The 144,179-nt window shown below is 36.4% G+C and overlaps 2 protein-coding genes across 2 annotated transcripts; one reads left to right on the plus strand and one right to left on the minus strand.

Moving 5' to 3' along the window:
- The first annotated feature begins 10,039 nt into the window (after positions 1-10,039).
- On the plus strand, positions 10,040-38,860 carry LOC111147553 (potassium calcium-activated channel subfamily M regulatory beta subunit 3). The gene is made up of 4 exons (XM_022503649.1): positions 10,040-10,101; positions 22,612-22,803; positions 29,156-29,354; positions 34,356-38,860. Exons 1-4 carry the CDS (start codon positions 10,040-10,042, stop codon positions 34,407-34,409), a joined length of 507 nt encoding a protein of 168 aa, XP_022359357.1. The 3' UTR covers positions 34,410-38,860.
- Positions 38,861-39,405: 545 nt separating this feature from the next.
- On the minus strand, positions 39,406-120,787 carry LOC111147545 (phosphatidylinositol-4,5-bisphosphate 3-kinase catalytic subunit alpha). Its single transcript, XM_022503639.1, has 21 exons — positions 120,701-120,787; positions 71,853-72,280; positions 71,140-71,349; positions 69,549-69,799; positions 68,663-68,908; positions 68,040-68,125; positions 61,106-61,211; positions 60,200-60,352; positions 59,975-60,109; positions 54,785-54,909; positions 53,836-53,917; positions 53,365-53,529; positions 53,039-53,142; positions 51,200-51,371; positions 48,164-48,270; positions 47,529-47,650; positions 46,646-46,724; positions 42,281-42,451; positions 41,611-41,728; positions 41,351-41,502; positions 39,406-40,539 (listed from the first exon to the last, which is right to left on the minus strand). Exons 2-21 carry the CDS (start codon positions 72,202-72,204, stop codon positions 40,269-40,271), a joined length of 3,207 nt encoding a protein of 1,068 aa, XP_022359347.1. The 5' UTR covers positions 72,205-72,280; positions 120,701-120,787; the 3' UTR covers positions 39,406-40,268.
- Positions 120,788-144,179: the final 23,392 nt, after the last annotated feature.

A 144,179-nucleotide genomic window follows, 5' to 3' on the forward strand; every position in this document is an offset into this window, starting at 1 on the left:
GGATGTGTGAATCTGATATGTGGGAGTGGAGTCCGGGTTAGTGATGCAATCGTTAAATTAACTGATTTAACAGCCATTTGTCCCAAAACCACCTCACTAAAGAAAAAAGTCTTTGACACTTGGGCCAGTCAGTTGTGAAAGAGCTCATGTCATCCTGATTGTGTCACGTTGAGTTTATCTGAGCCATCCTCCCATTCACATCCTGTTCACATGTTCCTGGTCACAAGCCTGGGATAGAAGAGGCTCTCTTCGGATAACTCCAGAGTCATGGTTCTGACGTTCTTAGCTCTTGAATGACTCTATTTTCACCTAACCTGAGTTACAGTCACTAGCTCCTGTGAGACCAGCCTCATTAATCATAATAGTATCTGTGCTGGGGAGGATGCCTACCTCATTCTGCCCCCAGGGAGAGCCAATGACGTACAACAGGAGGGTTAGCTCACTCAGGCTGATTCTATTCACTTTTGATTCATGGCCTCCTTTGGTCTATTGTGTTATCACAGATTTGAGATCCACAACCATAATCCAGTTGGTAACTTTATATAACATCATCCCTGGGGTGAAATTTTAATTGTGAAAGAAAATTAGTTGTTTATTCACTAACCATGTATAAGTTGTGGATTGCATGGCAGGCCTTGTGCTGGGGGCTGAGGACAAGGATGAGTAAGATCAAACCCTTGTCTTTGAGAAGCTGACAGTCTAAAGGGCAACTCGGGACAAGAGGGCAGATGATTTCAGTCTGATTTGTGAGGGCCACAGAATGGTGAAGGCTTGGGGGAGGGACGCAAGCTGGCCAGACAAAGGATGGGGTCAGAGCAGGAACAGCAAGAACAAAAGACAGGAAAGCATGGACATGGAGCGGCATGGGACCAAAGCAGAACAGTCTCTGGGCCATGCAAGGCTCTTGAATTTTAACCTACAGACTGAGTGTTTCCCAAAATATATTTTAAAGGATACTTGTTCTGTGTGATGATAATGACTTTTGCATAGTAAAAGAGTTTTATGAAGAGCTAATTTTGGGGAACACTGACTTGCAAGGCATTATTAATACTGTCCAGTTGGTACCTGTTTTTCCCGAGTCTCATTCTGTGCATCATCCTGATTAAGGAGGGGAGGACACAGGGAGAATGATCCCTACTGTCGCACGCTCAAGGGGCTTGCAGGCCCACAAGGAAAGTAGGGGTTAAACAAAGAGCGGCAAATGGTTTGTCAAATATTTACAAGGGAGAGAAGTCCCAGAAAGAAGAATGTGTTATATGATAGATTACAGGATAGAATGGTTAATAAGAACAAGATTGACATTCTTCTAGCCCATGCTTTGAACCTGACATGGGGTTAAAGGCTTCACAAGCATTATTACATTTAAGCAAAACTAATTGGGACCATTTGCTAATGTGCATTTTGCATTTCCTAATGTTGGACATAGTAATAGGGCATTTCCCAAGCAGATTTGACTGTGGGATGGTTTTTTCACAGAACAGCCTTTAAATTCTATGGCAGTTTTGGCATGAGGAACCATTGAGGGCTTCTCAACCAGGGAAAGATATGGTCAGGTTTCATTTTCCAAATGGTAGAAAACATTTACCTTATGATCTTGATGACTTAAAAGGGGCCAGGAATTTGAGAAAAAGTTTAGGAATCATCAACCTTGCCAATAAAATTGAATTGCCTTCACTTTTCAAAATACTACCCTGTTAGGTCTGAGTTTCCTAGAGCCGTCTGTATTTTGTAAAAGCTCCTGGGTACACAGGAAAATGGTAACACTTGTTGCTTCTGGGGAGAGGTCCTGGGCGGCTGCATGATAGGGACAGGAGGAAGAATCCTTATTGTAAAGTGGTGAGCCACGGTTACATACTACCTGTTACAGAATAAATGTGTGAATTAAACAGATCTTTATGGGTGATCCAGATGTAGACAGGATGGGGAACCGCTGGTTGAATTATTTAGTGAATTCAAAACAAAATGAGGTGAAACAAGTGATTAAAATTTCCTATTACAAGTAAGATGTGCTAGATAGAATTGATCATTAACTTTATTTACTTATTTTTTAAAAAAGATTTTATTTATTTATTTGACAGAGAGAGAGAGGTCACAAGTAGGCAGAGAGGCAGGCAGAGAGACAGAAGGGGAAGCAGGCTCCCTGCCCAGCAGAGAGCCTGATGTAGGACTCAATCCCAGGACTTTGACATCATGACCTGAGCTGAAAGCAGAGGCTTAACCCACTGAGCTACCCAGGCACCCTGATCATTAACTTTAAATGATTAAAGAAAGCAACTTTCTAGGAATGGGGAAGGGAATTCAGACCATGAGGGGTTAAAGAGACAGAAAAAGGGGGAGCAGAGCCTGAAGACTAAAATTCTCTTGTGGGCAGCTACAGGTGGTCCCTCTACTCACTAATCAATGAACTGTGGGACTTGGGGTGTTTCCTAGTCCTCCTCTCCCCCCATTCCTCACTGTAACATAGGAGTAATATTACTGCCTTAGCGGGTGCTTGGAAAATCAAAGGAAACAATGAATGATGGTTTTACACACACACACACACACACACACACACACACACACCACACACACACACACAGAGTATTTAGCATAGTGCCTGGTACAAAGTGAGAAGATAGGGTGGACCTGGACATTTTTGTAGGAAGAGTGGGAGATGGAAGTTTTAAAAGTGGGGACAGATCAAGATCCTGCAGGGAATGGAAAGGGAGGAGAGTGAAAGTGCAGGTGAGGAGGGTTTCTTAGAACGGTGGAGAACCTTTTCCTTTGGGAAGGAAGGGAAGGAGTGGGCGGGCAGGTAAAGAGGTGGCAAGAGACATTTCCGGAGGGAGAGGGAAGCCAAAGGAGATGAGGGAAGAAATCTTATTCCTTACCTCTGCGAAGAGAGAGGCAAGGTGAGAATTTCATAAAATTTTTCAAATACAATATTTGATGCACAAAAGCCATGTTTTGGGGTTAAAATAAATTGGTTCCAATCTGCATATCTGATGAAAATATAGGCAGCATCCCTACTGTGTTACCTCCCTGCTTCTTCTTTTTTCAATGCATTCTCTCTGGCACAAATACCATCAAGAGGCCATTTATTCATTCAAACCTTTTATTTTAAGCCTACTGTGTGGCAGGTCCTGGAAGACCAGGGAGGTCCACACAGTGAGAAGAGGGCAGGGTGGTGGGAATGAGGAGGGGTGGGGAAGAAAAGCACAGTATAACTCTTCCTATGTCTGGTGTGTGAACTTAGAACCTCAGAGAAGGCTGCTGCATGTTTGCATTGTAGGAACTGGGTGGGTTTCTCTTTGTGGAGCATGTTGAAACTGACTTATTTCCCCAAATGAGCCAATTGACATGGGATATGAATCCACATTTGGCCCAAGAAAGATGCTGGCACACTACCAAAAAGTATGGAAAGGAGTATGTTTCGTCAAGCTTAAAAAATAATTTCTGCAAACAAATTGTCCACTTTCTTAACAAGGACAAGAGTAATGTTCAATCCCTTCAGAGCCAATGCCTCCTTCCTAGCAGATAACTTTACTATTCTGAAATGAGATTCATAGATGGTGACATAACCTACCAATATATTTAAAAAATAACATAATGCCCCAAATTTATAATATAGGAAAATTAAGGTTAGGTAAGTTACCATTAAATATGTGATTCTCCATGCAAATCCTTGAGCATGGCTACATCAGGAGTACAATGAAGGCCACAGATAGTGACTCTACATGGACAATCACTGTGGATGTGGTAGCTGAAAACACAGGCCAGGTTGGAGATTTTATTGTATTAGTAACTCAAAACCAACTCAAACAGCTTTGCTGATGGTGATGTGATTTTCTAAAATTTGAAGAACTATTTTTAAAAAATTGATTTCTTTATTTGAGAAAGAGAGCAAGAGAGAGCGTGGGGGGGTGCGGGGCAGAGGGAGAGAGAGGATCTTGAGCAGACTCCCTGTACCGAGTACAGAGCCTGACACAGGGCTCAATCTGAGATCAAGGCCCTGAGATCATGACCTGAGCCAAAATCAAGAGTCAGATACTCAACCAACTGAGCCACCCAGGTACGCCTAAGATGTGAAGAACTTTTGATGAAGTTCTGAACAAAGCAAGAACACATTTCTCTTAATTTATACAATAGATGCATTTTTGGGAAATTAACTGTGTATTAAAAAACATGCAAATATACTCAAACACAGATACTTTGTATTTATATGTAAAATGAAGTTAGGTTTTATTTTATTTTTTATTTTTAATTTTTTTTAAAAGATTTTATTTATTTATTTGACAGACAGAGATCACAAGTAGGCAGAGAGGCAGGCAGAGAGAGAGGGGGAAGCAGGCTCCCTGCTGAGCAGAGAGCTCAATGTGGGGCTCGATCCCAGGACACTGGATCATGACCTGAGCTGAAGACAGAGGCTTTAACCCACTGAGTCACCCAGGCGCCCCTGAAGCTAGGTTTTAGCTCGGATCATTATGAGCAGGCTTATGTCCAGTGGGACCTGGACAGTCCCATGGCCCTCAGGGCAATTCTTTGTTGTGTGGGACATTCCCGCAGACTACAGGGCATCTGGCACATCTGGCTGTCCACTCCTATCATGGGGACAAACAAGAAACACTCCACAGCTTTCCAAAATGCCCACCAGGGGGTGACACCATCCCCTTTGTGAATCACTGTTGTGGGATAAGTGAACGTAATTGAACTCTGCACTAGGAGAGCCTCACTAAGTGCTTGTTGAATAGAACGGTTACGTCTCTTGCAGATCCTCACAATCGTCATTTGGAACTTTAATTCACACTGTGGAGAGGCTATAACTATACATGGAAGATCTACACTGGGAGAGCCAAATGGTCTGGTCTTTCAAGCCTACCTCAGTTGGTTGGAAGTAATTGCCCTTAATATCATATACAGAATAATATTGGGGGTAGTGTCCAGCTTCTTCAATCATGTCAGCTCTATTTACTGGGCATCTAAGCTAGGCACTGTTCTAGGAGCTAGAGATACAGTAATGGCTAAAACAGACACAGATTTGTCTGTGTCTCCCTCATGGAGAGCTCCCTCATGGAGCTAATATTTTGAGCTTAGGAGGAGCTGACATTAGACATCTGCTATGAGATCAGGAACCTACTAGCCACAAATGTGTCTTACCTGAAACAGAAGAGTTACCTGAATCACTACTAACCCAGGAACTCTCCTGGAATTTTATTTTTAGAAAATTCAATTTCTAATACTGGTTCATTTTCCTATCATTTGTCTTTTTCTCCTCAGAAAGAGAAATAGCCAAAACAAAACAAAACAACCCAAATAACTTCTGGTTAATTGATAATTCTGATTGAATTCTCATGAGGATTATTTCATAATTTGTAAGGTGGTATTAGAATTAATGAAGAGATATCACTTGCCAAGAAATGGAGACTTGGTCAAGTCAGGAACAAGAATTGATCTTAAAGTAATTAGGACACCCCCAATACCTAAAAAAATTTATGAATATCCTATCTCCCTGAAGACCTGGTCACAACATTCCTGGGCAAACCTCAAGAATAAGACACATATCCCCGGCCACTAGGTGACGACCTGCCCCTTATTGCTGTGGTTTTGTGATTTGGGGCAAGTTATTCAGCCTCTCTAGGCTCTGTGGCCTCTCCTGCAGGGACATGTAAAGGATGACCTCTTTGGGTCACATGACTGAGCAAATAATGTTCTCAAAGCCCTGAGCACGATGCCTCGTGCAGGGTGATCATTACTCCCGGCAGAAGCGGGGTGAGTGTGGGTGGTTGGTTCTCTTCTTTCTAGGGCAGTGGGGCTGCTTATCAGCGCACATGGGCACTTTTTATAGTCTCATAACTCCAGGAGAGGAGATCACATTTTCTTGCAAACAAACTTATGGTTTATTAGATTTTATTGAATCTTTAAAGTGAAAAGTGCATTAAATCATCTCCAACCGCCACACTATACTGAGGGAAAAGCTGAGCACCAGGGAGGTCGTGTGATCTGGTACTAGACACAATGTTTAGTTTCCTTTTCTTTCTTTTTCCTTCCTTCCTTCATTCCTTCCTTCCATCCTTCCTTCCTTCCCTCCTTCAAGATTTTATTTATTTATTTGAGAGAACAAGAGAGCATGCACATAAGCAGAGGGGAGGGCAAAGGAAGGGTAGAGGAAGAAGGAGAGCAGACTCTTTGCAGAGAGCCTGATCTGGGGCTCCATCCCAGGACTCTGGGATCATGACTTAAGCTGAAGGCAGATGGTTAACCAACTGAGCCACCCAGGCACCCCAGTGTTTAGTGTTCTAAAGTCAGGCCTCCAAGACCTAATTAACCCATAATGTGCTGTGGGGTCTTCCAGAGTACGAATGTAGGACTACCTGTATTAGAATCATACGAGGAGCTTTTTAATATGCAGGCTCATGGGTCCTATGCCTAAACTTTTATCAGAATAGCTAGAGATGGGGCCTGGGAACCGCATTTCATAGCAGGCCACGCTTGAAATCAAGTGCCACTCATGTAATGATCAACATTGATCATTTATGGTATTATGAAGTATGCTCACACCTAGTGCCACCTGAGGACTTGGTCACAGTGGATTTGCAATAAGAACATAAATCCAGGGCTGTTGAACTACCTAACAGTTTCAGCTATTGTTTCTATTAGTTTCTGCCATAATTATCCAATAAATTGTCTCTATGCCAGGATAAGCTCAGCTCTGTGGCTCTTGTGAAATTGCATAACTCAGTGTGGCTCTCTGCTCTTGCTCAAGAAATGACTCAAAAGATATAAAGCCTTAGAATTGTGCTGGGCTCATACTAAGCACTCAATAAATGTTAGTCATTAGTATTATTTCTCATCAGAGCAGGATGAACATCTGCAGAGGGGTGATGCTGGTTTCTCAGACATGAACTTAGATCATAGGATCAGCATTCTTTTGACTAGCAAAGATCGTTGGAGACAGTCATTAAGATAAAGGAATGGAAGATCTCATTAAGACTCTCTATGTGGTACAGATCATACTCTTGTTGTTTTTGTTATTTTTATCTGTGAAGAGAATGTAAGATCAGATATGACTTTACTTTTGACAGTTTAAATTGTTGTTTGCATCAGCAGAAACTACTCTTATTGGAATGATGGTTCATTTAGGGATTTATTTATTCTCCTACTGACAAATACACAGAGAACACACAAGTACATAGACTGCCATTGCATACCTTTTAGGTTGCTGTAAATTATTTGTGTATGTCTCAATTAGAAAAGAGATACGGTTTTCAGGAACATGGAGAATTTTAGCCACAAAAGAATTCTTAGCTGTCACAGGTAGTGTGTAATTGAGAGACTGGGAAAAGAATAAGGAAGTAGTTTCTCCAGCATGATGAAAGGGAAAGGTGGTTCTTTTTTCCTTGAACAAAACATTTGTTAAATGCAAAAGAAAATTACCATGGACTCTGGAGCCAGGAATCCACGATGCTAACATTTTGCAACAACATCTTTTATCTGTAGATCCCACAACGGTTTATGGACACTAATTAAGTCTCACTGTACTCATACACTTCACAATGAGTTTTCTTTACTTCTTTTTTGCTGAGGAAAACCAGGGCAGTGAATGTTTAAACTCATTCGAAGTTACAAAGCTGGGATTTGAACCCGGTGCTTCTGGCCCAGAGAGGAAGGGGACCCACATGGTGGGTTTGACAGTTGACGCATAGCTGGATATTTTGTGGAGCAGAGAGGGATCTCCAGTGACTCTGAGAGGAAGGAGCATGGTAGGAGCTCAGGGATGGTCTAGGGGACCAAGAGTGGGGACCAGAGATCTTGATGGACAGTGAAGGCGCATGTACCTGGTGTCTCTGATCTTGATACTCCTTCTGCCTTACTTGCTATGCTCCTGAACAGACACACTGGGATTGCAGTTCATACTGATTGCTCTAGTTTTTTGAGACTGTGAGCCTTGAGGGAAGTATGTGTGTGCCAGAGGGGAGTGGCCTGGTATTGGTGGGCAGAGGTGAGTCACTTACCAAGTGAAGCCACAGTAGGAGGGAAATCAAAGGGCAACAGGTTACGTTACTCCCTCTCACTTGTAATTTTGGCCCTCTTTAAAAAGGAAGAGAAAACAAAGTACAGGCTAGGTCTGAGATCAATCTCAGATGGCCAATTATGACAGCTACACCTTAGATATATTCAGGCCCTGACTTGTCCAGGACCCAAAGTAGATGTCTGGGTCTATCAGAACTCTTGAATGGAGACTGGAAATAATTTGCAATAACTCACTTTCTCTCTCTCTCTCTATCCTCTCAAGGGGAATGTTCAAAGATTACACAGGAGGACGCCTGGGTGTCTCAGTGGGTTAAGCCTCTGCCTTCGGCTCAGATCATGATCTCAGGGTCCTGGGATTGAGGCCTGCATCAGGCTCTCTGCTCAGGGGGGAGCCTGCGTCCCGCCCCCTTTCTGCCTACTTGTGATCTCTCTCTGTCAAATAAATAAATAAAAATCTTTAAAGATTATGCAGGAATATTTTCATATAAATGGAATAAGAGTCAGAAAACAGGGATGACCAGAAAGCCCCAGGAAAGACAGATGCAAGTGCTGGGAGCCAAGTAGGAATCTCACAGGCTCAAACACTATTATATTTCTGAGATGTAGTCAAATGTGTAAAAATAGTAGCAAATTATTTACCACTTTAAAGAGAGTTACATACCAAATTGCAGGGGAATTTATTAGCACATCTAAATCTGAAAAAGAAAGGTTATAGACTTACGAGGCTAAGTTGCAAGTAGGGAGCAGAAGGGAGAAAAATTTTAGTTGCTATTGGTTTTTATTCCAAATTGCATCAGTTCATTAGAAACAAATAGTTTATAAAGGACTTAGTCCATACTCTAGTAGAAAAATAATACAGGGGTGCCTGGGTGGCACAGTTGGTTAAGCGGCTTCCTTCAGCTCGAGTCATGATTCCAGGGTCCTGGAATCGAGCCCTGCATCGGGCTCCCGGCTCAGCAGAGAGCCTGCTTCTCTCTCTCCCTCTGCCTGCTGCTCTGCTTACTTGTGCTCTCTGTCTCTCTGTCAAATAAATAAATAAAATCTTAAAAAAAAGAAAAATAATACAAATCAGAAGTATATCAATTTTTTTTCATTCAATAATATTAAAATATCTACAGGTAGCAGTTAATCTGGCTATGTATATGTGGATGTTTACAGACAAGATTATGCTTACACTATGTTTTGGAGAATGGTAAGATGATATTACCTTTACTAAAAACAGACGGCAAAAATGGTCTATGTGACATTCTATTATCCATGTTTTAACAAGCTACAATGTAATGGTAATTGATGTTCATGATTTGAGGGTACTGAAAGATCTCCAAATATCCTCTGGGTTATCAAGGAAAGATAAAATGGTATTTGATACAGTTCTCTACAACTTTGATATAGTTTTAATGGTGAGTTATTTTATGGCCTTTGAATATTTGGGACGTCACATATGATATAAAAACGAGTTCTCTTAATCGGAACATGCAATTAACTGGAAAAATCTCTAAACATACACTCTAAGAGACAATTTGTGAAAAAGGAAACGTGGTTAGGGTAAAACATTTCCTTTTTTTATAAACCTTGACCTGGTTATGTCCCTCACCAGTTACATAGGGTCCCTTGGGCCTCAACTTTCCGCAGGCGGTTGGGTCTCTATGGTAATGCACCCGGCTGCTGAAGCGGAACACAGGTGACAAGGCAGAGGCAGGCGCTGGGCGGCTGTGGGGAGAAGGTCTGGCTGCCCAAGGCTATGCAGGGTCTTCTTGAGCATCTAGGATTGACTGCTTTGCCTTGCCAAGAATCTGCAGAACCTCCTCCTGCCAGCCTGCCTCGACTTCCCAGCTCTCCTGGTAAACGCGCTCTGCACACCACTCTGTGGCCACTCAAGAGGCCAGGGTACTTCTGATGCCTGGCTGCGCTGGGACTGGTGGCTCCCAGTGGGACCCCACTTCCGTTGATGCTTCAGCTTCATCCTTCCTGCGCGCTCAGAGGCTCTGACTCAGGTGAAAGGAGTCCATTTTGCCAGCCCCCCGCTGTCATGCAGCCGTTCAGCATCCCCGTTCGAATTACACTCCAGGGTGGCCGGCGGCGCCAGGGCAGGTAAGTCGCCACCAGAACCTCTCTTGCTGATTAAGTGGCTGAAGGGTGGCCATAACGAGTTGTCAAGGTAAGGTTTAGGTTTGGTCTTCATCCTCTGAGGATGCCCACTTGCCAGGCCTCCCAGAAGATCCTGGGGGCATCTTCGTGTCTTCCCCAGAAGTCCTGGCATCAGGAGGCTGCAACTTTTCTTGTTGGTTTCCTCCTCCATTTGGCTTGCAAATCTTGAGGCCAGGGACTTCTTTTTTTTTTTTTTTTTGACTCACCTGTGCTTCCCTGGCACTAGAACATGGCCCAGAACATGTTAGGTGCTCAGTAAATATCTCTTGGTTGCATGAAGTGTCTAGGAAACTATCACCAGCACTTGGTTGCCTGGTGAAACATGCTTGGGCCCTGGAATCACAGGCCTGGATTCAAATCTCAGTTCCACTCCTTAACTAGCTATTTAACTGTGGGCAAGTCATATAATCTCTGTCTGCCTCATCCCCTTGTCCATAAAGTGGGGATAGTAACAGTCTCTACATGCCTTGGCAGGCTTTCTATGTACTACTCTCGACACTATCCCATTACCCTCTAAGGGAGGAAGTGAGATAGGCAATCTTTTCTTTTCTTTTTTTTTTTTTAATATTTTATTTACTTATTTGTCAGGGGAGAGAGAGAGAGAGCGCGCACAAGCAGGCAGAGTGGCAGGCAGAGGCCGAGAGAGAAGTAGGCTCCCTGCAGAGCAAGGAGCCTGATGTGGGACTCATCCCAGGACCCTGGGATCATGGCCTGAGCCGAAGGCAGCGGCTTAACCAACTGAGCCACCCAGGCGCCCTGAGAAAGGCTATCTTAAGGAGCTTTTTTTTTTCTCCCCAGAGGAATGCAAAACAGGGGGGCTGTGAGCCTTCAGTGAAGTTACAGTTCTGTCTGCTTCTGGGTTTGGGTGGGTGGAGCTGTTAGAACTGGATGCTGATATTGAAAGAGGAGCCTTGCTTCAGGGTGTTTGAAAAACAGCATACTAAAAGCTTGTCGGGGTACATTTCTCAGCCAAGTTCACACACTTTATCTGGAAATGTGGATGGTTTGTTAGTAGCTCAAGTGGAGTCGGGAGCTGAATAATTGGAAACAGTAAAGACCACAGTGGTCATCACATCACCCACTTCCAACATCCTGTAACGACAGGCATGGGTGTTCAAGAAACAAAGGAAAGTGAGATTAGGGGTTTGGGCGGTGGTGAGGGTTTGAAGAGGAAGACACAGACAGAACAAGGAGGAAAGAGATAGAGGCAAAAACTCTTCTCTCCTTGAAATGCACTAATGCTTTTGTGAAAAGACAATTAAAGTGAATTACTATATGGCAGAAAATCAAATGACGAAAGGCAAGGGAACAAGTTTTAATACCCTGTTCATAACACAATTAACTAGACATAAGAGCAGTTGTGTTCTCCCCAAAGCAAGACCGTCTCCCATTTTCATTGGTGAGATGCACAGTCAGATGATTGCCCTAGCCTTTTGCTGAACTTTTATGAACCATGCCGACTTTACTCAACTTCATTTGGTGCTTCAAAAGAAGTTGTTAAACAATTTTGTAATTAAAAAATAGAAGGATAAAAATGATTACCCACAGCTTCTCTGTAACACAAACAAATTACAGGGAAATACGAATTTAACATCCCCATGCTTTGAAGTTACATACACATGTGAAAGGAGCATCAGATGAATTACCAAACTTTGAGGAAGAGCAGCATCTTTCTAAGGAACCCTTCTTGACAAGCTACAGTGTTGGAGGGAGAGGCTCCTGGCTTCTGCAGGGAATCTCAGCCAGAGGAACGTGTTCAAGCTCTTTGAAATCAAGTTTGCCTGAGGCTAAGACAGAAGGTGCCTGGAGCAATGGGTGAAAGAGGGCTGGTGGGAAAGTCCGTTCAGTTTGCCGGGAAGCCACAGAAGGGGGTGGGTACTGCCAACCAGTGTGTTACCTGGAGATGTCTAAGACATCTCCAGGTAACACACTGGTTGGCAGTAGGGAAATGTATTGCTGGCAAAAGGAAATAAAAATTCTATTCACTCATCTTACTGGCTAGAGAGCAAAATTAGATCGTTCTTTGTTTGTTTTAAGATTTTTTCTTTCTTTTTGACAGAGAGATTGAGAGGAAGAGAGAGCACAAGTACGCAGAGAGGCAGGCAGAGGGAGAGGGAGAAGCAGGCTTCCCACCAAGCAGGGAGCCCGATGTGGGGCTCGATCCCAGGACTCTGGGATTGTGACCTGAGCCAAAGGCAGACGTTTAACCGAATGAGCCACCCAGGTGCCCCCCAAATTAGGTCATTCTGAAATACTTTGAGGTCCTTGGATGAAAGGTGCTTATAATACCACAAAGTTAATTACAGGGATGTTTATGGTCTCAGAGAACTGGAAAAACCCCAATATTCAACTATAAGGAACTAGGTAAGGAATTGATGGGATATCCAATTGATGGAATATTATGGAGCCAGTAGAATTATGGGTCACAAAGAATTGCTTGTGACATAAGAAAGGGCTTACTATGTTAAGTGAAAAGACGAGATTAAAAAAATCCCACTATGTCCAGAATGATCTTGTTCTATTTAAAATAATAGAGAGGATGGGGAATAACACAGTAAGTGAGTAGAAATTATCTCTGAGTGGTAGAATTGTGGGTGATTTTTGTTCTCTTCTCTCGACTTTTCCACATCTTTCAAGTTTCGTAACATGAGCGTGTAAAAAGTACATTACTTTCATGAATTCTTTGACATTTCTTGAGGCTTTCTTTATGGCTCCGTTTGTGGTTAGGTCTCATAACTGTTGCTTATATGTTTGAGAAGAATATATATTCTGTAGGGGATAGTGTTCTGTATTTTCATTTAGATAAAGCCTGTTACTTACTTTGCTCAAATCTTTTCCTCGCTAATTTATATGGTTGAGCTGTCAATCACTGAGGGGTTATGCGAAAATATCTCCTCATTTGTCAGTGGATTTTGTCTGTTTCTTCCTATAGTTCTTCAGTGAGGCAATGCTATTAGGTACATGTAAATTAGTATTGTTAGCTCTTCCAGGTGACTCTTTAATCAATATTATCATCTTCTTTACTTCTAAAAGGCTTTTTAACCTGAAGGTTCACATCAGCTTGCTTTTCTTTAGACTTTGCCTGACAAACTTCAACCTTTTTACATCTGCGTGTCTCATGTGGCTTTTTTTTTAAGATTTTAAAAAAAATTTTATTTTTTTTAGTGTTCCAGAATTCATTTTTTATGCACCACAACCAGTGCTCCATGCAACACGTGCCCTCCTTAATACCCACCACCAGACTCACCCAACCTCCCACCTCCTCCCCTCCAAAACCCTCAGTTTGTTTCTCAGAGTCCACAGTCTCTCATGGTTTGTCTCCCCCTCCGATTTCCCCCATCTCACTTCTCCTCTCCATCTCGCCATGTCCTCCATCTCACGTGATTTCTCTCAGTCTATTGACAATATTCCTGTCTTCTGGTTTCCATTCCTGTTATATAGAAGTGACATCTCAGCCTGTCATTCCTCTGCGGTTGATCTGTCTTTTTTGGGGGCTGCTTTTAAGATTTTTCTGTTGTGGTGTCTGTGTAATAACTCTGTGATGTGTCTAGATGTAGATTTCTTTATTTTATCCCACAGGGTTTATGTAATCTGAGGACTACGTTTTCATCAATTCTGAGATTTTATTATCTTTTTAAAAATATTGCTTCTGACTTATTTCTCTTATTTCTGGAATTCTGAATTGATCTTACTTTAGAGCTTTCCTATTTATTTTCCATGTTTCTTCACTTCACTTTAGTATTTTCCATTACAGAAACTCTGTGTCTTATACTCTGGCTGTTTTGCAGGTCCATCTCTCTGTTTACTAATTATCTGGATGTGTCTAATCCAAGGTTAAATCTGTCCATGGAGTTTTTATTTAAATTTTTTAATTTTTCATTTTCAGAAATTATATTTGATTCTTTTAAATATTGGCCTGGTCATATTGCAGAATCTTGCTCTTTTTGATATTTGTAATCCTTTCTTTCTTTCTTTTTTTTTTTTTTTTAAGATTTTATTTATTTATTTGACAGAGAGAGAGATGACAAGTAGGCAGGGAGGCAGACAGAGAGGGGGGAAGCAGGCTCCCTGCTGAGCAGAGAGCCCAATGCGGGGCTCTATCCCAGGACCCTGAGAATCACGACCTGAGCCGAAGGCAGAAGTTTTAACCCACTGAGCCACCCAGGCGCCTCCCTTTCTTTGTTTCTTTAAACATATCACAGATACATTTTTTTAAAAGATTTTATTTATTTATTTGACAGACAGAGATCACAAGTAGGCAGAGAAGCAGGCAGAGAGAGAGAAAGGGAAGCAGGCTCCCTGCTGAGCAGAGAGCCCGATGCGGAACTCTATCCCAGGACCCTGAGATCATGACCTGAGCTGAAGGCAGAGGCTTTAACCCACTGAGCCACCCAGGCGCCCTTCACAGATACATTTTTATATACTGTCCAAATATCTGAAGTTTTTTGTGGATCTGAATCTGTTTTTTCTCACTCAAAGGCCCTTACTGTGTTTTATGACTTTTGAATGAGAATACATAGTCCTTGAAACTTCATAGGATTCCTTTGGGGCCTCGATTCAGTAGACTGCCTTCTCATTTTGTTGATGGTTTCCTTTTCTTTGCACAAAGATTTTAGTTTGATGCAGTTGTATTTGTTTATTTTTGCTTTTGTTTTCCTTGCCTTTGGAGTTAGATTCAGAAAAATACCATTAAGACACATACTAAAGAGCTTTTCATCTATGGTTTCTTTTAGAAGTTTTATGGTTTCAGGTCTTATATTGAAGTTTTTAATCCATTTTGAGTTAATTTTTGTATATGGTGTAAAATAGTGGTCCAGGTTCATTCTTTTGCATGTAGCTTTCCTGTTTCCCAAAACCATTTGTTGGGGAGACTGTCCTTTCTCCACTGTATATTCTTGTCTCCTTTGTAATAAATTAATTGACATATAAACATAGGTTTCTTTTTGGGCCCTCTATTCTGTTCCATTTATTTCTGTCTGTTTTTATGCCAATAACTTCAGATGTGCAGTATGGTTTCAAACCAAGCAGTGTGCTACCTCTAGTTTTGTTCTTCTTTCTCAAGCTTGTTTTAGTTATTCTGGGTCATTACCTGTGGTCCTACATAAATTTTAGAATTATTTGTCCTATTTCTGTGAAATATGTCATTAGAATTTTGATAGGCATTGTACTGAATCTCATTGCTTTGGGTTTTTATGGACATTTTGACAATATTAATTCTTCTAATCCATGAGCACAAAATATCTTTCCATTTGTTTGTTTCTTCTTCAAGTTCTTTAGTCAATGTCTTACAAGTTTTCAGTGTACAGGTCTTTCATCTCCTTGGTTAAATTTATTCCTAATTATTTTATTTGTTTTGTTGTGATTGTAAGTAGTATTGTTTTCTTGGTTTCTCTTTCTGGTAGTTTGTTACCAGTGTATAGAAACAACAAATTTTTGTATATTAATTTTGTATCCTATAATGTTATTGAATACATTTAATTGTTCTAATAGTTTTTTTGATGGTCTTTATGGTTTTCTATATATACTACCATGTCATCAGCAAATAGTGACAGTTTTACTTCTTTTTCTCCAATTTGTATGCCTCTTATTCTCTTTCTTGCCTAGTTGCTGTAGCTAGGACTTACAATATTATGTTGCCTAGAAGTGGGCATCCTTGTTTTGTTCCTGATCTTAGAGGTTTTTTTTTTAATATTTTTTAAAAAGATTATTTATTTATTTATTTGACAAAGATCACAAGCAGGCAGAGAGGGAAGGGGGAAGCAGGCTCCCCGCTGAGCAGAGAGCCCGATGTGGCGCTCGATCCCAGGAATCTGGGATCATGACCTGAGCTGAAGGCAGAGGCTTTAACCCACTGAGCCACCCAGATGCCCCTGTTCCTGATCTTAGAGAAAAAGCTTTCAGCTTTTCACCATTGAGTATGAGGTTGGCTGTGGCTTGTCATATATAGCCTTGATTATGTTGAGGTTCTCTCCCTTCATATCTACTTTGTTGAGAGTTTTTATCGTAAATGGATTTTGAATTTTGCTGGATGCTTTTTCTGCATCTATTGCGATGATCGTATGGTTTTTGTCATTCATTATTTTAACATGGTGTAGCATATTGATTGATTTGCAGATGTAAAATCATCCTTGAATCTGTGGAATAAATCCTACTCAATTGTGGTGTATCATCCTTTTAGCGTTTTGTTGAATTCAGCTTGCTAATATTTTGTTGAGAATTTTTGCTTCTATGTTTATCAGAATATTGGCTTATAATTTTCTTTTTTGGTGTGGCTTCCTTGTCTGGTGTTGGCATCAGGGTATTGCTGGCCTCGTAAATGAGTTTGGAAGTATTCCCTTCTCTTCAATGTTTTGGAAAAATTTGAGAAAGGTAGGTATCAAATCTTTGAATGTGTTGTAAAATTCACCAGTGAAATCCTCTGTCCATTTCTGTGGAACCCCAGACTTTCGTTTGTTGGGAGGGTTTTGATTTCTGATTCAATCTCTTTATTAGTAATTGGTCTATTCAGATATTTTATTTCTTTATGATTCAGTCTTGAAAGTTGTAAGTATTTAAGAATTAATACATTTCTTATAGGTTGTCCAATTCGATGGCTTCTAATAGTAATAGTGGCATAGTAGTCTCTTATGATCCTATAGGATCGGTTGAAACTTTTCTTCCATTTCTGATTTATTGGAGCCTTCTGTCTTTTTTTTGTTGTTGCTAAAGGTTTGTCAATTTTGTTTGTATTTTCAAAGAGCCAGCTCTTATTTTCATTTATCTTTGTTATTGTCTTTTTAAAAAAAGATTGCACCATGTGGAGGGGAGGGGCAGAGGCAGAGGGAAATAAAGAATCTACAAGTAGACCCTCACTGAGCACAGAGCCTAATGTGGGGCTGGATCCCAAGACTTTGAGATCATGACCCAAGCCGAAACCAAGATTCTGCTGCTCAACTGACTGAGCCACCATGGCGCCCCTTTTTTATTGTCTTTTCTGTCTCAATTTTACTTATTTCCACTCTGATATTACTTTCCTCTTTCTACAACTCTGGGCTTCATTTGTCCTTCTTTTTCTATTTCCTTCAGGTATAAAATTATATCATTTGTTTCTTGTTTCTTGAGGTAGGCTGTATTGCTATGACCTTCCATCTTAGAACTACTTTTGTCAGCATCCTGTTGATTTTGGTATGTCATATTTCTGTTTTCACTTGTCTCTAGGTATTTTAAAATTTTTTCCTTTTATTTATTCTTTGATCAGTAGTTATTCAGTAACATATTTTATCTCCAAGTATGTGTAGTTATTTATTTTCCTCTCGTGTTGAATTCTAATTTCATACCATTGTGGTCAGAAAAGATGCTTGATATGATTTTAGACTTCTTGAATTTATTGAGACTTATTTTGTGGCTTAATGTGTGATACATTCTAGAGAATGTTCCATGTGCACTTGAGAAGAATGTATATTTTACTGCTTTGGGATAGAATGTTCTATATATATACCTATTAAAATATATATATCTATATATATCTATATATATATATCTATAAGTCCATGTGGTCTAATGTGTTGTGTAAGGCCAATGTCTTCCTACTGATTTTCTATCTGGATGATCTAGCCATTGATGTAAATGGGGTGTTAAAGTCTTCTATTATTATATTATTGCTGCCAATTTCCCCTTTTTAGGTCTATTAATATTTGCCATGTTTTAGTGCTTCTAAGTTGGATGCATATGTATTTATAAATGTTGTATCTTCTTACTGGATAGACCCCTTTATCATTATGTAGTGCTCCTTTCTGTCTTTCATTACAGTCTTTGTTTTAAAGTTTATTTTGTCTTATATGAATATAGCTACAACAGCTTTCCTTTTATTTCCATTTTTATGGAATATCTTTCTGGCCCCCACTTTCAGTTTGTGTGTATCCTTACTTTTGAAGTGAGTCTCTTGTAGGCAGTATATAAATGTGTCTTGTTTCTTTTTTTTAAACCCATACAAACACCCTATATATTTTTTTTATAGATTTTTAAAATTTATTTGACAGACAGAGATCACAAATAGGCAGAGAGGCAGGCAGAGAGAGAGAGGAGGAAGCAGGCTCCCTGATGAGCAGAGAGCCCGGTGCGGGACTCAATCCCAGGACCCTGTGATCATGACCTGAGCTGAAGGCAGAGGCTTTAACCCACTGAGTGACCCAGGCTCCCACAGACACTCTATATTGATTGGAGAATTTAATATGTTTACACTTAAATTAATTATTGATAAGTGTGTACTTATTGCCATGTTGTTAATTGTTTTCTGTTGGCTGTTTTTGTAGTTCTTCTTTCTTCCTTTCTTCTCTTTTTCTCTTCCTTTGTATTTTGATGATTTTCTTTAGTGTTGTCTTTAGATTCCTCTCTCTCTCTCTCTCTCTTTGGGGTGTGTGTGTGTGTGTGTGTGTGTGTGTGTGTGTGTGTATTTACTATCAGTTTTTGCTTTGTGGTTACTAGGAAGTTCACATATATCATATTATGAATATAATTCAAGTTTTTAAAAAGATTTTATTTATTCATTTGACAGAGAGAGAGTCTGTGCACACAAACAAGAGGAGTGGCAGGCAGTGGGCAAGAGAGAGGGAGGCTCACCGCTGAGCAGAGAGCCTGATGTGGGGCTCCATCCCAGGAGATTGGGATCATGACCTGAACCAAAGGCAGAGGCTTAACTGACTGGTCCACCTGGGCACCCCTCTAATAGTTGATTTTAAGCTGATAGCAACTTTAATTAAATTTGAACACATTCCAGAACTAAATTTTTACTCCCCTCTCCAGAGCTGTTTTATGTTTTTGATGTTGTATTTTGTTTTTATTTTATGTATCTCTTAACTAATTATTATAGTTTTAGTTCATTTTATTACTTTATAAGTGGCTACTTCACTACCTACACTATATATTTACCTGTTCCAGTGAGATTTTTCATTTTTATGTTTTCTTGTTATTAACTAGTGCCATTTCTTTTCAGCTTAAAGAAATCCCTGTAACATTTTTTTGTTAGGCCAGTTTAGGAGTGATGTACTTTAGTTTTGCTTATGTGGAAAACTTTTTATCTTTCCTTCAATTCTGAATGATAACCTTACTGTATAGTATATTCATGGTTGGAATTTTTTTCTTTTCAACCTTTTGACTATGTCAGGTGACTTGCTCTTGTCCTGCAAAGTTTCTGCTGAGAAATCCACTGATGGCCTTATGAGGTTTCCCCATGTACATAACAATTTGTTTTTCTCTTGCTGCTTTAAGATTTTCTTTTTACTTTGAACTTTTGACATTTTAATTGCAATGTGTCTTGGTGTGGATCTCTTTGTGTTCATCATGTTTGGAACTCTCTGGACTTCCTAGAGCTGGATGTCTGTTTCCTTCCCTTGGGAGGTTTTTAGCCATTATTTCTTCAAATAACTTTTCTGCCCTGTTTTCTCTTTCTTCTTTTGAGACCTCCTATAGTGTGAATGTTATGCTATTTGATGTTGGTCTCTTAAGTCGTCTTCAATTTAAAAAAAATTTTTTTTTCTTTTTGCTGCTCTGTCAGGGTGAGTTTTATTGCTTTGTCTTCCAGCTTGCTGATGTGTTCTGTTTCATCCAGTTTGCTATTGAATATTCAATAGTATATTGAATTCTTCAGTTCAATTCTTCAGTTCCATTATTATGTTCTTCAGTTCTGTAACTTCTGTTTGGTACTTCCTGATAATCGCTTTCTTTTTTGAAGTTTTCACCATGTTTACTCATTCTTCTCCTGAGTTTGATGAGCATCTTTATGACTATTAATTTGAATTCTTTATGACTATTAATTTGAATTCTTTATCAGGTAGCTTTTCATCTCTTTCTGAGGTTGTATTTTTTGTTTTTTGTTTTTTTCCCATTGGGAAGTATTTATTTGTTTCCTCATTTTGCTTCACTCTGTGTTGGTGTCTGTGTATTGGGCAAAACAGCTCCTTCTCTCAGCCTTGAAGGAATAGCCTTGGTTAGGTGATGAATCCTCTCATTCACCCTTTCTCTAGCTCTTGGCTATCTCTTTGCGGTTGTCTAAACTGCCTGATTTATTCTTTATGTGTCCTAGCAGTATGTCAAGACCTGTTAATGTTCCAAGGGGAGGAATTTCATTTAGCACCTAGCTTAAGGCTGATTAGAAGCCAGCCCCTCAGGCAGCAGCTGTCAAAGTATGCAAATTTTTACAGTCCTTTGGGGCTGCAACTGGAAACCTAGTTGGCCTTTAGACCAGATGATCTAGAGTTGTCTCCTGGATGAGAGTTACAAAAATTAGGGCTCTAGACAAGTGTATAAGCTCCTTTATGGGAGGTCTTATTGAGCTATAGCAAGACCAAGAGGATGTGCAAGGATTGTGTCTCCCTGCCTGGGTTCCCTGTGTTCCTCTTAGTCCCTAGATATATGGGAAACCTGAAGCCTGTACTTCAGGCTGGAGCTCCAGGCTAAGTAAATAGGACTTTTTATAGGACAATTGTGTGTTTTAGTCTGCTATCTGTGCATTGCCCTGGGGTGGGTTGGGAGGTGGCCTACCAAGTATGGTCTTTCTAACTGTTACATTCCTATGGAACTCAGGAACACCAGCATCTTGGCCACTAGCGTTAGATGATCAAAGGTTTTCCCCTGTGTGGATGCTGTCCATGCACACTGAAATTATGCCAGTTTTGCCTATCAACAATTATACTTGGGTCTATTAAATCAATATGTTGCAAGCGCCAGAGAGACCTCATAATAAACCTCTTCATGCATGGATTCCATAGGTATCTCACAACCAACCTCCAGGATGACTTACAGTATGAAGCAACTAAAGTCCAGTTTCAGAACATGAGGGAAAAGACAGGGTATTGGGTACTGGAAACCTACAAAATATCTAATCTTACTTTATGGCTAAAACTCTTCTCTTTATTATAATTGTTTATGAGTTATAAAATGTACTGCCTCAAATTTCATTTAAAAAGTTGTTTTTCCTGCCTATTCTCTGAGGGTGGGATGATAGAGGGTGAGTAAAATATCAAAAGAGATTAAAAATCCCCAAACCACATCCTTGATTCCCAAAGTAGTATTAACCCAGGAGTGCTGCGATCCTCTGAGACCAGTGCTTCCCACCGCAGGCTCCTAGGACATCCTGGATTACTTGACCTTCCCTTCACTGTCTTTGAATTTTGAAGATTTTGCCAGGGAGAAAAGCAGCTAGGGAGAGGAAGGGGAAGGATGTGGGGTAAAGTATAAAATATACTTTTGGAAGAAAACAACTAACAATTCCCTTGACAAAATGTTGCTTGGCTTTACATTTTAGTAAGCTTTTTATTCAGTTTGATGGTGTCTGAGTTTCTACCATTATAACTGCATTTGTTTGGCTTAAGATTTTGTTAAGACTCTTAAAGTGGAACTACCTCTGGGACTGCATATGCCTACTGAGCAAGGATCTGCAAATCAATGACATTGACCATAGGAAGTGGTAAAACTATGGCAAATTGGAGAATACATGCCAGTCCATAGGGACAGCCTCTGCTTGGCTTGGCCAGCTGTTCATAGACAGGAGTGTGGACCTTATGATTGTTTTCAAAAGTCAGTAATCAGCATTTTTATGAAAAATTTCATAATTTTTAAAGTGTTAGCAACTAATCCCACATTAAAAAAAAAAACACACAGAGAGTTAAAAAACAAAACAAAACAAAAAACTTATCCATGGGCTGGATACTGTCCGTGGGTCCCCCAGTTAGCAACCTTCATTTTGGTTTTTACTGTTCACTGGACCCCTACTGTGAAATAACTTATCACATCCTTTGCTGGTATAGAGTAGAGAGAGGGAGAGAAGAAATGTAGGGCCATTCACACAGATCTGTGAGTGAACAGAGACGAGGAGAGCAGAGAGGAGAAGAGAGCAGTGAAAACTTCCTTATTCTGAAAGGACTGGCCATGGGCCACCAAGCCCCATGGTAGATATACTGCCTTTCCCTGTAAAAGAACAATATAAAAGAATAAGTCAAATCCTACTATTTCCGGATGTTGTTAATTCTGAATCTGAACTTTTTAAGTCATTCTTTACATATGGAACTCATTGAAGAATGTAAAAATTATTTTCAGGGGGAATGTGCAGTATCCCTAACTGATAAACAAGTTCATAATTCTTATTTACATACATATATATGAAAACTATACAAATGAAAACTACTTATAGGTAATTCTTTTCTATTCATTGATTAAACAGATCTCTAAAGACTTCTTACTATAGTTATATGTAAAAAATATTATATTAATTATATTTTATAACACATAAATTTAGCTTGTTTGGGTGGGTTTTTAACCAAGCTCTGAACATGGGATTTTATTGTGTTGCTCTGAACCTGATCACAACCCCTTCAGGTGGATGGCAAATGGGATCATCCTTCCACCCACCATAAGTTGGTAAATGTTCCCATTTCTCTGTGAGTTTATTGAAATATCTTCTTTTTACTTCCCCCAAAGGACAGCCTTTTCTGCCTCAGGGAGGAATAGAAACATAGACCACAATGATGGAGACCTCCCAGATGTGCACAAGAAGCTGCCATCCAGTGCTGGAGAGGACCGAGCCGTGCTGCTAGGGTTTGCAATGATGGGCTTCTCGGTCCTCATGTTCTTCTTGTTTGGAATAACCATTCTAAAGCCTTTCTTGCTCAGGTAAGAAACAGAGAAAGGAGACCCAGAATTTTCAATTCAGATCAGACCAAACACAGTGGTGGAGAAGAGGCTGGCTTTGGCTTCTTCAGCCCTCCTCACCATTATCTAAGGGAATATAGAAACACCTGTTTGTCTCTCAGCGCTGAGAGGCAGTTGAGGGTGGAGAAAGGGGTGGTAAGAAAGTGGAAGATAGTCCTTTGCCACTCACCTTCTTTGATTTGAAAAATACTTTCAACAACTAATCCATACATTAGATATGCATGTAGGTAATAAATTCTTCCTTTAACAAGCTGATATCAGGGGTGCCTGGGTGGCTCAGTCAGTAGAGTGTCTGCCTTCTGCTCAGGTCATGACTCCAGGGACCTGAGATTGAGCCCCACATTAGGCTCTCTGCTCAGTGGGGCATCTGCTTCTCCTTATCCCTCTGCCTGCCATTCCCCTGCTTGTGTTTGCTCTCTCTCTCTGTCAAATAAATAAATAAATAAAATCTTAAAAAAAAAAAACCCAACCAAACAAACAAGCAGATAGCACAGAGAATGGTTAATTTAAGTCTTTTACATGAGCACATAAAAGTTATGGAGTTTTTTGTTTGATAATGTCTATCTAGCACATAGTAGTAGCTCAATGTTAGTTTCCTTCCTTTGTTTTAATTGGTTTCCTTATTAAATACATTTAATAACAGCATTTATCAAACATATATATTATGCCAAAATATACTATATTTTATCCTATTTAAGTTTATAGTCTAATGCTAATGGTAGCATTATTTTATCATTTTAATTTTCCTTTTAAAAATGAGCAAGCTGAGATTCAGAAAGGTCAAGTAACTTGCCCAAGGTCACTTAGCCAGTAAAGAACTGGCCTGTCATTTTGATATAAGACTCCTTGCCTCCTAATACTTAAATAAAGTTTGCAGCCATAGGAGGGATGGGAGATTTCATTAGGGCAGGGGAGCACAGGTTTAATTTTGGAAGATGGCTTACACAACATGGGGGTACTTTGAGGGAGGGCAGTATGGGGTAGGGGAAAAGCAAGGGACACTTTCCCTTTGGTTAGCCAAAGAGTTACAGAAGTTTGGGAGAATGGGGAGAGGGAGGCCTAAGAGATCAATGGGGAAAAAGGGTCATAGGGCAAGACGTAGGCGGTCTGCTTTTGTTATTTATCAGATTCATCTCTTGCCATTCCTAAGTTACATTATTAGGACAATAATGTGGAGGTCTCCCTCGCTACAGCACACAGTGCTACAATTAAGTGCCCAGAATTTTCCCTCTAATATTAGCACCAGGAGAATATGTTCTGCTTCTGATCAACCAGCTTTTATTCAGTGGACACTGGGAATCTTATATGTATTTGTATTTCCTTCATTGCTTTGGCTGCTAGGAAGCTCAGAGTCAAATTTGTGGCCCAGTTCTCATAACTGTAAGGTCTGCAGGATACAGGATTGTATCCTTACTCTCTACTCCCTCCCTTTTCCTATTACTCCTATATCTATATCTGTATCTGTATCTATATCTACCTAGCTACATTATACATATTTATGTAAGCTGAATAAATTGTGTGTGTGTGTGTGTGTGTGTGTGCACATGTATGTGCACTTGTATGAAAGTCCAGGTCAGATTATTATTTTTTTTTAATTTTATTTTTTTATAAACATATAATATATTTTTATCCCCAGGGGTACAGGTCTGTGAATCGCCAGGTTTACACACTTCACAGCACTCACCATAGCACATACCCTCCCCAATGTCCATAACCCCACACCCCTTCTCCCAAACTCCTCCCCCAATCAACCCTCATTTTGTTTTGTGAGATTAAGAGTCACTTATGGTTTGTCTCCCTCCCAATCCCATCTTGTTTCATTTACTCTTCTCCTACCCCCTTAACCCCCCATGTTGCATCTCCTCTCCCTCATATCAGGGAGATCATATGATAGTTGTCTTTCTCCGATTGACTTATTTTGCTAAGCATGATACCCTCTAGTTCCATCCACGTCGTCGCAAATGGCAAGATTTCATTTCTTTTGATGGCTGCATAGTATTCCATTGTGTATATATACCACATCTTCTTTATCCATTCGTCTGTTGATGGACATCTAGGTTCTTTCCATAGTTTGGCTATTGTGGACATTGCTGCTATAAACATTCGGGTGCACGTGCCCCTTTGGATCACTACGTTTGTATCTTCAGGGTAAATACCCAGCAGTGCAATTGCTGGGTCATAGGGTAGTTCTATTTTCAACATTTTGAGGAACCTCCATGCTGTTTTCCAGAGTGGTTGCACCAACTTGCATTCCCACCAACAGTGTAGGAGGGTTCTCCTTTCTCCACATCCTCGCCAGCATCTGTCATTTCCTGAATTGTTCATTTTAGCCATTCTGACTGGTGTGAGGTGGTATCTCATTGTGGTTTTGATTTGTATTTCCCTGATGCCAAGTGATATGGAGCATTCTTTCATGTGTCTGTTGGCCATCTGGATGTCTTCTTTGCAGAAATGTCTGTTCATGTCTTCTGCCCATTTCTTGATTGCATTATTTGTTCTTTGGGTGTTGAGTCTGCTAAGTTCTTTATAGATTTTGGACACTAGCCCTTTATCTGATATGTCATTTGCAAATATCTTCTCCCATTCTGTCAGTTGTCTTTTGGTTTTGTTAACTGTTTCCTTTGCTGTGCAAAAGCTTTTGATCTTGATAAAATCCCAATGGTTCATTTTTACCCTTGCTTCCCTTGCCTTTGGCGATGTTCCTAGGAAGATGTTGCTGTGGCTGAGGTCGAAGAGGTTGCTGCCTGTGTTCTCCTCAAGGATTTTGATAGATTCCTTTCTCACATTGAGGTCTTTCATCCATTTCGAGTCTATTTTCGTGTGTGGTGTAAGGAAATGGTCCAGTTTCATTTTTCTGCATGTGGCTGTCCAATTTTCCCAACACCATTTATTGAAGAGGCTGTCTTTTTTCCATTGGACATTCTTTCCTGCTTTGTCAACTATTAGTTGACCATAGAGTTGAGGGTCTATTTCTGGGCTCTCTATTCTGTTCCATTGATCTATGTGTCTGTTTTTGTGCCAGTACCATGCTGTCTTGATGATGACAGCTTTGTAATAGAGCTTGAAGTCCGGAATTGTGATGCCACCAACTTTGGCTTTCTTTTTCAATATTCCTTTGGCTATTCGAGGTCTTTTCTGGTTCCATATAAATTTTAGGATTATTTGTTCCATTTCTTTGAAAAAAATGGATGGTACTTTGATAGGAATGCCTTAAATGTGTAGATTGCTTTAGGTAGCATAGACATTTTCACAATATTTATTCTTCCAATCCAGGAGCATGGAACATTTTTCCATTTCTTCGTGTCTTCCTCAATTTCTTTCACGAGTACTATATAGTTTTCTGTGTATAGATTCTTAGTCTCTTTGGTTAGGTTTATTCCTAGGTATCTTATAGTTTTGGGTGCAATTGTAAATGGGGTGGACTCCTTAATTTCTCTTTCTTCTGTCTTGTTGTTGGTGTAGAGAAATGCAACTGATTTCTGTGCATTGATTTTATATCCTGACACTTTACTGACTTCCTGTACAAGTTCTAGCAGTTTTGGAGCGGAGTCTTTTGGGTTTTCCACATATAGTATCATATCATCTGCGAAGAGTGATAGTTTGACTTCTTCTTTGCCAATTTGGATGCCTTTAATTTCCTTTTGTTGTCTGATTGCTGAGGCTAGGACTTCTAGTACTATGTTGAATAGCAGTGGTGATAATGGACATCCCTGCCGTGTTCCTGACCTTAGCGGAAAAGCTTTCAGTTTTTCTCCATTGAGAATGATATTTGCGGTGGGTTTTTCATAGATGGCTTTGATGATATTGAGGTATGTGCCCTCTATCCCTACACTTTGAAGAGTTTTGATCAGGAAGGGATGCTGTACTTTGTCAAATGCTTTTTCAGCATCTATGGAGAGTATCATATGGTTCTTGTTCTTTCTTTTATTAATGTGTTGTATCACATTGATTGATTTGCGGATGTTGAACCAACCTTGCAGCCCTGGAATAAATCCCACTTGGTCGTGGTGAATAATCCTTTTAATGTACTGTTGAATCCTATTGGCTAGTATTTTGGTGAGAATTTTTGCATCTGTGTTCATCAAGGATATTGATCTGTAGTTCTCTTTTTTGATGGGATCCTTGTCCGGTTTTGGGATCAAGGTGATGCTGGCCTCATAAAATGAGTTTGGAAGTTTTCCTTCCATTTCTATATTTTGGAACAGTTTCAGGAGAATAGGAATTAGTTCTTCTTTAAATGTTTGGTAGAATTCCCCTGGGAAGCCGTCTGGCCCTGGGCTTTTGTTTGTTTGGAGGTTCTTGATGACTGTTTCAGGTCAGGTTATTTTTTAAATGTGATAATTTGGGAGAAGTTTCAAGGATACCTTCTGCAACCTGACACCAAACTGTTGGTCATATTTAAATTTTACTTTTCTAAGCATTTCTAGAAATTGTTTGTTTAAGTAATTACATGAATGCTTAAGAGTGGTATGTTCTCCTCTGTCTCTTGCCTTGTGATCTTGTGCTACCTCAGAGACTGGTTTTGCTTCAGGGAAGATGACCTGAGTAGCTAGTACCTGTCCCCACTCTCTAAGACTCTCATCTTTCAACCAAATGATGGACTTTGCCTACTTGTAGACATATAGACACACAGTGTTATCGAAAGAGCATGCTCATGTTTTCAGCTCTAAATATATACGTGGTTCTACTGGAGAGCCCTGGCCTGGTCCTTGTGCATGGAAATTCGGAGAGCTTGGCTCTAACACAGACAAACAGGGGCCTCTAAAGTATGATTTTAAGGTTCGTGGTCTAAATAAGTACAGAATTTAATTTTGTGAGAAAGAAGGCTAGTGTTAAACCTGTGGAAAGAACCTTATTTTCCATATTTGCATTTTCACTTGCCTCAAATTTTATTCTTCTTAGGCTCCATCCAGTGTTTGTTTTTTATGCCCTTGCCTCAAGATTATTTTGAATGGCCCAGTCTCCCAAGTTTATTAAAGAAAATGCTTACTCATGACCAAAGATCTCAATGGAAGTGTAGTGTGACCCTAGTTTCAATGAAATATTTCAAACATTGACTTTAGAATTTGCTTATCTTACTTCTTGTGTTTAAGTTGCCAGGGAATAAACACAGGGACCCGTCTACACATGTGAGGGTGCATGAGGAGCTGTACATTCAATCAAGCATTTCCTCTGACCCTCATTTACTTTATCTAAAACTTATTCTCTAATCATTTCATACATATCTGTCTTTTCAACACCACCACAAAATCTTCATGGGCAGGAATTTTGCCTACCACTTCTCATAGCACCTAGAACATTCTGTGTGTGTAGTACATAAGAAAATTCTCAAAGGAACATTTTCCAAGTAAAATTTAATTCACTGTAACACTTGCTGAGCCTCTACTATGTGGGAGGCATGGTGCTTCTTGCTTTGAGGAACATAAAGAAGAATAGGATGTACCTCCTGACCTCAAGGAACTTACTGATAACAAAACATAGTAAGTTTTCGAATGAGATATTCCTTCTATGATTTGTTTGCTCTTTGGAAGTAGACAGAGACCATGGAAATGTACCTTGTTACTAGGCTATATTGACCCAGGGCCACACTGACTGTGGTTGGACTCCATCCAAAGGCACATTTCCATAAGACAGGAAAATGGGTACATCTTGAGATGACAAAGCATGAGAAAGATAAGATTTCTGACTATGTGGTTACAGTAATATTTGTCAAAGCATGGTTTGCTAAATACCTGCATCTTAAATATGGCTAAATATAGATTTTTGGGCTTCAACTCAGATCAACTGAATACAAATTTTGAGGACTGAAGCCATAGAATCCACAAATTCTTCACTCTAACACACTTGCTCAGTTGATTCTGAAGTTTGAAAACCATTGATCAAAGGGTTGGTGTATTTAGAAATACACCAAGAGGGTCATAATTGAGATGAAACTTACCAGTTTGTTGTTTATCCCCTTTCTCAATGTTCTCCATGATTCCTAATCACTATGTACTTTCTATAATGGTTCTACATTACCTTTAGATATACAAATGCCTTGAGCTATCACATTAGAAATATAAAACTGGGGCACCTGGGAGGCTCAGTCGGTTGAACATTGACTCTTGATATTGGCTCAGGTGATGATCTCTGGGTCTTGAGATCAAGCCCTGCGTTGGGTTCCATGCTGGGTGTAGAGACAGCTTGAGATTCTCTCTCTCCCTCTTTCTCTGCCCCTCTCTCCCTCCGCTTGCTCTCTCTCTCTCTTAAAAAAAGAGAGAAATAAAAACTAAATTGTAGAGGGTGAAGATCATTTCTCTTTTTCCAATTGAAGCACTCAGAGAGAAGAATCAAACTGTACTATCATCCACGCTCATATCATGGATGACTGGATGGACTGTGCTTTCACCTGTGGTGTGGACTGCCGAGGGCAGGGCAAGTACCCATGTCTTCAGGTGTTTGTGAACCTCACCCATTCAGGTCAGAAAGCTCTCCTACGTTATAATGAAGAGGCTGTCCAGATAAATTCCAAGGTAATGTAAAGTTCATGTAATGAAGGAGTTCTAATTATAGTCCTCCTTTCTGTGCCAGACTGTCCCCAGCAGAGTGCAGTACCCCAGACCATCTCTAGGGATAAAGCTCTTTCCCTCCAGTGAATGCCTTTACAGGATAAAGGAAGCTAAAAGCATTCTTGGAGGAAAAAATGGGGTATATAGAATGGAAAGGAATTATTCCAATTTTGCGAACTGGTGTCTAGAATTTTCCAGCTGAGCCAGTGAACAGAGTCAATTGTGGGCAGTTTTACTTTTGGAAGTCCTATTCCCTATCATATAAAAAGTGTGAAAATGTACTCGCAACACATCTTAAATCAAGTAAACAATTTTTCTTATCAAATAAATTTAAAAGATTATAATTTTGATTTTAATAGGTTACTAAATTGGTTCATATGTTTATAGTGTTTATTTACACCTAACTATGAAAAAGTTAGCTTGTATTAGATTAGTTAACATGCTATACTTTGTTGTCTTTACTTGGGCACTAATCCATCTGATGATTTCTGTTTTGGATGCAATAATTTTTAAGGTCTCAAACATTTCTGTAGGCCTTAAGCACAGTGCCATGAGTGCCTAGTGAATATGCTAAAAAATCTCAAGTTTTTTTGGGAAAAAAAAAAAATCACCAGCTGACAGATCCCATCTCTGGTTCTGCCCTCCGCGAACCAAAGCCTATGTAGGAAGGCTTTGTGGGCCTAGGGCAGAAGCCTCAACACGCTATCCCTTAGGGAAAGATTTTCTATGGGAAATCAAGACAACTAGGCTAGAGGCATTCATAGGTGTTGAAAGCACATAGTGAGCTCAACAGATATTTTTTGAGTGGACAAAGACCAAGTGCCTGTATGTGGAGAGAGCATGGTCCTTACGATGCTGGTCACTGCCTCTTCTGCAATGTCTATATTCTAAGAATCCCTTCTCCCATTTCTGCCTAGTGCCTGGAAATGGCCATTTCACTCTGTGCCCTCCTGTCCACCTTTCCCCATGGGCTGTGCAACAGGTTTCATCACCTTCTGAGATCGAAACTCTCCATGAATAGCTTCGGTTTGAAGCCTTTTCAGAATTAAAACTGTTGCTTAAATGCTTGGTTTCGGGGACAGTGTCCTCATGTTTCTTCCTCCTTCATACTCCTAGTGCTTTTACACACCCAAGTGCCACCGAGACAGGAATGATTTGCTCAACAGTGCTCTGGACATAAAGGAATTCTTCGATCACAAAAATGGGACCCCTTTTTCATGCTTCTACAGTCCAGACAGCCGATCTGAAGATGTCATTCTCATAAAAAAGTACGACCAAATGGTTATCTTCCACTGTTTATTCTGGCCAATGCTGACTTTGCTAGGTGGTGCCCTGATTGTTGGCATGGTGAGATTAACACAGTACCTGTCCCTATTGTGTGAAAAATATAGACCCCCCCACAGAGACGAGGTAGGTGGCAAAGTACCTTATATGGAACAGCATCGATTCAAACTGTGGAGCATGGGGAGGAGCCAAGAAAGAAGCAGAGAAATCTTACGTTAAGGTCTTGGCCTTTGGATGCTTGGCAATTTTTGCGCCTGAGGACCTAATGATGCCTGCTTGGAGACTAACCATGTAGAGACCATTCAAATTAAGTATGATACTTCACACAGGAAGAAACATTTTTAAAAAGCCTCATTATGTAGTCCATCTATTCTATAAATAACCACAAACTCACCGTCTTTTCCTCTACCCCACATATTCCACGTGAGCCAAGGCAGTGCTTTTGTTCCCTCATGGCAACACAGGCTTCAGGTAGTTGTGCTTGATCTAATTTCGGCTCTTGTGGAACCCTTTGGTGTGGAGTACACGATGAGGGCATCTACCTGCTGACCACTGAATGGCCAGTCTCTTTGTTGGCAACAGAGTTCACCTCAAAATATTTCTCAAAAAAAAAAATCTTAGGGGCACCTGGGTGGCTCAGTGGGTTAAAGCCTCTGCCTTCAGCTCAGGTCATGATCCCAGAGTCCTGGGATGGAGCCCTGCATCGGGCTCTCTGCTCAGTGGGGAGCCTGCTTCCTCCTCTCTCTCTCTGCCTGCCTCTCTGCCTACTTGTGATGTCTGTCAAATAAATAAAAATCTTTAAAAAAAATAAAAAAAATCTTAGTGAAAATCAAGTCATTCACGATTAAGTTAGGAAGAGAATAATCTGGTAATTTCAAAAAAATGTGGGCTACCATTCTACCTCCCCATTCATGATAAAGGAGGAAAGCTGCTGCCTAGCAAATTCACTAAGTTTGGAGCTATTCATACTTAACCTTGCCATATACCATGTAATTTTGCTTTCAGCCACATTTTTCTAGTTAATTATGCTTTCCATAAGCTCATTTTATTCTCTGTGCACATTCTGGTGGGAGTGGGAGAGATGGCCAGAAATGTGAAGCAGGGAGAGGCTGTACTAGATGGAATTGAACATTCATGTCAGATGATCCACATTGTAGACAGGTCCCCCATGGTTAGTCAGCAAATGTCCGAGCTTTAATTAATGACTCAACTATGGTTACTAACTAATGAATGTCACAGGGCTCTCCCAACAAGTGCTTTCCAGAGTAAGCTGAATATGAGTTGAAAAGAGTTTGTTCTGAAAACCAACATGCCTTAAAGTATCTTTAAATTTAAAAAGTCATATATCATGGACAATAGAAAGAATGAGACTTTTGAAGCAACTTTTATATGCAGATGTAATCAAAACAGAAAATTTGCTTCTAAGTCAATATTATGCTTTTTCATATGAATTCAAGTCACAAATGACTAAATAGACTGGATAATTAGAGCAATATTGACTTCACAAAAAATAAAAAAATTAAAAAAAAATAAATAGAAATCCTGTGGTGGGGGGGGATATTGACTTCACAAGTAATGAACAATTTTGGTGCTTTCTCATCTTTCTAGTGTGGAATGGTAGAAAAAACACATGCCTTAGAGGATTTTATGTGAATTCGTAGGCCATCATTACAGCTTTTCAGATATGTATCCTCGAGCAATTCTGCTCAATGGCAATGAATGTTCAAGCCTCGCTCTTCTCACTTATAAAATGAGGACAATCTCTTCCTTTATAGGGTTAAGGAATAAACAAGGCAGAGTATATAAAATACCTCGCTCAACTTCTGACATCTAGTAAAAGTGCTCAAAAATGTTAGTAGATAAAAAAAAATTGTTTTCTAAGTTTCAATGTTCAGCCAGCCTTATCCCTCTTCGGGTATGTACCCAAAGGAAATGAAATCAATACCTCCAAGAGACAATCTGCACTCCCCAGTTCAGTGGAGCATTACTGACAGTAGTCAAGATATGGAACAACCACTGTCCATCAACAGATGAATAAATTGTGATCATACACACACACACACACACACACACACACACACAGAAAACACATTTACATGAGGTGTATATCTACACACAATGGAATATTATTCAGACTTAAAAAAGGAGACCCTGCCATTTGCAATGACATGCATAAACCCAGAGGGCATTATGCTAAGTAAAATAAGCCATACACACAAAGGGAAAAAAAACTATTTCATTTATATGTGGATTCCAAAAATGTCAAATACACAGAGGCAGATAGGATACATAGAGTAGGATGGTGATTATTGGGAGTGGGGGAAATGTTGAGATGTTAATTAAAGTGTACAAACTTTGTTATCAGATGAATTAAGTCTAGAGATCTCATGTGCAGCATGAAGACGATGACAATAATACTATCTTGAATACTGGAAATTTGCTAAGAAAGTACATTTCAGGTGTTCTCATCACACAGATACATAAGGTAACTATGTGAGATGATACATTGATTAGCTTGATTATAATTATTTGCTATACATAAATTCCAAATCATATTGTACACCTAAAATATATATAAATATTATTAAAAAGTAAAATTGAGTCAGCCTTGGTACCTTTCATTGGTTAGCTGGTTGTAGGGGCTAGTGTAGGGAACTGTAGGAGAAGATTCCTTCCCACCTTCTCTTGGCTAAATGTAATACATATTTAAGGTCCAGAACATGCCGTTTAAGAGGTTGTGGTAAATTATTTTGTATACCAGACTTTCCTGAAATAAAACAGATGTATGCACACATCTTTTAAATCGTTTTGCAAATTGAGAGTCTATAGATTTCTTAAGGGCACCTCTCTAGTCATTTCTTAGTTTGACATGCATCTAACAGCATGCAATTCTTGGGATTTTTCTCCTAACAAATTCAAAACCACTGATTTAAAACCTAAAAAGTGAAAGTGGGAAACCTGAAGTGTTTCAATTACTACAGTTTTCCACTCACAGACTGCAGCTACTTGGTTCATCTCCTGATCTCATCTCAGGAAAGAGAGACATTATGCTTGGAGAACAAAGTCAATTTAGAACAATGTTAATTCAAAGTCATGCAAACCATTTGGCAAAGAAAATTTAAGCAATTACTTGTTGTTAATTGCTTAGAAGTACAAAGTATCAATGCCCACATGTATTACTAGTCCAAGGAAAGCCCAGACTTCCCCTTTGCAAAGTTTATGATAACTGCAAGCAAAACCAGTTTGCTTCCACCTTAACCTCACTTTTTAGGTTCTGGTCTTTAACTGATTTGAAAAAAAATCTGTCTGCATATACGAACACATTCATATGTGTAGGTATATACATATATTTCTGCTTGAAACACATAATGCCTTATGCTTAAAAGTAGTTAATATTCAAACAGATATGTCTCTCAATATTCATCAATTTACTGGGGCAGAAAAGTTGCCTTTTAAGACACAATAGTTTCAGGTTTTCAATCAACTATTCTTAGTCATTATTGGTAAGAACTCAAGTTCAGCTAAATTTTGAGTATTAGGAACACCAGTTTGCTTTTAAGTATTCAAAAAAAAAGGCAAAATATAATTATCACAGTTTTTTTTGTTGTTGTTTAAAGTACATAGTACACTAAGGATTGTTTGGACACAAGTTTTTTTCTTTTTCTTTTTTTTAATAAACAGCGTGATGTTACAGACTGCAAAGTTAAAAGAAAAGCAGACATTGACAGTTTCTGATGAGCACAAACAGTAAGTGCAGTCACAGGCCAAACTTCTTGCTAGGAACAGCAAGACTGGGAAGAGGTCTTAAATTTAGTGACACTATTATTCTATATTCTCAGTACAGTAACACATGCATCTTGCTGTGTCAAATACTTTTTTGGGCCATCATTAAAAGAACATTTAAAAACATTCTTCTCCTAATGAATGCATTATACCATAGGACTTCAATTCACTGAATGACAAAATATAGAGAAATAGATTTGGTACAATAAAAGGGGCCAAAAAAGGGTGGTGGGGGCTTCTCCCAGAACAAAGTCAACATTTGATGTGTTAGTAGTCTTCTTTTGGTAGTGCCACATTCCCCAAAATATTAAAGTGCTCTGTTCCAAAAGGATATATTTAGATTTTATTCAACCCAATTAAGCCCAAGGACTAAGTCACATTGAAACTATTAATTGTATTCGAAACTTAGGTTCCACAGCCAAAAACATTTCTAGAAACCACATGAAGTTCAAGCTCTCCAACCACTCTTTGGAACATAGCCAAAAACATTTCTAGAAACCACATGAAGTTCAAGCTCTCCAACCACTCTTTGGAACAAAAATTAAAACTGATAAGGGGCTTTTTCTTATGAAATTGGTAGATCATGATGACTACATTTGGAAATTCATACTAGAATGAAGAAGTTTAGTCTTATTAAAGATACTTCGAGAAAATATAAAACAATGAAACTTTTCTGCCTCCTTGTTTACCTAAAAGGAGGAACAAAAATAAGAATCACCTAAAAATATGCATGGCTCTTAGCATAACCACAAAATTATTGTAGTGACAGATTAAACAAGGTTTCAGATAGATTTATAGACTTAATTGGCTTACAAAATGCATTAAAAAACCTTTCCATACTTACCAACATGAAGAATGGTGTCTACTGTTGGTCTACTGTTGGTAGTGAAAATCAGTTACCTAAACTACCTAAACGTACAATAGACTGATTCCCACCCCTCCAACCCCCCCAACCCGCCCACTAAAACTCATTATGTAGTTGTGTAAAAATTAAGTCAGAAAATTTCCTTATGGCTCATAACTGTCATTTTATGCTAACTAGCATGACTGTAATATTAACATGTCTAAAACTAAGGAAAAGGAATGGTGCTTCATGAATAAAAAGGAAGTGTGAAACTTTTATCAGTGGAATACTTGGACGAAATAAGCTTATTTAAAAACTAACATCCCAACTTGGGAAACTCCTAATAGATTCTAAACACTTCTAAACTTTAGAACCTGATGTTTACACCTTTTATAAAAGATGCCTCTTGACTAGGGCTAGCAAGCAGTGTGTACACAAGTAGAAATGTGTGCAAATATACACACACCAATTTCACTAATAAGAAAAGAGAACAACTAATTTTGAATGCCAAATTCAAGAATCCAGTACCATAAGCCTCCTGGAGCTATAGTCTTTTCCATGGCTGGAGTAATGATTACATTTTAACCGAAAATTTTTCTCAAGTCTCCAATGCCATTAAAAATATGGATGCCAACTCTTGACTTTTTATAAATCTAAACTACAGTGCTCTGGAAATTTCTGTAACATCAGAGCCTTAAGTATTGAATTGTGACTCATTTATTATTATTATTTTTTTCTTATTAACCCTCTGAGGTAGTTACCAAACCAATTTCTTCAGGACCATAGTTATCTTGAGCTAAACCCCACGATCTTTTCAGAAAGTGAAAGTAACTTTTGAAAGAAAAGAAAAAAAGGCTTCCCAGGCCACGGAACATAAGATACACTTATAATTTTAATGTAATAATTAAAAAATAAAAATGGTTTGGGTTTATATTTTAAAAAACAGCCCAGCTGTATTACTCTGTCACCAAGAATTGTTATTTGAAGATCCCGTCAGTGCTGAGTTTTATAGGTCAGCCTTGATGAAGAGTTAGTTCCCTCATGGTATGCAAATATACTCTCAACTTTCTGCCTTCTCTTAGAAGGCTCCATCTAAGACTTCCCTTAGAAGTGCCTCTTCTGAGCAGGATGGATACGAAGAATGTGATTCATTCAAATAACTCCTCCCTGTTCTACCCTCTCCTTCAACATTCCCCTCTTCTCAGAAACATCTGAAGTATGAAAGTTGTTTTTAAATAGCAGAAGCACCAAAATCCATTAACACCACATATAGTCTTTAAACTGAAATATTTTAGTGATGTCTTGGACATCAAATTGATTTTTTAAGGTGGATTCTGAGTGTGTGGGTCCAGCCCAGGTCCGCAGTTTGTGCAGACATAGAAACAAAAGAAAGTTAAAACATTCAGAAAAAGTTAACCGCTCGCTTTTAAAATAATGCTGGAAATCAAATTTTTTCAAAGAATTGGCAAGCATGGGCTATTGGTCAGAATATGAATTAGATGGATTTACAAAATCATTAAGAAACAAATCCAAGTTTATGTGCTGTGAAATTTCCATGGTTCTTTTAAAATAGATAGGCTGCTCATAATTTTTTTATAATGCTAAATCACTCAATTTTTGATGGAAAAAGAATACAGATGGACTGTGTTTTACCTATATGAAAATCACCAATCCATTGAAAATAAAATCCAAGAGGGTATATACATTCTAATCAAGTCATTGATTATTTTCCTGATTAATAAGAACTACACTTTACACAAAATACTTTGTCAGCAGCTGTTTTCATCAAAAAAACCAATATTCATAGTTTCACAGTTGAAAAAATTACACATTAAAATATTTTACAATTCATTGTATATTCACCAGGTTCCCATTTCCTAATATAAAGCAGATTAGAAGGGAAAACCTCAAAGTTGATTACTTTGACAGTGAGTTTTACAGAGGACACTAAGAACCACAAAAAGCTTAGGTTCTATCATAAAATAGTGACCAAATTCCATTCTTCTTTAAAAAATCCAATTAAAAACATCTTTTTTAAAAACCAAATTCTACAATATGATTAGATTTCAAATTAACAGCAGTCTAAAAATCTTCAAAATAAATGATTTTGTATACTGAGAATATGATAAAAAGTTAAAACATGATTTTCAGATTATATCTTACTAGAATATGTTTAAAATTAGGTTTTATTTTCTTTAAACCTGCTTCCCCCCCCACCCCCAAAATAGTCATTGAAGGAACTGTTTCTCAAGTGACCAAATGAAACTGTAAAGTCAATAGTTAGATATACCACATTCAATGACAAGGATGGCTGGCCACAGGAATTGACCAATCCATGGGAAGTGATCGGACACTGAAGTACCTGGAAATGGCTTACCACTGACTTGACAGCCTAGTCACCCCATGTAGCATTCAATTCAATTTTTGGTTCTTTGCCTTCTGAGCACTACCTGACCCTTTTTTCTTATTTTCAATGTTGTTTGCTTTAACTCTGCTTGGACTCATTAAAAATTTGCTTTGCTTTTAGCTAGATCGCTTAACCTACATTCTTTGTAAAATTTGTCTACACTTCTTCAAACAGAATTAACTTGGTTGCAATAACTGAAAATAAATGTAAATGATGAAATAAGCTCTGTGGCTGTGTTTTAATGGAGAGGTCCCAGGGGAAGGGGACTAGCTGGACTGATGTGAGACATGCAAAAATTATGTAAAGTTTATGCAAGGAAGCTCAAAGCTTTTTGGCACTCAGGTAAAACGCTGTTCTGTTAAATCTTCAGTTTCCACCATCAGAGTTTCAGATTTGTACCATTTCATTGAATTTTCCTGTAATTAATCCCTGATACAGAAAAGACGGGGAAGTTAGTATGTATTAACTGAATATATATAAAAGGCACAAAATGTTAAAGAAGTTTTAATAAGTTATGAAATCTACATCTGCAAAAGAATCTATTTGGCTTCCTGCTTAAAATGGGAGTTTAAATTCTTCTTAACTATTCCAAGACAGTTTACAGAAATAAGTTCCCCTAAATCTTCAAATTTATTTTTCTTGTTGGCAATATTATATACATGCTTTAGTGAAGTACCTAAGTCTCCAATAATTAGGCCCTTTAAGGGCTCTAAAATAGCCAAATATTAAGAGTATTTGAATTAGAGTCCCTTGTTTACTATTCAAGACTTCTATTACAGGTAACTGATTTCATAAATGAGTATCATTTAAGTGATGTTGTTTTACTAGAGTATATAATGCACACTTTTTATAAAGTTGTATGCCAATAATATGCCTAATCTAGAAAACTGTCAGTAAATTATTGCACTTTTTCTGGTGTGGCACCTGGACATTTGCTAAAGCTATTTCCTAGGGCATTAATCATTCATTTCAAATACTGAGTAAAATATCAGATTCTAGAGTGATGACTAGCATTAGCCCCTACACCTTGGGTTAATGTTTCCCAAGTGTTTAAGAATGTATCCTGCACTCAAATGCAATTTATAAAGTTGGACAGTGAGCCCTAATTGCGTGGAGATGGGACATGATCTTAAAATGGTTTAAGGTCCTACTTTTATTATCCAGATATTGCATAAATAGCCTAAAAAGGGAAAAAGTTCATGGTTTCTATTCCCCCATGTTATAAAGTATTATTCATGAGCATACCTCGGTGAGGGGTTGAAGCAATGAAGAAGATACTCTATATTGTGTTAATTTTGGTAACTCGTTTCGTGACTGAGGCATTATCAACTATAAAGGAAGATGGAGAATGGGGGAGTCATATGAAAACAGAAAGAAATAAAACAAAAGAAGATGAACTTTAATCTGTTTTCCTTATGTAGTTATACACTAGTCATTGGTATAAATGGGATAGTGCCTGAGCCTCACCCACAGACCAAGAGGAAAGCTGACCATGCTGCTATGAACAATAAAAAATTGGGGGTGCAAAACAATGCATGAGTATGGGACAGATCATGTAAATAAAGAATATATATTAATGATAGTTTCTATAATATAAATAGCCTTTAATAAAAAAAATAATCTTTTTAATAACATTAATACTCACTTCTATTTTCTGGAAACATGCATGAAAAATGTATTCAATTCAATTGCAAAAGGAAAAAAAAAAAATCAACCTATGGTGAATACTGTACAATTCTGAAGCAAGAACTAGTCCTGCTCATTCTTTCTCTCTGATGATTATTGTACTTTGTGGGAGCCCAGAATTTCCCTGGGAGATAAGAATCAGATTCTTGTAAATACTGTCCAGAAAAAAACCCAAAAACACCACCTTATAACAGGTCTCACTTGTGACTGCTTCCAGAACTTTGCAGATAAAGACCCCAAATCGTCAAAAGGTTTGATTTATTAAAAAGGAAAAGTCTCTGATGAAATCTCAAGAGCCCCTTCCACCCCAAGCATTTTTCTCTTCATTAAACAAGGAGTCAAAAAACCCACCTCAAACTATAAATTGAACAGCAATGGAAAAATAAGAAATCTTCATTATTTTCTAATCTCAATGTAATTTAACACCAAACTTCAGTTTCCTTGGACCTAATGCAATAATAGACTGTGTTGTGTCCACAATTTCAAAACATAGAACATTTGTAAGACAAAAAAAGAACATCATTCTTTTACCTTCTCCATCATTTCTATATATTTTGGGGTTTTTTTGTTTTGTTTTCTTTTTTAAAAAAAGATACAAACAATCTTCAAAGTTTACCTTTTTGGACTTAAGGCATAACATGAAATTGCGCATTATTCTAAAGCTTAATTTTGAAATGAACTAGTTTAGTGCTCTCAAACCCTGTTTGCGTTTACATTATTTAAATTATATAGTATTTTATTTCTGTTCTTGTGTAAATTCTAATGCTGTTCATGGATTGTGCAATTCCTATGCAATCGGTCTTTGCCTGTTGACAGTTATTAACAGTGCAGGATAGTATCCAGATAATGAGCTTTCGGTTTCTCAGTTATCATTTCAGTTCAAAGCATGCTGCTTAATTGTGTGGAAGATCCAATCCATTTTTGTTGTCCAGCCACCATGATGTGCATCATTCATTTGTTTCATGAAATATTCCAAAGCCTCTTGTTCGGTTTTATCTAAAGCTAGGGTCTTTCGAATGTATGCAATATCATCAAAAGATTGTAGTTCTGGCATTCCAGAGCCAAGCATCATTGAGAAAAGATTTATGAAGAGATTGGCGTGCTGCCGGATAGCCAGATAAGCCTTGTAGCACATCTCCTGAAACCTACAAGTGATAAGCAGAGTGTAATCAGTATGGAGCGAATGGGGTTAATACCTTCAGGTGTCTGCTCAAATGTCACATCATTAGAGAGGACTTCTTGAGCAAATCTATAAAAAATAGCATTCCTCTCCCCACTCCCCTTACCAACACTTTCTGTTCTCTTCACCCCATGCTAGGATGTAACCTCCGTGAGTCCATGAGGATTGTGTTTACTGCTTATCACCAGCACCTTAGAATAGTACCTGGTACATCAGCAGTTTACTAAGGATTTATTAAATGTAAGAACTGGTCCATACCAAAGCCTTTAGGATTTAGTCTAGGACCAGGACAGAATTGCGGATAAAATGGAATTTTATACAAGGTTTTTGAAAGTACTTTCAGGTTTAAGATAGACTGATGATATACCAGAAGGCGATCAGAAAAATCATAAATAAATGCGGTAATTACAGTTTACTGATTTCATCAAATTATAAGACTAAAAAATGTTGTCTTAAGCACTATACATTATCAGTATAGAGAAGATACAGTCCAATTATTTAAGCAACAGTAAATAAAAGCCTTTAATATATTAAAAAGTTTAAGAATCACTTTCTTAGGTCTTAATTAACTAAATAATTAATTTCAGGCTTTCACTAATTAATAAATTGGTTTTTCTTTCCATTTTTCTTCATAGCATTGTACAATAAATAAATACATTAAAATACTCAGGCCAGAATGTTAATAAAACATATTTTAAATTGCTTGAAAAATATCAATTATTTTTGAGAGAGCAGAAAGAATTCTGTACTTTGTATTTTTGATTTCTTGAACTTACCTCTCAAATTCTCTTGTCTTTGTGCATTCTTGGGCTCCTTTACTAATCACTATTAAGAAATCTTGTGTCAAAACAAATGGCACACGTTCCCGTTTATAACCAAATTTTTTCTTCTTGTGATCCAAAAAGTGTCCAAAATCTATATGAAACAGCTTTCAAAAATAAAGAATTGTATTATAGCTTGACAAATTCAGAAATGCAATATCCTGAATTAATAAATTTAAGAACGCCAAAACATTTTAAAAAGAGAAAGCTATTACTTGTCCATCATCTTTAACCATGATGTTACTATTGTGACGATCTCCAATGCCCAGAATGAAGGTAGCGACACAATATCCAGCACATGAACGTGTGAACAGGTCAATGGCAGCATCATATCTACAGAGAAAAAATAAACACCCGATGAGTAGTGTGCTAACAGAGTAATCCGGTCCAAATTGGAAAAAGATGGTCAAAGTCTGTACTGAAGAGTGAAAACAATCACTGACGTTAAGAGGAGGAAGTAATTATGTCCAAAGATTTGAGGTAGAAAGGACATTTCTTCCTCTGACTAAAGCGTAAGTCTTATTATGGTGAAAAAAATAGTGAAGGTGTCATGAAAAAAAAAATTCTTCTCATCATTTTAACAATGAACTAAAAGTAAATTTTGAGATGTTCAACGTTGACCTTGAAAAAAAAAGAATAAGCAAGAAAACACATTAGATACCTAAAATTGGATGTATAAAGTTGGGTATATAGGGTTTCACCAAAATTGAAGTAATTCTGATCATTCAAAGACAAAATCTCATCAAATATTTCAAAAGGTGAGCATATTTTTTTCCCAAAATAAGTACATGTTTTCTCTGGTCTCAGAGAAATGTACACAACCATTAAAAGACTCGTCTAACAAAAGCTTAAATTGACACAGGAAGAAAAGAACAACAGACTCACATTTCTCCTTTGTTCTTGTCTTTGAGCCACTGGTGGAGTGTGTGGCTGTTAAACTGCAGAGCGCCTTTCAGGCCACCTTTGCACTGAATCTGCATAATCGTGTGAGAATTTCGCACCACCTCAATAAGTCCCACACAATCACCAATTGACAGACAACCATAAGGTAACATTCTGAAAAGGATCAAGACATTTGCAATTAAGTGATGGAATATTAAAACAGCAAATATTTTAATAGGCTAATGCAGGAATATCCTTTGTGCAAATTTGTCATGGTCTCATGACTTTTACTTATAAAGGTCTCATGACCTTTACTCCTTTAACTTTGGTTTTCTTTTAAAATTAGAAAAATCCTCAAAATTATCTGCCATCATTTGTTATAAGCTTCAATTGAGAGAGCACCTAATTGAATACGAAAAAAGCATTAAGATTATTGTGGCAATAAAAATTTTATAAACACTTATGACTTTAAAAATATGGGTGTGTTTCAGCTTGTTCAGCTGAAATCTAAATAATACTTTGGGGGCAGTTCTCAAGTTTTTGGTCTCAGGACTCCTCTATACTCTTAAAAATTACTGAAATCCCAAAGAGCTTTTATTTATGTGGGTCATATCTACTGATGTTAGCAATTAAAATAGAGGAAAAGATTAAAGTATTAATTCATTTAAAAATAACAAAGTACTATGTGGTAACATAAATAACATCTTTTATGAAACAAAGAACCTTATGTTAAAAAAAAAATTCTTGGGGACCCTGGGTGGCTCAGTTGGTTAAGCATCTGACTCCTGGTTTCAGGTCAGGTCATGATCTCGTGGTCATGGGGTTCCATGCTCAGCACAGAGTCTGCTTCAGATTCTTTTTTTTTTTTTTTTTTTTTAAAGATTTTATTTATTTATTTGACAGAGAGATCACAAGTAGGCAGAGAGGCAGTCAGAGAGAGAGAGGAGGAAGCAGGCTCCCCGCGGAGCAGAGAGCCCGATGCGGGCCTCGATCCCAGGACCCTGGGACCATGACCTGAGCCGAAGGCAGAGGCTTTAACCCACTGAGCCACCCAGGCGCCCTCTGCTTCAGATTCTGTCTCCTTCTCCCTCTTCTGCTCTTGCACTCTCTCTCACTCTCAAATAAATAAAGAAAATCTTTAAAAAAGAAATTCTTAGTAAGAAGAATGACACTTTCCCATATTTTCAAATTTCTTTAATGTCTGGCTTCATAGTACTGAGCTGGATTCTTCTATATACTTCTGTATTCAATCTAAAGCAATATTTTAATTGAAGCATATGAAGAAAATCTGGCCTTGTGTCATTAAGTAGGTAGAAAAAGGAGTACTGTAATAGCCTTTTCAGATAATTGTAGATATTTTTCTTTGATATTATTCCAAAATTTGACAAAAGGTAGTTTCTCAAGTTGTAATATGGAATGTGAAATCATATCAATAAACTCGTCATACTGTTACATTAAAATCTATTAGTCTACCTTGCCTCTGAATGGAACTTTTACTCATATATGACTTTATATATCCTGCATTGGTCATTTGGAAGGTATTAGTTCACTGAGTTACAAAGATCTTTCAGATGGTGATACTTTTCATTATATCAACTAAAAAAAAAAATCACAATTGTTAATATTACCACTAATATCATCAGAAAAATCTTTACTTTGAGAGCACTCTTACGGCTTATGGTAGTATATACAAATTTTTCCAAATTCTCATTTTTGTTTGAAAGCTCAAATTTGATCTCTGTCAGTTGTTCACCTTGAAGAGATAGGCTCATTATCATTCATTTTCAAGAAAATGTCTACCAAATACCCATGTCTCAAAAAACCAAAGCTTATCTATTATTATTATTATTTTTGGCTTCTATTATTTTTTTAAAAAATGTTTTATTTATTTATTTGAGAGAGAGAGAGAGAGAGAGAGCAAAGCAGGGGGAGGGGCAGAGACAGAGAGGGAGACGCAGACTCCCTGCTGAGCAGGGACCCCCCCCCCATTCTTTTTTTTTTTTTTTTTTTAGTTTTTTTTTATTTTTCTCAGAGAGAGAGAGAGAGAGAGAGAGATTATGAGCAGGGGGAAAGGATAGAGGGAGAAGCAAGCTCCCCACTGAGCAGGGAGTCTGATGCAGAACTCGATCCCAGGACCCTGGGATCATGACCTGAGCTGAAGGCAGACGCCTAACTGATTGAGCCATTCAGGTGCCTTATTATTCTTTAAGTAAAAATAGTGTTCCATGAAAAAAGCAGTTAGTATGGCTTGAAACTCTAATAACCACAAACACCTTTTCTTGATAAACCATATTTGGGTATGCAGCAGAAGTGCTATATGGGTAATTCCCACTCATCACAGTGCAGAAAAAGGGACATGTATTCAAGGGAGGTGTGAGCAGTTAAAGAGACAATGAGAAAAACATTCCAGTTAGCACATAAGTACTAAAGTCTAGTTTTTCTTGCTCTGTTGTTCTCATAAGCTACTGTCCTCGCTTTTCATTTCTTTTACTTCTTAAGTTCCTAAAAAAGTAACAGTCTACACTTATTTTCATTTTCTCAATTCCATGTAGCATAACTTCTATGCCTACCACTCTACTGACTTAATTCTTCTTAGAGTTAATCATGAGTCAACAAATCTAAAGGCTTTTTCGTAGTCCTTGTGCTCTTACATCCCTTGAAGCACCTGATACTGTCAATCTCTCCCCTCTTTTGGGTTCTGTGAATTACTTCCTCTGGCCTACCTATGCCTTTGATGATTTCTTTTATGGAATCTTTCCTTCTACCTGTCCTGGTAAATGTGGGAATTTCTTAAGGTTGTACTCCTGCTCATTCTCTCTTCCTTTACCTTTTAATTTTATTCCTGCTGAACATGCTCACAGTTTAAGGAGTCAGACAGAGTCTTATAAGGCTTGTGACATTAAAAAAACCAAAACAACAAGCAGAGAATCCAAGTTTTGGCAAGAATATATAAAAATGCTCTGACTTCTTGAAAATAATTTTTTTATTTAAAATCAATCTTTGGGGGCGCCTGGGTGGCTCAGTGGGTTAAGCTGCTGCCTTCGGCTCAGGTCATGATCTCAGGGTCCTGGGATCGAGTCCCGCATCGGGCTCTCTGCTCAGCAGGGAGCCTGCTTCCCTCTCTCTCTCTCTCTCTGCCTGCCTCTCCGTCTACTTGTGATCTCTCTCTGTCAAATAAATAAATAAATAAAATCTTTAAAAAAATAAAATAAAATAAAATCAATCTTTGAATAAAAATTTTTACTTTAATTACTTAAGTTAGAAAAATTCAGAAATATTCTAAGACTTAAAAACTTTTTGAAGATCCAACTTACTTTCCAATGATCTAGCTTAACTCTAAACGGTTTTTAGCACACTCACTCATTTACAGTTAAATACCAGAGTGATATAGTTAAATCCTTGACTCTGTCTAGTTCTGCATTCTCTTTTGTCTTGTACTTTCCTGGGGCAGTGGTAGTAATGGCATGTGTATCTCTCAGACGCAGAAATTATACCAAAAGAGGAAGCTTGATTCATATAACACTCTTTTTGGAAAGCAGAAGGGATTAAGCACAGCATCAGGAGTTAAAAATTTGAAGTTGATGACCTAATTTTGTGCTTTAGCAAATTACTTGACATGTCCATTTTTCTTCTTTGCAACAAGATGATTCTACTATGTGTCACTGATGTATTTTTACATACTACGTATCAATCTTTAGGAGGCATACAAATAAACCCTAATCTGCTCTGCTGCTGCAGTTGGAGTTGACTCCTATGCCCGCTTATGGACAAAAATTCTTTTGGAGAGAGTGGCCTTTGCTGGAATGACTCTAGATTTGCAAAGAGACGAGAAAGAGAAGGGAACACTGTGAGAAACAGAAACGAATTAGGGCAAAATGAAGCACGACAGAAAACTCAGACATAATTGTAGAAGGTTGGGCAGAAACAAACAGAATAGCAAAAGCTTTAAGATGAGTTCTTTTCATAAATTTTGCTGTCAAACTGATTTAAGATTAGAGGCTATATAAAGTTTTAAAATTAGAAAATTTACATCACAAAAGAAACTTTCTTTTAACCTCTTAACTTCTGAATGAAAACAGGGGGCTTTTGTGTCTCCTATGTTCTGTCTTAAAAAGTTCTAGACACATTCCAGACACAGTTGCAGTCTTTGCCAACTTAGAGATACCTCTTTTTGCCTTGCTGAATCTCTTTGCTATTCTGTGCCAAGGAAGAGGAAGACGAATGAACGTGTAATCAACTAGTATTAATTACTACTCCCTACATTTTTTCATAAATACATGCCCCTTTATGCTTTATAACTGATGTTTACTAATAGTTTACTTTTTCAGGATACCTTTCAACATATATGTTGCCTTACTGGTTACTTACCGGAGATCAAGACCTTGATTTTGCCAGATATTTTCCATAATGCGAATTATTTGAAGTGTTAGCATATCTTGACGTAAATCTGCAATTCAAATAATATGTATCACTGTTTAATTCCATGAATGCAAACCTGGTGTCATGTCATCATGTTGCTTTCAAACAGAAAATAAATACAGCTATATTTACTTTTCAGATTAATCTATAAGGAAGCAATATTTTGATTCTTAACCCATTTCTAAAGTACCTGCATAAACTCATCTGTATAACAATGTATTTTACAAAAATTTTAAATAAAATATTTAAAGTACTCATTTTTTTGAATCCTTAAATTTGAACCTGTTTATAAATATTGGGGTTAACAGAATTCAGTGCTGAAATGTTGTTTCCCAGGGGAAATTCATCTATGATCCTCCCACTGCTTCCTGCCACAACCTGTTTTCCAAGTATATTAGGACCTTCTTTTATATGATTTCTTAGCTGACTACACCTTTCTTTTGTACCATATTGTAATTTTATTTTTGTAATTATTTGTTTAAAGTCTCTCTTCTTCCTGCTAGACCATAAACTTTAAGAGGCAGGGACTCTGTTTTGTTTATTCTTACAATTTGACGGCCTAGTACATCAAATACTTATAGAAAGAATGGATACTCACACAGCTAAGTAAATAATAGAAACTTATTTCAGGCCTTTCAATTCTAACTTTAGTACTTCTTTACTTTTAGTAATTATAAATAATTTTCTAAAGATTAAGACATTTAATATTATATATTTTACCACACACATATTCCTTAAATGGCTTTCAATAGTCTTCATGCTTCATAAATATCCTGTTTATAAAAAGATAGCTAAATTCATGCATCATAAGCTCATTAATACTCTTCCTTACCATCCCCATTTTTAAAGATGATCTCATTGTTCTGAAAGAGTAACTCTGACATGATGTCTGGGTTCTCCCAATTCAACCACAGTGGTCTTTTTGCAGAGGACATAATTCGACACTCTTCAAGCCTTTAAAATAGTTAAAAACGTCACTAGGCACCTTATTTTTAAAATTCTTTTACCCTCAAATTTATTTTAAAATACACAGACAATATAGTTTTTTGAAGTGTTATAAAAATTTAAAATCTTCTCCATTTAATTTATGAATTCATTTATTCAAGGGCGTATAAAGAAAAAAAATTACGCTTAAAACTTTCTTACATAATAGCATATGAATTTTCAACAAATATAGGGATATGCCATTCATTTTACAGATATTACATTTCATTTTTGAAATGAAACCAGAAATTCTGGCCAGAAAAAGTTTTAAACTCTATTATTAAAGTAATAAAAACACATTCTGAGTAAATGCAGTTCTGAACTTAAGAAAACTGAACAAACTATTCTACTAGGTAGGATAACGGGAGAGGGAAGCATATGTAACTGAACATTCTAATTATAATTTTTAACTTTTCTTAAGATTTTTTCCAGGAAGGTTACTTGTTTCAATATATCAATAAACCTTCCAATAAGGTACATTACCTGAGATTTCCTAGTTGATGAGCAGGATTAAGAGGAGATAGAAAACCTTGGAGAGCATCCATGAAATCTGGTCGCCGCATCTGCTCAACTAAAAACTTCATCTGTACCTGATAAATGAGCATAATCATGTTTAGAAACTGATTTCATGAAAGGTAAAACTAACCACTAATCTCTTTTATATGTTGTAACCACAGTATTGTATAGTCTATGAATCCATATGTTTCTGATTAGAAAGGTTTCTATCACACAGAGCAACACACTTCAGGCAGAGGCAGGAGGGGCAGCACTGTGTACTCTCCTGTAAGAACACTGCATGCTGACACAGGCAATGTTTTGGCTCTAGAGCAGGGCTTGGTCAACTATGGCAGTTTTTGTAAATCAAACTGCACTGGATATAGCCATGCCCTTTCCTTTAGATACTGGCTGCTTTCACAGGAGAGGAGCAGAGTTGAATAGTTACAACAGAGACTGCATGGTCTGTGAAGTCTAAAATATTTACTATTTGGCCTTTCACAAAAAAGTTTGTTGACCTATGGAGGAAAAACTACGGAGATAATCAAGTTAGCTTAGTAACTTTACTTTTAAGCTTTGCAGAAAAAAACTGTATTCCTTTTCTCTCTGTTTAGTAAAAAGAGTCTAGTGAGGTTAAAGGAAATTGTTTGGAAAAGGGCTTATAAAAACATTTGTTAGGCTGAGTCGCACACTGTACTCAGGTTCCAGTATGTATGCAGAAACTATCTTTTTAATCACCTGAAACCAGAGCCCAGACTGCTGAGCTATATCATGCAATGACTGCCATTTTATTTTAGGAAATCGTTACTTATCAAAAATACAAAAGGTAAGTAGGGGACAAAAAGAGGTTAGAAGCTAGGAATTCATAATAAATTAATTTTCATAATTTAACTTTAGTAATAAAGTTTTGTTTGTTTTTGTTTTGTTTTGTTTTCACTATGGAGAAGGAAGTAGCTGGAAAATACAGTCATCACTGACTATGGCAGCTCTGGCTCATGTAAAGGCATTTCTTTTTCTAGCACTATCAACCCTAATGTTAGCACACTGCTTCCAATGCTTTATCATTGTACTAAAGCAGGAAACCACTCAAAGAAACTGCTTTTGTTCCTATGGCATTTTCACTCCCCTATCACAATCCCATTTAAGCCAATAGTAAAGTGAGTAATGACTTTCACCTTCCTATTTAACTCACTGTATCAAGGCCAACCTGTGATATGAAAATTCCAGCTAAAAGAAATGACTACATTTGCAAATTTAACTAATATCTAGTTTCTTTTTTCTTACCTGTTACAATATAAATATTATAACTTTTATTCTTTCAAAGCAGGCTAGTCCCCTCTAGCTCATGATTCCAGTATCAGAAACAGTACAATTATTTAAAAAAAAATCTTTTTTTTTTAGAGAGCAAGTGCGAGCAAGGAGTGGGGGCAGAGAGTCTTTTTTTTTTTTTTTTTTTTTAAAGATTTTATAATCACAAGTAGGCAGAAAGGCAGGCAGAGAAAGTGAGGGGGAAGCAGGATCCCTGCTGAGCAGAGTGCCTGATGTGGGGCTCGATCCCAGGACCCTGGAATCATGACCTGAGCCGAAGGCAGAGGCTTAACCCACTGAGCCACCCAGGCGCCCACAGAAAGAGAATCTTAAGCAGGCTCCACGCCCAGAATGAAGCCGGATGCTGGGCTTAATCTCATGACCCTGAGGTCGTGACCTGAGCCCAAATCAAGAGTTAGATGCTTAACTAAGCCACGCAGGTGCCTCCCACCATTATTTTCTAATATCATTTATTTCACCTTCAATAAAATCAGCTCAGTCACTCACTCAATGACATTTAGATTAATACAGTAACTTTCTTAAAAATTTTTTTTTCATGCAGTATCAATGAAGATTTTGGAAAAATTCATTCGGTATTGCTAATTTACATTCTTTGTGCTTGGGGACTAATATACTGGGATTTTTTTTCCCCCCATTTCATTAGAGGTGAGGAATGATCTCACTTTTTTTTTTTTTTAACATTTTATTTATTTATTTGAGAGAAGAGAGAGACAGTGAGAGAGAGCATGAGCGAGGAGAAGGTCAGAGGGAGAAGGAGACTCCCCGTGGAGCTGGGAGCCTGATGCGGGACTCGATCCCGGGACTCCAGGATCATGACCTGAGCTGAAGGCAGTCGCTTAACCAACTGAGCCACCCAGGCGCCCTGATCTCACTTTTCACTATAGGATGTGGTAGACTGAAAAAATGATAGAGGAGGAAAAGGTCATGAAAAATCCTTACATTTCATATTCCTCAGTTACACTAGGCTAGATTACAGATCACCAGAGTGTGTGATAATGTTCAAAGCATGACTAAGAGTCCACCTTAAACTTAGCAATGTACAAATTAATTTCTTTACACTTATTTTCAGGGTCATTACTAAAAGATAAAAAATGACACAAAATAAGGAATAATAATTTTAAAAGTTAGGGCTGTGTGAAAGAGAAGGAAGAAGGGGAAGAAGAAAGGACTAACATTTACTGGGCACCGCCTGCGTTCTGGGCACTGTGATATGTGCTTCAGTGTATCTCATGTAATTTATTTTTTTTTTTATTTTTTATTTTTTTAAAAATGTTATTTATTTTATTTGACAGAGAGAGATCACAAGTAGACGGAGAGGCAGGCAGAGAGAGAGAGAGGGAAGCAGGCTTCCTGCCGAGCAGAGAGCCCGATGTGGGACTCGAACCCAGGACCCCGAGATCACGACCCGAGCCGAAGGCAGCGGCTTAACCCACTGAGCCACCCAGGCGCCCCTATCTCATGTAATTTAATTCTCACTACACTATGCAGAAAGTATCATTGCCATTTATAAATGAGAATAGATCTCAAAGTCTAAATAATGTGTCTAACATTACATAGCTGAGAGGCAATGAAACTTGGATCCAAATCCTGATATGTTTGATTCTAACACCCACAATCTGCCTCTACACCGGACTCTCAAATTACCCTGCCCCACTGCAATGCAGAGTCTCAAAAACAGACTAAAGATTCACGTACCTTTTGTGTTTCATCCTTCTTCTCTTGTTTGAGGATATCAGTTAAGTTAATGAGCTTTTCCATAGCCTCAACTTGCCTATTTAGGTGCTTCAAATACATCCCACATGCACGACAATAGGACTCCAAAAGAAGGCCAAACCTCTGACTAACCGTTTTATTGTGCATCTCAGATCTAAAAGAGCACAGAATTAAAACAAAACAAAAGAAAAAAAAAGACTGAAATACACACATGTATGCACACACACACTGCATTATATATATGGTCCTAAATAAGTACATATGTATACAGTTTTTTTAAAGAAAATATGAAAACCATTTTTGAAATCCAACAAATGTTATCATCATACTAACAATAAACTTATGTAAAATCTATCATTTGGAAGCAAAATAATCAAGAATTTAAGATAGTTCCTGGAAATATAAATTTAATAAACTAGACTTTAGGCCTACTTCAACTACTTTTCATTTACTAATCTTAGCATGAGATATATTAACCATAGAGAACAAACTGATGGTTACTGAAGGGGAGGTGGCTGGGGGCTAGGTGAAATAGGTGGCAGGGATTAAGGCGTGCACTTGCTTTAATGATGAGAACCAGGTGTTGTATGGGAAGCGTTTAATCATTATACTGTATATATTATAATACTAATATGTAATACTAATATTATATTGCATGTTAACTAACTGGAATTTAAAAACAACTCGAAAGATATACAAACATGAAACAAGTAAATTCAGGAAAAAAGTAATAAAATGAATAGGGAGGGAGTGAAGAGCAAGTGAATACTATTGGACTCTTGTGGCATACATATCCTCTTTCTACACAGTCTTTGAATTTAATTATTTTAAACTCAGCTTCAGGATTCCATTTTGATTCATTTTAACATTTAAAAAAATCAAGTTAATTGTTAAGAAAATCAAGTTAATTATAAATCTTTCTAAATTTAGGAGAAGTGTATGGCTTATGATCTCACTTGGAGTATTAGATCATATTCTACAAAATGCTTTTAATTCTTTTATTTATTTATTTATTAGAGAGAGAGAGAGAGAGAGAGAGAGAGAGAGAGAGAAAGAGAAAGCATGATAGGGGAGAAGGTCAGAGGGAGAAGCAGACTCCCTGCTGAGCAGGGAGCCCACTGCGGGACCTGGAGATCATGACCTGAGCCAAAGACAGTCGCTTAACCAACTGAGCCACCCAGGCACCCAAATACTTTTAATTCTTAATTAGCTTGTTTTCTAGTAAGAAACTTGGGACTTCTGTCATTATTGTTCTGAATTCCAAGGCAGGATTTCTTTTTCTTTTATTTTGGATATTTTAATCCACACATATAGTGAAATCAACTGCAATATTAACCGATATTAACCTAGCAAATTTTACTTCGCTTAAAGTAAAATCAAAGCCTTTAAAAATATTTCAGGTCTCGGGGCGCCTGGGTGGCTCAGACGGTTAAAGCCTCTGCCTTCGGCTCGGGTCATGATCTCAGGGTCCTGGGATCGAGCCCCGCATCGGGCTCTCTGCTCAGCGGGGAGCCTGCTTCCCCTCTCTCTCTGCCTGCCTCTCTGCCTACTTGTGATCTCTGTCTGTTAAGTGAATAAATAAAATCTTTAAAAAAAAAAATTTCAGGTCTCATTTCTATACAAAATTCAGTTTTGAATTTTCCTGCTTATTTAATACTAAAGGGAAAAACTTGAAGGGAAGCTTACGACTGGTACAATATACTGTCATTATGGAAAACTCTTTCAGACAAAAACAACAGTATCTAAGTAATATTTATAGATCTGTTAAGAAAGCAAGTAACATATATCTAAAGAATTTAATGGGAAAATAATGTGACTTACTTTAAATGCCAAAAGAAAAAGTGCCCAATCCTTTGATTAGTCAATGCTTTCTTGAGTAAAAATCTCACAAGCAGGTTATCCAAATACTGTTCATATTTTAGGACCTATGTGATTAAACACAAACATAAAAACAACATTGCATCAATCAGGGTCAGTTTCTGCATGGCTGGATTTAAAGAAAATTTTTTAGAAATTAAGTAGGTACTACTGGTAATAAAACCTATTTTTAAAAAAGCATAAAACTAGTATAGATAAAGATCCACAGTCTGGATAAAGGTGCATGGATTTAGAATAAAACATTATTTTTCTATATTACATTATTTTACCTGTACTAGCTGAATTAGGTACTGAGAAAGCTTGTCATCTGTTAAATATTTTTCTAAGCACCGAACAGCAAAACCTCGAACCATAGGATCTGGGTAATTACAGTCCAGAAGCTCCATAGCCTGTTCAGGTTTGATTGGAGGCCAATCTTTTACTAAGCAGTACATCTGTTATGGCAAAAACAATAAATCACATTTAAAAAGGAAAGACAATTGTGAGTGAACCCTCTAAGACAATTTCTTAATTTCTTCTTTTAAAATTAGTCAAGAACTCTCCTTATGAATTTGGTGTTTAAAATGTAAAATTCTAACTAATTTTATTAGTGGTGTGAATGGTATTTTTTCCCACTATATTATTATATTAATATAAAACAGTCTATTTCACCTCTTATGCAGACTTTCTGAGAGAAAACAATTTGAGTGACACATGAATTTTATACAATAGTTATTCTGTAATCTCAAACATGCATTTACCTGAGCTACTTCATCTCTAGAATTCCATTTAACAGACAGAAGCAGTTTGGGTAGAATTTCAGGGATAGTTACACAATAGTGTCTGTGTGGAAAAGACAAAACAAAACAAAAAACATTCTTGCATGTTAATCAAAAGGCCTAGATATCTAAATTTTAAACTATGTAATCTTTCCAAACACACTGAAAACTTACCATTACTAGCCTACTTTAAAAATCAAAAGAAATCAGCATTTAACACTATAATTGCATATTTATGCACACATAATACTTAAGACAGTTACAATGTCATGAAAGACAAAGAATAATCCAAATGGAAGACAGATACTTTGGAAAAAAGTATGAATTTATTTCACAACACTACATAGCTCCTTTTTTACCCACTCACCCAACAGAAACCATGAGGAGAGTTGCCACTTCTACTGTAGTCACTGGACAAAACTTATGTTTCAATGGACTTTCTGCAGAAAGGCACTGCAACTGCTTTATTTAAATAAACCAGTGTATAACTCCTAAGTAGTGGGGTAATTTCTTCATAAGTAAAAATAAAGCACTGCACTATTACTTTGAGGAAGTATAAGGAAAAAAATGGAAAAAAATGCCTAAAAATTGAAATATCTAGACCAACTACATCCCAACTAAATTGATCTAAAGCTATGGGTATTTTTTTTTTTTATCTTGAATTTCATTTAAAAAAGCCCCCAAAACAAATCCTAAAAAAAGTCATACCAGGGATTTAGAATTTTAAAAAAGCCTTCAAGGCTTGAAGGTGGAAGGTTAGTACCAATGCACATGATTTTCTAGAAATACTGATCTTTATCCACAGTTTAAAAAATAATATTATGACAAAAAAGTCATATAAATTATGCTTTATATACTTTAACAGGTATTGAAGAACCCGCAAGATAAGCCAAAATCAGTTATTTCAGGGAATATTCATCTTAACATTTACCTGTGGCTCCACAGAAAATCTTTCTCTTGCTCAGTGATTTCAGATAGAGGATCTCGGGTACAAATTGCTCGGAGCTGTTCTTTATCGTTTTCTCTTAATTCGTTGTCTCTAGCTAGTCTGTTACTCTGCAAAATAAAGTAATATCTTATATGATTTCCTTTGCCATATTTTCCCCTGGATTCATGACTGATGTACAAAAACAGGCAATGGCCAACAACTTTACACTGCTTATTAATCGTTGTGATACAGTTTATTCTCATCACAAGCCTTTATTTTCAGGGATGGGGAGAATCAGCTTAAGGCAGTTATTTGTGGAACAAATCCAGTATCTTAGTTAACATTACCATCAGTCATAGAACAGTCACTGCCAAAGTGAGTCAGGGATAAGACCAGACTGGGGTACTTGGGGTAGAAGTAAGTAACTGACTTCTCTTCCTGATAAGGCCCCTTCCTAGTATTCTATTAGCTACTCTGCTCATGTTTCTGGAATAAGAAATAGTAAAATAATAAAATACAAATGTAAATTCTTTCATAATCTTTGCTCAAATACATCCTTATAATCACTGCAAGGCTCTCAAATTTAAAAAGTAAAAATAAGGGCACCTGGGTGGCTCAGTTGGTTAAGCAACTGCCTTCGGCTCAGGTCATGATCCTGGAGTCCCAGGATCAAGTCCAACATCAGGCCCTCTGCTCATCAGGGAGCTGGCTTCTCCTTCTGCCCCTCGCCCCTTTCATGCTCTCTCTTTCTCTCTCTCTCTCTCTCTCTCAAATAAATAAAATCTTAAAAAAAAAAAAGTAAAAATAAGTAAGAGAAAAAAGGAAAAGAAATACCCTTGTTAAAACACTGGACGTTAAATGTTTGGAAAATAAATTAAAAACACCATAACCTTTGGTATAATGCCAAGAGTCCAAGTAACATATTTATTCCCTTTAAATACAGATATATTAACTGCATAATGAATAATTATGAATGTATATTAATATATTATGAGAACAAGTACACATCCCCTTGGAATGGGTTCCACATATTCCCAATGGCTAAAAATGAAAGCAGGTATTCAGGCCACTTGGTTTTTATTAACATTTGTTAACATTTTATTAAAAACACTTAAATATTATTAATTTATCCAATAGTATAAAGAAATATTGGCACATGTCCATCAACAAATATTTATTAAAACATGTACCGTGTGCCTTGTTTTGTTCTTACGGCTGAGGGTCTTAAATAGTAAAAGAACCTGCACTAATAAGATCCCCATTATAGTGAAAAATTAAATGAACAAATTAAAAAAAATTGGCAAGCTGATATAAATACTTTGGGTGATATAATGAAGATGACTGAGTGGCTACTTTACACTGGGTATCTGGAAGTGGCCTCTGAGAAGGGAATATTTAATTTGTGGTCCAAATGATAAGAAAGAAGCACCCACACTAAGATCAGGGAAAAGACTACTGCAGGTGGAGGAAACAGTGAAGGTGACCCAAGAAGAGAATGAGTTTGGTATTAGGGAGGAAAAGGAACAAGACCTGTGAGCCTGAAGCCCAGGAGACAAGGGGAGAGTGATGGGAGAATATGTTCAGACCACATAAAATTTGCAAGTCAGGGTAAAAGGTTTGGATTTTATTTTTAGTGAAAGCTATTTAAAGGATGAATATCATGATTTATGTTTCTTTTTTTAAAAGATTTTATTTATTTATTTGACAGACAGAGATCACAAGTAGGCAGAGAAGCAGGCAGAGAAAGAGAGAGAGAGGGAAGCAGGCTCCCTGCTGAACAGAGAGCCCGATGCCAGGGCTCAATCCCAGGACCCTTTAACCCACTGAGCCACCCAGGTGCCCCTGATTCATGTTTTATAGAGATTATTTTAGCTGTTTTGTAGACTGAGACAGACCATTTAGGAGGCTATTGTAATACTCAAGGTAAGAGATAACAAATACTTAACCCTTGATTCACAGGAAAAGTAGTCATTATCATTTATCATCTTGGTCTAAGCGACTCTTAATATTATTGGCTTATTTTTTAGTTGTTTTCATTTTTAATATAAAATAACTTAATAAACTAGGAAAAAATTTTGTGAAAAACAATTGTGAAAAACAACTTTATTTGACATCTTACTAAGAATTTAAACACAGGTGTGATATGGTGAGTGCTGTGAAGTGTGAAGACCTGTATCCCTGGGGCAAATAATACATTATATGTTAATAAAAATAATTAATTAAAAAAAATTTAAACATAGCAGAACCAAATTCATAATCAAAATAGGCAACATCCTTTGAATGCCATTAACTGCTTGCTCATCAACTGTCCTGCATGAGCCTGGAACATACACATCTTACAGATCGTGACTCCACACTTCAAATGCATATCTAATAAGTTCTAGCTTATCATCACTCCTGATTTTTCTTCTTATACTTCAATTGTCAAAATATAATACTTTTGAGAACTTTTATAGTAATCCAAGCAATTTTATATTTCTACATCACTTTTTTCCTTCCACTCATCTTTGCATACAGACCTGCCTGTGATGTTTATTCACTTAAAAAGTGTATCAAATAAATTCTGGTGTATAGCAGCATTAAAACTGGAAAGAAAGATGAGGTGTGGTCCAGGTTCTCATCAAAAAACAGTGTGTGATGAAGTTATTCCTGTTGAATGACTAACTGAATACAATATTTCCTTTTTGTTCTTGGAAATATATTGTTCACTCATCATATCTTGAGTTCGAGAAAATTCATCTAGGATATTATTTGATGTTTTACCTACATGATCAATTTTACCATCATCATTAGAATCTGAAGTAATGACTCTCAAGTGGTGTAATTTTGTTCCCTCTACCTCCAGGACCTTTGATATAGTTTCTATCTTAGGTTTATAGAAGTTTTCAATAGACCCGATCATAACTGAAAAACTGACCCAGTTTTATTCTACTAAAAACAACATTTTTCTTTAAAGAAAAAATTATTCTCAGAAAGAAAAAAAGTCATAAAATATCAATCCTTTTTTTAAAATTTGTTTTTTTTTTTCAGTATTCTAAAATTCATTGTTTATGCACCACACCCAGTGCTCCATGCAATACATGTCCTCCATAATACCCACTACCAGGCTCACCCAACCCCCCACCCCTCTCCCCTCCACAACCCTCAGTTTGTTTCTCAGAATCCACAGTCTCTCATGGTTTGTCTCCCCCTCTGATTTCCCCCAACTCGCTTCTCCTCTCCATCTCTCAATGTCTTCTGTGTTATTCCTTATGCTACACAAGTAAGTGAAACCATATACTTGACTCTCTCTGCTTGACTTATTTCACTCAGTGTAATCTCTAAGAGTTAGGACTGCTCAAAAAGAAACTCAAAAGCTAACTGAGGCAGACTCTGATGATAAAGTGAATGTATGAATAAAAATAGAGATAAATGAGTCTTAAAGTGACTTGACTCTCACAATTCCTTTGGTTTACAGGTATAACTAATGGTATAGCACTATGGACAATTCATGGGAATGCTCATCAATATTTCTTTTTTAAATTTTTAAAAATTTTACTATTTCTATTTATCTATTTATTTATTTATTTTTAGCTCATCAATATTTCAATCCCAATTTCAAAATTAAGGAGTTTCTGTTCAGTTACAGCAAAATAGTTGTCAGTAGCTTAATACTTATTTTTTAAAAAAGATTTTATTTATTTATTTATTTGACGGACAGAGATCACAAGTAGGTAGAGTGGCAGGCAGAGAGAGAGAGATAATCGGAAGCAGGCTCCCCGCTGAGCAGAGAGCCGGATGCCGGCTGGATCCCAGGATCCTGGGATCATGACCTGAGCTGAAGGCAGAGGCTTTAACCCACTGAGCCACCCTGGTACCCCAGAAGCTCAATACTTATTAAACAGTGATACTGGATAAGTTATTTAAACTCCTTAAGCCTGTTTCCTTACTGGCAATATAGGGATTATACACGTACTACCTTCATAGAAATTGCTTTTAAGATTAAATGAGATAAACTGTGAAAAGTGACTGGCATCGCATTTGGTACACAGTAAGCACTTGATAAATGTTAGAATTATCAACAAGAAATCAAAGTTATAAAACAGAGGCTACATTTTTCAAGAAAAAGAATTCCTTTGTACTTTTAGTATCTGAAAGAATTCAGTAATAATTTAAAATTAATTTGTACCTCTCTAAATACCTGCTACATATCTCTGAAAGTATATTGGTAGGAAGGTTATGATTATTACTAATCAGTTTACAAAAGGGTTTGTAAACTCCTTACTGAGAACACAGCTGTAAACTAATAAAGTTCCTCAATGCAGGATTCCAACTGCCCCTGGGCATTGCTATTACTCAGGTAGGCCTATTTCAGGACCTCTTGGCCCCATACTCATTGGTTGGTCTAGCCATAATGTATCACCAGGCCAAAGAAAAAGTGATAAATTTGAAAACCAGGGAAAGAGACAACAAAGAACAAAAGTATCTTCTCTTAGCACTGACACCTTTGCCCTTGAGAAATAAGAGTTAATGGTCTTTGAACCCAGTTACACTGTGGTTCCAAATTAATGGCCAAGATCAGACAACTTGATTCATACTTAAACTTCCTTTTATATGTAAGCTTTTCTAGGGGATCCTGGAGTATGGTGGTAACAAAGCTCTCCTCTGCTTCCAAGCTTAACTAACAATATACTCATACTTTTGTTTCAATTTTCAGGTTATTATCTCAGAGAAGTAAAAAGTTCTTTCTTGAACCCAATACATATTGGCTTTTCCTCCCAACCCTCTGTAGTCATTCTTGGGATACTATTGGTTTTTCTATCATATCACCTACCATGATTTATAATCTTACACATTTCTTTTACCACTTCAACGTCTATTTTCACCATTAGACTGTATATGCAATGGAGGTCTCTTTAGGTCAAAACTTTATTACCTCTCACACAATGAATATAAACATATAGTTGGCATTCAATAAATATTTGTTAAATGAAGGTAGGCTAGGGCTCTGACTAAACTAAGAAGAGACAGAACTTCAGTAACAGTATTAGCATATAGAGAATGTGATTATAGTAATTACTGCAACTCTGTCCAGAGCCTATAGGAGCTATGCCAGTGTAACTAAACCCCATGAACTCTGCTCCAAACAAAGAGGATAAACCCAAATCCACTGATTATGACTGATACTTAAGAAAACTCAGTGATCTGCCTTACCAGTCCTGCATGGGAATAACTAAATCCTGCTTCTCGAGACACCGACCAGTTGGCATGCTCTTCAATCACTGACATATCTGGGAACTTTACCACACTGCTGAACCAGTCAAACTCCAACTCTAAGCATGGTGTTTCCTAAGAGATGGAATAAAAGTTATCATAAATATTGTGCTTAACCGTCATAAAAAAGGAAAAAATTCTAATTTATGATAATAAAAAGCTTACTTTATTTGGATTTGACCCAGTAACACCAATAGGGTTCAGCAAATCTTCTAATCCATGAGGTACTGGCCACAGATTCAGAGCCATTTTTCCAGATACTAGAGTATCTGTATAATCAAACAAGTTTATATTTCCCCAGGCCAATGGACAGTGTTCCTTCAAAAACGAACAGAAAGATATTCACTACTCTGTGGATTAAATTATAAAATGCATTTTAAAAAGATTATTTATTTATTTGACAGAGAGAGAGACAGAGAGAGAGAGAGAGGGATAATAAGCAGGGGGAGTGGGAGAGGTAGAAGCAGGCTTCTGGCTGAGCAGGGAGCCTGATGTGGGGTTCAATGTGGGGCTCGATCCCAGGACCCTGGGATCATGACGTGAGCTGAATGCAAATGCTTAATGACTGAGCCACTGAGGTGCCCTACAAAATGCATTTCAAAACACTTTTCTTCCACAGAAAGAATTCAATAGCTATTGCTACAATGATAGCTTTAATAAGTCACATCAAAAAAAAAAAAAAAAGTCACATCAATTTTTTTTTGAAAGTACAAGCACTTTCTGTTTTCCTATTTGAAATAACAGAAATTTTTCTTTAATTATAAATAGGAAATATGAACCAAAGCAAGCCAGGCAGATATTGGCATGTAGTCACCTAACAGATATTTGTGGGTAGTCACTGCATGTATAAAAAATTTTGTACATGTGAACTCAGGACATACTTGTAAATAAACTCAGGAAGGTCTCCTGAGGTATTCTTCTATGACACATTTATTTATTAAAAATTTAAAAATATTTGACTAATTTTTTTAGATAAAGAAAAAAATTCACTTCTTGATAAAAATTCAAAGCAGTTTAATTAGAGGAGTTTTTTAGAGGTTAAAAATAATTATTCCTTCTGAAATACTTTACCTCTTTAGCACCCTTTCGGCCTTTAACAGAACAAATGGAAAGGCAAAGTCGAGCAGCACGAGGAAGATCAGGAATGTATATATCATAATTTAGCCATTCATTCCACCTATGTAAAATTTTAAAGAAAAAAAGAATTTACCAAAAAAGAAAAAAAGGCTTTACCCAGAGTATATAAACAACTCCTACAAATCATCAAGAAAACAAAAAATCAAATAAAAACAGGTCAGAAATCAACTGGTATAGACATACTTCACAAGATCATATCCAAATGGCCAATAAATATAAAAAAGTAGTCAATATTATTTGTCAACCAGAAAATGCAAAATAAAATCTCATAGAGAGATCACTATTTAAGAGATTGGCTAAAACTATAAAGGCTGATGATACCAATGATGTTACCAAGGGAGGGTAAGGAGGTGTAGTAACAGGAAATCGCACACATTGCTAGTAATGGGTATTTGCAAATATCCCCGAAGTGTTAACAATCCAAATGTCCAAAAGTAGAACAAACTGCAGTATATTCATATAATGGAAGACCATACAGCAATGGAAATAAACACGTTACTTGCAATACGGATGAAATCTTACAAACATGAGTGAAAGAAGCTACATATAAGAGAGTATCTATTTCTTGAGTATATTTATATAAAATTCAAAAACAGTTCAAACTGAAAAATAATGTTAGATGTCAGGATAGCTGTTGCCTTTGGAGAGGTGAGAAGGTTAATGGAAGGGGCAATGTCATATTTCTAGTAAATGTTCTATTTCTTAACCAGCATAGTAGTTATATAGGTACTAACTCTGATAATTCACTTAACTTTATGATTATCATTTATATACTTTTATACATTTGTGCTATACTGCAGTAAAAAAAAAACCTAGCTTATAGAAAAGGCATTTGAAAGAGGGAAACTAAACAAGAAGAGTGAGATTTTCTATTATGATTACAATTATATTTACTTTTACACATGATGTAATTTTATTCAGAAGAACCCGTTAAGTCAGTCACTATGCAAATAAAATGAAGGATATGTAAAGCAGAAAGTACCTGAAGTTGAGAATAATTACTTGACAAGAGGTAACAGTTAACATTCATAATAAAGAATAAAAAGTTGCTATACAAAGTGATGACAAAAATTATTCAAATATTTACGATAAATTCTTTTTAATTTACTGAATATTATATGTGAAATTATGTCTATATTTGGTGGACAGATCTGTAAAGAGCCAATAACAACACTTTAAAAAACAAAACAAAACATTTTATATATTTGACAGAGAGAGAGAGAGAGAGAGAGAGAGAGAACACAAGCAGGGGCAGGGGCAGATGCGGAGAGAGAGAAGCAGGCTTCCTAATGAGCAGGGAGCCCAATGTGGGGCTCCATCCCAGGACCTGAGATCATGACCTGAGCTGAAGGCAGTTACTTAACTGACTGAGCCACTCAGATGCCCCAAAACACTTTTTGTCTTGTTTTGAAACAACAGTTACCAGTATAAACTCAGGTCAGACTACCTTGAGTAGACTCCTGTTCACTATTTTATTAAATGTGTGACCCTCTGTGATGTGATGAGCACTGGGTGTTATACACAACTAATGAATCACTGAACATTACATCAAAAACTAATAACGTACTACATGTTGAATTTAAGTTAAAAAAAAATGTGTGACCCTTGTTTTTGTCTGTTTTCTCATCTGTGAAATGAGACTAATAATAGTACTTACTCCCTAAGATTGTTGTGAAGATTAAATGAGGTAACACAAGTAAAAGGGTGCGTGGCTGGCTTGGTCAGGTAACACAAGGAAAGTGAAAAGAATAGTAACTGGTCCACAGTAAAAGTTCAAGTGCTAGATATTAATCTAGAAAATTTCTTTAAAGGACTTTTTCATAATTCTATTTTTTTATTATAAATAAAATAAAACTTAACAATTTAATGGTAAAAATTCTATTTTTAATTAGCCAAACTAAGTTATAAGCTTTATCAGTAAAATAAGTTCTACTTATGGACAAAGATAAAAAAAAAAATATGGTCCTTTGATGCAGAGAAGACTTATGTTTAAATGGGTGAAGTTAGTAATAAGAAATTCTAAAGGGAAAAGAAATAAATGCAAGTAGAAGAAATACTGTTGGATCTGATAAGTCCACAATAATTTAAGAAAAATTAAAGATACATGTACTTCGATGTTCCTAGGAGTTTTTATTACTTATAAATCTTTCGAATTGCTCATAATTAATGAAAAATATCCTACACACTTTCTAAAAGAGCTATGTCCCATAAATGTAGCTGTTCAATACTATGCTAATTGACAAAAACATGTTTCTCTCTTCCTCTAAAGTCCATACAGACACGTGCATACACACATATCAATTAAATTCTTTATTTTTAGGCAATGGTTTGACTTCTAGTCCAAATTTATTTTGATTTTGGGAGAGGACTGGTAACATCTATGAAGAAATCATTAAGTTTCTACTTTACTTAGCATATGGAAGTACAGATTTAGAATAATCAATCTCAGTAAGAATTTTTTAAAAATCAACTTTTCTACCCTTCTAATAACTTCATATTCTTTATCCTTGATTTTAATTTTGTGAATACAGAAAAATTAGAAATCTACTTAAATCCTAATACTATTACCATAGGGATTTTACCCTTTAACTAGATAATTCTTTTTTTTTAAATTAATTTAAAAATTTTTTATAAACATATGATGTATTTTTATCCCCAGGGGTACAGGTCTGTGAATCGCCAGGTTTACACATTTCACAGCACTCACCATAGCACATACCCTCCCCAATGTCTATATCCCCACCACCCTCTCCTGACTCCCCGACCCCCAGCAACCCTCAGCCTGTTTTGTGAGATTGAGTCTTTTATGGTTTGTCTCCCTCCCAATCCCATCTTCTTTCATTTTTTTCTTTTCCTACCCCCAAGCCCCCACACTGCATCTCCACTTCCTCATATTAGGGAGATCATATGATAGTTGTCTTACTCTGACTGACTTATTTCGCTAAGCATAATACACTTTAGTTCCATCCATGTCATTGCAAATGGCAAGATTTCATTTCTTTTGATGGCTGCATAGTATTCCATTGTATATATATACACCATACCTTCTTTATCCATTCATCTATTGATGGACATCTAGGTTCTTTCCACAGTTTGGCTATTGTGGACATTGCTGCTATAAACATTCGGGTGCATGTGCCCCTTCGGAGCACCACGTTTGTATCTTTAGGGTATATACCCAGCAGTGTACTCGTTTGGTCATAGGGTAGCTCTATTTTCAGCTTTTTGAGGAACCTCCACGCTGTATTCCAGAGTGGCTGCACCAGCTTGCATTCCCACCAACAGTGTAGGAGGGTTCCCCTTTCTCCGCATCCTCGCCAGCATCTGTCATTTCCTGACTTGTTAATTTTAGCCATTCTGACTGGTGTGAGGTGGTATTAACTAAAGAATTCTTTTTTATTAAATGTTTTAATTTTAATTCCAATATAGCTAAGTATACACTGTTATATTAGTTTCAGGTGTACAATGCAGTAATTCAACACTTCTATACAGTACTCATCATAAGTGTACTCCTAATCCCCATCACCTGTTTTGCCCATCCCCCCCATAACCTCCCCTCTGGTAACCCTCTGTTTGTTCTCTATAGTTAAAAGTCTGTTTCTTGGTTGGTCTCCTTCTTCCCACTTTGCTCATTTGTTTTGTTTCTTAAATTCCACATGACTGAAATTATATGGTATGGTATTTTGTCTTTCTCTGACTCATTTTGCTTAGCATTATACTCTTTAGCTTCATTCATGTTGCTGCAAATGGCAAGATTTTTTTAAATGGCTGAATAATATTCCTGTGTGTTTGTGTATGTACAGCTCTTTAGCCATCCATCCATCAATGAACACTTGGGCTGCTTCCATAATTTGGCTACTGTAAATAACAGTGCTATAAATATAGGAGGGCACATAGCTTTTCAAATTAGTGTTTCCATATTCTTCCGGTAAATCTAGTAGTGAGATTACTGGTTCATAGGGTGGTCCTTTTTTAATTTTTGGAGGAACCTCCTTACTGTTTTCCACAGTGACTGCACCAGTTTACATTCCCAGCAATAGGGCACAAGTGTTCTTTTTTCTCCATAAACTCTCCAACACTGTTGTTTCTTGTGTTTTTTATTTTAGTCACTCTGACAGGTATGAGGTAGTATCTCTTTGTACTTTTGATTTGCATTTCCCTGATGATGAGTAATACTGACCATCTTTTCATGTGTCTATTGGCCACCTGGATGTCTGACTTCTTTGGAGATGTCTGTTCATATCTTCTGCCCATGTTTTAATTGGGTTATTTGGTGTTTGGGTGTTGAGTTTTATAAGTCCTTTATATATTTTGGATACTAACCCTTTATTGTCATTTGTTGACCTTCAGAGGCTGTCTTTTAGTTTTGTTGTTTCCTTTTTTTTTTTTTTTTAAAGATTTTTATTTATTTGATAGAGATCACAAGTAGGTGGAGAGGCAGGCAGAGAGAGAGGAGGAAGCAGGCTCCCTGCTGAGCAGAAAGCCCGACACTCGATCCCAGGACCCTGAGACCATGACCTGAGCCGAAGGCAGAGGCTTTAACCCACTGAGCCACCCAGGCGCCCCTTGTTGATTGTTTCCTTTTTTATGCAGAAGTTTTTTATTTTAATATAGTCCCAATAGTTCGTTTTTGCTTCTGTTTCCCTTACCTTTAAAGATGTGTCTAGCAAGAAGTTGCTGTCTGTATTCTCTTCAAGGATTTTGATGGATTCCTGTCTCACATTAGGTCTTTCATCCACTTTGAGTTTATTTTTGTGTATAGTGTAAAAAAGTGGTCCAGTTTCATTTTTCTGCATGTGGCTGTCCAATTTTCCCAAAACCATCTGTTGAAGAGACTGTCTTTTTTCCACTGGATAGTCTTTCCTGCTTTGTCGAAGATTAGCTGACCAAAGAGCTGAGCGTCCATTTCTGGGTTCTCTATTCTGTCCCATTTATTGATGTGTCTGTTTTTGTGCCATTACCATAGTGTCTTGATGATTACAGCTTAAGGTCTGGAATTGTGATGCCTTCAGCTTTGGTTTTCTTTTTCAACATTGAGTCTTTAGGATTTTCTATATAGTGTATCATGTCATCTGCAAATGGTGGAAGTTTCATTTCTTCCTCACCAATCTGGATGCCTTTTATTCCTTTTTCTTGTCTGATTGCTGTGGCTAGGATTTCTAGTACTATGCTGAGTAAAAGTGGTAAGAGTGGACATCCTTGTTCTGTTCCTGATCTTAAGGAGAAAGACCCCAATTTTTCAACACTGAGTATGATGTTAGCTGTAGGTTTTAAATAGATGAACTTTATTATGTTGAGGTATATTCCCACTAACATACTGTGTTGCAAGTTTTATCATACTTTGTCGAGGGATTTTTCTGCATCTATTGAAAAGATCATATGGTTTTTATTCTTTCTCTTATTGATGTATGGTATCATGTTGACCGATCTGTACTACTAAACCAGGAATAAATCCCACTTGATTGTGGTGAATGATTTTTTTAACGTATTGTTGGATTTGGTTTGTTAATATTTTGTTGAGGATTTTTCCATCTATGCTCTTCAGAGATACTGGCCTGAAGTTCTAAACTAGAGAATTCTTGAAGAAAAGATAATCAAATTTAAGTCCTATCTAAATAGCTAATTTACTAAAATTTTGAGCTTTTAATCCCATATTATTAAACAAATTTACCTTTTACTTTTATAAAACTAGTTTACTTTAAGTACTTGAAATAAATAGGATATATCTACCCAATATTATTTTGGGGTCTTTGGTTGGAGCTTGCTGAACTTCTTAGAATGCTTATAGTTTTCAACAAGTTTGGAAAATTTTTGTCCAGTATTTCTTCAAATACTGTTTTTCTGTTCCTCACACAGACATCTCACCCAACCTGTGAAATACATGCAGTATGGGTGGGAAATAAACTTTTCCTGCTACAACAAAAATTTAAAAAGATCCTGTAGTTGTTTCACAGTGTAACTTCTAACTAAATGATGTACTTCTGACTGACAATAGTTCAGGTAGGGTAAGGAATTATTGTACTTCCTCCTAGTAGAGAAAGCTATCACCTCTTTGAACTTCACCTAGGCTCTAGAATGGTGGCCATCTCTAGCAACTTAATTACAAGACCAGAACTTTTTCTTGATTCTCTTAAACTCAGTCTAAATTCATTACAAAATTTACTTCTGGAGGTTTTACTAGTTGTCTCTATTGCTAGTCTATAAAATTCACCTTTAATCTTTAGTAACAATTTGAGTGCTCTTAAGATGTTTCTATTATATTCAGGGTAGACTCTTAATTCCCAAATGATTCTATAAAGAGCCAAAGAAATAGCAGGATGGCAAACTGTTGGATTATATTACCTTTTATTTCTTCATTGCATTTCTAGGCAGTAATCATTTAAAATGTTCCTCCAAACTCCCCCTCAGAAATGGATTTGTTCCCAAAGACTCTTTATTTAAATGTCATAAAGATCTACTCTTCTGAGTGATATGAGTGCCTCACAGTAGTCTGGCTCTGAAGTTGTTTGCCAACTCTCATTTCTTCTAATGTAAATGTAAATGGAGGTTAAGAAAAAAATCTAGGTTTATGGATCTAATGTGGGGAATCATCAGCACAAAATGTAACCATATTCTGTTCTCTACTTGATATAATGGGAAGAGAAAATCTGAAAAACCCTTCAGATAACATTTTATGAAGAACTGACAAAATGAACCTGTGAAAGATATTCATTTGACTGAAAGTTCTTATGGTCTATGTGTAAATGTCTGGTTAATTTAAATGACTTGTTATAAAACTAATGATACAAAAAAAATTTACTACTTTTATTGATTACACTGCTAAATACTAACATGGCTTTTGGAAATACAAATCCATATACTTCCTTACCTGGGATTGGAACAAGGTACTCTTTGAGTGTTCACATTATCGCATAAGGGTTCTCCTCCATGATAGATGCCTGTTCGAACATAGATCTTAAAAAAGAAAAAAAGAGTATGTGTATAAAAATACATACGAACATAATATATACACACATTACAGAACTAATATTATTACACAATCCCTTTAGGCCAGGTATATAATTCAGAGTTTTTCATATTATAGAAAGATAAATTGGTACATATACTAAATATCACTGCATATTCTTAGCAGTTGCAACAGTACTCCATAAAGACATTAATATTTCTGCAACAAAACATATGCATATTTACACTAAATGGGATATATAAAAGCTACAAAAATTCTTTCTTCAGGTTAGGTCAGGTTTTGCTGCCAAATGAATTCTATAAAACTCATGGTTTTAAGGACTTAGATTATGGAAATTAAAATGATTAGAATATTAGAATTATGGATATTAGCATTACAGACAAAGGACTGTAAATGGTGCACAGCTAAGGGAGAGGAGTGGTTTTCTAGCTATCTGAAAACAGTGCAGGCCAACAGATTATTATACATAGTTCAGTAAAAAAGTTTATGTAATTTATATAATAAGCATCAACCCTTGACTTTACCTTGTCAATGTCTCGAATATTTACATTCACATAGGTTGCACAAAGGATTTTTATTCTGAGTGCACTATTTATAACCCAAAGGGATTTTGTAGATGTTTCTCCATTCATATATGGTGTAGCTGTGGAGATGCGTCTGGAATATGAAGGCATTGTGAAACAGTCCATTGGCAGTTGGGAATAAAGGCTTTCTTTAGCCATGAGCATCAAATTGGGCATCCTCCCCAGCATTATACAGCTTCTTATGTACTGTAAAAGATTAAGAGGGGAGGGAAAAAGCCATTTCTTAAAAGGTGTTTCATTTTAAAAGCAACAAACATGTAAGCAAAAATAAATAAATAAATAAATAAATAAAAAAGAAAAAAAGAATTAAAAACAATGACCAGAGGATACTCATTATGAAAACACTGTTTATATCTGAACAATGTTAATCAGCTTATCCATGTATCTATAGTCGGACTCGAAATATCAATATATAAAATCTAAAGGAAAAAAAAAGCATCTGTTCTCTGAAATTCATCATCAATCTCTCAAATTAAATACAGCATTTTTTTTAAACTTTAAAAAAATTATTTATTTATTTTTGAGAGAGAGTGAGAGAGAGAGAGAGAAAGCACAAGCAGAAGGAGAGGGAGAAGCAGGAACCCCACTGAGCAGGAAGCCTGATGTGGGGCTTGCTCCTAGGACCCCAAGATGATGACCTGAACTGAAGCAGACGCTAAAATGACTGAGTCACCCAGCTGCCCAAAATAATTATAGAGTATTAAAAATAAACTTATGAAGCTATTCACTAATACTAATCATTGAATTTTCAAAATGTCCTAAAAATACAGATACTTGTCCCCAACTTTTACATTTCACATTAATATTTTTGAAGCTTGTTACTCACCTTATACTGACTTAGAGGATATTTCTCAAGGAAGTATTCATCACATCCACACACTTTTAAAATATACTTGCCCTGATATTCTAAAACACAGAGTTTGAGTTGTTCAGATGATAGCAACATACTTCTGGTTTTTTTCCTGATTGCTTCAGCAATTACTTGTTCTGGCACACAGTCATGGTTGATTTTCAGAGTATACTTCTGCTTGTCATTATTTGGAGAAACTATTACCCAAATCACCACTATTATTTGCCCTATAACAGGGAAACATTAGTAGATGCAATCACCATATATATTTCATTTTTCAAGAGACAAATTTTAAAAAGTATGTACTATGTACTACCATTATTCTAATCATAATCAGAAATGACTTATAATCAAACTAATTAAATACAGGTAAATATCAGGCAGAAATCACAAATCTTTCAAATATGACAGGGCTGCCCGGCCATGCCCAAATCTCATGTTTCATGACAAGTATGCAAAACTGTAACTAGTGGGTCACAATACCTGAGTCAAGCTAATTTCCATCCTAAGCTGCATCACATACTTCCTGAGTACAACCCCTGTGAAGAGTGACTCATGATGGTATCAAAGGTTCAACAGTACCTAAAGTAGAAGAGTTTTTGGCAACTATGGGAAAGAATCATGGAGACTTAATGCAAATTCTGAATCAGAAGGAGAGAAAAGGTGGTGGAAGAAGGGAAAGAATATGAATTTTTAAATGTTTTCCTTTTAAGATCAATTAAGCTGGGAGGAAGGAGGGAAGATGATGAAAATGGAAAGATTAAAACTATGGTAGAGTGGTCCAGGTGTTCACAGTATAATTCTTTCAACTTTTCTGTAGGAAAAGTTTCATAAAGAATGTTGGTGGAAAATGAAGAGAGACTTTCACTTTAGAAGGTATGCTAAGTAGAAAAGAATTTCAAATGAAGATTTTTACATTATACTGCTTTAAACTATTTTGAATAATAAGAGTGAAATAGTAATAAGATGTCTTAACTCATCTACCAACAGAATTTTGTATTTAATACTGTGTGAAAGCTAACTTACTCTAAAACTTCAAATTGAAAACTTCACTTTGTTATCTTGAAAAATACAGAATGTTTATCTGATACAAAGGACATTTCCATTTCCCCAGAATGTATAAATTTCCATGTTCACTTAATTCTAGAAATTGATATATTAAATGTCAAAAGTCAATCTATATGTTATCACTCTTGATCAGATTTAATTATTGCATTTAATATTAAGAAATTTATTTATATGCAAAGTTTTCCCAAAATTTCATAAAGTATTTCTATTTACATTTTTTATTTGTAAAAAGATAATCAGTTGTAACTGTGTAACAATGAATTTCAAACACAAAGTTCTTTAGTTTTATTGTTAAGATACACAATTCACCGGGATCAGCACTGTACGTTCACAATTCAATCAATAAATATTTATTACATGCATATATATTTGGCACTCAGCCATATCTTGTCAGTATAAACAGTCCCTGTCTTCAAGAAGCTTCTCATCTAGGTGAGATAAAAGGAGATAGAAATTTTTACTATAGTGACCAATTATGGTAGATTGACAAGTTTCTTACCTTTATCTAACTTATTATATATGTGCTTTGGCAGTTCTGGTGAAGATTCTACATTTGGAGGATAGACATACATTGCTCTACTATGAGGTGAATTAAGATCCCGAAGATCCACAGCTTCTTTACAAACATTCAGAATATTTCTTCGGAAGTCCTGTACTTCTGGATCTTTAACCATATCAAATTCACACACTGGCATGCCAATAGCAAAACCTTAAAAAAATTATATAAAGAATATAACATTCTCTTAAACATACAGTACAAACATGTTTCTTACAAATGGGGAACTTGACACATTTGGAAGAGTACAATAAAGAAGTCTCTCTGGGTTTAAAGAAATTTTGATGAATACATAAAGTAAGAGTTGACAAAGACTCAAATATTTTTAACATATAACACATAATATATTCCCGCAGCTTGGAGAAAAGGAAGCAAACATCCATGTAATTTTTAAAAAGAGTAACAAAACCAAACTGGGATATAACAACTTTCTTAAAGAAAAATTTATAGGATATTATTAAAAATAGTTCCTTGGCCAAGTGTCAAAAAATACTTTTGATTTGTAATAGTTTTTATTTCAAAATCTATTTATTTAAGGTTACAAAGTCAGTTAACAGATTCAGACAAATATTTTAGTAATGAGAAAATAGTTAAGTTTCATAGTTATTTGCTTTTAGAATAGGACAACAATGCCATTGAGACAAAAACTGTCATACCAATTTCTCGATTGAGGATCTTTTCTTCTCGGTTGCCTACTGGCTCAATTACTTTTAAAAAGGGTTGAAAAAGCCGAAGGTCACAAAGTCGTCTTGTTTCATCAAAAAATTCTTCCCTTTCTGCTTCTTGGGTAACACTTACGAAAATGTAAGAAGATTCATCTTGAAGAAGTTGATGGAGAGGGTACTTTCTTGCTTCTTTAAATAATTCATGCTTTATAGTTATTAATGTAGCCTCACGGAGGCATTCTAACGTCACTATCATTCCATTTGGTAGTAAACATTCTACTAGGATTCTTGGGGGCATCAAGTGGATGCCCCACAGTTCACCTGATGATGGTCTTGGAGGCATTGTTCTGATCCTTTACAAGTTTTACATATAAAACTATTTTAAGGAATTAGATGAGTGGCTGTCCCAAAGCAGAAATCTAAACCAAAGGGGGGAAAAAAAATATGTTAAAAGAAAAACTACAGGAGAATATATTTATGGCATTACTAAATGTAAAAACTCATTTTCTGTAGTTTGAATTGATTAAGGTATTAATAATTCATCTTAAATATTTTGACAGGGACTCTTGCTCCAAATTAGGCTGAAAGAATGGATTCCAAAGGAGGAATTAGAAAAAGCACTTGTATTTAATTATTTAATAAAATCATTTAGTTAAAAACGTATTATTTTAATAGATTTTTTAAGGTCAGGTCTTAGCAAGACAGAGCCGACCCTATGGGAAGAACATTGAAACTAAAATTCCCATCACATATCACTTTAATCATTCTATTTTATGGAGCAACAGAATTTGGACTGGAAAGATCATGGGTCTACTGCTCTCATTTTAAAGGCAAGTAAACATGAGAGAAGTCAAATCTTCCTTTTCACTCCCTATCTCTCTACCCTGTGGTAATGAGAAATTACATGGCTAGTCTTTTTCTTAAATTAACCTTTGTGATCTCCTTCTTTGTATTATTGTCAAGTGACATCTTAGACCATTCTGCTTTTAGAGTATAATCTGTGTATATATTCACTATAATATAAAGTGTCATCAATGCATTTTCCTTGAGATATGATGATAAATTTGAATGATCCATCTACTTTATCACATAACCCAGCCCTAATACTTCTGATTGAAATGAACTGATCTACACACAAATGAGACCCACTGACTCTCTTTGTTAGTAAAATGTTTTAACAGTGTTAAGTACTTGTTATATTTTTAAAAATACAAAGTATTATTAGGATTTGAAGTCCTCATTTTTAAAGATGTCAAAAATCTCTGGGATTCTTTAGAAGATACTACAAAATCCACAAAGCCACAAGTTTATTTTTTGTTGTTCATATTTTCTTTTATTCAGCAAGCTATACTATAAAGGCACAGGAAAAGGTAAACTGAGAGACTATAAAAAAGAAATGAAAGTTAGAGAAATGAATCAAAAGGTCCCAGATAACTTACTATATTTGATTATTCTATCAGGCACCATGGACAACAGTCATACATGATACTTTGTTTATTCACTAAAAATGTATTGGAGCTTAAAAAAAAAAAAAAGTACTGGGGCTTTTCCACAGGACCATGTTGGGTCCTGGGAATATGATAATTTGAAGATGACAGGGCCCTTGCCCTTCCAAGGCAAAGTTAAAAGTATGAAGATTATTGGTTTGTTGGGTATAGGATAATTAAATTCACAGGTAAGTAAATCCAGAAACTTGTCTTTTCTGACTCCTGTACGTCATGCCCTCAACATCAACAAACCGTTGATTCTATCTCCAGAATCTGCATACTCCACTACTACTCTTAGTATCTTCGGTCAGGCCACAATATTTCTTGTCTGGACCACTACTTAGGCCTAAATGGTGTCCCTGGATCTAGGATTGCCCCCTACAATCCATCTTTCACCTTACAGCCAGTGTGAGCCAGAAAGGGCAACAGGGTCTACTTTGAGCAGACTTTTTTGCTGTCTCCAGGTTGCAAACAAGTACTTATAGTAAGCTTCAAAGTTCCAATACATGAAGGAGGTGAGAAATAGAAACAGCAAAAATTTCAAACCCTCCCCCGTCTCTAGAAATATAGAAATCAGCTGGAAGACAATAGAGAATGTAAAAACGATTTTTAATAGTTGAAAACGTTTCTTCAAATTTATGAGACCCACTGAAGTTATAGGATTTAAAACACAATTATTCTATTTCTTACATTTCTAAATGAAAATTCATTGGTTAGTAAAAAGACCAGATGGACCAATCTGTGGGCATAATTATAGAAGTGACTGAAGCTAAGCTTTTTAAAACATACAAAAAAATTTGAAGAATGCAAGGGAAATGCCAAATGACTACTTTTAAATGATGACCTGCCTGCACAAAAAATTCAAATAACAACAAAACCAAACCACAAGCCACACCAAAACAGCAACTGTGTTTATAGTTTTCTTTGCTGAATGGTGCTAACAGGTCCACATTATGGAATCACAAGGGCAACTATTTTATATAATAAATAACATCTCAGAGTCTCATATGTTCCCTAAAAATTAGCAAAAGAGAAGGCTAGTATAGCAGAGAGATTACTGGTTCTAATCTTTATCCTACTATAGTATATTTATGGTCAGTTAACGATTATCGAATATCCAAGACACACCCTTCTCATTAAGAGAATAAATGTGATCATAGCCATAAAACACTTGGAGATTCTGGAAGGCAGGCAATGGCTGGCACTGTGGTAGTACTAAATAGAAGAGAGAGGATTTTAACTTTGTCTTCTGATGTCAGGCCTTACTCTGTACAAATCATTAGCTCAGAGCTCACAAATGTTAGATACAGATTTTGAATCCAGGTCTAGATGATTTCAAAGTACACACTGTAACCATGCTGCTATTTGGGTTTCAGTTATGACCAGGTAATAGTCATTGGTGGTAAATAGGAAAATGGGCTCTAAAGTTACACTGGATTCAATTCTCACTGCCTTAGTAAATAGCTGCTTTGCTTCGGTTTAATTCATCTCACTGAACTTCATTTTCCCCATCCTGTTTTGTTAAGTTGGGATAATGGCAGAAAATTCATCAGATTGTTGTATGAGATAATATATGAAAAACATGTAAGCAAAGAGACTGGCATAGAGTAAGCATTCAATAAATGTTAACTATTAATAAACCTGCAAAGTACACCTACACTACCTTTTCAAGCTTATGAATTATCCAGGGCTGGCACCAGATAGGGATTGGAAAAAGCAGCTTGAGTTCTTTTACAGTGGGAGGCAAGTAATAAGAAGCCTTATAAAGGAGTGCTAGTTTCAAGAGCTAAACCTTGAAGGTAGCACTGGTAATGCCATGCTCACCTACAGGACTGGAATAGTACTGAGTGGCTCAGAGGCTGGTACTTTCATAGCTGTCTCTAGCTTCCTGGACTCCTAATATTCCTATTGAAATGGTACAGTTATCTACAGCTTAAGTAAGAAATCCCTTGCTAACCCCCTCTGCCTTTTTTTGGAGGGATATCTACTTGTTCTGGGCTCTAAGCTAAATGTGCTATGAAAACTAAGGTAAATAAATGTTTTCACTTCGGTTGTTGAGGGACTCAGAGTTCACTGGGGAATGAAAGATAAGAACAACATTGACAATGAAAAATTGTTGTAGGAGAGAATATGAATTTAAGTCATGGGAAATCTCCAACTGCTTGAGGAGGTTAGGGAAGGCATCAGAGAGGTAAAATTTAAGTAGAATATTATAGATTAGTAGGGATCGCAGGAAAGGTACAGGCAGCTTGGACATGAGGAAAGTGTTTTAGATTGCCACAAGAGTATGTGTGCAAAGTCACAGACCATGAAAAAACACAGCCTGTTACCAGCAATACAAGTTGTTTTTTATTACTTGAGTTTGAAGTGCATGGGAATAAGTAGGGTTTGTAGCAAGGAGGGAGAGAGGAGAAGTAGGCAGGGGCCAGAAAGGTGCACAGATTCCTTGTTAAGGAGTTTGAATTTTATGTAGTATGCTGTAAGTAAAGGGAGTCTTCTAAAATATTTTGAGCAAAAGAATATTACATTTTTTTCATGATTTTAAATTTCAGATTTCTAAAAAAAAGTTTCTCTTCAAATAACAGGATATAATCAAATAAGCATTAAACCAAGGTGTAAAAATGGTATCTTCTCAATTCCTCTAATTTTGGGGGAAAAAAATCCCTAGAGTTAAGAAATCAGCATATGTAACTAAATATGCATATGTAATTAAATAAAAGGTCCTTTAACTATAGAAGAAATTAAATGCTGATTAACTAAATCATAAATTAAATGCTGATAAAGAAGGTGGAATTATCTAATGCAAGTGCATAATCTATTTACAAAGGAACTTATTTGAAAAGCAATAGAGGGGAATAAATCACTATAAAGTTAATATTCAATTTAATCTCTATAATTTAGCAGTTTGAAGTCACAACATGTATTCACTAAAAATAAAATATTTTAAGAGTAAAGAACTACTCTATTGGTTTTTTTCCTTTTCTTTACAAACCCTTGTGTTGAGAGCTGACTTTCCATAGATTGCTGTGAACTTTATTCCACTATGTGGGGAACCCTGACCCAGAAGTAGGGTCTGCCAATGGTTTAGCACCAGGTTCCCAATCAATGTATACTGAGTGACCCGTGAGGGGTAACCCTTTTTTTGGCCGTGACCCATTTCCGGGAACAAGGGGCTCTGCACCAGACCTCAGCCTTAACACTACTGAGCGTTTGAATTCAGTATGTCAGAATGAAATATTCTAATACTGAAAAATCAGAACTATTCAGGACTCTTAGGAAATAAGTTGGTTTTACTTTTCCTAACTTTTTATATACCTAATGATAAGCTATTTCAATTGGGGTGCTCCTGCTTTCTTAAAAAAGTATATATAACTCACAATTTACCCTTTTCTTGATGCATTACATCCTTATTATAAAACCAATTACTGTGCTATTCTGAAACACAATACAGCAAAGCACTTCAGTATTATTGAAGAGTCTGAGTGTATTTTTGGCCCTACCCCCAAAGACCCCAGACTGGAGATGATGCTTTTTAAAGTGGCCCCCATCTCCTTGTTTTCCAGCCAGCCTGTGACAGTAGCCTCCTCTTCTTCAGTTACTCACTGTGTTTGGGCAGGAGGCACTTAAAGTCTTTGGTTCTTAGAAGGCCTGAACCCACATTTATTTCTTGGTTAGGGCTCGATCTGCATTAGCAGTCCAAATGAGGGCAATGGTATTGCTCAGCGGGAGTAAAGACAACTTTAAGCACAAAATAGCAGAAATGAACAATAAAAACAGTCTCAGAGTCTCCAGTGTCACTTGACTTTTATTAGTTGAGGGGTTCTTAATTCATTGGACAATTTAAACATCTAATGTGCTCTCTTTCAGCCCAAGAAGACAATGACATTTTAACAATTTGTTTTTTAATTCAAAGCTTTTCTTTGCTTATATTAATATAACAGTATTTTCAGGTTTCATTGTTTTAAGCAAAGATTGTCAAACTATGACCCACATGCCAAATCCAGCTCAACATCTGCTTTTGTAAATAAATTTAAATGGGAACCCAGCCAATAAACTGTGTTCGTATATTGTCGATGATGTTTTCCCACTACAACAACAGAGTTGAGCAGATGCTATAGAGACGACAGAGCTTAAAATACTTAATATCTGGTCCTTTACAGAAAAAAGTTTGCTGGCTTCTAATAAGGCATCAGAATTACCCAATAAATCAATCTGAGAATTTTCTTTCTTTTTTTTTTACAGATTTATTTATTTATTTGACAGAGAAAGAGTATGAGTGTTAGTGAGGTGAGGGACTGAGGAGGAGAGTCTCAAGCAGACTCCCTGCTGAGCATGGAGCCCGATGTGGGGCTCAATCTCAGGACCCGGAGACCATGACCTGAGCTGAAATTAAGAGTCAGATGCTTAACAACTAAGCCACCCAGGTGCCCCCAACTGGAGAATTTCTAAATGGACATCACGTAATAAATCATCCTTAACCCTGCCTTTTGGACCACAGTTCTACAATTTCACTTGAAGTCCTTCGGGGCTGAGGTGGAAAGGAGGCATTAATTTTAAGCTAGTGAAGTTAAGATCCTGAAATAGGAAAGTATCTCAGAAGTCACTAAATTGAATATTTTCAGGTTGGGAGATCATTATCTGATACAGAAATTTTTGTGGAGCACTTCTAAAGTTAACTCTAAACATTATTATTTCTAAAATTCATTCCATCATTTTTGCCTTTTCTATCTCTTCACATGCCTGTCAGCTATTAGAATTTTCTCTGGATCTTTTTACCCCCAATTCCTTTAACAATGATTCAAGAGATAGTTTATCTTCATCTTTGTCATTGCTTAAAGTGTTCTTTTGCTAATTAATATTCATCTCAAAATGCAGCAACCAAAATCTAGTATGTATGTATGAATTATGAGTCTCTATAAATACATTCTAAGACTGCAGAGACTTTTTCTGACTTGATTACTTTAAAATAAAATGTATACATTAGATATTTTAATTCAGGCTTCAATTTCAAAAGTGTATCATATTTAAAACAGTTATTTGTTTTTAAAGTATAATATTACATCTGCATCAGAAAGAAATTAAAATAAGAAAGCTACTTTGAAATGTATGCTTGGAAATTTAGGGGGATAGCTATACTGACTCCACTGGCAGCTTAATCACCTCAAACAGCCATAATCTGTTAAAATAAGTAGCTTGTGTTTTCTAGATATCTATGTTCCACAAATACAGAAGCTTCCTAAGTATTTACTGAATCAACAAAAGTTTTACAAATACTTATTTGTTATTTAACTGATATTTTTAACCAATGTTATTTGATTTAATGGACATATATGAGTATATTTAGATATATATTGACAAGATATTTTCCACCCTCATTCTCAGAGAGCTCAACAAGAAAACATTAACATGTAGTTTTACTGCTAACTCAGTTGCATCTCTTTATTTATTCATTAACTAGAAAATATACTTCCCTGTTTTTTTATATTACCAAATGGATCCTTACTTTAGTCTGATCAGGACAAAATAAAAACTTGCCTCTATACTTGCTACAGAAATAACATGATTAAAATCTGGATTAATAATTCTAAGATCTGATTACTCTCCTTAAAAGTTACTTTAAATACTTCATTACTTACTCCCTTTTCTTAATGTTACCCAGACTCTTATGTATATGTCTATAATTGTACCTTAATACATTCTTATTAAAGTTATCTATATCCATATTTGACTTTCTAGTAGACTATGAACTTTTTCAGGATAGGATCTTTTTTGGGGTCACTACAGTCCTAGAGCATAAGAAGTAGGAAAACTAAATTGTTAAAGTTAGCCCAAGGGAAGTCCCAGGGCCTGAAATAAAGAGAAGTAGCAATAGTTAACAGAAGAAAGAGATGGATGAAAACATAAAGGGCAATCAAAAACACTGAGAGACTAACTGGATTTGAAGGTAAGAAGCATAATTTTAAACAAATTTTACTGTAGTGGAAATGCATGGGAAACAAGTGTTTTTCAGCATGATTTTCCAGGAGCCCCAGTAGGGGCCTCTAAAATTCTCTTCCTCTAAGAGTCACTGAGCTGTTGTTGGAGTGAGTCCAAAGGGACAGCTGTAATATACACTAGTGCTGGAGGGATGAATTTTATCCACTTCTTTCAAAATGCTGTCCTTCACTGACCTTTACAAGCTGACCATGAGAAAACAGATTTAACTAATTCTCTTAGTTATTCAGAGAGAGACCTTAACAATTTCAGGGTGGAAAATCGAGTTCTCATGACCGGTATGTAGAAAATTTAAATTCCTTTAGAAGGGAATATAATTCATTTTCACTATTAAATTCACAATACTGTGAAATACACTTCAGAGATTTAAAAATACATTTCAGAGATTTAATGATTTATTTAAAACAAGAGTTCCCAAATATGAGGTTCATAGGTGGGCTCAGGAAGGGTCTGTGCTAATCGATTTAAAAAAAAAATAATGACAAATAATTAAGTTCTAAGTCAGTAATGTCTATGTCAACATAGACTTTTTTTTTTAAAAGATTTTATTTATTTATTTTGAGAGAGAGAAAGAGAGAGCATGAGTGGGGAGAGGGGCAGAGTAAGAGGGTGAAGTAGACTTCTGGCTAAGCAGGGAGTCCAACACAGGGCTCAATCCCAGGACCCCGAGATCATGACCTGAGCGGAAAGCAGATGGTTAACTAACTAAGCCACCCTGGTGCCCCTGTAGACTTTTGATTATCAATAAATGTGAACAAGGACTTTTTATTAGGTGGGTTAAAAGAATCTAGTGTGACTAGCAGAACTGAGGGTAAACAAGCATCAGAGTTACTAATTCAGTATAGATTAATACTTGATCTTAGATTATTAAAAAAGGAACTTGAATTCTATATTTTATATAAAGAAACCTCACTAAACCTCAAAATATGGAGTCACTAATTTTCCCAATTTGAACTCCGAAAATTCAAATTTTAGTGTGTGATAAAATTTCTTAAAATTTAAGATCAAAAAGAGACTAAATATTAGTAGATAGAGGTGATAGGTAGACATATAGACAGGATTATGAGGAAAAGTAAACATAGTTAAGGTACAAAATACAAAAAAAGATATTTCACAATATCATACAATTTAAAAAGACAAATGACTCTTCAGTGACATAGAGTTTTCCAGGAAATATTTATTTTCTCTTTGTGAGGGAGTCAAGGCAGATTATCATAGTTTCACATAAAACAAGCAGCAGGCAGTCAAAAGTCAACAGTAAATTAGGCAACTCTAGAAACCCCATTTACGTTTTTAGATCCAGATGGCAGTAGTTGGTAAGTTATGATTCCAAAATATAGAACTGAAAGAATGACTAATACTTCAAATGAAAAACACATTAATATTTTGCCTTATTTTTCTAGTAGTAGAATACTTTTGCTCTAATACTTTGATTTCTCCTTATTAACCAGCCCACCTTATGACTGATGGCATGTACTGATAAGGCAGGTGGACAGAATCATGGGTGCCTCTTTCTGCCCAAAGGACAAAGCTAATGATTCCATAAAGAAAATCTAACCAGTGACTTGAGCTTTAACATCTTAATACCTGGAACAATTAATCAATGGAGCTGAAAACATTTTGGAAGCCTCTACATTTTTTTCAACTATGGTATTATTCACTGTTGAGTAGCAAAGAAAACAACATATATGAACCCAGTCTAGTTCGAGGGGTAGAAGAGAAATGGTCTAACCAGGGTTTTTGCTTTTGTTGAGATCATTGCTCTATCATCCTCAGCTCTACCAACCTTATGGAGAAATCTGCAATTCTCTTTTTTTTGTTTTTTAAAGATTTTATTTATTTATTTGAGAGCAAGCAAGGTGAGGGGGGAAGGGGCATAAGGATAGTAAGAAAGTGTCCTAAGCAGACTCTGCCGAGAGTGCAGAGCCCAACATGCGGCTCGATCGCACAACCCTGACATCACAACCTGCGCAGAAACCAAGAATCTGTTGCCTGACTGCCACGTAGGTGCCCCAAGAGAACTCTGCAATTCTTTAGACTTCTCCAGGAGTTTCCTTATTTGCACAAAGTGAATAAAAATAGTTATTATCTCACAATGATTGATAAGAGTTAAATGAAACAATATATGTAAAATCCTAGCATAGTGCTTGGTGCATGGAAATTCAAAGAAGTTTCCTTCTCTTATCTATTGGATCCATGCTATCTAGATCCATGGGTCCAGAAAGGACCCAGAACTTAAGTGTTTCAGCTTATTTTATAATTATTAACAAATATTTTGATGCAGAATATTTTACTTATGTATTTGAAATCTGTATAAATGTCTCTGTCCTCATCTTTATATTTGTCTCTGTATTCTTATTGAACTGCAAAATTCTTAAAGGATGAAGCCTGTACCTGTTTTTTTTTTTTTTCTTTAAGATTTTATTCATTTATTTGTGAGAGCGAGCACATGAGTAGGGAGACGGGCAGAGGGAAAGGGAAAGCAGATTCCTGACTGAGCATGAAGCTGTATGGGGCTTGATCCCAGGATCCTGAGATCATGACCTGAGTTGAAGTCAGATGTTTAACTTACTGAGCCACCCAGGTATCCTGAGGCCTGTCTCTGTTGAACTCAGTTTATACACTCAGTAGAGCATAAATATCAAATGGACATTTGATATATTTCAATAATGATAAAACATAAAAACAATCAAATACAAGTCAACAAGAGACATAAGAAAATGGCAGAAGAAATATATACAAAAATTCTTATTTTAGGGGCACCTGGGTGGCTCAGTGGATTAAGCCTCTGCCTTTGGCTTAGGTCATGATCTCAGGGTCCTGGGATCAAGTCCCACATTGGGCTCTCTGCTCAGCAGGGAACCTGCTTCCCCCCTCTCTCTGCCTGCCTCTCTGCCTACTTGTGATCTCTCTCTCTGTCAAATAAATAAAATCTTAAAAAAAAATTTCTTATTTTAGAATCATATATAATTGGTAAAATCTACTTCTTTTTATGTATATATGAAATTATATTGGTTTTCTTATTTAAAGAAAAAGAGAAAATGCAATGAGTGATAGAGATGAAAATGCAAAGTCATAGTAACAAATATTTTTGGTTCTTGGACTGAAAAAAATAATGACCAGTTAAGAAAAGAGAGAAGTAAAAGGGTATTATATAGACCGTACCACTGATTTTCTTTTCATATTTTAAAAAAAGGCTTTTAATCATATTTGGTTTGATTGAAAATAAGCAGGAATGATCTTTTTGGGCTAAAAACCAAAAACACAGCTCATCTCCTACATTAAATAATATACTATCTGGTTCACTGAAGCAATACTTAAAGGAAATTTGGTATAATACGGAGAGTAACTTTGTACGAGAGAAAAAAACTTTCCTTGTAAATTGTTACAAACTAGTCTCTTTCATATAAAGAGAGAAATAATCCTCAAATATTTAAATTGTATAGGTGTATCTACATCTTCAAGGGCCAAAAGTATATTTCAACAAGATAGGGAAAAGAGAACCCCAATTATGTGCCTGGTTGTGTCCATGAAAACTTAACCAATATGAGATCAATGAAGAGACCAGCCCAGCAAGGAAGGAAGGAAGGAAATGCAAAATATGGCAGTGCTCTTGAAATGTTACTCCTATTTTCTGTTAAGCAAACTTTTCAGGCTGCAAGGGAACATAAAGAGAAAAGGACCTTAATGTTTAACCTTTTACAAGTAAGTTTACAACCAAACTTATTACTGATGATAACTAAAATATGGGGCTTGTAGTCCATAGTAATTCCCCTTTACAAATGAGACTCATGTACTTCAGGAGCAAAAGCAATTTATTATTTGGTATTGCACAGATGTTGCCATCCACACATTGTTTCATGATTTATGGGTTAAGAAAAAAGAATAAAAGTGTTCTACTTTTCAGCTTAAAATCAGTATGAAAACTAACTCTCCCCTGTTTTTTTTTTCAAAAGTCTGGAGGTTTCACAAAAAGTAACTTCATTCTTTCTTGCCCTAAAGAATCTAACACCATCCTAGAATTGGTTGATTTGTAAAATTGTTATTTCCTGGCTGCTAATGATGGAGAAAGAAGAGACAAAAAGAGTACATCATCCAGATCCTAGCTAGATAAATTCACTGGGAAGCCCAAGAATATCTAGATTAAATATCTTAAGAACATCTAGAAAGAGGTAACTGTAGCAATGTTTCTTCCAGCTCCCTTAACTATTCTTTTAAAGACCTGTAACAAATTGAAGGCAAGAGGTTTCCATAAGCCATCAGGAGTAAGAATTTACTTCAAGTTTATCAAATGACTTTTTCTTTTTTCTTTATTTTATTTTTCTAGTATAGTATAATGCCTTTGTAAGCCTTTCCATATCTTTGAATACCTCAAGAATCTTCTTCCAAGTCTTCCTGCGCTATGGGTAAGGGTGGATGAACTTCTGGAAAACACTTGCTTCACACTATTTCTTTTTGTTTTCTCTACTCATCAAGCATGAACAGCTACCTTATTTCCTTATATCATGAGATGAAGACATAGTTTAATTACTTCTGGGGATTCTAGTCAGGTTTAATTCCTTCTGGTGGTAGCTCTCTAGTGTCTAGATGCATTAAAACTTGTTTGCACTCCACTGGTTAACCCTACGGTCTTTCTTGATTATAAAAAGATGAGTCTTGCACACGAACCTTATACTGCCATTATAAAGTGAAACTTGGGTTAACTACAGATCTCTCAGTAGACCCAGTTGTTCTTTCTTCCTTGTACAGAACAGGTAGTTTGTGTCCACAGACAAAGAGAAAAGAATCCCAAAATGATAAAATAGTAATTGTTCAATCTAGTCCACTCCAATAAAGAGAGCTACCTTTGATTGGAGGTACTGGCAGACACAATATATTCACCTAATAGAATCCAGACATATTTCATAGAGGGTCTCTTTGCTTTGGAGTATTATTTTCATTTTTTTACCAACTCAACATTCTAAATTCAAAATGCCATCTGCTCCATTTTCTGACAATGACAGAATAGTTTAGTATTTAATAGTAATGGGGAAAAAACTCCACTGCAAGTAATAATTGACCAACTTTAATAGCGATTTATCATCCTTCAATATTTGACCTATGATAAAGGGGTTATTTCACTAAAGCAAAATTTGAAGTAATGCTGAATAGCTATTTGGCAAGCAAAGGACACAGATCTCTCAGAAGCTCAATCAGAGAGAGAGAGAGGAGCTTAATTTCAGCACAAGCACCACCTAGCCAAGATGTGAACAGGAAAGTTCTATGAATGATAGCATGGCAACATCGAGGCACGTAAGCACAAATACTTTAAAAATCTATTTTTTTTAAGCCAATACAATATGGGCACAGTACCTCAGAATCCACTTGATAAGAGAGAAGTATTAGTAGATGGTCTTTACTTTGCCTTTTTAAACATTTATTGTTCACTTATAGTTAATATGGTGTAATACACCACATATCTGAAAAGCTATAGTTATTATACTTCAAAATGAAAGCAATGTGAATGACAATTTGAAATGGGTGTCGTCTACGGCCATACCACCCTGAACGCGCCCGATCTCGTCTGAAATGAGTGTCACTGTAAAAATAGCAACATAAGTGACCAGTAAGTAGAATATTTCTATTTTATTCACTGATGTTCAATATGTCATCTGTTGACCACCTAAGGCATATTATTAAACAATACATTACTTATAATAATTCAGTAAGTTAAAGTGTTTCCTTGGAAAATGTATCAACTGACAAAAAGTTGTAAACCAGTTATTTAACCTAAGTCATTAAACTATTATCCCAACAACGGCTTCACACATTACAATTTATTAGGTAATCTTGCTAAAAGTAAAATAAAGGCACAGAGTGAGATGTAAGAAGTTTGAAACAGATAAAGGAGCTAAAGTTCTAAACACTCACTAGGGAGTAATAACTCAAGAAAGGGAATGAATGCAAATACTAAAGTGAAGAGAGAAGGGAGTTCCGGAGTTGGAGAGAGACACCGTGGAGGACAAGAACAGAAACTTTTGAGTCTGTGCTCAGTAATGGTTATTACGGAGATGGATACATGATGGAGAAGGCTGATATGAAAATGTGGAAAACATTTATTATGGTACATAAAAAGCACATTCAAACCTCTATTTCTTAACTGCAAGATTAAGGTTAAACAAAACTAGACCATTAACTTTTATTTACTTATTTTTAAAAAGATTTACTTATTTTTAAGATTTTGTTTATTTATTTGACACACAGAGAGAAACAGCTAGAGAGGGGACAAAAGCAGGGGGAGTGGGAGAGGGAGAGTGAGAGGGAGAAGCAGGCTCTCCTGAGTAGGGAGCCGGACATGGGGCTCAACCCTAGGACCCTAAGATCATAACCTGAGCTGAAGGCAGATTCTTCTGAACTGACTGAGCCACCCAGGCGCCCCTGGGCCACAAACTTTTAACTTCATCTAGTCAATACTAATAATTTCTACTATTTGATAGTTGCCTAATGGTCTAAGTGGTCACAATTTGTTAGTCTCACACCAATTTGGTGGGGCATAAGAAAAAAAGGCACAGAAAAAAATTCTTTAAAGTATTCCCACTGTCAATACTGCAAGTCAGAAATTCACCTTTTGTCTCAAAGTTTTTCTCAAAGATAAAAGTATGGGTTCTACTTTTATAGCATAATGAACAAAACCACAATAATTAGCTTATTAGTTTAAAAAAAATCTACTTTCACATCTCTAGGAATCAGCTAATTAAAACCTGTGCTTGGCTCCTTTGTTCCAATTGGCTTTACAATACTAGTGTTCTTACCCATTACTAGTCTACTCACAATGGTATCATTAGCACTAAGATCCAAATAACAGTGCTGTATTTATGACTGCACTTTAGTTTACACAAAAGCAAAATTCTGAGAAGAGCATGAGTCATTATCCCCAGGGTAAAAAAATAATGTTTCTTTGGTCAGAATATGAAACTTATTACTGAAACCAGTAATTTAGCCTAGAAATTCCTTTTCTGAATAAATGGAACAGAATGTTTCTTTTCTCTATTCGAACACTCCAAAACTAGACAGAACTGTCCATCTGTCTGCTTTTACTACTCTACATATCTGGTGTGTGGTGACAGAAAAACAACCTTTAGTCTAACTATTTTCAGTACTGCTCTTTTGTTCTGCCCTGTCAGAATATCATCTTCCCAGAACAAAATACAGAGACAGACAGACAGGCAGGCAGACAGACAGACAGACACACACACACACACACACACACACACACACACACACACACACACACCCTCCCTCACTATTTGGGTAATCTATTACAAAGTCACTGTAAAATGTGTAGAGGACATTCTAAAAGTGGATATTTATTTCCATAATGTTAAATGTTCGAATGTTCTCAGGTTCATATTTTATATCTCATCTTAAAATATCTTCATTATTAAAAGGTAAAAGTTACAAAGGTAAGGAACTACTGGGGTGCGTGGGTAGCTCAGTAGGTTAAGCATCTGCCTTCGGCTCAGGCCATGTTCCTGTGGTCCTGGGATTGAGCCCAGGTTGGGCTCCTAGCTTGGCAGGGACTCTGTTTTTCCCTCTTTCTGCCACTCCCCCTGCTTGTGCTCTCTCATTCTCTCTCTCTCTCTTTCTCAAAGTCTTTTTAAGAAAAGATAAGGAACTAATGATGTTTTAAATTATTTAAAGTTTTCCCCCCAAATTTTCTAAAATCAAGTCAAAATAATCTTGCTAGGATATTCTTCTGGTCTCCTTTGTTTCTTTTGTTAGTACCTCTTAACTCTCTTTATTCATCACCACTCTCTCAATCTCTAAGGTTGGACACTTTGGAGTTCTCAATTCCTTTTGTATGATATCACTTCTACCCATTAAATTACCCCAAAATTCATCACTTTTGGGGGGAGTATCTTCTCTTTCACTACTAAACCCTAAGGAGTTCTCATATGGAACAAGGATAGGTCTCTAATTCAACAAGCATTCATAAAGCCATTGCTATCTACAAGACACTGACAAAGTAAAAAGGGGGAAAAAACGATTCACATGTGCATAGAAGAGAAGGTGAAAAGGGCAGAGTTTTAACCTTTATTACCTTACAATCTACAAGACAGAATATAGTAATTATAGGAGAAAGTGTAAGTATGTACTTGCTTACGGGAAAGATGCTGGTAGGATCTGGTAGGACTGGTAGGATTTCTGACAGCTACAAAATGAGGAGACGTTTAAGTGTACAGTAAGAACTAAGGTAAAAAGCCCTGAAAACACAGTACTCAATCCCTTCCCCCAATTTGCTATCCAGTGTCACTAAAACTGGCTACCTAAAACATATATCTAATCCCATCACTACTCAATTAAAATAATATAGTGAATTTCTGCTATCTAGAATATACTTCAAACTCAAAGCCTCACCAACCATTACAACTATGCTCTGTGCTTACGCTTCCCCCCCAACACTCCAAGCTCTAACCTTTCTCAATCAATCTTTTTCTTTTAGTTTTCTTTGCGTTCTAAGAGTCCACGATCTTTCTCCCACATCTATTCCCATTCATTGCCATTTCAATCATACCTTTCCCATAAATTCAGCCCAATGCTTTCCCTTCTGTCCTTTCACAGACTCACTAAACTTGGTTTATAATTCCAGATTAACTTTAGAATCATTTTGTGAAATTCAAAACAAAGATCAAAGCAAAACTTGTACTTTGATTGAGAAACTTGATTTGTACTAATTTAGGGAGAACTGACATTTTTACAAGATGTCTTTCCTATCCAAGGATGTACTTACACTTATCTAAGTTTGTTTTTCAATGTTCTTTAGTACTTTTTAATTGTACTATAATTAACATACAGTGAACTGCACATATCTTAAGTGTTAAGTTTGATGACTTTTGACAACTTTTTATAACCATGTAACCACCATACAAAACAAGATATAGGATATATCTATTACCTGGAACATTACCTCACGCTCTTTTCCAATTCATTTCTCTCTCTGCCCCTAGATTATTGCATTTTCATTTCTGTAATCATAAGTTACTTTTACAGGTTCATGACTTCATATAAATCGAATCACACAGTGTATACTCTCTTGTGTCTGGCTTCTTTGCTTAACATATCATATCTGAGATTTATCCATGTTGTTAATGTATCAGTAATCAATTCTTTTAAATTGTCAGGTAGCAGTCCAAAATATATTTCAACTTGTTTATCCACTCTCCAGTTGTTGAATATATGGGCTGTTATGGCTTTGGCCATAAACATTCTTTTTTTTTTTTTTTTTTTTGAGTTTTTTTTTTTTTTTTCAGCATAACAGTATTCATTGTTTTTGTACCACACCCAGTGCTCCATGCAATCCGTGCCCTCTCTAATACCCACCACCTGGTTCCCCCAACCTCCCACCCCCCCACCTCCTCAAACCTTTCAGATTGTTTTTCAGAGTCCATAGTCTCTCATTGTTCACCTCCCCTTCCAATTTCCCCCAAATGCCTTTTGCTAACTCCCCATGTCAAAATGGATAAAAGACCTCAACGTGAGACAGGAATCCATCAGAATCCTAGAGGAGATCATAGGCAGTAATCTCTTCGATATCAGCCACAGCTTTCAAGATATGTCTCCAAAGGCAAAGGAAACAAAAGCCAAAATAAACTTTTGGGACTTCATCAAAATCAAAAGCTTCTGCACAGCAAAGGAAACAGTCAAGAAAACAAAGAGGCAACCCACAGAATGGGAGAAGATATTTGCAAATGACAGTACAGACAAAAGACTGCTATCCAGGATCTATAAAGAACTCAAACTCAACACACACAAAACAGATAATCATATCAAAAAATGGGCAGAAGATATGAACAGACACTTCTCCAATGAAGACATACAAATGGCTATCAGACACATGAAAAATGTTCATCATCACTAGCCATCAGGGAGATTCAAATTAAAACCACATTGAGATATCACCTTACACCAGTTAGAATGGCCAAAATTAGAAAGACAGGAAACAACATGTGTTGGAGGGGATGTGGAGAAAGGGGAACCCTCTTACACTGTTGGTGGGAATGCAAGTTGGTTCAGCCTCTTTGGAGAACAGTGTGGAGATTCCTCAAGAAATTAAAAATAGAACTTCCCTATGACCCTGCAATTGCACTACTGGGTATTTACCCCAAAGATACAGATGTAGTGAAAAGAAGGGCCATCTGTACCCCAATGTTTATAGCAGCAATGGCCACGGTTGCCAAACTGTGGAAAGAACCAAGATGCCCTTCAATGGACGAATGGATAAGGAAGATGTGGTCCATATACACTATGGAGTATTATGCCTCAATCAGAAAGGATGAATACCCAACTTTTGTAGCAACATGGACGGGACTGGAAGAGATTATGCTGAGTGAAATAAGTCAAGCAGAGAGAGTCAATTATCATATGGCCATAAACATTCTTATATAATTTTTTTTGTTTTTGTTTTAGTGGACTTTCATCTCTTTTGGCAAATACTTAGGAGTAAAATGCTCGGTTGTATGGTATGCAGACTGACTACTTATCCTTAAGAAGGCCTGCTTGCAAGGTCTGGGAACTTGGATCATGGATTCAGAAAGGATTTCCACCCCCTAAGTGATAAAAGTGGCTCACTGTGCCTAAATTGTTTACGAAAACAATATTTTATTCTAAATACCTGCTGCCTTCTGGAATTTGGGTATGTGCTGGGCAGAGGGATCAGCCTCAAAATATTCACGTACTGAATCTAAGAAGCCTCCCTGGTTGTCTATATTTAATTTACGCTGTCTCAACTTCTTGCTGGGGAATTTACATGTATCTTACGTGACTCCATCGCAAGAGGACCCCAAGAGGCCTGCACCTAATCTACCCTGGATTTCTCCCCATGCACCTTTTCCTTTTGCTGACTGTGGTTTGTACCCTTTTACTGTAATAAACCATGGTCATAAGCACGATTACACATACAATCCTGGGAGTTCTCTTAGTAAACCATTGAACCTGGGGGTGGTCTTGGTGACCTCCCAATACATAAGGTAAATGTTATGTTTAACTTTGTAGGCAGTTCTCCAAAGTGACTGACCATCTGGCATTCCCACCAGCAATAAATGAGAATTCCAGATGCTCTATATACTCATAACTAGTCAGCTTTACCAGTTTTTCTATTTTAGCTTAGATTCTAGTGGGCATGGAGTGGTATATAAAAACACTATGGTTTTAATTTGCATTTACTGATGACTAATGATGTTGACATTTTTTCATGTGCTTATTGGCCATTTGTTTATCTTCTGTGGAATGTCTGTTTGAGTCTTTACACATTTTTATACCAGGTAGTTGATTTTTTAAAAATGTTGACTTCAGAGGTTCTTTAGATATTCTGGATTTAAATTCTTTTGCCACTTACAAGTACTGAGAATATTTTTTTTTTCCATTCTGTGGTATATCTATTCATTTTAATGTTGTCTTTTGAAGAGCACAAATTTTTGAGAGTCTTATTTATCTCATTTTCTTTTATGACCAGTGCTTCTTAAGTCTTGTCCAAGAAATCTTTGTCTTCTTAATAGTTTTAAAAGATTTCTTCATGTAAATTCTGCTACAGCCAACTAAGTTTATTTCTTAGATAAGTGATCTTTTTGTTAATTTTATAAATGAGTTCTTCTCTTCCATTATATAACTGGTCATTGTTCATATAAAAGAAAACTATGGTTTATTTATATATTAAGATTATAATACCAAGAAGACATACAGGAAAAGGTGGATAAGTACGATTAAGTAAAAGTAAAAAAATCTGGTTTGGCAAAAGTACCACAAAACAAATGGAAAGACCTCTGGCTAACTGGTAATGAAATATTTTTAATACATAGGACAAAAGCCTAATTTTTTGTGAAATTTAGAAACAGCTCAGACAAGTCAATAAGAAAAAGATGAGTAAGAAAACAGTACAAATGCAGTCTGGAAAAAGGAAACTTAAACGGGATAAGCTTAAGAAAATAATTTAAAAATGCAAACAAAACGATATATTTCCATTTTTTACTTATCAGATTGAAAAACATTAAGCATTAAACATCTGCTTTCAGCTCAGGTCATGATCCCAGGGTCCTGGGATTGAATCCCACCCACATTAGGCTCCTTGCTCAACAGGGAACTTCTCCCCCTGCCTCCTGCTCCCCCTGCTTGTGCATTCTCTCTCTCCCATCTCACTTTGGCAAATAAATAAATAAAATTAAAAGAAAAACATATGAGATGAAACTAATTATTATAAAGATAGCACTCTTAGAAAGTTGGTAGAAATGTAAACTTTCTAGATGACAATTTTGACAATATGATTCAAAAATTAAAATGTACATATTCTTAAACTAGACAATCCCACCAACAGGAATTTGTTATATGGATATGTCTATAAAAAAGTAGTTTAAAGAATATTTAATGAGGCAATGTTTATGAAAGCAAAAGCTAGAAACAACCTCATATCAACAGGGGAATGGTTATGTAAGTTATAGTAGTGCATTTTATGAAATACTACACAGCTCTTAAGATGAATGATATATAACTGTATGTACTGATATGAAATGATCATCAAAATATAGTAAGGAGTCAAGAGCAACAGAGCAGTGCGTTTATAAAAAGGGAGGGAAGAGACTTCTGATTTCAAAATATCGGTATAAAGACCTTTGTGCCCCCATTCACTCCTAAATAATGAGAGTAAAAAAACAAACACCTTCTTTGATGAAACTAGAAAACTGTCACCCTAAACCATAATCTATAGACAGGATTAAAAAAAAGAATGATAAATGAGATGAGGAATATTAAATTTAAGTGCTTATAGATAAGAAGGAAGCCAACTGTCACAGAATCTCAGAAAGGTCTGGGACTAGGAGATACGTGGAACTACTAGTATTTCAGGTCTTTAACTCCAACTAGAAGAGCCAATGACTTCCCAATCCTTTAGAAATCAGAAGGTGTAGTTTCTGGAAAAATTAAACCCAACTGACCTTGGATTTAAACAGACACAGAAGTAGATAAGGGTAAAGCTGTGACTAAAACAAGAAGATTACATGAAGTCTAATGAGACTCAAAAGCCCCTTTCTTCAGTATAGCCTAGAACACAAGAAACTTTAAATAGGAGGTGGTAAATTTCCTCCAGAAAAGGATTAAAAACTGATTAACCTAGAGAAAGATCATAATATTTAGGGATTTCCTACAGCACAGTTCACCAACAGACAAGAGTTCTGCCCTCAAACTCCACTGTCTACCAGCTTTAAATATAAATGATAGTCAAGGATTTTATGTATTTCAGGAAGTCTCCAATATTAGGGACAGAGACTGAAACATCATGGGAGTGCTGAGAATCAGAATGATGGAACAGAAAAAATATCAAGGAAACTAAAATATTCCAAGAGAAACTATTGTATACCATTAGCCAGATGAAGAACCAATAAGAAAAGAACAATTAGACAAGAAAAGCTGAAAAAAAGTTCAATAAAAATTTGAAGTTATAGTCAAGGCAATTTTCTAGAAGGCAGAATAAAAAGAAAAAGATGAGTAATAGGAGGGAAGGATAAAGATACAGAGAAAGAAATCCAGGAAGTTTAATACCTGATTTGTAGGAATTCCAGAAAGACCACATAAAACAGAGGAGAGAAAATATCAAAAAGTAAGACAAGCAAATCTCCAGGAATTGAAGGATGTTAAGTCTGCAGAAAGCAAGGACCTACTAATTGGCGCACAGCACAATAAATGAAAAATACAATACCTTAAAACTTCAGAACACTAGGCACAAAGAGAAGATAGTAAATACTTCCAAAGAGAAAAATAACTAAAAGACGAAGAGCCAGAATGGCACTGGACCACTAAATAGTACAACTGGAAGATAGAAGGCAGTAGACCAACACTGCAAAAATGATTTTCAATCTAGAATTCTACACTCACCTAAAATATTACATAATTGTAGGAGTAGAAAATGACACATTCAGGCACGCAAAATTTCAAAAAATTTACGTCTCAGTTATCCCTTTTTAGGAAGCCATTAGAGGATATGCTCCTGTAAATGAGGGAATAAACCATGAAGTTATGGGGCACAGGAAATCAAGGCTCCAACACAGGAAGAAGGTGTAGGAAATTTCCAGGATGATACCAAAGAGAAGTCTTATGAAAACAGCTGTGAGAGAAACCCAGGGAGCAGTAATGATTAAATCAGAAAAGCTAAAGGCTCTAGGAAGGATATCTTAGGAAAATAACCAAACTAATTATCTCACAGGTGAAAGATATTCCAAAGAAGGACTGTATGGGAAGACACATAACAATGGTAAGTAAGCAGAATTTTTAAATGAGGTAATTATTTAATAAAAATGAAACCCAGAAAAGATATAACCACATGCACTATTTGCTTCATTACTGAATAATAATTTTATGGTCATAATAATGAAAACACTAAGTGTGTATTTAACCAGTAATAACTAAATATATTAGGATGTGAGATAAGGCAAAATAAGGCATAAAAAGAGTTAAAATCCTATTACAAGAAGAAATGAATGAATGTCAAATATTGGTGGGCCAAGGGATAGTGCTATACCCTATTATTACAAGCTAGAAAATATGAGTAGCTGAAACAGTTGTAAATGGTTTTCCTGAAGAATTATATAAGGCAAGACAAGTTCAGGGGAGAGGATGGAAGGAAGGAGGAGTAGTAAACTTTTAAATAAATCTTTCAGTAGTAATTTAAAATCACTTGATTGTATTTGTATTTCAGTTTATCTGAGGTAATTTAAAATTAGGTTCAATGTGTCTTGGTAAATGTGCAACAGTTGTGAAAATTACCACCATAATCAAGTTAAAAACAGTCAATTACCTACCCCTAAAAATTTTCTCCCTTTGTGGTCAATCCTCAATCTGCATTCTTACCCCAGTTACCCCAGGTCCTAGGTAACTATTAATCTGGTTTCTGTCATTGTAGATTTTTCTAATTCTGGAATTTCATATAACTGAAATAATTCAGTATGTAATCTTTTGTGTCTAACTTCTTTCACTTGTCATGATGTTTTCATTTTTAGCATTTATGTTTAGCTCTGGATCCATTTTGAATCAATTTAGGGGTTTGGTGAAAACTGTGTCAAGGATCTTTTTAAAAATTCCTCCAAGGACATCTAGGTATTCCAGAACCATTTTTTGAAAAGATTATTTCTCCTTTGAATTACATTTGCACCTTTGTAAAAAATCAATTATCCTATTAAGTATGATTCTATTTCTAGACTCCAAATTTCTTCCATTCATCTATATGTCTACCCTTAGGCTAATACTGAACCATTTGACTACTGTTGCTTTATAGAAAGTCTAAAAACCAGGTGTAGTAAGTCCTCAGATTTTGTGCTTAAATTTTTTCCTGCTACTTTATGCCTTTGCATTTCCATATAAATTTTAGAATCATATTGTCAACTTTTATGAAAAAGACTGACAATAGTTTGATTGGGATTGTACTAACTCTATAGATCAAATTTTTTGAGAACTGCCATCCTGAAAACAGTCTTCCAATTCAAAAACACAGTGTATCTATCAATTAATCTAGGTCTTCTTTAATTTGCCAGCAGTACTTTGCAGTTTTCAGTGTACAGGTTTTGCATATCTTTTTTGAATTCATTTCTAAGTAATTATATAATGCTACTGTGATTTTGTTTTTGTTTTTTAATTTCATTTTTGGACAGCTCATTGCTAGTATATACAAATACAATTAGTTCTTATTTATTATCTTGTCATCTACAGCCTTGCTAAATTCGCATCATCAGTTCTATTAGTTTTTTTTTTTCAGATTCCTTACATCTTTCTATATACATGTCACCTGACAATAATAGTTTTACTTCATCCTTTCTATTCTGTAAGTCTTTTCATTTCTTTCTCTTGTCTTAATGCACTAGCTAGGACCTCCAGGATAATGGTGAATAAAAGTGGTGAGAGTAAACATCCCTGCCTTGGTCTTGATCTTAAGTGGAAATGCATAGAATAATTCACCACGAAGTCTTTCTTTTCTCTTTCCTTTTCTCTTTTCTCTTCTTTTGTCTCTCTCTCTCTTTTGAGAGCAAGCGAGCGTGAGTGAACATGAGGGGTAGAGGGAGAGAGAATTTTTTTGTTTTAAGATTTATTTTATTTGAGAGAGTAAGCGAGCATGCACAAGAGTTGGGGCGGGAAAGAGGGAGAGAGGGAGGGAAAGAGAAAATCTCAGGCAGACTGCCTACTAGGCACAGAGCCCAACGCGAGGTTTGATATCACAACACCAAGAACATGACCTGAGCTGAAATCAAGAGTCAGACACTTAACTGACTGAGCCACCCACGCACCCCAGTATATCGTTTTTTTTTTCATAAAGATCTTTTATCAGGTTAAGGAAGTTGCCTTCAATTCCTAGTTTGCTGAGAGTGTTTGAGTTTGTATTGAATTTTGTCAAATACTTTTCTGCATCTACTGAGATGGTCATATGATTTTTTTCAACTTTATTTTAGTAGCATGGTATATTACATTGAATCGATTTTTGGAAGTTAAGCAACCTTGCATTGCTAGGATAAATCCCACATAACTATGATGTATTATCTTTTTTATATATTGCTAGATTTAGTATGTTAATATTTTGTTAAGGGTTTTTGTGTCTATGTTCATGAGGAATACAGTCTGCAAGTTTTTTGTTTTTCTTGCAATGTCTTTATTTGGCTGTGGCATCTGGGTAATACTGGCCTCATAAAATGACATTTTATGTCACCGTGACATTTTCTACTACTGCATTTTCTGAAAATCTGGGTAGGACTGGTATTTTAAATTCCTTCATTTTTTGCAGGATTACCAGCTATGCCTTTGGGGGCTGGATTAGAAGGTGTTAAATTACTAATAGAATTTCTTTATATAAGTCTATTTCCCCCCTTTTTTTCTTAAAAAAAAAAAAAGATTTACTTATTTTAGAGAGAGAATGCAAGTGAGTGTTGGCGGGTGGGGCCGAGGGAGAAGTGAATCCCAAGCTGACTCCATGCTGAGTGCAGAGCCCAATGCGGGGTTGGATCCCAGGACCCTCAGATCGCGACCTAAGCGGAAACCAAGAGATGGACGCTTAACCAACTGTACCCCCCAGGTACCTCAGATTTTCGTTTCTTATTGAGTCCATTTTGGTCATTTGTATTTTTCAAGGAATTTGTCCACTTCATCTAAGTTGTCAGATTGGTTATTATAAACTTGTGATATTCTTTTATTATATTTTTAAGTATCTCTAGTATCTTTAATACTATCCATTCTTTCATTCTTTTTTTTAAAAAAGATTTTATTTATTTGACAGATCACAAGTAGGCAGAGAGGCACGCAGAGAGAAAGGGGGAAGCAGGCTTCCTGCTGAGCGGAGAACCCGATGTGGGGCTCAATTCCAGGACCCTGAGATCAAGACCTGAGCTAAAGGCAGAGGCTTAACCCACTGAGCCACCCAGGGGCCCCCATTCTTTCATTCTTAATGTTGTTAATCAGCATCTTTTTTCTTGATCATTCTAGTTAAAAGTTTATCAATTTTATTGAACGTTTTAAAGAACCAGTTTTTCATTTCACTGATTTTCTATTTCCTTGATTTCTGCTCTGATCTTTATTATTTAGATTCTTTTATTTACTTTGGATTTAATTTACTTTCTCTTTTTTAGCTTCTTAAAGCAGCAGCTCAGATACTGATTTTAGGCCTCCTTAGAAATCGGTCTTTAAAGCTATGTCTTTCTTAGCACTATTTTAGCTATACCAGGAATATTTTCATATGTTGTATTATTTTCATTCAGTAAAAATATTTTCCAATTTACCCTGTGAATTCTTCTTTCACTTATGAGTTACTGAGAAACATGTTATTTATTTTCTACATATTTGGGGATTTTCCTTATTTCTTTCTGCATTGATTTTTTTTTTCTGGCATTGATTTTTAATTCCTTGTGGTTACAGAATACACTGCATAATTTTAATTTTCTCATATTTATTAATACATTTTGTTTGTGGGTCAGTACATGGCTCATCTTGATGAAAGTTTCAAGTCCACTTTGCATGTGTTGTTGTAGTTGTAGGTGTGTTTGTAGATGTCAGTTAGGTTGATTTGCCTTACTCAAGTCTTCTTTATCTTGTTTTTCTGCCTATTATTCTAACAACTGTTGAGAGAAGGGTGCTAAAATCTCCAACTCTAAATGTAGAATTATGAATTTTTCCTTTCAGTTTTGTTAGCTTTTGCTTCATGTATTTTGTGTTTCTCTTACATTTATATATACTTAGAATTTTTATACTTTCCTGCTGTGTTCATTTCTTTATAATTATGAAATGTCCTTCTGTGTCTCTAGTATCACTCTTTGTTTTACAATATATCTTCACTGATATTATTACAGTTACTCCAACATTCTTGTGCCGGTTTTCTATGGCGGAGAATCACCCAAACTCATCATGCTGTCATTACTGGAAGATGCAATTATTTTAATGATGGAAATTAAATACAGATTTAAAAAGGGAATACAATGGTAGAGTCAGAATATATTTTAAAAAGAAAATGTTGATTATAATTTTATTCTAATAAAATATGGATAAAAACATATGTAAATATACTTTCCTTTATCCTCTTCTATTTTTCCTCCTAGAATCACATGCTATTAACCCTGGCCGCACTTTGGAGGGAAGGATATGATTGGGAAGTTAGGAGATGGAAATGGATATACAAAAAGGAAACCAAAATTTGCTAATAATCTGTCTTCTCCATTATTATACTCATTTTCTTTCCCTTAACTCCATTAGTATTGTACACCAACACAAATGAGAAAAGTTATTGATTGTTCCTTGTTATTCATAACATGAAAACATGAATGGAATGTGAATCTTTCATTATTAAGCCTGACTGAAGTTTCTGGTTTGGGATATTTATTATTTAATGTATCAGGAAATAACTTTCTATTCATATTTTACTAAGGTTGTGTGTTTTGTGTGAGTGATTGAGAGAATGTATGTGTGTATGTGTGTTACTGATACCCTGAAGTTAAAATGACCCACTGTATTACTGGCATAAATGCCATTTGATTGTGGAGTGCGCATGTGTATGTTTTCACAAACTAGGAATCAATTAGTTAATACTTTATATAAGATAACTAATACCTGAAGCGAGGCAGGTCTGTAGCTTTCTTTGTGTGTGTGCGAGAGAGAGCCTTTAATATAGTGTAAGAAGTTTTATAATAGCTTTTAAAATACTGAATGTTTAAAAGAATAATGAGGGAACACTAACCTTAACAGACATTAAAGCTTCATTTAAAAAAAACCAGTATTTATAATATTGGCTGACAGAGATCCAGGGAACAGAACTGAGTATAGAAATGAACCCAAGTAGTTGCTGCAATTTTGTATGGGAGAAAAAAACCCAGAATCTCTAAGTGAGGTAATAGGATATATTATTTAATAGATGATCCTGGTAGAAGTGACCAGCCACATGGAGGGGGGGGGGAGTTTAATTTTTACTGCTTTAAGATAAAAAAAACTTTAAAATGTTCCTGCATAACATAAATGACTTAAAGGAAAGGAAAAACAGACCATATTCTCTGACAGGAAGACTCAAGTTCATAAAGATGTTCATTCTCCCTTAAATAATCTATACATTTAACATGTATAGATTATTAATTATATTGATATATATATTGATTACATAACATCAATATATATATAGATTATATATAGATTATATAACATTAATACTAGTATGGTTTGTGTGTGCAGAATTTGTCATGCTGACTCTAATGATCAAAAAAAAAAAATACAAACAGCAGTGGAAAACCCTGGAGAAATTAGGGGAGGGGGAAAAAGAAGGGAGAAAAAAGCGTCTAGTCCTACCAGATACTAAAATATATTATAAAAGCACAATAATTACAATGGTTAAGATACAGTTCATGACAGGTAACATCAACAGAACAGAAAATTTAAACAGAAAAATAGATATGGAATGTACTATATAATATAGGTGTCATTTCAAATCAATAGGGAAAAGACCATTTGGAACAACAGACTGAACACTTGAAGAGAAGTGTGGGTTCCCTATTTACACCTTACATTAAAAGAAATTCCACTTAGAATAATAATTACAATGTAAATGAAGAGAAGTGTGGGTTCCCTATTTACACCTTACATTAAAAGAAATTCCACTTAGAATAATAATTACAATGTAAAAATAAAACACAAAAGTATTATAAGAAAACATGAGATGATCTTTTTTCATATATGTGAGGAAGTCTTTCCTGAGTGAAATCAAGACACCATAAAAAAGTGAATAAATCCAACTACACAAAAAAACAAAAATTACTTCATGTAGTGGAAAACTACCATAGGCAAAGACAAAAATAAACTAGTAAAAATTATCTACTACTCATATAACTCGATGGGAGAAATCCCTATGGTATAAATAGGAATGACCCAATAAGAAATGGACAAAAGGATATTAACTGGAAGTTCACAGAAAAAGAAATGTAGGTGACCAAAAACCATATGATAATTATACATCTTTATTCAGAATAAAAGGCAAATTAAATGATGAATTTCACCTACTGGATTTTCAAAATTAAAAAAACCTGCTAAAACACAGAGCAAAAAGAAATATATTGAAAATGAGGGATAAAAAGATATATAAGATGAATCAAAGAGGTCCAACAACCAAATATTTATTATTCCAGAAGAAATAAGAAAAATGGAGAAAGAAAACTAAAGAAATAAAAAGCATCTGAGCTGGAAAGACTCTCATATTTAGATTAAAAGAGACAACTTAGCAGAGTAAGTGTAAAAAAAAAACCCCCAAAACTCCTTCATACCAGACAATAGAAGATAAAAGCCTTAAAAGCTTTCATGGTGGGGGTGGGGGGGTGGGGACTAGGTAATATAGGTAATATGTAAAGGAACAATTATCTGACTGGCAACACTTTTCTCATCAATAATAATAGTGGTGAATACTGTATACCTGAAACTAATATAACACTATATGTTAACTACACTGGAATTAAACTAAGAAATAATCAGTAATGAAAAACTATGCAGTAATTAAAGTCTATTGGGAAACAATTTGACTGGGATTTCTATATCCAGCAAATTATCATGTGTCAAGAAAAAATAAAGGTATTTCCATGGGTTTTACTTCCATGAACCAATTCTGAGGTACCTGATTTACTACTCTAGCCAACCAAAGATCGAGGTCAAGACAGAGGTCAAGATATCCTATACTAGAAATGGTGGAATTGACCTAGTGACCAAACAATATAAAAAATAAGAAAAAGCAATCCTAGAATGAAGTTTTATCAACTGTAAGAAGTAATAAACTCAAGCTAGCAGATGAAATCTGTATGGCCCAAATAAAATACAGTCAGGACAAAGAATACAACTGACTCTAAGCAGCAGAGAAAGGAATTGAGAAGTTACATAGTATTAGAGACATGTCTATGAAGAATCTACATGATTATTTTCACAATAGAAAAAAAGGGTAACTGGAAACTTTAGGGGAAAAACTCCCAAATACACAATAAAACCATGCTCAAAATATGAACAAAACAGTACCATTTTGAGCAATTCATAGAGTATGAAAAGAAGAACCATGTGACTGAAATGCTAAAAATATTCTTTGTATGGTTCATGATGTTGAACAGAGAAAGAAATCTAATGCTAGAGTTCTACTTAGTTGTGAAATAAAACATTTTTACATAATCATGTTCATGTATATAGTATTCGTTTCAACTATTAAAATCTACCTATATTCAAAACATAAGCAGTTAAGCATGGTTACAGTACAGAATGTAAATGTTACCATTACCTGAAAATGTAAAAATTACCTAATATGTGGTGAAAGGGTAGAATACTTGAAAGGAAAAATGGAGTAATGTCATTGTCTAATATTGTGGGGAAACAGGACTATTACTGAAAGCTGATGTGATAGAAAATGGAGATCTGAGTATGTTCAAAGTAGAAAGATGACAAATGCTAAAGGAAGGGAGAATGGAAGTATCGATAGTGAGATGCTGATTAAATATGGTAACAAAATTAAGAAACAAAATTTCAAAGAGAAATTAAAATGCTCAAATTTACTTCAATAATCTTCAAGTCCATGGCTATTCATAGAGGCAGTTTTTCAAATTCTCAAATGCTCCTGTTATTTACCAATGCATATATTTCAGCTTAATATTGGGGTTATTATAGAAATTTATTTTTTATAAGTATCTTTGAGATACTGACAGAGGAACTCTATTTGGAAATCTTTATAAGATATAACAGTTTTTCAAGTGTTTACTGTATTTCAAAGTATGGTACCCTAATTTCCATTTTCTTGATTTCAGTTCCAGAAATATTGGCAGAAAAAGTAAAAAGCTGACAGCTGGGTATAAGGATATTACAAGATGACTCTAATTATCTAAAATGTTTCTTTTAAAAGAACAGTTGCTACTAAATATTTCATTGCTAACATTTGGTTCAAGCCATAGCTACATGTATTCTATGGCATTCTGGATCTGAACTTTGCAGCTGGTGGTTGATTTCCATCAACACCTTAAGACTGAAGTCTACAGTAAGGCTAAACCCATTCAAACTATGAAAATGAAGCTTTAAAAAATATGGTGGAAACCTACTTGAAGACTTAGACATATATAGCTTTTTGTCTTAATTGTTGCAGAACAAAATGTTACCTACATAAATGTCAGCTGAATTTAATTAAACCAGCATTTGTGGAAACCCCATTAGGTACCATAATATGGTTTCTGCAAGGGATACAAGTAAGTGTCACAAAGTAGAGCACAGGAGGTTGGATGTGAAACTGAAAGACAAACAGTTTAATATCTAGTAATCAGTTCTTTGTTTTATTTTATAAAGAGTGAACATGATGAGAAAGTTATTGAAACACCTTCTGCCCCAAACATGATCAACTGATAAATGAGTTGGGGGGAGGGGGGTAAAAAGGGCATGTGTGTGTGTAATTTTACTGGGACAGTTTACCTTAACTGTAAGGACCAAAGCCAGAAAAGAAGCCAGGTATCTTGGACGTATGAATCTCAAGTCTATACTTATAAGCTGGGTAACTATAAGCAAATACTTAACTTTTTAAGACCTTATTTTCCTCACTGAAAAATGGGACTAATCATTTCTTCATTGGATTTTTAATGATATGACACACATTTATTAAGCAGTTATTATGGACCAGGCTTATGCTAAAGGTATAAGATAAATAAAATGACATCCCTGACTTCAAAAGGCTTATAATCTATGGAGGAAGGCAGATATGCAAATAAGCATATCTTATTAAGAAACAGGCTATGGGAAAACAGAAGAGGGAGAGATTGACTGGTTTAGGAGAATGAGTCCAGGAATACTTAACATAGATTACACAGAAGCTCCAGATTGTGTGCCAGGTCACCAAGTTATTGGGTAGGAGCAGCCATAGCAATAGGGGTTCTAAGCAGCAGAAACAGCCCAAGCTTGATGAGCACAGAAGTTCAGAAAGGACAGGTGAGCCTGAGGCAGTTCACAATGGCTAGACTGCAAGATGTTCAGAGAGGTAAAGTATAGAAACTGCATACAGAAAAGTAGGCTGGTGCCAAATTATAAGAATGATAGTAAATTAATGAGATTGTACTTTATTCCAAGATCATTGTTCTTCAAAATTCTGTCCTGGGATCACAGGTATAGGATAAAGAGTAGGAAGCCTTGTTAAAATGCATGTTCCCAGGCCCACAGATGCATTGAATCAGATTTTTTAGAGTCTGAAATAATTTACATTGTAACAAATTCTCTGATGATTCTTAAACACTCAAAGCTTGAGAAGCAACAATGTAGGTCACAAGGAATTACTAAACTTTAAGCAGATCAATTTTGTATTTTAGGATGAGTAATATTTTGGCAAGAGTGTGGAAGCAGTGTCAATCTCCCCCCTGTTCTCTTCCCCAGAACCCATTTATTATAGCACATTCATGAAATTCTGCTGGCTATTTACACATCTGATAATTTTGGCGGCAGTGTGGAAAGTAAAAGAAAAGTGGAGAGACTAGTCAGAGTACTTCAGTGATACAGGAAAGAACTAAAATAAGGCAGTGACTATGAGAAGAGGTGAAAATGACATCAAAAGACATTTCTCCAAGAAAGAAATACCCAAGATTTGGTGAGTAGTTGGATTTGATTGTTCAGGCAGGAGAGAGTAAAGGTTAACAGAATTTCCTAACTTAGCAAGTAATGATACTAACAAAAAAGGATTATATGAAATAGAATTGTGAAAACATTTTGAAAACTGGAAATCTAAGTGTAAGATATTATTAATCAGGTTCCTTTCTAGAGCACTTCCCACACTTCTCCTTTTCTTAACTTAGATGTGGATTGTATTCATATCTCTTTTAATGCAAAAGTAACTCATGCTTATTATAGAAATTCATTCACTTCAGTACTGACTGAAGTGTCTATTAAGAGCCGCAATGATGCTCTGTGCCTACTTAAAATGCAAGTGCATGGATGAACAAAGAAAACAAAAGAGTGAAAAACACGTATAAGACAACTATTATTACCCTTTTTTTTCAGATTCTCTCTTATGAATTTTTTTTCTATGAATATTTTAGTTTATTTCTCAGTTTATACTATTGTTTTTATTTATTTTTTTTTAATTTTTAAAAATTTTTTTAAAGAATTTATTTATTCATTTGACAGAGAGAGATCACAAGTAGGCAGAGAGGCAGGCAGAGAGAGAGAGAGAGAGGAGGAAGCAGGCTCCCCGCCCAGCAGAGAGCCCGATGCGGGACTCGATCCCAGGACCCTGAGATCATGACCCGAGCCGAAGGCAGAGGCTTAACCCACTGAGCCACCGAGGCGCCCTATACTATTGTTTTTATGATTTTTATCTTGCATTTTCACTTCAAAAACATTTCCTCAAATTATTGTAAATTCTTCAAAAACAATAGTGTTCTATGACCACCTATTTCTATGGGAGATAGAGCAGTTGAATTACAGAATACTTAAGCTGTTTTAAAATTTTCATTGTTATATATAATGCTGCAAGTAAAATTATGGGATCATAAGGTATGTTAATTTTAAAGGCACAAAAATTGCTGACTTGCTTTCCAAAGGGTTTAATCAGTTTAGACTGCCAACGGAAATATATGAACAAGCACGTTTCATGGTACATTCATCAGCAACAAAACCACTAGAAAAAAATTTCTTGCTAACTCAAAAAGTAAAAATGTATCACTGCTTCTTAAAGTTTCACTTCTTTATGTGTCAGGGAGAAACATTTTCCCATTTGCTTTTTTTTCCACTTTAGTATATGAACCTGAACTTGGTGCTTTTGAAAGCATTTGTAGAAAGACCTTAAAATTTAACAGTAAATGTTTGGTTTTCTGCAATGGTGAAGTTGCGGATATCTCAGCTGGCCGAGCTTGTGGGATCTCATTGGTCTCCCAGCTCTTCAAGCTTTCCTTCCCTGAAGCCCCCCCCCAATTAAATGGTTTTATCCAATAAATAAATAAACTAGAGACAAACCTCTGCCACATATTTTTAAATTTCAAATCCTGCTCTGCACATCTTTAATTTGTTCATAAGTATGGGGGAAGGGAGGTGGGAGAAAAGGACAGAATAAATGTCAATGTTCTGAGTCAAATTTAATGAACTTTCCCTTCATAAATCCTTCCAGTTCTTTAAAGTTTGGAAGGTATTTCCCCATCCACATAAATATCTTTCTTTCTTTTTTTTTAATAGCACCATAATTTTCTTTTTCTTTTTCTTTTTTTTTTTTTAAAGATTTTATTTATTTATTTGAAAGAGAGAAATCACAAGTAGGCAGAGAGGCAGGCAGAGAGAGAGGAGGAAGCAGGCTCCCTGCTGAGCAGAAAGCCCGATGTGGGGCTCGAACCCAGGACCTGGGATCATGACCTGAGCCGAAGGCAGCGGCTTAACCCACTGAGCCACCCAGGCGCCCCTAAATATCTTTCTTAAATGAGAGACTAGTATAATGATATTTACCCTATTTCATTTAACTCTTCAATTTACCTGGGGTTTATTTTGGTATATAAGAAGAAATAAAGATTCAAGTTTATTTTGAACACTATTTAACACTCTCAAAAACATGCACTAAATGTCTTCCTTTTTCTACTGATTTCCGAGGATTGCTTTATTATATTTAGAGTATCTATTTTTGGGATTTTGGTTCCCTTTGCCAACTTTACCACCAATGCTATGTCAGTATCCAACTCTTTTGTTTACTATAGTTTTATAGTATGTTCTGGTATCTGATAGGGCTATAGTGGTTAGTTCTTTGTCACTGTTCTTGGTTTTTCACTGAAGTTATCTCACTTTTTACCTCTTTAGTCTTTTGGACAAAACTAAGAATCATCTTAATTTCTCAAACACATTTTAAAAAAATCAGAATTCTAAAGGTGTAAGTTAAGTTGAGAAAAATGGATATCTGTAATAGTTGGGACTTCCTATACAGGAACATGATATTCTCATGATATTCTTCTCCCTGCACTGCCCTGGCCCCCCGACCCCTGTCTGTATCTCAGTAGTTTTCACATTTCTTTTTTTCTTTTTAAAAAAGATTTTATTTATTTATTTGTCAGAAAGAGAGCGAGAGAGCGAGAGCGCACAAGCACAAGCAGGGGGAGTGGCAGGCAGAGGGAGAATCAGGCTCACTGCGCAGCAAGGAGCCTGATACAAGACTCGATCCCGGGACTCTGGGATCATGATCTGAGCTGAAAGGCAGACGCTTAACTGAGCCACCCAGACATTCCAGTTTTCAGATTTCTTTACATGGGTTTACACATTTCTTATTAATATAATTTTATATTTTCTGTCATCATTGTTATAAGTGATTTTTTTCTACCATATTTTCCATTTTTTTAAAGATTTTATTTATTTGAGACAGAGAGAGAGAGAGAGAGAGAGTGAGCGAGCACACTAGCAGGGGTAGGGGTAGGGGCAGAGGAAGAAACAGACTCCCCTCTGAGCAGGGATCCTGATGCAGGCTGGATCCCAGGACCCTGGGATCATGACCTGAGCTGGAGACAGATGCTTAACCAATTGAGCCACCCAGGCACCCCTCTACCATACTTTCTAAATAAGTACTGCTATTATAAAGGTGAACTACTGAATTTAAAGTATTTGTCTTAAATCTAGTTACTCTACATTCTTATTAGTTTTAATAACTTCTCAGTTGACTCTTGGTTTTCCTGGAATGTAATCATACCACACCAAAAATGGGATTGTGCAGTTTTTCAGTATTTACTTCTCTTTGTTCTAATTCATATCTTACTATACTGGTCAGAACTTCCTGAAGAATGTCATATAATAAGGCAGTGATAATGGGTTTCTGAATTTTTAATAGTCATTGTTTCTTTAGTGTTTCACCATCAATTATTATTTTAGCTTTTAGTTTGATATGCTTTGTTAAGGAAATTTCTCTTCATTCCTGGCTTTTAAAGAGACAAAAGGAAATTATTAATTTCTTTTCCATGTTTGCTGATATGTTCATGTTCCTGATCAGATTCATTGACCTATGCATTATAAAATTTCATATTCAGCCATCTTTGCATTCTTAGATACCTGATAATCATAAAGTAGACTTAATGTATTGTTGAATTATTATTTTTATTATTTATTTATTTTTAAAAGATTTTACTTATTTATTTGACAGAAAGACACACAGTGAGAGAGGGAACACAAACGGGAGAGTGGGAGACAAAGAAGGAGGCTCCTCGCCAAGCAGGGACCTCTGGGTCTTGATCCAGGACCCTGGGATCATGAAATGGCAGAAGGTAGACGCTTAACAGCTGAGCTACTCAGGCACCCCCTGTTGAATTATTTTTATTTCTATCTTATTCATAGCTGCTATTTGAGTTCTACATTTTTAAAAAATTTTTTATTTTTTCAGCGTAACAGTATTCATTTTTGCACCACACCCAGTGCTCCATGCAATCCGTGCCCTCTCCAATACCCACCACCTGGATCCCCCAACCTCCCACCCCCCGCCCCTTCAAAACCCTCAGATTGTTTTTCAGAGTCCATAGTCTCTCATGGTTCACTTCCCCTTCCAAGGGGAGTTCTACATTTTTAAAGTTTGCACAAGCTCATTTCTGGAACACAGCACCTTGGAAATATCTCTTTTAGTCACTAGCCATCTAGTGACAACTTTTCAGGCTCATAAAACCTAAGTGGATTGTTTAGGGTAACAGGATTGGCAGGCAGGTTAGTATTCTGTTTCTGATCTAGAATTAAAAGCAAATGTCCCATTTCACCATGCAAACCCTTTCTTCTCCCTCAGTGTGAGAAAGATCATGTCTTCTTGGCCCAGCAGTCTTATTTTCTAGCCAGCTAGAAAGACTGGCACATGGCAGCACAGGGTATACTTTTCTCTTTCCAAGGCTCTGGGGGAAGTTCTACCTTCCTGCACAGATCAGACAGGAGATTCAAAAAGTGGGTGTTTGTACAAAGGGAATGAATACTACATAAGGAGGTTAGAGTAACATGCAGATCTGTCTCCTTATTTGTATGTCCTTTTAGTATTTCCATTTCTCTAGGTGGAAGAGTTAGCAGAAACATACTCGGAGTTTTTATAAAATAATTCTGTGTAGTATGGCTGAGTTTCTTTTAGCAAATCCATCCACATACATATGAAAAGGAAGAGACAAGAGAAAGAAACGTAAGTAACGCCAAGTCCAGTGGTCGCATCAGGATCAGATGTTATGAGATAGCTGTAATTTCTAGTATTCTATTTCTGTACTGTTCTAAAATGATTTAAGACTAATTCATCTGGGATATGAAGCAGATTTTTCAAAAGCTTCAAAATTTGAGCTGAGAAAATAAGATCACTGCATGTATATTTATATTTTAAAAATAAGTACCTAAGTATTAAAGATTTTTTTTCCCCAGTAATGCAATAAACTTTGTGCTTAGCAATGTGCTAGACTCTGGGTATATAGTGGCAAACAATATAGTTTGTGGATGTACAGAGTCAACATTTTCCTTGAAAAATCTCTTAAATCACCCATAAATTATAATGTACACATTTTTTGTATACCGCCTTGTACAGAAACATTCTGCATAAAGACAGAATATATTTACAGCAAACGAGAACACACAAAATTATATGTGCAATATATAAAATATATGTATTTAAAACGGTGTGGGTTTATGCATGTGCATGTATGTACCAGAGAGGATGCACGTGTAGAGGTGGTGGTTTGTTGTGGCAATAGCTGCAGGCCATCTTGGAAACCAACACAATTGCTCAGCAAGTCTAAAACAGCAGTTTCTCTTCCAGCATTGGAATAAATTCCTGTTTCTTTGGTTAAGCGCTTCAGGTTTGGCATTATAAGCCATGTTGTATGAACATTACATATGACTACAGAATTACACTCAACACTGAGATGTTCATACCTACACGCTGAGGTCATCTGAGGTGACAGAGATTCACACCTTTAATCTCATGTCTATTTTGAAACAAAAGCTCAGTAGCGGGATGTGACTGCAATATTTAAATGATTACTTTTGTATGATTTTATTTTTGGTGTGTATATACTTTTGGAGTGTATATAGTTGAATTCATGTAAATTAAGTGTGATGAGACTCCACTGTACTGATTAGATGTGTAACTTTAGTTTCCTACTGTGTGTAGTGGAGAGACTACGTATGTATGGAAGTGCTAATGTGAGGACTAAGGGAGATAACATTATTATGGACTTTGTAAACAAAATCTGTAATAGTCCTCTTTCCCACATTCATGATATTAAAGTTTGGGTTTGAGGTAACTCCAAGTATACACTAATGTGTACATTTAGAAAATCAAGGAAATTTTCTCACATGGGTTGTCAGCTGTAAGTCTCCATGATACCATTTTAAAATAAGTAGTTAATTCTTAACTTCAATGCATAGGTTAATCATAACCACATAGTATGGCAATAAACTCTTGGTCAGTATTAAGGCAGTCCACTGTCATGTTTTGTTTAATTTTTTTTTTTCATTGTGCACACACCCCTTAAAAGAGATGAAATTCTATAGAGTTTTACATGTATAAAAAATGTTTGGAAGTATGCTTAATGATTCTTTAAAAGTAACAATGAAATTTCGAATAACTGTGCCAGAATTACAGATCCTTTCTAAAGCAATTTCCATATAAATTAGTAATAATAATTATATATAAAGTTTTTAAAAAGTACATGGATTTTATTGTTACTATCAATCTGGTATGAGAGACATAGGCAATGGGATCATCAGCTTGAGAAGAGTAAGTTTTGGTGTGAGGCCATCAAGAGCAGTTTAAATTGCTAAAAAGTAGGAGGTGAGAAAACAAACACATATATTTATCAAAAACTTAAATATCAACTAATAGTCTGTCTCATTTATGTAAGGTACTGACAAGATGATGACTCAAAGATTTGTATCAGTGATACTCTGCAGGTAACTTAGTAATTAAAGGCAAAGAATTAAGAGACTGAACTCAGAAAAATAAAAACACATGGCTGCTTTCCTTATCTTCACATAAATGATTTGCAAGTTTTACACAATTTCCAATGAGTATAAACTGTGTATCAAAATCGTACATAAAATTAAATATTGTATTTAATAAAGACTTCATAACAAGTATAATGGGTGAGATACAAGCAGCTTTAAAACATGACATGCGAATTTTATAAAAGCCATGTAACATAGGGACTATGTGACAATGTGACACAACTATGGTCTTTAGGACATGGAGGACAGGGAAAAGAAATGCCTAGTAGCTTGAAACAAGTACTGCTTCAATGGCAGAGTGCTTTTAAGATACTGCTGGGGATTTTGAGATTCCAGGAATTGATGGGGGAAAAAAATCAATCCATAATACAATTAGACTAGATGTGAAAAATGTACATCCATTTACTTGGTATCTTCTGCCATCAAAACCTCATTCCTATCAAGCTAAATCTCCACATGCTAACTTCACTTAGGCATGAAGGTATGAAACAGAATTCAGCTTCCTAGAGCTAGAATGAAATTTTAACAGTTGTAACAAAACAAAAAGCAAGCAGTAATAAAGAAGCTTGTTAGAAGGCAACCTTATTGTTTATTCTCCAGAGACTGGATCCATATGTAAATCCTCAGAATGGACAAAATTCAATTCACTGCATAATGTTAAAGCCCCCCACCCCCGCAAAATTGGTGAATATGACATAGTTTGTACTTTCAAGGAGGCTACAAATATTTATTGAGTGCTTACTACATGCTAGGCACTGTTCTAAATGCTTTAATGTATTAGTCACTTAATCCTCATTACAATAGTATGATGTAGGTACTCTTATCATCCCTTTTTTACAAACAAGGAAATGTGTATAACCCAGACAGGTAATATAACCTGCCTTAAGCTACAAAACTACTAATCTCAATAGTCTGGCTCCAGAGTACATGTTCTCAACCATTATGACATAATATATTTTGAAGAAAGAAAAGAAAATTAAAGAAGCCAAGTACACTGACCATATTTTGTGGAGATTCTAAGACTGTCCTGACTTCAAATATTCTGTCCTACTGTCAAATTACTTACCTTCATTTTGACTGGGCAAAAAATTATTTGCAAGAGAAATGTACTAATTTATAGGCCTGATATTTATACTCAACAAAAAAGACCATAGCATGATATGGTTGCTGTGCTTCAGTAGCTGTACATTAGTAGATACATTTAGCTACTCATACATAAACATGCATACATGTATACAAATGCATATATACATATACATTTAGCAACATTAATAGTGCCTATGAACATAACATGGCTGTAAAAATGCTGCCTTTTATTCCACAGAATTAGTCAAAATTATTCAAAGTGATTTTGAAGAAATCTGGAGTCCCATAATATCACTAAGTAACTTGAAGTTTTGTCATTTTTAGTGAAGAGAAAACAACCAGTCTCCACAATATAAAATTACTAATATTCCAAACTACTTTGAGTGTTACTACCATTATAATTATCAAGTACAGAAGCTGCTTTCAAAAAGTCATGTTCAACTTTTACAACTGCTATATAGTTAGAGAAAAATAATACAGATATCTCTTTCATAAATATATTAAGATGCTGCCCACTGGAGTCTCAAATGCAAATAATAATAGCCATCAGATTTTAAGGAAATCTGCATAAGGAAAATAACTTTAAAATGATGTTATTATTAATATTTATAATTGAAAAAATGACAATACGAAACAGTTTTTCCTTTCCCTTTTTCATATATGGTTTGATTTCAGATTGGACTTTAATAGTTCTAATTTCAACCTTTTTCTCCACAATTTTTCCCACTAATGATGCTTTATATTTGAGGCTGTGCTCTATACATTTATATTCACAGAATAGTAGCTTACTTAGCAAAAAACTTCAAGATTTTTATTTTTGCACTTGCCAAGAAGCTAACCTCCTAAAGAAAACTCTCTCTCTCTCTCTCACACATACACACTCAGACACATTTCACTCACTTTTAAGCTAGAGGCAATTGTTTCAAAATGCAATAGTTCTTTCAGGCCCAGACCTGCAATGAGTCCATCAGAAAAGTACTTGGAAAAGTATGATCTCTCAAAGAAAAATAAGCCGCAGAAATGTGTTTAGCTTGTTGAAAAATGAGTACATAGTCATAATAACTCTAAATAGGGGTACCTGGGTGGCTCAGTTGGTTAAGTGTGTGCCTTCAGCTCAGGTCATGATCTTGGGGTCCTGGGATCGAGCCCCACATCTGGCTCCCTGCTCAGCGGAGAGTCTGCTTTTTCCTCTCCCTCCGCCCCCCTTCCCACTTATGCTCTAACAAATAAATAAAATATTTTTTAAAAAACCTAAATAGTAGGGACGCCTGGGTGGCTCAGTTGGTTAAGCGGCTGCCTTCGGCTCAGGTCATGATCCCGGCGTCCTGGGATGGAGTCCCACATCCGGCTCCTTGCTCGGCAGGGAGCCTGCTTCTCCCTCTGCCTCTGCCTGCCTCTCTGTCTGCCTGTGCTCGCTCACTCTCTCTCCCTCTGTCCCTGACAAATAAATAAAATCTTAAAATAAAATAAAATAAAAATTAAAAAACCTAAACAGTATCTCCTAACTTGAACAGTTTGCTGGTTAAAAAATATTCAAACCCTAGGGGCGCCTGGGTGGCTCAGTGGGTTAGGGCCTCTGCCTTCGGCTCAGGTCATGATCCCAGGGTCCTGGGATCGAGCCCCGCATCAGGGTCTCTGCTCAGCAAGGAGCCTGCTTCCTCCTCTCTCTCTGCCTGCCTCTCTGCCTAGTTGTGATTTCTTAAAAAAAAAAAAAAAAAAAAAAAAAAAATTCAAACCCTATAGGTAATTTGAATAGTTACAGAAACAACAAATTAGTAGCATAAACACCAATGTTTTCCAATCAAGAGCAATGATTTTTGTCATCTTTCCTTGTATTTGTCTGCACAAAAATGATATATTAAAAAAAAAAAAGGCTTACTCTGCTTCTGGAATTATATTCTTAAAATTAGAACACATTTTCTGAAAACCATCTAGTGGGATGGTTCACCAAAGGAAATTCTGGAACATAGTTTCCTAGAAGTCTTTAACAAGTAAGGATGGTGACCAGTGGCTATTAAGGGTACTGTGACAGGTTTGCTGGACTTCATAACCCTGGCAACTGGTGTGCAAATGGATGACCTATTCTCAATGCCTGTCAGTCATTCAACTACTCTCAGTGCCAGTAACCAAAATGGCCACGCCTGAAGTAGTTTGATTCTCCAAAGTCACTGATGGTTTCAGAAAGAAAAACAAAAACAAAACCAAAAAAACCTTTCCAGTCCATTCTTTTCTGATGGCAGTTTGTTTATGCCACAGAATTTCACACAAGGGCCTTCAAATAAGTGCAAATTTATAAACAGGCAGACAGAAAGATTTTAATTTCTGAAAATATAACAAACTGACACAGAGTGTCTTCCCTTTTTAGGGAGTGGCTTACTTTTCCCTGAAATCAAAAAAACTTTATTTTTATTTTATTTTTAAAAGATTTTATTTTATTTTATTTTTAAAGATTTTATTTATTTATTTGACAGAGATCACAAGTAGGCAGAGAGGCAGGCAGAGAGAGAGGAAGAGAAGCAGGCTCCCCGCTGAGCAGAGAGCCCGATGTGGGGCTTGATCCCAGGACCCTGGGATCATGACCTGAGCCAAAGGCAGAGGCTTTAACCCACTGAACCACCCAGGCGCCCCAAAGATTTTATTTTTCATTTATTTGAGAGACAGCGAGAGTGACAGTGACAGAGAGAGAGAGAGAGAGAGAGAGAGAGAGAGCGCGAGCAAGTGCACACAAGCTGGGGGAGAGGCAGAGGGAGACAGAGAGAGAGGCAGGCTTACCCTCTGAGCAGGGAGCCCAATGCAGGGCTCAATGCCCGGACTCTGGGAATCATGACCTGAGCCCAAGGCAGATGCTAAATAGACTGAGCCACTCAGGTGGCCTCCAAAATAGACTTTAAAATACTAGGAATCTCACAGAATTTTGGAATTGTAAAGAACATTAGAAATTGTGTAGGTAAAAGGAACAAGTGTTAAAAGATGAAGATCTAAAACCAAACAATTAGTTAATAGTTCAATATGGAATCCAGATTTTAGATTCCTAATCTTATATTATTTTCACCATAGCACACAGCCTCTCCTTAACCTATCAATCTTTGTTAAAAATATCTCCAAATAGCAACAGAAATATGCAACTAGTTAACAACTTACTGAAAAGTGTTTCTGATATACTTCAAGTCTATACTAAATAAATCATCAACTAGACTGGCACAGAGAAATTTACTTACTTTTCAGATAGTTTAAAGTACATAGTTACAAATTGGTAAAAGATAAGAAAATTATTCTGATTCTCAATTATTGATCCTACTGCAAAAATATCAATGCGTATTGGCCACTTATTTTTAGGCACTATGTTAGGTGCTGAAGGTAACAAGAACGCACATGGTTTCTTCCTGTTCAAAAATTTATGCTAAAAATTATCTTTATAATATTGCTTTAAATTTCTGTAGTACTTTGTAAGATGCATCTCTCCACTGAGTCTTACTAACTCCTGAGTTAGTATTGAGTTTAGCAAGAGATTTATGATCAGAGTATACGATTCTATCCTGTTGCAGCATTTGTTTTTTTTTTTGTTTTTTGTTTTTTTTTTTCAAATCACAACATTGACTTTTTTGGCTTCCACTACACAAATATTTAAAATCTGAAGTGTACCAGATAGGTAGGATCTGTAAGAATTCTTACTATTTTTTTAATCCCACCTTTATTTCAAATGGTAATGCTGGCTCTGATACAAAGACCCTGTAACAATTGCAACTGTATGCTAAAAGTTACTAAAACTTAATTTCTAATAAATAACAATTTGATAAATTACCAAGGTAGCTACTAAAATAATACAGAAGAAATTAGTAATTGTTGAGCTAAATATGAAATATGTTATTCTTGTAGTAGATATAAACTTAGAATAATGATTAGTATGTATACATTCTTCCTTAATTTTATGTAATTTGGGATCACTTAAATTATCTCATTAATTATAAGAGTAACTTAGCAAGCAACATAATATAATTCCTATCCCATCAATGAAGAAAAAGAGGCAAAAATTTGATATAATCTGCCTCTTCTTCCCCATACACAAACACAAAGTAACAGTTTGGGACTGGAATTAATCCCTTAGCCCTCTATATCAGAGCTCTATAATCCACACTAAAAACAGCTTTACCTCAAGAAATATTAAACTTGAAAAAGCTCTAAGCTATCACATTTCTTATAAACTTACAAATCCTTTATTGGCACATTTTAACTTTAAACTCCCCAAACTATGTATTTGGGAAGAGGGAGAAAGCACCTAAAAATTCCTTAACTAGGATCAATTAGTTCACAGAATAAAGTATTAAATGTGAATAAGATATACCTATAAAACATTATTGGTACATTTAAGATTTAATAACCCTTCCAATGATGGAAATCTCAAGCCTTCAAGTTGAATCCTCTAACTTCATTATGTGTTCCTTCGTATTTCTTTTTTACGCCCTAATATTTTAGCTTTTCCTCTCCAATTTTTAGCATGGTATTTTTCCCAAAATAACTGGCAATAAAATTCACTTTATTTTTTTAAAGATTTTATTTATTTCTTTGAGAAAGAGGGAAAGATAGAGAAAGAGTGAGCATGTGCAGGGAGGAGGGGCAAAGGGAGAGGGAGAAGCAGACTCCCTGTTGAGCAGGGAGCCCCATGTGGGACTCAATCCCAGAATCCTGGGATCATGACCTGAGCTGAAGGCAGATGCTTAACTAACTGAGCTACCCAGGCATCTTAAAATTCGCTTTAAACATAAACTTAAGGGAAAACTCAGGCACACCAATTTGATTTATATGAAAATAAAATTGGTATCAAGAAACTTCAGCAAATAGGTATTATTACACCACATGTAAGGTTACTCTTTATTACTAAATAAAGACTAAAATAACTGTATATTTAAATAGAGTAAAATATAAATATCAATATGGAAAATATCAATAATTTTGGTCTGTTGATATCTGTAATTGCTAATCTGACATCAAGAGCAATTTTATCTTCTGGAGTTGGTCCTGACCAGAGGTATATTTTCTATATCTCCTAGAAATTACTAAATAATGGTCCCTGAATTTTAGCTTTGGTGAATAGAACTTTCACCAAATTTCTGGGTCTTCTTTTATAAATCACCCTTCGTATTAATTTGTCCCCTTCTTTTGGAATTGTCAAGTCTGATTTCACTTAGCTTTGGAGATAGTTTAAGGTCACTAGACTCTCTCTTCCTTCATATTATTTATTATAGATATATTGATACCTTGTCATGGTTGAAAGTTCTAGGCACAATTACTTCCCAAGTAGGTGGACTAACACCTGAGTGTTTGACAGTGCAATGTGGTTCTAAGAAAATGAAACTAAAAGCCACACTGGTTTTGGTCCCTAGTCACACCTGTAATGCTAGCAGTTAGCAAAGTGGCAAACAGGATTACATGAACTATGTCTTTCTGTTACCTTAGATAAGTCCACTCGTGAGACCTAACACCTCCTAAGGGGAAAGGAAATGAACATTTGATACAATGTGAGACAGGACAAAAACTCTCTTGGATCTATATTTCATTTAATTCAACAATAACAACTCCACTGAATAGTAATTGCTACCATTATGCAGATTAGGAAATCTGTCCAAAGTAATCTTGCCAGTAACTGTAACAGCCAGGTACTGAACCAAGGAGCCTCAGATTCCAAATCCAGTATTTTTAGTACTCATTAGATTTTAAGGCTAGACCACTGAGTAGCATGTAGAGCAGTTGGTACAATCTCTCTGTATTGCAGAAGAGTAAACAGAGACCCCAAAAGATTGAGATTTGCCTAAGGACCTAATGCTTGTGGTGAAACAGGGATTTGAATTCAAGTCTCCTGATTTCCAGTGCAGTTCTGTGCATAATAATGATCCTTATTATTGCTTGTGTGTGTGTTTGGGGTTGAGTCATGCTTGGTATAATTTATATATAATTTATAATGTCTTGCCTGTCTCCAAATAAAATTATATGTGTGGCAAGTTCAGGGATATACATTCTTAGTGACCAAATATATTAAATGTATTTGGCAGGAATAAAAACTTAATTGATGTTTGTAATTTAATACATGTTGTAAAGATGTATTAACATATATATTATAAAGATGCCAATATATTTATTTAGTTAGTTAATAAGTGCCTATTATGTACTGGCTACTGTGCTTGGCAATAAGAATACTACTGTATATAAAATAGAAGGATTCCCTATCCTTCCTATGGAATTTATATCCTGGTGGAGGATACAGAGAAATAAATAGGCAATTATAATGCAGTGAATCAATGCTATGACAGTGGGAATACAAAATGCTATGGGAACAGGAAGCAGGGATACTTAACTCAGACTAGACTTTTCAAAGGAGGTGGTTATGAAAAACAAGTAGGAGTCAGCTAGTTAAGGAAGAGGTATGGAGTACGCAAATACTTCAGGAAGAGCATTTGCACAAGAGATCAGGGAAAGACCAAGGAAGGTGTGGAAAAGAAAAGAACCTAGAGACAAGCAAGGACCAAATCATACAGGTCCTTGAAAGAAAGGGCTTTATAATCTTGTCTATTACTATTACCTGGGTAACTTTAAAACAAACAAATCACAGATGTCTGGGCCCTATCTCAGACCAATTAAATTGGAATCTCTGGGAATGAGACCCTGGTACTGGTACTTTTTAAAAAGCTAACTAGATGATTCTAATGTGTAGCCAGGATTGAAAACTACTGTTTAAGCAATATAGGGAATTTAAAATATATATTTTTACTGGAAATAAAGAAAAAAGTGATCTTAAGTAATTAACTTCTCTAGGCCTTAGTTTGGCTATTAAAAAGCAGGATGAAGCAGGTTAGAGGTAGCTTGATATAGTAAAATGAGTCAGAAAACACTGGTTTTGTCAATGAGTCTGTCACCTGACACCTGTATGACCTTAGATTAAAATATCATTTCTCAGAGGCAGTAATACTACCTGCCTACAGGACTGCTGTAACTCAAGACAACACTTAAGAAAATAGCTTGATAACTCTGCTAATAAAATATAAACCACAATATTCCATGATTTGTGCTGCTAAAATTGCACAATTTTAAGGATCATAAATATTTTTACCAAAGATGAGATCTTTTATGATGCTTAAGGAACACATTTCACTTAAAGAATTACAGCTACCTTGGAATTCAAGATATTAAAATAATAAAATAGAGAACTGATCTTTTTAATGCTACTCTAGTTACTAAAGAGATCAATTGGGATTAAGTTAGCTCTTTTCAAATAAACAGATCAACAGAGCAAATGCCCTTTAATGGTAACAACAAATGTTACAACTCTTTGTTCAGTAAAGGGCTCTAATCAGGAAAGCTACACACAAGGTAAACTGTTTTAGGAAAAAGTTATTATGATCTATGTTCTTATACAAGTATTTTATTTATCAATTTAGTTTTTTTTTTTTTTTTTAAAGGGAATACTTATTTGGGATGGAGAGGATCTTATCCTGACAGGAAGGAAGCTCTGCCTCCAGAAGGACTGTTCCATACACAGAGCCAGGCAAAGTCACTGTTCTTTTAGTCTCCCTTTTACATATATCCAGCCCCATGAGAATATACACATTCCTGCAGTAATCTTTCAGTTCAAGTACAGTACTGTATCCAGTGACATCTTTCATGCTATATCCAATTTACTTAAAATTTAAAAACTTTATATAAAACACATTCTGCATTTACATGTAGTTCATTTTTAATTCTTCAACTAAAACTGACAGAAATGCCTTTCAAACTTTATTCTCACAGTCAATTAAATATTAAGTTAATATTCATTTACTTTCTTGGTATTTCCTCCATGGAGTTATTACTATTAAGATGTGCTATCATTTCTTTCAACCACCTAGTTTGTGAAGAAAAGCACTCTATTTTACAGAGATGAAAAATGCACAAGAAACTTTTGAAAAAAGTTACGGATGTCATTTTATTTAATCTTATCCCAAAACATGAGACAAGAAAACTTAAAAAACAAAACAAGCACCAACACACACACACACACACACACACACACACACACACACCCCTACTGGGTCTTCCTCAGATAATTTTGGTTGATGACACTGCAGAACAGTTAATCTGATAATTAAAATTTTCCATAACATGTGATGTTTATCTAGAGATCTATGCTGTCAACCTGAATTCAAAACTTCAGTTAAAAAATCTTAAAACTTGGGGGCACCTGGGTGGCTCAGTGGGTTAAAGCCTCTGCCTTCAGCTCAGGTCGTGATCCCAGGGTCCTGGGATAGAGCCCCGTATCGGGCTCTCTGCTCAGTGGGGAGCCTGCTTCCTCCTCTCTCTCTCTCTCTGCCTGCCTCTCCACCTACTTGTGATCTCTCTCTCTCTGTCAAATAAATAAAATCTTAAAAAAAAATCTTAAAACTTGAATACACAGACATACTAACAAATTCTTACACTGCAGTTGCTTCAAGGGCCTCTTAATAAAGACATAAAATATTGATTTATCCAGTTTAAATTAGCAACATGGTATCTTAAGGTTTTTTCAGGTCTCTTCTCAACATCACACAATCCAGCATAAAAGCAAATTTGTAAGCAAATGCCCCCAAGAATCTATTATCTAACGAGGAGAGCCTGCGACCAATACTGCCTGCAGTGGTTCAAATGTGGCCACTGAAATCATCCGACTTGAGTTACCAGCAGTTTATCTACCCAAGTTTTCGAGGGGTGCTCCGGGGCCTCACAAAATAGATTCAAAACATTATATCGCAAACTCATGTGCCGAATGTGCACAAAGGCGCTGGAATGAGGAAGCTTTTTCTAAAACGAAATCACAACTCTAATTCATTAAAGAATATACGAGCTGTTTTCCTCAAAGCCCCCTCTTGTTGCGCTCCCTTACCCTTCGTAGAACTATGTAAACAGTCCCTCATCTAAGAAATAGCTTTCGATTCCTAAGTCTGGGAACTAGCCACCATCACCACTATTCCTTTAGCATCCTAAAATAAACCCCTCAAGCCGCGGTCAAAACACAGGCTGAACGTCTGGTGTTTACATAGTCCAATGCTGGGCGTACCCTACCTTTCTGAACCACTTAGGAGCTATGAAACGGGCATCACATAATAGACTTAGAAAAGACACAAATCACGAGACAATGTCTAGGGTCTATGAATGAGAGATCCAATATGTTTGACTGTCTCGGTTAAAAGGAAAAAAAAAAAACAAAAACAAAACCAAAAACAAAACAAAACAAAACAAAACCAAACCCAGAGAGGAAGGGTGGGAGGGGAACTGCGGGGTGGGGGGAGCGGTTTTCCTTCCCTGCCCCAGCCGGGCGATTTAAACTCAGCGTGAGACAAACGCAGGGTCGTCCGGCTGGCAGGGCCGGAGTCCTGGGGCATGACAGCCCCTATGGAACAGCCCGCGGCTCCGTCAGGATCCCTCACGCCGCGGTGGTCGCGGCAGCCCGGCCACCCGCGGGCCCGGTGGGCGTGCAAGGGTGCGGGGCACCGAGCTACTGCCACCGGGGCGGCGGCCCTGGGTGCACTTCCTCAGATTCCAGCCACCCCATCCCCAAAAACGAGAGAGGAAGGAAACCAGGAGCGAGGCGGTGGCAGGGGGAAAGGAGAGTAAACGGCTAGCCCTCGCCTCTGCATCTGGGTGAGGCCAGCGGCAGGCGGGGAACAGGGAGCGGCGATCATAGCAGAAGTCTGCAGCGGGCCGACCCTGAGAGACGACCCGTGGGTAGCCCCCGCCCAATACCACAGGCGCGCCGGAGAGGCCCCCACACCCACCCCATTCCCAGCCCGGCCGCGCCCGCTCCCGGCCAGTCCGCGCTCTACTCACGCTCGGGTCTCCTCCAGGCTCCGCGGCTCTAACCGCATCGGGTCCCAGCCCCGCGGGCGGCGGCGGCGGCGGCGGCGGCGCCGAGGGAGAGGAGAGCGGGCGGCACGGCCCCCGCCTCCCGGCCCCTCTCCCCCGCCGCTCCGGAGCTGCCCGGCCGGGCCCGAGCCCTGCCTCGCCGGCGGCCCCAGCCCCAGCGGCCGCGGCAGCAGCAGCCCAAGACCTCAGCGGCCGCAGCGGCGGCACCGGAACTGCCGCTTTCTCCTTCTAGCTCCCTCTTCTCTCTAGCCCTCGCCACACGCCCCCGCCCCCGTCTCCTTTCTCTGTCACCCTGTTTTTTTTCCTTTTGTTTCCAGAATAAACTTTATTGGTCTCTTTTTCCGCTCACATCGTGTAAACAAACAACGAACTCTTCCCCACCCCCCGACTCCCCCCCTCCTCGGGTAGAGGAGGGTAAGAACTGAGGAGGGGCTGAGCCTACAATACCCCGGAAGCAGATGCGCAAAGGAGGGGAAGTGAAATTGCTGAGACCGGGAGGGGGAAGTGGGCAAATCGGGTAACAGTTTGGCAGTGCGCTTGCGCCTTGTTTTTCCGCCCGAAGTTCGTGTGGTGGAGGGGTGCTTTCCTGGAGCCGGTGTGTTTATGCTCCGTCTTTTGCAGCAGTGAGGATGTTGTGTCATCCTAGGATGGCATATGTGTTGTGTATCTGTTTCCACGGGCACTAGCCGGCTAGGGTAGAGATACAGGAGTATTGGGATCGAGTAAGTTCTTTCACTTATACGCCCACAGAGGAAATGTGATTTCCTCTTGGTGTCGGGGCGAGAGAAGGGGCCTTGGTGGTTCACCGCTGTTGTCAGTGGCGAACCCGAAATGGTTATGGGTACTAGAAAGAAGGCACTTTAGGAAGCGTTGGTGCGCGTCATTCTGCCAATGTAAAGTTAAGTTATAGCCCAAATCGGAAGAGTAATACACTGCCACCCCCCCTCTGCAATTCTGACTCACTCCGGGGAGACCTTTTGCAATGTTTTTTAATTCAGATTTGAGTCAGCTTGTAGGATTCAGTTCTGACTTGAGAAGAAGACCTTTTTTCGCGTGGTGCTCACGGAGACTTCAGAAAAGCTCTCTTAGCTATAGATTAGATTCAAGCTTTGGTGCCGTTTGCTACCCACACTCCCACTCCCCCCACCCCTTTCCTTAAGAATAATGGGATCTGTTGCCTTTTGAGATCGCGGTTCTTATAAAGGTCCAGTGTTCTTCGCGTTTCTCCCCCTGGTGGTCTCTTACTGTATTGAAAAGGCTCGGAACGTGATTGAAGTCTGCAGTACAAGCCCTCAAACATCCGTTCTTTCTTGAATTTTTAGGTCTTGGAAGTGACCCACCCTAGAGAGGTTATAGTCTCATTTGTCATCCAAGGGCAAAAACCTGACCAATAACCAATTTTTTGCTCTAACATCACACGTCCGTACGCAATCGTAAATGAGATTCATTCCTTTATGTTTTCATACTTTCATTTGACTATTTCTTGTTTTCGTTCTCTTTTCTTAAGCTCTGGTTTTCATCTCGCATTCCAGAGGTGTATGTTTCTAAATATTTCTCTTGAACCAGGGTTTTTTCCCGGTAGTTTCAGGACATGATGTTATTTACTCCAGAGCAGGGAATTTAAGGGAGGGGGCAGGGGGACGGGGAGAGGAAGCAAACAACGTTGAATCAGGAGTCAAAGTAAACCTTAAGGCAGCATTTCCAAAACTATGTTTCCAGACACAGAGTTTTGTGAAATATTAATAGGTAGTCTTTGCTAGGTATATTTTTCCATCTAAAATTTATGTTTAAATAAGAAAATGTAAATTACAATGTATAATTTTTGTTATGTGATGATCGACACTTAAGAAATCATGTATCATAGCAGAAAATGCCATACCTGGTACTTGAATGCGTGACTATTCACTTTGCAGGAGTAGCATTTATAGCCCAATTCTCGGTTGATGCATTTGATTTATTTGATGACCACTGATCTATCATGTGTTTTATCTTGCTTTTAAAAGCGTTTGCATTGTTTTTCAGTGTATACAGTATGTTAGACAGCTATATGACAAAACTCATTGCTCAAGTGTCCTGTGGCTGTAGAAAGAGTGTTTTAAAGGAAAAGTTGAAATAGTAGTTCTCAGACTGTCAATCAAGCGAAAAATGGAATTCTTCAGAATTTAAGAATTGTATTCTAAGTTTTTCAAAGTGGGTGGTGGAGGTGAAATGTCCAAGATGAAACAATTATTCTATTCTAACACATTGAAAATATGGTAACAGCTACTTACCTTTTGGATTTATTTCCACTGAAAATAAAGATAACTAATATTCAAATGTGCAATGTGGGCCAAAATATTCTCTAACAGCACTTAAGTCATTGCTGAGCTTTGAAGTCACTTGAAAAGAAGAATCAGTTTGGCATGCAGCAATGTACCCTGGATGTATAAAATTGCCAAGTTCAACAGTGAAAATACACCAAGGGATAACAAAGTGATCTGCTGTATAGCACTTTTTGATTCAATTATGGTCAGAAAACAAAATTTAAGTTCTTTTCAATTTGATAAGTTTGTTTTGCCCCCAAATATCTTACTGAGTGTGCCATTTGCACTTATAAAAGATCATTTTATGTGTGTCATTGGGTGGAATGTTCTATAAATATCAATTATATCAGGTTGGTTTATAATGCTGTTAGATCTTCTGTATCCTGACTCTACCAGTTCTATTAATTTCTGGGAGAGGAGCATTGATGTCTCCAGGCATAATTGTGGATTTGTCTATTTCTCCTTTCACTTCTATGTATTTTTGCTGTATATTGCATATTTTGAAGCTCTGCTGTTAGGTGCACACACAATTAGAATTATGGTTTTTTGATGAATTGACTCTTTTTAACTGTATGTACTATATCTCTTTGTCCCTCGTAATAGCCTTGTTCTGAAATCTATTTTGTCTGATATTAATACAGTCACTCCAGCTTTCTTTTGTTTAGTGTTCCCATGATATATGTTGGGTCTCTCTTTTTATTCATCTATGTTGTTATATTTGTAGACAACACATAGTTGGGGCTATTTTTTTCTTTTTAAAATTTTTTCAATCTGACTATATCTTTTTTCAATTGCTATGTTTAGGTGATTTACATTTAATGTAATTATAGATATGGTTGGATTTGGCCTGCCACTTTATTGTTTTCTGTTGGTTCCTTTATGTTTTTTTCTGTTTCTACTTTTCTGCATTCTTTTGGATTATTTGAATATTTTTAATTTTACATTTTAATTTATATATTGTCTTTTTGGTCATCTTTCTCTCTTTTGTATTTGCTCTATGGCTTACAATATACCTACATAAACTTTCACAGTCTACTGAGTGTTAGTAATATATCACTTCAGGTAAATTGTAGAAAGACACTTTGCAGTCATATAGGTCCTCTCTCCCCACTCATTAACTTTTATGTCATAATTGGTATATATATATTATGCTTATATATATGGAAGCCCCTTCAGATAATTTTTTAATATTTGCTTTCAACCGTTATACGTATTTTAGAGAATTTAAGTGGAAGAACAGTCTTTTATATTTACTTACACATTTCTATTCCTTTTCTTTCATTCCTAAAAATTCATGTTTCCTTCTGGTATTATTTCCCTTTATCCTGAAGAACTTCCTTTAGCATTTCTTTTAGAGCAGGTCTGCTGGTGACAGATTCTCTTAGCGTCCCTTCCTTTGAGGGTATTTTTATTTTCTTTTTGTTCCTAAGGGATATGTTAGCTGGTTACAGAATTCTGGGTTAATAAGTTTTTTTCACTATGATTTTAGAGATGCTTTTCTGCTCTCCTTAGGCTCCACCTATGGTCATTCAAATAGATTCCCCCCATATGTAATTTGTCATTTTTCTCTAGATTACTTCCATATTTAACGTTTTTTCTTTCAGTGATTTATGATGTGTGTAGGTATTTTTTCTGAGTTTATTCTACCTAGGTATGTTGAGTTCTTGAATTTGAAACTGTATATATTTTGCTAAGTTTGGGAAGTTTTCAGCAATTATTTCTTCAAATATTTTTGTATCCCAATTTCTTTCTCCTTTTCTGGGAATCCAATGACAAGAATGTCAGACATTTTGATATTGTCCTACCTGTCTTTAAGGCTTTGTCCATTGTTTTTAATCTTATTTATCTCTCATACCGGATAATTTCTATTGATCTGCCTTCTAGTTCACTAACTTTTGTCTCTTTTATATCCATTTCTGTTACTGAGCCCACCCAGGAAATTTTAATATTTCAGATATTATATTTTTCAATTCTTAATTTTCTAACTGGCTATGGTTTCTATATCTCTGCTAAGAACCTGTAGTATCCTATTCATAAATTTATTTGTCCTTACCTCAGGGAGCACAGTTAGTAAAACACTGCAGATATTTTTATGAGGTTCAGTGGGAGAAACAGCTTTTAAGGAAGAATAGCGAATTTCACTGCTTTAAAAAAGCAAACATAACTAAGACAACAAATTTTGCACCTTGACCACAACAGAGAACAATTTTCTTGTACTCAATAGCTGTGGTTAAAATTAATTCTTCAGTTGCTAAAGATGTTTTCAATGTCATTGTATAGTCTAAGGATTTGCACACTACTCTGCTAAAGTATTTCTACCTAGGAAACAACAAGAATATGTGTATTTGTGCTACCCTTGTAGTTAGTCATACCAGCTGTGTGAGAAGGGTAGGATTTGGTGGTTCTGATAGAAGGGCCATTTCAATGTCAGGTAAAACAAATCTTAATTTAGCCAAGTAATTTTTAGTGTTCTCTAACTCATGAATACCTGAATATTGAAAAACCACCAGTTTTTCTTCTTCTTCCCTTTGGTGAAATATTCTCATGTGAAACAGATTTTTTATATTGTGTGACAATAAAAACAAATTGTAGAGATGGACCTGAGTTTGCAGTGAATTGAGAGTGTCCACTTCCACAAACATCATTCCTGGCAGTGAGTGGGGGTTATATGATAATAAGGCAGAAACCTCTGTTCTTATTAAAGTGTTGGGTTTTGACAAATGTAATTTTATAAGAGCTTCCTCACTCAAATGTTATTTTTATTCCTTTAAAAATAATACATAACAATAAAGAAATGTTTAGAGGGGGGAAAAAGTATTCCTAAAAGATAAAAGATGGTTATTTTTACTTTTGTGTACATCTTCCTAGTTTTCTTTCCCGATGTAGATACGTAACAATTGTTTTACAAAATAAGTAACCAAAAATTATAACCAACTTAAATAGTAATCAGCAATAAAGAGGAGCAAACTACTGATACATGCAGCAATTTGGATGACTCTCCAGATACTCATCTTTTGTAAATGATTTATTGTGCCTCTTTGCCATTTTCCTGGTTGCCTCATTTATTTGAAGTGCTGTGTTTTTCATGTAATAAATTCCTATATACAGCTGAATCTGTTTCTGGACTTTACTCTGTTCCATTAATCTCTGTCTACGCTAGCATGGCAGTATTTGAATTATGGTAGCTTTATTATTCATTTTGATATCTGATAGTTCAAGTCTGTTCTCACTATTCTCTTAAAAAATGTATTGGCTAACCTTTTTGAGAAATTTTAAATTCAGGAAAGTACCAAAAAAATGATATAACAAAACCCATTTTCCTGCTACTCAGAATTAACAATTGTTTAACAGTCTGTTATGCTTGAGTGAAATTTATTGTTTTATATCAAAGAAATGAGACATTGCAGTAAAGCTGAAGTACCATTTGACCCCTACCCAAGTTCCATTCCAATTTCTCTTCCCCAGAACCAAACACTATTTTTAATTTGGTATTTTTCTTTCTTAGTTTTACCTGTATTTTTCAACTTTTACCCACCTATACCTAGGAATAAGAAATAGTATTATTATTAATTATTTAAAGATTTTATTTATTTATTTGACAGAGATTGCAAGTAGGCAGAGAGGCAGGCAGAGAGAGAGGAAGAGAAGCAGGCTCCCCGCTGAGCAGAGAGCCCAATGCAGGGTTCGACCCCAGGACCCTGGGATCATGACTTGAGCCGAAGGCAGAGGCTTTAACCCAATGAGCCACCCAGGCACCCCAGTATTATCATTTTTAAATTAATTTTTAAAATAATGTCATGTGATCCTTTTACTTTTACAACCATTTTTACTCAACATTATCTTTTTCACATATATGTTGATCTAGTTTACCTTTTTTTTTTTTTAAAGATTTTATGTATTTATTTGACAGGCAAAGATCACAAGTAGGCAGAGGCAGGGAGAGAGAGAGAGAGGAGGAAGCAGGCTCCCTGCTGAGCAGAGAGCCCGATGTGGGGCTCGATCCCAGGACCCTGGGATCATAACCCGAGCCGAAGGCAGAGGCTTTAACCCACTGAGCCACCCAGGTGCCCCCTAGTTTACCTTTTTAAAAGCCTGGTACACTTACCTTCTCACCCCAACTCCTATATTCACTTGGCTTGCTCACTTGTTTTTTTCAAGTCTTTATTCCAAATGTCAGTATGGATTTTCCTCTCCATTCTTTTAAAAATTGTACACACACTTTCCCAGGGCTCCTTTTATCCCTTCCCAGCCTTGTTTTTCTCAATAGCTTATATTACCATCTAAAATATTATTTACTTCTTAATTTATCATGTCTCCCATGAGTATGTAAGCTACATAAAGGCAAAGATTTTTGTCTGTATTATTAACTGTTGTTTCCAGTTTTCAGAACAGTACTTGATGCATAGTAGCCATTCCGTAAATATTTGTTGAATGAAGAAATGAATTTTAGTAATATGCCATTCAATAGACAATTAAGTTATTTTCAATTTCCATATTGTTTAAAATTTCCATAATACAAGCAATGCTATGTCAGCTATTCTTCTATTTTTCATGTATGAATATAAATTTCTAGGTGGCAGTATGTGCACATTTTCAATTTTACTAGATTGTTAAATTGCTTTCCATAATGCTATACAAATTTACTCTTCTATCAGTTGTGAATTTCCCCTTATCTTTCCCAATTATTGATAATGTTAGAGTTTAAAACTTTTGCTGATTATCAAGTGAAAACTGACATCCCATCACCAATTTGTTTTCTTTTAACGTTATTGCTGTTGAGTTTCCTTCTGTTCTTTTTAAAAAAAACTTCTAATGCAGTAACACATGCACATAGTTCAAAAGAATATAATAAATAGTAAAAAGATTGCATAAAAAAACAGTTCCCCACACCTTCTATTTTACTTTTGAAGACAAACCCATTAAACTCTTTAGTTATTTCAGAAATTCATATTATAGAACCACTTTGTAATTTCTTGTTTTAGCTCCTTTAGGTAGACACAAATACATTCTTCCCTTATTCTATACTCTCAGTATAATTATAATTTTCAGTTAAGAATTAATATTTATGCTATGACTATATTAATATTAACTTAATAGCTAAATAGTACATGTTTTTCTGTCTTGATAAGCAGCTTTTAATTTTGCATCATTTATCATATGTATAACTTTCCTATGTAACTATTCTTACTCCCCCCCCAACCTTACACAACCAGTATGTCATATTCCTAATACTAGTTCTCTTCCTCATTGCTCAGATATATCAGATAATCCATCAGTTCCAGTTGTTGGTCTGAGACCTCTCCCTGGACCCTTCAACCTCTTGCTCCAGTCTGGACTAGTTACTTTCTAAGCTCCCCCTGCCTGTCATCTGGGACTGCTATTTCTGATTTTACTGTCCTTATTTCTTGAGTGCTCTGTTTTCCTCTTTTCAGAGGAAAACTTCCTCATTTCAGAGGATACTCCTCTAGCAGCTTCTTGAGAAAGGGTGAATTGGAAGTAAATTCTTTGAGATTTTGGATATCTGAAAGATTTTTATTCTGTGCCAGTGGTTTTCAACCCTGGTGGAATATTGGAATTACAAAGGAGAGCTTTAAAAACAACCACAACAACAAAACAAAAAAAACCTTCTTGGGCCTTGCCTCAGACCAACTAAATGAGTCTGATATTAGGATCTTAAAGTTTTCAAGGAGATCCTAATGTGATACCAGAGTTGAGAACCAGATTGCCTCAAACTTGAGATGAAGGTTTGATTGGATGTGATAGGCAGAATTCTAAGGTGGCCCTCAAGATTTCTTCTCCTTGATGTACATGACTTGCATAATACCCTTCTATTGAGTGTGGGTGACACTAGGAAAAGTTAAAAAAAATAGAGTTGATTGTTTTATTTTAATGTGTATAAACCTAATTTTAAATGTGTATCATGTTTTACAACACAAATTTGAGATGAAAGCTGTTTTACTAGGCTTGATAAATTTTGTCAATAAATATTATTTCTTGGAGCAATTAATCAGTGAAAGTTTTTTTTTCTATTTCCTTTTTATGAAAATAAGCATTATATGTTGGAAGTTCTTCTTGATGGAAATATATTCACACACCTTCATTTGAGAAATAATCTGTAGTGAAATAAATTTGAAAAATACTTTCTTGAAATACTCAACACCTAGCATAGTGCAATGCACTTAGCAGTAGCTCAATAAGAACTTATTGTATAAATGAATGTATTTGGTCTTCCTAACCATCTTTCTTTCCTTCAGGCTTATTCTCTAAACTCAGACAGATGGGAAATGTTTTCTAAAAACTCCCCAAGGTGAAAATTTTATAATATCCCTAGAACCTATGTTAGTGTTTAACAAACCTCAATGTCAGGAAATTTCCTTACCCTAATGCTATTTTGCTGTAGTTTAAGTCATTTCCTTTTATTCTTCCTTTAGTGCTGTTAGAGAACGGGTTACCAATCCTGTGTATAAATCTCAGAAGAATGTTACATGGAACTAAAATTTAGTTTAAGATGTGCTTTAAAGACTCTTTTCTCCTCCCGCTACCATAATTCTATAAAATTGGGAAAATTCTGTCACACATTTAAAAAAATGGATTAATTTAAGGGGCACCTGGGTGGCTCAGTGGGTTAAGCCTCTGACTTCGGCTCAGGTCATGATCCCAGGGTCCTGGGATGGAGCCCCGCATCAGGCTCTCTGCTCAGCGGGGAGCCACTTCCCCCTCTTTCTCTGCCTGCTTGCAATCTCTGCCTGTCAAATAAATAAATAAATAAATAATGGATTAATTTATAGCAGGATATTATAAAAATATGTCCAACAATTTTAGAGAAAGGAGATACTTAAATATGAAGATGTTTATCTTATTCTCCTCAGAACTCTTTAAACCAATGATTCTAAGCTTGGCTAATCTTTAAAAATGCCTGGAGATCTTAATAGATATAAAGATTTATAGTCTCCATTGCAAACATATTGAATTTGAATACCAGATGGGTGGTGCTTAAAAACTTGTAATTAAAAAAAAAAACTACTCTAGAAGCTTTTATGATCTCCTCTTTATTTCTAGTGTAATCATGTTTTGGTTTGGGTCATTTTTTATACTTTTTACTAGGCAGTAAGGAAGACTTTTTACAAAGTTGGAGATTTATATCCTTTGGGTCTGGAAAAATTTTATCTTTAATTATTTTCCCCCTTTTATTTTCTTTGTTTTCTCTTTCTGAAATTCCAGCTAGTTGGGAATTTGAGCTTTTGGATTAAAGCTGTATTTTTCTTTCCATTTTTCATGTGGTAGCCATCTCTGATTTTTGTCAGTTTTTTTCAACTTTACCTTCTAATGCTTCTATTGAATTTTTATTTTGATGGTCATACTTTGATCATATTTAATTTCCTGAAGCTATTCTTCTTGTGTGGTGATTTAAAGTATTCCATAAATTCTTTGATGCTCCCATCAGAAAGTAGAGCCAAATAATACTACCTGTGAGTATGGGCTGGACTTAGTGACTTGCTTCTGATGAATAGGAAAAAAGTACAAGTGACAGTGTGTGACTTTTGGATACTAGGTCACGAGGATACTATGGTTTTCTTATTGTTCTTTCTCTGGATTACTTGCTCTGGGAGAATCCAGTTGCTATGAACACGCATAGTGTTATGGAAAGTTCTGTATAGTGAGGAACTGAGGTCTTCTGCCAACAGCCATGTAGTGAGCCATGTTAAAGAGGATCCTCTCGCCCCTGTCAAGTCCTCAGAGAATTGCAGTCCCAGCTTTGAGCTTGACTGCACTCTCACATGGAACCCTGAGCCAGAACCATCCAGCTAAATTGTTTCCAGATTTTTGACCTACAGAAACTGTGTGAGATAGTAAATGTTTGTTGCAAGTTGCTAAGTTTTGGAGTAATTTGTCATGCGGCAATAGATAAGTAACATACCTTGTCTCTATAACATCCTATTCTTGTTTCATAAATTCTTATCTTCTATAATTTTTCAGGACATTAATAATTTTTATTTGTTTATTTTAAATTTCTTTTCCTCACTTCATTGACTCTTTTTCCTTCAGGTTTTTGTTTAAATTCCAGTTAGTTAACAAACAGTGTAATATTAGTTTCAGGTGAAGAATTTACTGGTTCAATGCTTACATACATCACCCAGTGCTCATCATGGCAAGTGCACTCCTTAATACCCATCACCCATTTAGCCCATCTCCCTACCCACCTCCCCTCTGGTAACCATTAGTTTCTTCTCTATAATTAAGAGTCTATTTCTTCGGTTTTTTTTCCCTCTTTTTCTCTTTGATCATTTGTTTTGTTTCTTAAATTCCACATATGAGTGAAATCATATAATATTTGGCTTTCTCTGACTGACTTATTTCACTTAGCATAAGACTCTCTAACTCCATCCATGTTGTTGCAAATGGCAAGGTTTCATTCTTTTTTATGACTAATATTCCATTGCATATATATTCATTTATATACAAATTTATATATTTATATATATTTACATACACACATACACCACCTCTTCTTTATGCATTCATAGGTTGATGGACATTTGGGCTCTTTCCATAATTTTGTTATTGTTGATAATGCTGCTTTAAACATTGGGGTACATGTATCCGTTAAGATCAGTATTTTTGTACCCTTTGGCTAACTACCTAGTAGTGCAATTGCTGGGTTGTAGGGTAATACTATTTTCAAATTTTTGAGGACACTCCATACTGTTTTCCAGAGTGGCTGCACCAGTTTGCATTCCCTCTGACAGTGTAAAGAGGGTTCCCCTTTCTCTGCATCCTCGCCAACACCTGTCATGTCCTGTGTTGTTAATTTTATTTATTTATTTTTTAAACGATTTTAAAGAGAGAGAGAGAGAGAAAGCACAGGGGGAGGGGCAGAGGGAAAGAGAATCTTAAGCAGATTCAACATTGAGGATGGATTCCGAGGCAGGGCTCGATCCCAGGACCCCGAGATTGTGACCTGAACTGAAATCAAGAGTCCGAGGCTCAACTGACTGAGCCACCTAGCACCCCTCCTGGGTTGTTCATTTTGGCCATTCTGACAGGTGTGAGGTGTATTTCATTGTAGTTTTGATTTGTATTCCCCTGAGATGAGTGATGTTGAGCACTTTTCGTATATCTGTTGGCCATCTTGATGTCTTCTTTGGAGAAATGTCTATTCATGTCTTCTTCTCATCTTTTAATTGGATTATTTGTTTTTTGGGTACTGAGTTTGATAAGTCTTTTATGTATTTTGGTTACTAACCCTTTATTGGATATGTCATTTGCAAAAATGTCATTTACATATGTCCTCTCCCATTCCATAGATTGCCTTTTAGTTTTGTTGATTATTTCCTTTGCTGGGCAGAAGCTTTTTATCTGGATGAAGTTCCAATATTTGCTTTTGTTTCCCTTGTTTCGGGAGACATATCTAGTAAGAAGTTGCTCCAACTGTGTCAAAGAGGTGACCTGCCTGTGTTCTCCTCTAGGATTTTAATGGTTTTCTGTTTCACATTTAGGTCCTTAATCCATTTTGAATTTGTTTTTGTGTATGGTATAATAAAGTGGTACAGTTTAATTCTTTTGCATGTTGCTGTCCAGTTTTCCCAACATCATTCGTTGAAGAGTCTTTTACCCATTGGATATTCTTTTCTGCTTTGTCGAAAATTAGTTGACCATATACTTGTGGGTCCATTTTGGGGTTTTCTATTCTGTTCCATTGATCTATGTGTCTATTTTTGTGCCAGTACTGTACTGTCTTGATACGTGCAGTTTTGTACTGTAGCTTGCAGTCTGGAACTGTGATGCCTCTAGCCTTGCTTTTCTTTTTCAAAATTGCTTTGGCTATTCAGGGTCTTTTGTGCTTCCATAGAAATTTTAAAGAAAGAAATTCCATTTCTTTGAGTCATCTTCAATTTCCTTCATCAGTATTTTACAGTTTTCAGAGTATAGATCTTTCACCTCTTTGGTTAGGTTTATTCCTACGTGTCTTATGTTTTTTTGGCAAAACTGTAAATGGGATCAATTCCTTGATTTCTCTTTCTGCTGCTTCCTTACTGGTGTATAGAAAACTGCGTTGTCTCTAATTCCTTTGCCTTTTTTTTTTTTTAATTCAGGATAGTTGACAAAAACCAAAGAAATGGAAGGGAATACAGATTCTGGGAGTGAAGTAGGTAGTGGGGTGGCGGGGAGAGAAGGCAAGCAAATGATAAATGTAAACTTGGAGGAAAGTAAAGTTCTAGGAAAAGATTGAATATCCTATAAGAGAAAGAGGTCTATGAATAGATTCTAGGAGCTTTTGGTCTGTTTGTTTTGCTCATAATTTTATCAACTATCGCTGCCTTCAAATTCCATAATCCACACCATCTTTGGCAAAGATTTTTATTATAGCATAAGTTAAAAGTACTCAATGGTGATTTTACACTATTTTACTTGAATTCTCCTGTTCCTAAACTGTATGATGGAAAAACCAAGAAGTTATATGGTTGTGTTAAGAAAATCTAAATGTTATTTGTATAATAGATTGAGTGTTGAATTAGTATGACAGTGGTTTCCAGACAAAGCTAAAGGTCAATGGAATCACTCATTGCCTAGGAGTTTGAGTAAGTTTCCTAAATTTTAAGAGTCTCTTTTGTAAAATGGGAATATTAATAGTATCTACCTTAGGGGTGTTATAAAGATTTAATTAAATAAGATCCTTAGAATAGTGTCTGGCAGTGTTCTGTGCCTGTCTGTTTCCCTCTTCTTCTCCTTTTGCTTCCCCTTACTCTCTTCTTTCTTTCCCTCCTATTCTTTCTTCTCCTCCTATTCTTTCTTCTTCTCCATTTCTCCTTCTCCTCCTTGACCTCATATTTCTCTTAAGTGTTAATATTATGAAACAATGTATTATTATGAACTTTGAATCTGTCTTGAAGGCACTTCTGGCTTTTTGGACACTTTCACAAGTCTTATACATATGTTACCACATCACATTTTAAAATGGTACCTATATTTGCAAGTTATAATCAAACCTTTAACATAGAAGCTTGATTTCCTATAACACACTTAAACCTTTCAACAACATTTTACAGAAGGCCTACTCTGTGAAAGAAACTGTGCTGGATAGCGGCTATATAAAAACACTGCTCATAGTCTAGTGGAGGAGACAGTCAAATATAACATAGGCATTCTCAGAAGCCTGTGACAACATAGAAGATGGAGCTTTGCTTTGCTTCTGATGGTCACTGAAGCCTTGGCAAAGAGAGAGCACTTGAAAGGGGTGAGAGTGGGGTGTGTGTGTGTGGGGAGTTGCACCTCATTCCAGATATAGAACCTCATACGCAAACTACAGAGGTATGAACTCTAGTGTTGTGATTGGAAACTAGCAAGTAACTGAATGTGAAATCTGAGAACCTACTATGTATCAGTTATGTAGTAAACAAGGAGTATTCGAAGACCAAAACCCTGTTCTTGCCTGTACAAGAGCATCAGATTAAGTCCTCATGTGCTGTTTGAGGATTATAAAATCAGTATGAAGTACTGCCATTGCCCTTTGTAATAGTCAAAGTATGTGTTAGTGTTTGTTGAGTGAAGGAATAAATAAAGGGTAAATCTTAATGTTCAGGATCAGGTAGAAACTATACTTGTCTTTCTCAAATATTATCATTATTTCTTTATTCATTCTAGTGCTTCAATATTTATGTGATACCCAAATGTTTTATTTGGTCCTTCTAATTATTTGCTGCCACCTAGTGTAATAAAGTTGATGTTGTCATTTTTTTCCAGTTTTATTGCAAAATAATTGACATACATCATTGTATAAGTTTAAGGCATATAGCAAGATAGTTTGATTTACATATATTGTGAAATGATTACCATTGGTTCAGCTAACATCCATCTTCCCATATAGATGCAATAAAAAGAAAAGAAAAAAAGGGAAAAGTTGTTCTCCTTTTGGTGAGAACTCTTAGGACTTGCTCTTCTAACGACTTTTCTATGTAACATGCATCGGTGTTAGCTATGGTAATCATGTTGTATGTTACATCCCTGGTACTTATTTATCATATAATCATAAGTTTGTACCTTTTGACCACCTTTCTTCATTCCCTTGCCCCACTCTGCCTCTGGGAACCCCAAGTCTGATTTTTTTCTATGAACTTTTTTTTTTAGATTCCACATGTAAGTGAGATTATACAGTATTTGTCTTTCTCTGTCTGATTTATTTCATTCAGAATCATTCCTTCAAGAAGTTCCACCAATGTTGTCCCCAATAGTAGGATTTCCTTGTTATTTTTTATGGCTGCATAGTATTTCACTGTGTGTGTGTGTGTGTGTGTGTGTGTGTGTGTGTGTGTGTATGTGTGTGTACAACTTCTTCATTAATCCATCAGTAGACACTTAGGTTATTTCCATGTCTTGGCTATTGTAAATAATATTGCTATGAACATGGATGTCAGATATCTTTTTGCGTTAGTATTTTTGTTTCCTTTGGGTATATTCTCAGAAGTGGAACTGCTGGCTTATATGGTAGTCTATTTTTAATTTTTTGAGTATCCTCTATATTGTTTTCCATTGTGGCTGCACTAATTTACAATCCAACCAAGAGTGCACAAGGGCTCCCTTTTCTCCATATTCACGCCAACACTTGTTGTTTCTTGTCTTTTTGATGGTGGTCATTCTAGCAGGTATGAGGTGATATCTCATTGTGGTTTTAATTTGCATTTCTCTAGTAACCAGTGATGTTGCACATCTTTTCATGTACCTGTTGGTCATTGTATATCTTGTTTGTAATGTTGTTGTTGTTTTTTTTTTAAAGATTTTTTTATTTATTCATTTGACAGATAGAGATCACAAGTAGGTAGAGAGACAGGCAGAGAGAGAGGAGGAAGTAGGCTCCCCGCTGAGCAGAGAGCCCGATGTGGGACTCGATCCCAGGACCCTGGGATCATGACCTGAGCCGAAGGCAGAGGCTTTAACCCACTGAGCCACCCAGGCGCCCCTGTAATGTTGTTTTTAATCAACATGATTCTCTGTTGGTTTTTGAGAAGTACTACCCTTCATTATTCATTTAAAAATTCAAGCCATAATTAAAATTTGAAAAAAAAGCAGGAAAATGTCATAAATGATGGTATTATTTAATACTGTGTAATGATTTTTTAGATTAGAGTCTTTGTATTAAAGCAAAGTCAGTGGAAGAGCTTGATATAAAATTCAAGGGATGGTGGGTACAGAAAAACTAATATATTTAAAAATAAGAACACTCTAAAGTAATATCATGGAATTTGATGCAATTTGGAGTAACCCTCTGTCCTGTGTTGCTGTCCCCTGTGTTCCCATACCTTGTCTGTTCAAAGTTTGTTAATGTTTTCCTAATGATCATTTTAAATGTTTTTGTTTGTTTGTTTTTAGAGAGAGAAAGCATGAGCAAAGAGAGGCAGAGGGAGAAGGAGAGACAATCCCAAGCAGGCTCCACATTCAGTGCAGAGCCCAGGGCAGGGCTCAAACTCATGACTCTGAGATCATGACCTGAGCCGAAATCCAGAGTTAGATGCTGAACCAACTGAGCCACCCAGGTGCCCGATCATTTTAATATTTAAAAATTAGGTAGATCGTGTAATTTTTTGATAACTGAAAAAAATCCTAAGTAAATTAAGGTCAGAAAATATAATTTAATTTATTCCCTGGCTTTAATTGCCATATACCTATTACACTGTCATTTTCTATTTCTCCCTCCATCCCCTCTCCTTTCTTTTTGCATTCTGTGCAAATGAAAATACCGTTTTGGTTTTTATCTCACTTTTAGAAAACTGTGGCTCTGAAGGAAATATTGGCTGGGTAAGTCTGCCATGACATCATTACTAGACTTTCAAGGCAAGTGTAAAATTAAGTTGTTTTTGAAGCCAGCATTTGCTGTGGTGGAAGAGACTCCGGAAGGAGGACTTCCTGCCTTCCAGGCTCAGGGCTCCTCAGAGTTTCCTGAGAGGTACTAAATTAGACAGGGAATGCTTTATTTGAATATTTCATCTTCCTTCTTTTTCCCAATTCTCTCTTCAGTTTTATCATTAATATCATGGATTTCTACACAGGAGAAACTCTTAAGCTGATTCCAGGAGATCTGGAATTCTAATCCTGGCTCCTGTAGTGAGTGGTGGTAGCACATTAGTTAAGACACATAGGCCACTCTGGGCCCCACTTTCCTCTTGTAGAAATTCAAGCAATTAGTTTAGACTTTTTAGTATATGTGCTGCCAAAGCGAGCACTAGTTTAGACTTTTTTTTGGCAGGGGGGATCCTTTCCATCTTCAAGATGCAGTGATTTTTCTTTCTCTTTCTTTTTTAAAAAGATTTTATTTACTTATTTATTTGACAGAGAGAGACCCAGCAAGAGAGGGAATGCAAGCCACCGGTGTGGGAGAGGGGGAAGCAGGCTTCCTGCTGATCCCGATGCGGGGCTCTATGGGCTCGAAGGGCTCAATCCCAGGACTCTGGGATCATGACCTGAGCTGAAGGCAGACGCTTAATGACTGAGCCACCCAGGTGCCCCAAGATGCAATGATTTTTCTTACCATTTATATATTTTCCGGATTTGAAAGGAATGCAAACCTTGATCAGAAAACAATTCCTGAAGAGGGAGAGATCAGCAGTGGAAGAGCTGTTGGAGAAAGTTAACTGGTTGCCATTCTCTCTCAGGTCCATCTGCTAAAATGGAGCAGAAGAGTATCAGAGATCATCTCACAATTTCAAAAGCTGGTTGGATGAAGTCTGTACATGTGTTTCTGTTAGTAAAAGGATACGACACGCCTTGTTGGGAAAGATGTGAGTTCACACTATGCAGTTTATCATAGGGAGCCCAACGCTCAGGTGAGATAAACTGGAATGGGAGGCACTGGACAGTCCTGGAAGCATGTTGAAGCATTCAAAACACCACAGGAGACGCAGAATATCCGGACTCCTCACTGATAAGTTGCAGGCTGTACCCATGTACTTGCATTACTTGGGGAAACTGGAGCTCTTTTTTATGAAGTAATTACTGATTTTCTGGAGTAGTTTATGAAAATTGGACTTATTATCAACTCATAAGTAGGATATTAGACTTAATGAACACATTCTTCAGATTATCTGAGAACAGAAGGAATTTTACCTTTTAAAGTGAGGCAATTTTACTTCATTTGGAGATAGCAGCATGGAACCACTTGACCTTATTAAGAAAATAAAGAATTATGTGTCAGACTGAAAGTCTATCACCGTTAAGAACATTTCTCAGGAGCTTGTATTATGGAAAAGAAGATACAAGCCCTTCACTCTTTCTTTTCTGTTTTCTTCTTCCTGGCTTCTATAATCTATTCAAAAACATTTATTTAGTACAAGTGGTTCTCCATTATTTCAAGGGCCCCTTTTAAAAAAATTAGAACAATTATAAGATGGGGGCGCCTGGGTAGCTCATTTGGTTAAGTGTCTGCCTTCAGCTCAGGTCATGATCTCAGGGTCTTGGGACAGAGCCCGGAATTGGGCTCTCTGCTCAGTGGGGAGTATGTTTCTCCCTCTCCCTCTGTGCTCTCTCTCTCTCTCTCTCTCTCTCTCAAATAAATAAAATATTTTTAAAAACCTCTAAAACAAATATGGGATGTTCCTCTCATAGTAATGATATTTTTGTGTCATAGTAATGATATTTTTGTGTCTATTTTTGTGTCTATGACACAATGTGTAAAAACATGCCATGAATTTAGACCACTTTAATGAAATTTGATTAATTGTGCCTTCCAATTCTACACATTTGAAACATAGTATATATGTTACCTGGAGATACTCTTCGGACTACAGATCATGTTAAGTGAGCAAAAGGATTAGATAATCTCTTGTACTGTCTCTAAGGTCCAAAGGTAGGAACCTGTCTACTGCTTTGAAACAATGAAACTCAACCAGGTTGTGGAGGAGAAGCTCTGAGATGCAAGTTGATTAAGCTTTTGCTTGTGTAGTTAGTGTTATGAAAACAAAGCGTGTATTGAAAGTATATATGTTCTTCCCTCTCAGATGTTCCCCTGCTTTGAGATTTGTGCACTGCTTTTCCAACTTCCTCAGCATCCCTAGTAACCCAGGTTCCTGCAGAGCGGTTTCAGACCCCGAGAACATTTAATAAGGCAAAACCAAACAAAAACACATAAATGCTAGGAGAAATGAGAAAATTGTATGATTAAGAATATAAAAAAAACAAAACCCACACCATAATACACTATCATTATTATACTTTAAAAGAAGATGCATCAAGAATAGACAGAACATAACCTTGGGGCACCTGGGTGGCTCACCGGGTTAAGCTTCTGCCTTTTGCCCACTCTTCTCCCTGCTCATGCTCTCTCTGATATCTCTGTCACTATCTCTGCTTCTCTCTCAAATAGATAGAGTCTTAAAAAAAAAAAAAAGAAAGAACATAATCTCAACATAAACAAATTTATTTTTTTCAAGATTTTATTTAAATTTCATCTAGTTAACCAGCAGTGTAATATTAATTTCAGGTGTGGAACTTAATGATTTATCACTTATATACAACACACAGTGATCATCATGATTTTCCTCCTTAATCCCCATCACCCATTTAATCCATCCCCAACCCATGTACCCTCCAGTAACCATCGGTTTATTGTCTGTAGTTAAGAGTCTGTTTCCTGGCTTGCTTTCTCTTTTTCCCTATGTTCATCTGTTTTATTTCTTAAATTCCACATATAAGTGAAATAATATAGTATTTGTCTTTCTCTGGCTAATTTATTTGCTTAGCATAGTGCTCTCTAGCTCAATCAACATCACTGTAAATGGCAAGATTTCATTCTTGCCATATACACATACATACACATCACCTCTTTTTTATCCATTCATCAGTCGATGGACATTTGGGCACTTTCCATAATTTGGCTATTGTTGATAATGCTGTTATAAACATTGGGGTTATAAACATGTTAAAAACATGTGCCCCTTTGAATCAGTATTTTTGTATTTTTTAGGTAAATACCTAGTAGTGCAATTGCTGGATCATAGTTCTATTTTTAACTTTTTGAGGAAACTCCATATTATTTTCCAGAGTGACTGCACCAGTTTACATTCCCACCACAGTGTAAGAGGATTCCCCTTTCCTCTGCATTCTTGCCAACACCTGTTGTTTCCTGTGTTGTTAATTTTAGCCCTTTTGACAGGTGTAAGGTGATAGCTCACTGTAGTTTTGAGTTGTATTTCCCTGATGATGAGTGATGTTGAGCATCTTTTCATGTATCTGTTGGCCATCTGGATGTCTTCTTTGGAAAAATGTCTACTTATCAACAAATAAATTTAAATTGAATAAACTCAATTTAATGAAAATGACTGCATTACCCTCATTTTTCTTGTTTCTAGTGAACTGGTGAAAATATCTCTTATAGACTGGTTATTTGGAATCATTATGCAGAGGATAAAAGTATAATCTTTGTTTAGGTAACTTATAATTTTGTGAATATTTTTATTTTTTCCCAGACCTTATGTTCAAATCCTTTAAGAAAGACTCGGATAATAACTTTGTCGCTTCCATGTTGAAAAGAGCTTCAAGCTTGGGTCTGGCTGCAATGTTTATTTTTGGCCTTATTCCGTTAACTTACCCTGCTTATAGTTTTTCATTTTGTCAAAAAAAATGCTTAGTCTAATTCCTAAATTTTGGAGGTGAACCTCATATTTGAATTTAGGATTTCTAACAGCCAAAAGAAAAAGGGAAGCAGAGTGATAAACTATTATTGTATAATAGATTACCTCAAAATTTATCTGCTTAAAATTTTTTTTTTGTTATCTCTGGAGTCCAGGAGTGGTATAGCTTGAGGTTTGGCTTGGGTTTTTCATGAGGCTGAAGTTAAGATGATAGATGGGGCTGCAATTGGTTGAAGGCTTGACTGGGGCTGCAGGATATTCTTCCAATATAGCGCAACACATGGCTGTTGGCTGAGACTGATGGTCTTAGTTGCTCAATGGCTGGTAGCAGAAGGCATTAATTCTTCACCATGTCTCTCCACAGGGTTCCCTAGGTGCCATTACAGCATGGAGCTGGATTTTCCCAAGTGAGTGATTCAAGAAAGAAGTCAGGAGACCTATTACCTTTAATGACTTAATCTTGGAAATAACATACTATTACTTCTATGATACTTTCTTTGGTGACACAGACCAACTCTATTACATGTGGATGCAGCTACATAAGAATGTAACAGGAGATGGGGATCATTGGGTTAACTCGGTGGTTGGTTCTACAATTATCAAATTAAAGGATTCAATGTTATTCATTTAAGAAACAAAACAGTATTGTGGGAAAAGGTGTCCCCCCTCCCTGGGCTGAGATATGAAAGAAATTTATTTCATGGAACAACATAAGGGGGATGTTAGGTGAAATTATAAAAGATGGTCTCAACAATCTAAAAGAACTCTAGTATGAGTTGCATATGAATGTTTTTTATGTGTCCTCTTGTTGGGAACTGAATGATTGTGTCCTCCCAAAATGAATATGTTGAAATTCTAACCCTCAATATGATGATATTGAGATGAGGCTTTGAGGAACTAATTAGGTTTAGAGAAGATCATAGAGATGAGTTCTTCACAATGGGAATTGTGTCCTCATAAGAAGAGACTAGAGAACTCTATCAGCCAAGTGAGGATACAACAAGAAGATGGCTATCTGCCAACTTGGAAAGGGGCTCTCACCACACACTGAGCCTGTTGGCATCTAAATAACTAGAAGAGTTAAACAAAACCAAAATTTAAAATCAGTTTCAGAATTCTTGTTGGCAGTGTAGCTGCCAAATAGAAGAAAATTTGGTGAAGATTTGGTACTGTATATGTGGTCAAAAGGTTTTGCTTCCAAAATTAGTATCCAAGCTGAAAAAATAGAACTTTTTGAACTATACCATCAAAAGATACACTCTGATATGGTTAAAACATGTAGTCAAACAAACATAACACTATCATGTTGAGGATAAGTTATTGATCTACTTTTCATTGATTTTTCTTTACTATTGTTTGCCATGAGAATACTTGTGAAATCATCTTTGTTTGCCAAGGGCAAACAAAAATATTTTCAATAAGATACATGAATTTTAAGTGAACAGAGGAACAACTGAAAAAAATGAATAAATGGGTATCACATATAAAGCTGTAAGAGTGCTTATCTCCTGAATTTATTAACTAATCCTGTATCTTTTACTGAGAACATGTCATCTGAAAAAATTTGCGTCTCTACTTAACATGTTTAACAAGATGGCAGAAATGACAGGCTGTGAACATTTTTTATCGAAAACAATAGCATTGCTCTAATGAAAAATGATTTTTGAGGGTGTGTGAAGAAAGTTGATCTTGAGGATCATGACCCATTTGAGACTTCTAATTTACATGTGATAAAAGCTATAGATTTAATGGTAAAACTCACTTTCTTCATTGAAAATGTCTTTTGAAAATTAATCCCAAAGTTGTAAAAGGTGCTGACCCTGGATTGTCTTTCTTTCTTTCTTTTTTTTTTTTTTTTAAGATTTTATTTAGTTATTTGACAGACAGAGATCACAAGTAGGCAGAGAGGCAGGCAGAGAGAGAGAGGAAGGGAAGCAGGCATCCTGCTGAGCAGAGAGCCCGATGTGGGGCTCAATCCCAGGACCCTGAGACCATGACCTGAGCCGAAGGCAGAGGCTTAACCCACTGAGCCACCCAGGAGCCCCTGGATTTTCTTTCTTATGTCCCCAGGGACACATTCTCACAGGAGGCCTGACGTTAGCCTGAATTTCTGCTTGTACCCTATTATCTTTGTAGCTGCATTCTGAGTTTCTTCTTTTGATGATTTCCCTTCATAGCTTGTGATATAGTAAAAACAAACAAACATACAAATAAACATCTTGTCAGGCTCTATCCACAGATTTATGGGATTCTAGGGTCTCCAAAATATCGTTACCTCAAGAAAGAAGAGAAAATTGACAAGACATAAAAAACATGTTTAGTAGGAGCTGGCTTCAATCCAATTTTATAAAATCGATGCCTTCAGTGTCATAACATTTTGTCTATTTACCACAGGACATGCTGTTACTCATTTTTGCCCCTGGCAGTAATTAATATAAAACATTGTTTCTATATTCAGACAGACATATTATAAAATAGGATACAAGAGTTCTAACAGCATTTTTCATCCTGCCACTCCCCACTGGGCTGATTAAGATGGTCAGATCGGCATTGTTTCTTGAAGGCTTTCCTGTCCAGTCTGTTTTATTCCCTTTAATTTTTGTAGACATTAACCTCCAGTAAACCTCTTGCCCTCCTAGTATTACCTTGTGCCTACCTACTCAAGTATCTGAAGTAATGCAGTAAGGAACCAGCTGTGAAGCCTGGGGATTGGATCATTCACCAATTGGGGGGCAATGACAGTCCCATCCTAGGTGGAATATGAGGCAAAGAGAATGTATATTCAAGTTGGCAGCCAAATTGCTATCATTTCCACCAGTGTGATTTGGGAAAATATTCTTGTGGAGGTGAGAACCTTCAATGGTGCAATAATTCAGGCTTTTGAAAAGTGCCTGGTGTTGGGTGGACATGTATACTGAAACTAGCTGACTGTTATTAAGTTGCACTGATGTCCCAACAACAGAGGGATAATGGAATGTTGAGGGCATTTAACAAACAACTGAAAACTAGGTGTGAAGGTCATAGGGCCTTTTTGGTAACTCCTAAAGGCCTTTATTTCCTGAACTGAGAGAGCAGAGATTTCTGAAAACCATACTGGGTATTTAACATTTTGAGTCACTAAGCTACAAAGACAATTGCCTATTCAGCTAAGACAGGCCTGCTATGCTAAGATTGGGGCTGTGGTTGGGAAGCTTAGGGCTCTGACACATGGGATTGGGACATTTGTGTAGATAAGCCCAAAGATTTTGAATCCCAGATTCCTCTGAACCCTCAGAGCTTGGGTCACCCTCCCTATTTAAAGCTAGCACTTCCTTCTCCTATTCTCATGGCCTCTCCTCTGCAAGGCAGCAGAGGCTCTCTCAAGATGTGCCCTTGCTTACTCTCCTGGCTTTCAGGCCAATAACGAAGATTAAATCACAGTATAGCCAATCCAATGACATACTAGACTTGATCGAAAAGGGGAAGAAAGACCATACCACAAAAGAGCTGTGAGGATTGGTCAGCATGTACTGGCAGGACCCA

The sequence above is a fragment of the Enhydra lutris genome, unplaced genomic scaffold (assembly GCF_002288905.1).
Source record: "Enhydra lutris kenyoni isolate GAN:26980312 unplaced genomic scaffold, ASM228890v2 scaffoldscaffold2, whole genome shotgun sequence".
NCBI lineage: Eukaryota > Metazoa > Chordata > Mammalia > Carnivora > Mustelidae > Enhydra > Enhydra lutris.

Coding starts and splice junctions, on each gene's coding strand:
- LOC111147553 (XM_022503649.1), top strand. CDS start 10,040: ATGCAGCCGTTCAGCATCCCCGTTCGAATTACACTCCAGGGTGGCCGG. Junction 10,102..22,611: donor GGCCGGCGGCGCCAGGGCAG/GTAAGTCGCCAC, acceptor CTTCCCCCAAAG/GACAGCCTTTTCTGCCTCAG. Junction 29,355..34,355: donor CTGTCCAGATAAATTCCAAG/GTAATGTAAAGT, acceptor TTTAATAAACAG/CGTGATGTTACAGACTGCAA.
- LOC111147545 (XM_022503639.1), bottom strand. CDS start 72,204: ATGCCTCCAAGACCATCATCAGGTGAACTGTGGGGCATCCACTTGATG. Junction 54,910..59,974: donor GTTATTCCCATGCAGGACTG/GTAAGGCAGATC, acceptor TTTATTTTGCAG/AGTAACAGACTAGCTAGAGA. Junction 42,452..46,645: donor AATCAAGGTCTTGATCTCCG/GTAAGTAACCAG, acceptor GATCCTTTTCAG/AATGTTACCTTATGGTTGTC.